Source organism: Prionailurus viverrinus, chromosome D3, assembly GCF_022837055.1.
Source record: "Prionailurus viverrinus isolate Anna chromosome D3, UM_Priviv_1.0, whole genome shotgun sequence".
Classification (NCBI taxonomy): Eukaryota; Metazoa; Chordata; class Mammalia; order Carnivora; family Felidae; genus Prionailurus; species Prionailurus viverrinus.
In genome coordinates, this window is record NC_062572.1 from 84,353,081 (window position 1) to 84,497,259 (window position 144,179).

The 144,179-nt window shown below is 38.5% G+C and overlaps 1 protein-coding gene across 1 annotated transcript; it reads left to right on the forward strand.

The window, feature by feature from the left end:
- Positions 1-25,439: 25,439 nt before the first annotated feature.
- Positions 25,440-101,665, forward strand: CDH7 (cadherin 7). The gene is made up of 13 exons (XM_047826675.1): positions 25,440-25,548; positions 26,264-26,383; positions 28,777-28,964; positions 36,458-36,752; positions 40,519-40,638; positions 47,667-47,834; positions 50,398-50,585; positions 66,432-66,685; positions 79,073-79,209; positions 80,016-80,137; positions 80,792-80,909; positions 84,012-84,263; positions 100,437-101,665. The coding sequence occupies exons 1-13, from the start codon at positions 25,440-25,442 to the stop codon at positions 100,928-100,930; spliced, it is 2,565 nt and encodes an 854-aa protein (XP_047682631.1). The 3' UTR covers positions 100,931-101,665.
- The last annotated feature ends 42,514 nt before the right edge of the window (positions 101,666-144,179 follow it).

A 144,179-nucleotide genomic window follows, 5' to 3' on the forward strand; every position in this document is an offset into this window, starting at 1 on the left:
CCAAACCCAGCCTTTCCAAATGTTAGTATTGGACACGACTATACTTAATATTTAAACCATGAAATTAACATGGATATATTACTATTTACAATAAATTGTAGTCAAAAATTTCCAACTATTACAATAAAGTAAAAAGTTTGGAATTGCGAGTAGCTTGTTTTGAGAGTATTCTGCAAGTCGAGCAAACGTTTCTAACAAATTTTAACTTGATAGATGAGTGATGTCTTGCAATATGAATAGTGCATGATGCCGAACATCACGCGATCACAACTGTACCAATGGTTCTTGAAATTTGCTTTTGCATACAAATGCTTTGGATTACAAGCATGTTTCCAGAACCAATTAGGCTTGCAAACCAAGGTTTTACTCTACTTTGTCTGATAGGAGCCTACCTAGTATCACATTTCACACTTATTTTGTGATCTGGGTCTTTTCCAGTCTGGGATGGTTCATCAGTCTTTCATTGTCATTCTTGACCAGTGATTTGGTAGCATATTTAAAAAAATTTTTTTTAATGTTTATTTATTTTTGAGAGAGAGAGAATGGGGAAGGGACATAGAAGGAAACAAAGAATCTGAAGCAGCCTCCAGGCTCCAAGCTGTTAGCTAGCACAGAGCCCGATGTGAGGCTCGAGCCCACAAAGTGTGAGATCATGACCTGAGCTGAAGTCAGACGCATAACCAACTGAGCTACCCAGGAGCCCCTTGGTAGCATATTTTCCGATCTGGCGTAGTTTCATGTTTCTTCCTAATGGAGACATTTTAGGTGATGTATTGACAAGGATGCCACAGAGGGGATGTTGTTCACTCCTCAGTGCCTTTTGTCAGGAGGACGTTGATACGATTCATTAGTGGTGATGTTGACTTTGGTCACTTGGTTAATGTGCTGTCTCTAGGTTCTTCTGAAAATACATGTGAAAGTTTTGAAATCTTAAAGGAGGTATAAAATTATTTAAGCTGTCACTATGGATTAGAATAAATACTACCATTGGTTTGAAGGGGCTTCTTGGGTGACGGTCCATTCATTGTCCATTTTTAGGGATGAGGGCGTCGTTTCATGGGTCGAATTTAAATCTATAATACAATCAGGTAATGTCCACAGTTTTACATAGAAATTGATCTTATTCTCCCAAAGCACATCAATTTAGTATGTCTCAGGGAAATTGATATTTTTTTTTCTTTTGAACCAGGCAACAATAATCTCTAAAGTCCAGGATTCCAATAAGATGTTTACTGACATAGAGTTACAACAAGAGCTTTCTCTCCCATTGTTTACAAAAAATAAAGAGCTGTTTTACATTGGAAGGTATGCCACAAATACTTAACCCTCGTAAATTGTAAATATCGTTTGAGAAAATAATAGATACTCAGGTTTGGCTAAGGTGGAAAAAGCTCAAGAGAGTGCCATCAGATGTCTTACATTTTAATATATTCACAGGAGATTTGAAATCTAAACAGTGAAGAGAATTATATTTAGTGTTTGAAAAGATTTAGTAATGACAGTTTCTTCTAATGATTCTTTTAAGAGCCTATAAAATTTCTGTTTCATAGTGAATGCTGATTAAATCTTCAGCGTTAGAAAGGAACCATTCTTCTATCAGAAATGAGATTATTGATACATTTGGAAGTAAAACAAGAAAGGGAGAAACCATTAGAGCTATAATTTAGAAGAGTTAGAAAACAAATATGGATGCTTATATCAATTCTCAGAAGTAAATTTCTGGAAAAATGTTAACAAGATATTTTAGGTCTATAAAATATTTTGTTTTCTTGCAAAGTATCAGATTCAGTTGTGCTACCGCTGAGCCCCCCTTTTTTTTTTCCCAACGTTTATTATTTTTGGGACAGAGAGAGACAGAGCATGAACGGGGGAGGGGCAGAGAGAGAGGGAGACACAGAATCGGAAACAGGCTCCAGGCTCCGAGCCATCAGCCCAGAGCCTGACGCGGGGCTCGAACTCACGGACCGCGAGATCGTGACCTGGCTGAAGTCGGACGCTTAACCGACTGCGCCACCCAGGCGCCCCAACCGCTGAGCCCTTTTAACAAATGTTTTTGAAACTTCTGCCTTTACAAACGGCACGTGTTCAAGAAGGAACAAATACATTTACAGTGCTCTCAAGTCATACTCCTTACTAAAATTTAACAAATCTTGAAGGTGAATATGGTTGGGATGATAAGCAGTGGTAATAATGGAGAGATTACGTGGTATTTAGTCAGGGTACAGAAATATTAAAAATGAACCCTAGAACTGAAATCTTCAGAAAAGGGTTGCAAAGAGAACAAACTATTGAGAGTCTGGGAAGAAAACGTTTAGGACTTTTATTCCATTTTATTAAAAAAAAAGACTGCCATCCTTCAAAAATTCTCATTTTTGGATACAGTACACTTCAGGAGTTTTTAACTGATAAAAGTACCATTTCAAACAAGCGGGGTGACCATTAGCCCAACCCAGAAGGGGTTGTAAAAGAGAGATCAAGGAGTGTTTGTAACTAGTTGGCCCTACCTACATCGCAGCACAGTATTCCATTCCATGGTATGGGCTCGTGGAGCATTTGTTAGGTTGGCCTGGACCAAGATAGGTTCCAAAATCAACGTAGCTTACTTTTGCATCTCATGGCTTAACATTTCACTAGAAGGGAAGGTCTGAACATAGCTCAGTCGGTGCCATCTAGAGAAAAGGAAATGGCCGGGAAAATACTCATGCTGGACTCAGCCAGCCTTGGGTCTTCTTAGGCCGAGAGCCTGGAAGTTGTCTTTAGAACTGTCACCACACAAGCAAAAGAGAGAGAGCCCAAAAGATGTGTGTTTGGTTGAGGGGTGGGGTGGGGCAGTGCAATAGAGTAAGGTGAGGCCATCTCCATTCCTCGTTAAATTAGAATCCTCGTCTTCCGTAAGATAAATGCAGACTAATTTCTCAAGATGGGGCTGTGTTACCGGAATGTCAATTACAAGAACCAAAATGATTAACATCATTCTGGCAAGTTTTGTGTGTAAACAGTGTGCAATTATCTGATAAGAATGCTTCCCTTAGAATATTTACTTATCTTCTTAGTTAAAATGCTGACATGTTTTAAGGTATTTAACTGAAAACACACAATCAAGATTTGGACAACACATACATAATGCTCTCAACAGATGTGGGTTTGAAAGATTTGTGATGATCACTAGTGAAATTAGTCAAACCCTACTTAAATTAGATTTTGCTCATTTGTGAGTCATTTAAGGGTCCACACTGGAGCAGAATGTGTGTGGCGAGTAAAAGATTACACATCCTGCACTTGGTTTGAAATGAAGAAGAAGTAAAAGTCAGCATTTCCTTTTTCACAACATATTGGAAAAACTCAGTTCTGTATCTCACACCCACTCTATCCTTGACACAGTTTATATAATTTTCTCAACTGAATCATAACAGAGCTGAATTTAGGCCGCTAGCTAATTTTGCTTATTCAGGGGAAGCAGATACTGGTGAGCCATAGTCTTTGGGATTCAGTGTAATTATATATGAGAAGTGAAGCTATCAACAGTTAAGACTGATTGCTAGTCACACATGGAGTCTACAGAGACCCAGAGCCACGTCGAAAATAAGGTGACTGGAGTTGTGCAGCAGATACACGACCTCGGAGACGTTGTTTTTTTTACAGAGATTGGTATCGAATGATGGCATGGCATCGTGAAGCTTGACACTGAAATTAAAAACACAAGCTTTGTTGCAAAGGCTAAGTCATCTCTTTGGCTGATCCTTATAACATCTGCAAGTTGACTTTTACCTGTGGCATAACAGCTCTGTTCGGTACATTTGGAAGAGCAGTTGTGGGGTGTAATGATCCGAAACAAGGCTGTTTGTCCCATTGATTAGATCATGTGTTGGAATCGTGAGTACAATTGATGATGGAAAGTATATACCAATGAATGAGGACTCGTAGTAAGGGTCAGAGGGAGGCGATGCGTTCGGTTTCCGATCCAATTAAGATTTCACCGTGGCACTGATGCTGAAAAACATAGAGACTAATATTCAAACTATTAACATCTTGTAATATACGTAGTTGAGTGCCACTCTCTTCACACCCTCTGTGGCTTCTGACTTATGTTTAAGTTTGAGTCTTCCATAAATTCTGGGCACACTGACAGAGTCCAGTCTGATACAGTACTCCATTTTTTGTTTTCTAGCCAGAGCTAAAAGGATGTGTGGGAGAAATGGAAGCTTTAAGGAGGAAGGATTTTAAGTTACTCGAGAGGCTTCACCAGTTATGCAATAGCTTCTTTACTGTTTTTCCAAGCCATGACCTCTCTTGGAATTTAGCAAAAAAAAAAAAAAAAAAAAATCTTGTGTGTAATTTTGGCTATGAAATATGCATTATCGCATTTTTTTACACACATCACGTGTATCTTTAATGTGGAAATCCAAATATTATGTAAACATAAGATATTTTCAGCAAAAAGAAAATAAGACCCTTATTCTTACTTGTTTTTCATATTAGAGCTGCCTGGGGGCTTTCAGGCTCGTTTACTATAATCTCTGAATTTAGAATTTATTTTTAGTGTTTGTTTATTTTTGGGAGAGAGGGAGAGAACACTGGGGGAGTGGCAGAGGGAGACAGGATCCCAAGCAGACTCCGCGCTGACAACAGAGAGCCCGACGCGGGGCTTGAACTCAACGAAACACGAGGTCATGACCAGAGCCAAAGTTGGACGCTTAAGGGAGCCACCCAGGTGCCCCAATTCAGAAATTTCTTATACAGTTTCTCTGATGGCCGATCAGGGAGATCAGGTAGCTTCAGGCCTCTTTTAGTTGGGGCACGAATGGTGGTGGAAACACACATTTCAGTCGTGTGCACTGGGTTTGAGTCCTGACTCCCACCCCTGGAGACTGGTGACTTTGAGCAAATAGCTTATTTTTTTGATTCATTCACTTCTAAAATAGGAACAAAATATTCATCTCACAAGGCTTTTGAAACCATAAAAAGTGTTAATATGAAAGCATAAAATAAAGTATAAAAGTGAGCGAATATATGGGGCGCCTGGGTGGCGCAGTCGGTTAAGCGTCCGACTTCAGCCAGGTCACGATCTCGCGGTCTGTGAGTTCGAGCCCCGCGTTGGGCTCTGGGCTGATGGCTCAGAGCCTGGAGCCTGTTTCCGATTCTGTGTCTCCCTCTCTCTCTGCCCCTCCCCCGTTCATGCTCTGTCTCTCTCTGTCCCAAAAATAAATAAACGTTGAAAAAAAAAATTTAAAAAAAAGTGAGCGAATATATTTACAGAAGTGCCTGAGCTTCATGAAGAAAGGGGTCTTGTCCACTCCAAAAGCGACTGGCAGCTATTAAATGTGCTGGAAGCTTCTGGAATCGTGAGGCACCAGGGTTGTGTTGAGGAGAGTTTTAGGACCAATAATACGGACGACACTTACTTTTAGGAACCTGAATTACATCTGGCTATTGAAATGTTTGAAGGCAGGTATTTCCCAGCCCACCTCCCATTTGAAATAATGCTTGAAAAGATTAAGTAACGTTATCTCAAGCATTCCTTTTATGACATTATTTCCGGAATTTTCCTCAGACTTAGCTGTGCTTGTTTCTCAGTGTCTCAAAATTTGACAACCAGGCTTAAACGTCAATAATTCATAACCGATCCATTAGGTTCAAAACAAGAAAAATTGAGATTTTTATTCCCGTTGGTATGAATTCCGTCATCCACACAGGCCATGATTGTATTACTTTTCTTTTTTAATTTTTTAATGTTTATTTTTAAGAGAGAGCGCGTGAGCAGAGGAGGGGCAGAGAGAGAGAGAGAGAGAGAGGGAGACCCAGAATCCAAAGCCTGTGAGCAGAGCCTGACATGGGGCTCGACCTCACATAAGACAAGATCATGACCTGAGCCAAAGTCGGAAGATTAACCGGCTGAGCCACCCAGGCGCCCAGCATTACTTATTATTCTTATTGCTAGTATTATTATTATCGTCTCTTAGAGAAAACAATGCAGAAAAATCAGGGTTTAAAACTCAATGTATATGATCATAAAATAGTGAATATACAGAAGGAAGCTCTAATAAAATTGAATGTTAACTAGGAATGCCAAAGTTGATCTCTCCAAATTGTGTTTTCCTCAGAAAAGTGTTAAATGAGCCTAGTTTCTCTTCTTCCAGAGCATACTCTGAAAACTTCCTCCCAGGCTGCCGATGTGGGCTTTCTCATACGCTTCCTTTCGGGTGTCTCTGCATTTTCCTTTGGTCTTATGAGTTACACCTCTATAATTCCTATGATGGCTTGGCCCTGCTTTAAAATCTGCCGTGAAACCGGAACAAGAAATACATAAAGAGAATAGAGGTGAGGGGAAGGAGATAGATTATTTTGGAGCTGTCTGGAGGTTAAGTGCAAAAGATAGAAGGAATAGTTCAGTTGGTTTTCTTTTTTTTTTTAATCTTTTATTTTTATTTTTTTTTAACGTTTATTTATTTTTGAGACAGAGAGAGGCAGAGCATGAACAGGGGAGGGTCAGAGAGAGGGAGACACAGAATCTGAAACAGGCTCCAGGCTCTGAGCTGTCAGCACAGAGCGTGATGCGGGGCTCGAACTCACGGACCGCGAGATCATGACCTGAGCCGAAGTCGGCCGCTCAACCGACTGAGCCACCCAGGCGCCCCTTTTAAATCTTTTTTTAATATTTATTTCTGAGACTGAGAGACAGAGCATGAGTGGGGGAGGGGCAGAGAGAGAGAGAGGGAGACACAGATTCCAAAGCGGGCTCCAGGCTCTGAGCTGTGGGCACAGAGCCCGACGCGGGGCTCGAACTCCTGAGCCGTGAGATCATGACCTGAGCCAAAGTAGGTCATTCAACCGACTGAGCCACCCAGGCACCCCCAGTTGGTTTTCTGATAAATATGTAGAGGATAAAAGGAAACTGGGTTTAGACTCCACAAGCAAGGGCTTTATAAGAGTAGGAAAGAAATTGTTGTTTGTTTGTTTGCTTTTCGTTTTGTTTTCTCAAAGGGAACTGGACACTATGCAGCTCTTTACACATTATGTGGTCTTCTTTGGGTAGACTATCTAAAATGAGTGGTAATGAGTTGATAAATTAGGCTAGGGCGTAGAGAAGAAGTTTAGCCTCATTGTTAAATCCTACTTCAGGCTCATAACTCAGGAAGATCTGAGTGTGAATCTCAGCAGCATCATTTACTGGGAAATTAATCCGTTTGTGTCTGCTTCATCTCTGTAAATGGGTTAATAATAGGCCTCCTGTAATACAGTTGTTAGAACTAAATAAGGTAAATATAAGTGCTTCATGTTTGAAACACGGGAAACATTAAGAGTTATCTGTTATTGTTAATAATAGTGAAAATATTTTCACTCCACTTTCAATCTCTACTTTCTCAGTTTGGTGTTTTCTTCTTAAGGAATATGTATTTTAAACAAACTATAGTCTAAGGAGAAAACAAGGAGAAACCCAAGCAGGATTCATCACATTATTGTACTTTGTGACCACAGCTAAGTCCTTTATATATGTTTTTGTTTGTTTGAAAAAAAGAGACAGAGAATCCCAAGTAGACTCCACGCCCGGTGCAGAGCCTAATGGGGCTTGATTTAAAGACTGTGACATCACAACTGAGCTACCCACAGAAAGATCATTTAAATCACCTTCCTTATTCTTTTATCTATCACAGAGGGACAGACAATCCCCCTGGGCCACGAAATAGACCCCAAACCTCCAGCAGATGACCTGTATTAAAGTGCTTTGAAATATATGAAGCATGAAACTTGAAAGCTATTTATGATGGGAAGAAAAATTACCAGTTATAGTTATAAAATATTAGGATAGAAACGGAATTTGCAATTCCTATGCTTTTTTTTTTTTTTTTTTTTTTTTTTGGTAATTGATAAGTGATACTTTGATATGTACCGTAAAAATGCTTTCAGGATTTTGTTGCTGTTTTAAATATTATATATTCAGGATCAAATCAGATTTAAAATTACATAAGATAGCTTTTCAGACCATACATTAGCAGAAAGGTTAGAGTGTACACACACACACACACACACACACAGGATTGCTTTATTCTCAAACTCTTTCCAAATCTATGAAGTTAATGACATCTTTGAGAGTTTAGGAGGCAAGAGATTCCAGTGGCGTTAGAATTCTACTGAAGAAGAGGGATGTTTGATGGAATTAGGTAAATGAGGTTGCTTGTTAATCTGCTATTTTTTTCCCCAATCAGCTATTTTTTTGACCATGCCTTGGGTTCGAACTTCATTTTTATTTGGTCTGAAGTTTGGCTGGAACCAATTGCTAGGGTGTGCCCATCTATCACTCCATTGAGTTCTGAATGCAAAAACTAAGTTCAACTAATTCATTTTAGTTCCAAAACTGGTAGCATTTACACATCTCCAGCCTAAGTATTGAGAATACTGCTTGCATAACATTTTTGGAGTAGTAAAATTCTGACATTTTGAGAGAAGAAAAGGTATTGGACGTCTTGATGTAATTTGAATATTTGTATAAACACGTATTTTTTCCCTTCTCGTCATTGGATAAATAGAAACCAAATATTTTGCAATTCTGATAGTTTTGCCAGGGCACAAGAGGTGGGATAGAGAGTGTTCATATTCGGAAATACTACCAGCTTCTAGGAACTGCCATTGCAAAGAATCTGTTCAGGCTGGCAGGTGTTCTAGAATATGATTAAAGAAAAAAAAAACAGGGGAAAAACAAGGCCATAGGTTCTTTTTCTGTTTTTTTTTTTATAAATTAAAAAAAAAAGTGAAAGACGAGATTTTGAAATACGTGATCCAAAGGATATGTGTTACAGAGGGAGAAGGGCGTTTTTAAATTCAGTCCTACAATATAAAGGTGAAGAAATGCTTCTGTAGCTAGAATTTTTTCATGTACAGAAATCATGATTTCAGTTCACTGTATCCAAATGAAAGCCATGTGAGTTTTAGGGCAAGTTGTATGCAGTTTAACCATGAAAAACCACAAGGTTTCTAGATAAAATGAATGCTAAAGCCACCCTAAAGCTCCTAGGATGCTTATTGATGTTTGCAATGAGGCTAGCTTATGGGCAAAAAGAAAAACTTCTCAGGCTGGATGGAGCAAATTCATCCATTCAGAGGGATAAGTTTATGTTTTATCCATCCAAACATAAGCATCTAGTTGAGTGGAGAGAATACATATCCGGACTTCACAAACTCTTTACTACGGATTGACCCCGTGACTTAGGGTAATTTTTTTCCTTTATCCCCTGCCTGGAGGAAGTGAGAATTCTAATAAGGCATAAGCTGCTCTCACACACCACCAGACTCTAACTGTGACTCAAGTTAACAATAAGTGTACATAAAACGTGACACATTCCCGTAAAAATAAATGCGCACAAAACTAGTCAGGTGTCCATTTTGTTGGATCTGTAACAGTATCTGCTTAAAGGAAATAAACCCTTTACTTGTGTCTATTTTAGTTTTGATTATATCTCACTGAAAGGTGTCATCAGCCTTTTAGTGATTTTAATCTGTTTTATTTTTCAGGGAGTCAGTGACTTTTCCTTTGTGTTTACTTTATGCTGATCTGCAACTAAATGCTATACCTAAGTGTCTGTCATTGCTTTAATTGAGAACTGATGCTGTGCTGATTCAACAGTACCTTACACTGAACTCACATACACCTGCACAGAGAAAACTGTTTTAATTTTGTTGCCAGGAATATACGACCTCCCTCTTTTTTTTTTTTTATTCTACCACCAGAACTCGCATGAATGAGAGTAAGCACTTCTTTATTTTTTTATTGTTTTTATTTTTGAGGGAGAGAGAGGGGAAGGAAGAGAGAGAGAGAGAGAGAGAGAGAGAGAGAGAGAGAGAGAGAGAGAGACGCTGAGTGGGAGCGGGGGAGGGGCAGCGAAAGAGGGAGACACAGAATCCAAAGCAGGCTCTAGGCTCTGAGCTGTCAGCACAGAGCCCGATGCAGGGCTCAAACTCATGAACCACGAGATCATGCCCTGAGCCAAAGTCGGACACTCAACCAACGGAGCTACCCAGGCTTCCTGAGTGAGCACCACTTTAAATGTTGTGCCCTTGGTGCCTCATCCTTAGGATGGCTCTTGCTCTCAGGGAAAGAGAAGGGCAGGGTTAATACTTGCCTAAAACTGAGACTGAGTTGGTCCTTAAATCGTGTGCCCTTAACTGCCTAACTCGCTTCCCGCTGGTCACGACCTTTTGGCAGAGAGGCAAAAAAGAGGACTTTCCTCTCTCAAGCTCTGACTCAGTTGCACTAGTGTGGTCTACGTTTGAATCACATATGGTCTCACCAAAACTTGTTGGAAGTCAGTGGAACTATAAAGTATAAGCACAGAACTGCTTAAGATGCGATAGAATGGGAAGTGTTGACCGCCTCTTTCAGTGTTTTAGAAGGAACATCTGCCAAGCTCGAATTCCGTCTCATGGATACACCATTGCCGTTATATCAGAGAGTTGACAGTGAATCCTCAGATCTGATGGTCCTGTCTAGTCCCCTTTACTTAGATTGGCCCCGTTCAATCTTTTGTTTTCTTCTGTCTCAGACGTGCTGAATTTTATAGCAGTGACAATCAGTAGATGATAAAAAATAATTGAGAAGAGAACCTTTGACTTAAGTAAGAAATCAGGTTAATAACACTTAATTCTCTCAAGTCGCATGAATATAATCTGACCATACGTATACATTTTATGTAAATCTATGCAAATGTCCATAGGATAACTATTTTTACTATGAAGTACTATTTGAATGTGGTTTCTTGGTACAAGTTTAGAGCTATTTCGCTTGAGAAAAAAAATAAGTTTGTGTTTACAAGTTAACCTTTTACACATTTTAGGAGGCAGTGCTGTCAGAAAGAAGGAAATACACAATAGAATAGGTGGAATTCAAGCTCATTTTTAAGCTCTTTTTACTTTCGCCATTTCCACTCTTCTCTCTTCCCTCTGTCCATCCTCGTTTCCTTACACTCTGTCTACCACGTTTTAGTATCTGACACTCAGGAGAAAGAGTTACTATCTTAAATAGGGCAAAGGACCTTGCTTTCTACCCTGTTGATTAACTTTTATCTGTAGGTAGAAATGGAATTTAACATTAACAGAAGTCCTAAAGTGGAACACAGTTTTCCATTGGATGGGTGGTGATGCAGTTAATGCTTACTATTTATGGTAATTAAGTTTTTTATAAAATTGCCACAAACACTGAATTAGAAAATACTGAGCCATTGCTCCTGGGGAAACCACCTAACTGGTCACATTTTCATCTTGTGATCACCCTATAACCTTGTTTTATGAGTTTCTGTTCAAAGGCACCCAGACAGATAGATACGTAGTTGGTGGATCATTAGCACTGAGCACATGTCCAACGGCACTAACTCATGCCTTAACAAAGCTTAACTAACATACATTTTTTGCCCCTGAGGCACATCATACCCCTCTTGCATTTGGAAACACTAGACAGCACTTTAGCAGCATGTGGAGGTGGCGGGGGAGGGCAATTTTAAACCTCAAAGGCACCAACGAAAAGCACAAAATATGAAAATGTGGTACTATATAGATTTGAAAAAGTACACTTGTTTGCAACATGAGAGCTGAAACGGGAAGGCCGAGCAGTAACTTGTTCAGCCGTAGTCGGGCACCGATGAACAAGGAGACTCCCAATTTATTGCTGCTCGGCGCATGTCCACGAATGACCAAGAACATGTACATTTTAGTGAGGAGGCAAGTTCACAAATGCGGAATCTGGGATATTGAAGAATCACTGTATCCACTGTAACAAAGAGAATACGCACAAGTCCTATTTTGAGCACGATGCATGAACACTTTAATACTGTCATTAGGCAACACGTTTCTGCAAGTAAACAAACCAGAGGAAAAGTAAATTGATAACGATGAAGATAATTTAAATAGTTATGAAAGAAGTAGCAGTTGGAAATTCTGAAAAGCCCAAAACATCACTGACAATACATTATCCTTTCTGGAAACGGTAGGGTTTTCAGTTAATTACGTGCGAATATTTGACCTAGGAGGTTGGCAAAAATGTGCTGTTTCATAATAACCATATTTCTTATAGAATGGTGTGTTAGAATCCATAAACAATAACCGTATTCTAATTTCACTGTATAAATACCAAATTTATGTAGGGGCTAGTACTAACCCCTAGTGGTATAAAAGTTTGTATGGAAAATTTAATGGTACAGAAATTCCTACTGAAATTCTGACCCATCTCCTTATGGCCCCTCCAGAGAAAGTTGGTAGGCTGAAGAAAATACCTTGAGGATCTTTGACTTAGACGCTGCAAAGAGTGCTCACAAATGTCTGATGTTATATTTTATCACCTTGGTCTTTTTGGTGGAAATCCTGAGCAGAATAAGTTAGGCAAGAGTGATATCAGCTGAAAGTACCCACGGAGAAAGACCCCAAAAGTGTAATGGAGCGTACATCCTAGTAGGGGACAGAGGCAAAATCGAGTAAAAATAACGTGACCGATCCTAATATATCATGTAGAGAAAAATACATAAGGGGGTGGGAATCAAGAGTATCAATAAAGCGGTGACCATTTTTTAAAGGGTAGTGAGCTTGACTAACAAGGGCGTTTTTACAAAGTCCAAGAGGAGATGCAAAATGAACCCAGAGGACACCCAGGGAAAGTAAATTCCAAACAGAGAAATAGCAAGAATAGTGTCTCTTAGCCGAGAGTGGCCTGATCCATTTGGGGAAATAGAAGGGGCCGAGGTGGCTGGTTGAAGTGAGTAGCAGATGATGGCAGAGAAGAAAGGGGAATCGGATTATCGGGCAGGCTGTGTAATCCCTATGTAATTCCTGTTCTCTGGTGTAACTGGTGAGTTGCATTTCAAATATACTATGAGAAAATAAGTCCTAGGAAACCTGTCTGTGTGTCTGTTATGGAGACATTGCCCTTGACCTGCCAGAATGCTTAGAACTTAAGTGGTTACCAAGTTTTGGTAGCATCTTTTAACTCCTTATTACTGAGTCATTTCGTTGGCACATTTGGTTCTCTGATGCTGCCTTGCTCTTCTCATTATATCCTTATGAGCCATCATGTGTCCCTTCTGGAACAAGGTATTCAGTAGATAGGTAGAGAAATAAAAAGATGATAAGGAAATTGAGCTTGTGTTCTTTCATGGTGGTTTCAGCAACTGCAGTTTGGTTAATGGCTCTTGGATTGAATTTTGGCTAATTAGAATTTGGTTAATTTATTATAACAATCCTATTGCAAAGCAGTCCTTTTAAACTATTATTTGACCGATTCCAAAATATTATATCTGACCTAATGTTTATGAAATGAATTATTGGAGAACCATGGCCACGTTCAAAACAAGCATGTGTGTCGTACGTCATTTGAAAATATACGTGATTGTATTGGGTACTTCTCAGCCTAAAGGGACATGTATATAGTTCTCTATAGAAGCAGAATTAAAACTGGATCATCTTCTTAAAATATGTGGCCAGCATGGTAGAGAAGATTATATACTGTCTTTAGTTCAATTTAGTTAAAATATGTTTGGTTAAAGTGATAGTGTGAAATTCATTGCCTCAATTTTCAGGCAAAGTCGGGTCATTTGATCTAACTTGACATACCTATTTGTAGAAAATTCATTCATTCTTAGCCTTCCAAGACCACCGTGCCCAACGTAGTAGATATTATATAAAGGAGAAAATTTAAACCCTTGGAGGTGAGGAACAAATGACAAAATTTAATGAAAAAAAATATCTAATGGTGTTTAGGGAACTTAATATAATTTTCCTGGTGGCATTAGTTTTAGAGTTCATTATACACATCATTTATGGTGTACTTACTAATTTTATTCTGATATTGGGCCTAAGAAAAAGCATGAAAGAGAGGCTAGGATGGTAAAGTATTATGATTTAGAAGATTTATCTCCTACACAAGAACCAGGACAAAGATTACAACAAAACTGAACTTTTAAATATACAAAATGAAATTTTGATCATAAATAGAGCAACAGAAATTTTAAATCACATAGACACTGTGAACATCCACTTTAAAATGTGTTATAAATAATGGTAGTGTTCATTGCAAGTACAAGTCTCTCTTACGTTGATTGGCGCGTGGTGAAATCTTTGGTTCTCTAGGTCCAGAGATGTGACTTGGCATAAAGTAAATGAGAGCTGTTAATCTGAGTTAAAGCCGCCCATTAATATGATCTGAATTGGTACATATAACATGAATTGGTAATGACGACGTTTTCCATGTAGCATTTAACATATTCGGACTTGTGTTTCTACGGTGAATGTACCTGACTATGTCATGGAAATTAATGAGGAAGTCGTTTTCAAGCCAAACATTTTGATATGACCTATGACATTTCAGGAGCATACCTAACATTGAAAAAAAACAACAACATGAAAGATCAGAGTTTTGTGTGAAAGATCAGAGTTTTGTGGGTCCTAAAGCTTCTTAAGAAAAAAAATCTAAAAATTGCTTTTGGATGTTTTACAAAATTGTGATTCCATTTGTGTGCCAACTCTCCCCCCCACCCCGTCCCCACCATGTCTGGGTCTTGGGAATGCCTTGTGCAGGTACACAGCCCTGAATGTTAAGGTGCATTCGCTGCAGAATAAATCCACCTTTGCATCGCAAACCATAAATCTCTACTGAAAATGTTTAATTGGATATATTAATATCTGTCCGTGAAGGGCTTGGTTTCTTGTTCCGAATGATGTTGTAAAAGGATAGCTTTAAGGGTTGATAACTCTCTGGGTCAGATAATTTCCTTGGTTTCATGCCCATCAATGAAAACCTATTATTTCTGACACGAGACTGTCATATTTTATGCGTTTCTGCTAAAACGATTTAAGGCTCATTATCATAAGCAACATTTTTCTGACACGTGCAGGTCGAGAGCCATGCATAAAATACTTAGAAAAATTTTATCAAAAAATATTTTTAACTTTTAGAGAGATTTTATACGTATGTATATATATGCATGCATATGTAAATATGTAAAGCCATTTACATTTTTTTCAATATTTTTTATGTTTGTTTATTTATTTATTTTGAGAGAGAGGGAGAGACAGAGAGTGAGCAGGGGAGGGGCAGAGAGACAGGGAGACACAGAATCCGAAGCAGGCTCCAGGCTCTGAGCGGTCAGCTCAGAGCCCGACGCGGGGCTCGAACTCACAAAGCGTGAGATCATGACCTGAGCCGGATGCTCGGCCGCCCGAGCCACCCGGGCGCCCCTGTATATGCAAATATGTCAAACGAACTTGTCCAGCAAAAATACTTGTCTAACGTTTCGAATTTAATTGTGCCACATATGTTTAGGTGCCTGTAGGTCTAAGAAGGATTACTGAAACTTCGATTTGGAGTGGCAGTTGTCAACTATTCTGCATTGCCGTTTCCCTGCTATGGCTGTGGCCACAGGTGCTGGTGCTCCTGCCACTGGTAGAGTGGTCTCAGTTCAATGTAACTGAACAAGAATTGACAGAGTGTTTGTCGTTCCTTCTAGAAGATACCACAGGAGTCTCCTCATCGTCCTCCCCTCTCCCCCTCCTCCCTCTCCCCTTCTTTCCCTCTCCCCCCCCCCCAGTCCCCCTTCCTCTCCAGCCCCCTCTCCCTCCGGCAGTCTCCCCCTCCCCTCTTCACCCCTCCTGAGAGAGAAAGAGAGAGAACACAAGTCAGGGAGAGGGTCAAAGGGAGAGAGAAAGAGAGTCTCAAGCAGGCTCTGTGCCCAGCATGGAGTCCAACGTGGGGCCCGTTCCCATGATCCTGGGATCATGATCTGAGCAGAAATCAAGACTTGAAAGCTTAACCTACGGAGCCACCCAGGCACCCCCTACAGGAGTATTCTTTTTTTTTTTTTAAGTTTGTTTATTTGCGATACAAAGCACTAACCGGGGAGGGGCAGAGAGAGAGGAGGAGAGAATCCCAAGCGGGCTCAGCCCTGTCAGTACGGAGCCCGACACTGCGCTCAAACTCATGAACCGTGAGATCCCGTCCTGAGCTGAAGCCACCCAGCCGCCCCTGATAGGAGTCTTCTTAAAAGCATGAACAGGGAGAGTAGTTTTCAGAGGTCAGTAGCACATTTGAAGGAATTCGTAGTCGAAATTTCAGGAGATTTGGGCTAAGTGTTCAGGGTGTAGATGGAAGAAAAAAATTAGAGCTGCTTTAGTTTTGAATTCTGTGCCATGAAGGACTGGATATACTGTCCAGATATATAAAGGCAGGGGCAACAATATGATAAGGCAGAGCTATAACTACCTGGTTATTGAACTGGCTCTTCTCTTGGATGAACTCTTTGAGGGAAAATGTGTGCCTTTTATTTTTGCATTCTCAGCACTGAGCAGATGGTCTGATGTAAGTATTTTTGAAATCTATTACGCAGATGAATATAGCTAAGAAACTACAGTTTCTAAGTAGACTGAGACTAATAGAACTCTGCACTCAGGAGATATATGGGTAATATATTTCCTGAATAAGTTGGTGAAATTCAAGACAAAATAAGCAGTGTGAAGAATGGAGAAGAGTAAATCACATTTGCTTTTTAGCGGGCTACCTCTTGGTGAAACAGAAACCCTGAAACCGTGCCTTAAAATTAAGAAGAAAGGCAGATATCAGCTGCCAGGATTTTTGTGGTTTTTTTCCTGTATTTTTACTGAACTCTGTCCTCCTCTTGAACACACTGAAAGCAAGCTCTTATAATCAGGAATTGATTCAGATTCATTAAGTGGACAGTGCATTAAAGTTGAATCATCTGGGCAGTGGCTGGTTAGGTAGAGGGGCCCAGCTACAACAGGCATCCGGAATAATGGGTGGTTATTTCAATAAACATTTATTAAGTATCACTAATGCACACAGTTCTTTCCCCTCCGAAATCTTTGAACACGGTGGAAGTTACTAGAGCCACTTTAGTACGTGCCAGATTCTACACTGTTGGCTCAAACCATTACGTAGGTTTAAAGACCCAAGCAATTAAAAACAGGCAACCACTTGAGATCAGCATCACTTAAATAGCTGGCTTTGGAGTGCTTTATGGAATCCATGCATCCTATATAACACACAGGATATCTGAAATTAAAGAAGGGTGGTGAGGGGAGAGGAGAGGGAAGGGAAGAGGAAGGGAGGGAGCTGAGGGAGAATGGCGGGAGGAAGCCTATCTGTCACAGTATGTGTGCAGTTCAGTTGTGCAGGTGTTAGTGGGTGTATGCATAAGTGCTCCAGAGTAGAACTCCTCGAGACCATGTGCCGTCTGCTCAACTAACACAAATGCACGAGTTCCCAGTGGCTCGCAGACTCCTGAAGTTACCAGCTCACTGATCAGACAGACCTTTCACATCATGCCACTTGCCAGATACCTGTGTAATCCAGAGAAGAGCAGAAGGAACGCCGTTTTTGGGTGTCCTGCATGGGAAGAAAGAGAAGCGTAGTTGTGCCTGCTTTCACTAAGATGCAAGTCTTAGCGAGTCTAAGATGGTTAGCTGGGTGGTGAGGGTCAAAGCCTTCAATAGGAATCTACTCACCACAGTTTCGCCCTGTTCACCTTTAGATTTTACCTGTAGCCTAAGATAGTTTGCCTGTTGAAAACCAAACTTACGCGATAGGGAAATGCAAAAAGAAAAGAAAAAAAAAATTCATGGTCTGCAGTTATCCTGGAAGAAGTCATGTCATCATGATGATTTTAAGCTATGCGTTAATTCGCTCTTCCTTCAGACATTTGTACGTGGGCTGTATGCTCCTGTCGCCACATACTGGGGATACAAATATACAAAGAAAGACTCCTGTCCTTTCTGTGGGTCACAATGACATGGGGCAACTTACAGACAGCCTCAGCGTTGTCTGGTAGTGGATTTTATAAATGTGCAATGAAAGATTAAAGGCAAGAACAGGAAAATCAGCCTGGGGAGATCAGGCAAAATCTTTAAAGAGGGGATAATTTTTCAGCTGAGGCTTAAAGGATGAGAAAGTGGTCCCTAAACAAATGGGATATGAGAAAAAGAGATTCCTGTTCCAAAGGAATGGTTTGTGCAAGGCATGGCTCTGTGAGATAGTATAATTTCTTTAGGGGTCTGTAAGTGATTCAGGTGGCCACAGAGGACAAAAGAATAGTGGCATCCACGAATCAAGAGCCACACCGTGAAATGTCAGTATCCTTGTTAAGGAATTTTTTGTTGGTTTTCTCTTGGTTCTTGTGTGTGTTTTGGTACATCAGATGGTTGGTTTTGAGCCAGTTGGGATTTCAGAAGGGCCAACTTTACTAATGTTAAAGACTTTTAAAGGAGGCCAGCCGGGAGGCAGAAGACTGAAGACATCAAGTCAGTGATGATCAACTACTCCAGGCAAGAGATGGTAGGGACTGAAATATGGCAGTCGGAATGAGGCTGGAAAGGAGAAAATGAATAAAAGTTATTTGGAAGGTGGAGTAGGTTTGATGTCGAGACTTAAAAGCGGAGCTAGGAAGGTCTGGAGGGATACAGAAGGGGAGAAGAGAGGTTGCCCGTCTTAGTCACCGGTGTGTCTGCAGCATTAGCAAAGGTACCTCCCACACGGTGTTGTACGGTGAGTGGTGACTCCCTTGTTTCTGGCTCAAGACAGGAAATAATCTGATTAAGTTGCAGTCTGACACTGTTGAGTTTGAAATTGCCTGAGGGATATCCACATGGAGATGTTCATTAATGAAACATTCAAATCCCGAAACGTAGAAGACTGGTGAGAAAAACAACTTCTTGCACCACCTGGTTGGGGGTGAAGCATGTAGGATTGACGTCTTAGCGACGAAGAGCTGACTCTTACGCTTGATCATAAACAGGACCTTGGGGGAGCAAAGGGTAGAGGCGAGTGCTCTACAACACGCTGAGTTTTACATTCACTCACTGGCTCTCCATCCTCTCTGTTTACCCAAGTAGCCAGAAACACTTTAAGAAAAACAAACGCGACATTAAATCATCGTACTACGATTTGTTTTCTACAAATCCCACTGTTACGGACTATTTCTGAAAGGCAATTGGTTAGTTCAAAACGCTTCCGCTAAATGCTGAAGTAGGTACTATATGGAGTCACTGTGTGTAATACAGTACATCAGTTAGACACCTTGAACAGAAGAAATTCTAGTTATTTACAAAAGGGCTCTCAGAACGATGAACAAAAGTTTAAAGATTTCGTTAATGTTCTTGATTTTCAGGCAATGATCTTATAAATTTGCAAAATGCTTCATGAAGGATCTAATCTGAGAACTAGGAATGAAATGTCTTTTTCTCTGTTCAGACCTTTAGTCCTTATCATCTCCGTTTGAAACCTAAAACTCTGAGTTTATGTATGAGTGTATATGTGTGTGTGTGTGTATATTGTGTATGTGTGTGTGTGTGTATATATATAGTGTGTGTGTGTGTGTGTATATATATACACACACACACAATATACTATGTGCGTGCATATATTTATGTGTATAATTTGCATGTGGATATATTCCTGTGGTGCACATCTAATCTGCTTTTTGCATTCATATATGCATACAAATTGATAAGGTATTTTGGTCCTGAGACTGTCCTTCATATGTGGAGTTCTTAAATAGCACTAACCTAACAAAAATTTGCTATTTATTTCATATTTGGTAGTTTGTAAGCTATATTTTTGAACCCATTCTCTCACTCGAGCCTTACAAAAACTCTTTGAAGTTGGGGGAAACATGAGTGCCAGTTAACTTCTATGTATGAGAAAATTAAAGCTGAAAGAAAGTTACATACATAGCTAATAAGTGATGGAGTCCGGCCCTGGCCCCAGGCATTCTGCTCACAGACCATGCTCTCCTTTCCACTGTTAGCCACTGTCTGTCTAGGTGATGCCAGACATGGCACTAGAATTCTTAGGGGATGTGCTAAATGATGTAATATGTAATAATAATTTAAAGTTCACTCTGGGAGTCTGTCCAAGGAGTCCTGTCACTATTTTTATTTTTTTAAAAAAAATTTTTTTAACGTTTATTCATTTTTGAGACAGAGAGAGACAGAGCATGAACAGGGGAGGGGCAGAGAGAGAGGGAGACGCAGGATCTGAAACAGGCTCCAGGCTCTGAGCTGTCAGCACAGAGCCCGACGCGGGGCTCGAACTCACGGACCGGGAGATCATGACCTGAGCCGAAGTTGGACGCTTAACCGACCAAGCCACCCAGGTCCCCAATTTTTATAATTTCTTTAGAATATGACAGAATTATTGGGAAAACAAACGCAAGTCGACTCGTCTGGATTCCTTCTGCCCTGAGAGTTGTGTGTATTCTCCACTCTTTCTTTCCTCTCTCTCTTCCTGTTCGGCCTTTATTTTCAATTGATCTCTCTGGCTTTTAATTAATGACATTTGGCTTTCTCTGTTTAGCATGCTAATTTGTGTATATGGTTCTTGGATATTGAGTTTTGAAAACTACATTGACTAGTGCTTTTAGGGTAGTATGGTAGATATTTTTCTGAAGTGCCCCTGATGCTGACATTCTGTGCACTAAAAAACGGCTCTTAGAAATTCTAGCCACGTTCTGTGGAGCCCCAGCTTGGTTGCTGAGGCCAATCTTTTCTAAAGAGTGGTGAAACATATGGAAGACTTCTTGGAGAATTTGGAAGAGAGGAGAAAAGGAAAAGGAGGGTTTTCCGGGTTTTGTACTCCAGAGGACTGAATTGACATGGCCTCTAGGGCTCAAAAGGGGGTCAGTGTCTGTTGAGTACAAGTGCCAAGAATGAAATGCCAAAAGGGATACGTGTGGCTTTTCCTTCTCTCTTCCTTCATGGATCATCCAGCTGTAATTTCTCCTTCTCTTTTGTTTGTATTAAGGGAATTAGTAATTATTCTTTATCACATGGGTGTTTGTGAGAAAGAGGTAGATGCCTCAGTCTTTTTCCCACAAAGATTTTGAGACATTTCCTCGACATAAATACAGTTGTGATAAATGCCAGTGAATACACATTTCATTACAAAGCATTTTTCACTGGATTAAAAGCCTGTATAACTGTATTATCACGGTCCAGTTTATAGATAGGAACCCCAGGTATTAGAGTTTTCATTAATGGTGGTAACTATAAATTGCTTACAACATCGGATCACACTGTACTTGTCACAGAAGTTTACTGCCACTCGGTGTGATTGCAATGGAGACTTGATTGTGTAAAGATAATAAAAATAAGATTATCTTAAAAGATGTTCTAGAGAAAATGCATGCTGTGGCAACACTAAACAAAATGCTACCATTTATTGAAGCTTTTGTCATTATGTTTCTTTGAGCAACAGATCATATTCAATGCTTCGTGTGCTCTTTTTACTTTTACTTGGCTTTCCTTGATTTTCATGTTAGATAAATGTGAAATATGGATAATTTTGGCCTGGGATCTGATGGATTTGATCGTAGAAAGCCTTAGGCAGTGTGTTCTTGCTTTGCAAAGCCCCTTGCGTTTCAGAAGGGGGGAGAATGTGGGACAATATAGGAGAGTTCAAAGTAGGAAGTAAGAGACAAAAACCAAAAGGCAGCACATTCTGCCTATTTTAAGATGCATTTTTTTTTCACATTTTGCCCTCAGAAATTGGAGTGTTAGGTAGAATGAATGACATCTTAAATTATAATAGCCAGGTTTCTTTTTTGTGTTGAAATAAAGGATTATGATGCATATTATGGTCATTGGGGTCATACCATTGGAGAAAGCGAATGCTAAGCTGGACATCAGAGTGGAAAGTTGTAGGGAACCTTCCCGTAACCACGAGCCAGAGAACAGTGCCATGAGAGTGGTGTCGTCAGGTGCATGTGGCAGCCAGGTGACGCTGTGTGCTAGAGATGGCAGCAAAGGGGAGGACAGGTGAGAGTCTGCATGTTTTTCATAAAAGTGAATTTCTTTGTTGTTGTCACGTATAAGAACTAATGCAATCCAACTCGGGGCCGTAATAGGCGAAGCAGTGACGAACGGACAGAATTGGCGAACCATTGAGGTGGAATATGGGAAATCGACAAGTAGGGGTTGGGCGAGGACGCGGATGCCTCAGACACAGAACCTGGAAAATTGGGTAGCTGTAAATTCCTGTTTTGACTTACTCATCGCCGGGTTTTTCACCTAGGGGAGGGCAAGAATCCAAGATCTTCTAGGCCATTCGTCTCTTAGGGGGGGAGATGATGGGTGGGTGCCAGCGCAGGATAGATAAGAACGGGTAGAGTAGAGCCTTTGTTGTTGGGAAGATCTCCATCAAATCTGGGACATTGTCGTGTCAGCTTGAGTAAAGCATTTAATTCTGTTAAATCCCAGTTTCCTCCTGTGTAGAACCAGGCCGATCACGCCCACCGCAGACGGCTGGTAAGTGAATTAAAGGCCCCTTTACCACAGTGTCTGGCACGTAATTACACTCAATAAATATTAGTTCTCACTATCAGCTACTTGAATAAGAGAGCTATGAAACAATATGTGGAGCAGGGCGGCTAAGAGGACTGCAAATACAAAGCAAAGAAACGTAAGGTTACAGGAGGGAATCGAGAAGTTATGTTCTTTAACGGGAGTCATAGCATTTTGAGTTAGACTTAGATGAAGCCTGCAGGAAAAAACTTCTGTCGTAACTCCGTGGTCAAATAGGTCCCTTTCACATAGTATCACAGTCCAGAATTAGCTGGCCGTAGTGGTCGCTGTTTTATATTGGGTGTGACAACACACATCCGTTTCATGATGGGACTCTTTATTTACTTCAATCACACGGAGTATAAAAGGAGGGCGATTCAGTTGGCTGCCCCTTCCCCTCGGTCTCCTCCTCCTCCTCCCTCTTCCTCTCCTTTTGGGGTCCACCGCAAAGGAAGTTTTAGTTAATAGGAGCAGCAGAGAAAACAAGGGTGGGGGGATAGCCACCCACAAAGATGCCCTCCAGGAAGGTTTCTCTGTATTAATGTCTCTCAGTAGCAGGCTTCTACCAGGAAATCATTATCGTCACAGTACAGCTTTGTACTCTTTCAGACTGAGATATAATAATACATCTGGACCATGTGTCTATAATATGACAGGATGAAGTACGGGGAAAATGTATAACATTGTAAATCTCAGGGAAAGAAAGAGCAAATGGGTTTTTTTTAGTGTGTATATATTTTAAGTGATACTAATTGAATTTGTGCATATCAGACAAATGATAAATACCATGACTCTTCCCTTTTCAACAGATGTACTTGTCCAAATGGTTGTGTTTAGGTAGCATGTTACTTTCCCATACCCTTTAAAGATACCTTGTGCATGTTGTTGACACAGATCTTTAAATGAAAAACTAATTCTCTTGAATTATTTTAACCAAATTGCAAGCTGTTATACGTACATAGGATGAATTCTCCCAAGTGCCCGGAAATAAATGTCTTAATGTCTTTTTTTTCCCCACGAGCCATTACAAAAGAGACATTTTGAAATTATAGAAAAGAATCTTATAACATAAATCTATGGGATTTTCTGAGGATACAGTAGTCTGAGCGTGTCCTAAAACACTCCCAACTTTCCCAAGGTGGCATAACTACGCAATTCTTACATGTGATCTTGTAGATTCGTTTAAGCTAAGGTATTCTCATACACCTAAAACTTAGGTCTCAATGTCTTGTGCGGTCCCCAGAGTAGACAGCATATGTTAGGAATCTGGATGGATGCCTGTGGGTCACTCGTGTTTACCTAGAGGTGATATGTAGAGTTTTAGGAACGAAAGGGGAGCTTTGAAGACCTCCTAGTTCAATCCATTTTGTAGATGAATGAACTGAAGTTCCAAGAAGGTACCAGTTTAGCGTTGTCCAATGTTAGGGAAGTAACCCGTGGCTCTAGTCGCAGGTTCCCTGATTCTCGTCCTGTGCCGTGGTGCTCCACGCAGACGTGAATCGGTTTCAATAGGCTTCTGATTCACTTTCCCGATTGTGATTGTGCTGCCAAAGAGCTTCTTTCATTCCTTTTCAATCCCAGGCCTGTGAAATAATGGATAGCAGAGTAGAGCTCCAAAATTTAATACCCTTTTTAGGAGAAGGGATAAAGAGTCATAAATGTGGCTGTTAAGAAAGTACTCAGATAACTGACTGCATTTTGAAAATTAGAACGTCTTTGGTTTCAAAGCTCAACGGAACTGCAAAACTCATTTTAGGCAAGGTAATTACTCATCTTCCTTCGCTGCACTTTAGCGGGGAGGAGGGAGGACTCAGCCACCTGTGTGTGTGTGTGCGCACGCGCGTGTGTGCGCATGTGTGTGCGTGCGCACATGCATGCCTGTGTGGGACTGGTGGAGTCCTGCTGGTAATACCAGAACAACCTGTAAACAAAGACAGATAGCTGCGAGCGGTGTCTCCTGGGAAAACCCATGAGGCCTTTCCAGAGTCTGCGACGCAAAGAGCTACTTGAAGATGTCTTGCTCTTGTGTCAACTGGTTATTGACTTGGCTTTATTGCTGCCTGTCCTTCCACCGCGCTCTTCCCCCCTTTTTCTCTTTCCGCGTCTTCCAGCTTTACAAATGTTGTCACATTGGCTTGTGGGAACTTTTATCCTTCGGGCCTTAAACACTGCCCTGGAGATGATCAGCGGAAGGGAGCCGGGGTGTCGTGGCACTGTGGTTGTGGTGGGCCCAAGAGGGCTCCGAAGGAACGTTGTTTTCCTCCTTTATTTCCGAGGGATCTCTTGCTTTAGAGGCAAAAACATGGCTTGGCTCTTCTTAGGGCACCCGAGCTGGAGAAAGGCCCTCTTATTTCTTAAACCCGCTATATTTTAGATGAGGCAATTACATATCCGAGGGAGAGTCCTGTCATGTGAAACCAGTGTATTTTTTCATTTTAGGAAGCTTTTGAGTTCATTGAAATTTCGCCAGGGATTTTTTTTTTTTTGAGGTATGATTTCAAAATCTGCCACCCTTTCAGCAAATTATTGGCTAAGCTCCACAGACGTGCTTCTTTTCTTTTTTTTTCTTTTCTAAATCTACTTAATAAACCTCTTTTTTTCCCCTCTTTCAACGCGATATCATCAGTAAAATGGACGAGCATTTTCCTCAGCTTGTATATTTCTTTCTTCCTTTTAGGCCAACGATTCTTACATTGGGTGTATAATAGCATGACCTGGAGAGCTTCTAAAAATAATTAAAAAATAAATAAAAATAAAAGCCTGGGCCTGTGGACGCGTATTCTGCTTGAACTCTTCTGTAGTACGTCTGGGCATCATACCGCTCGCATGAACAGAAGTCACTCGCTCTGGGTGTGGAGAACAAGCGTGTTGTATGAGGAGAAACACACGCGGACTTAGCTCTGGGCTCACTGAATTAAGGACATTCTGCTTCCTCCTCTGCTCAGATAAAAACACAGTGAGTCCTCCTCTCTCTGGTGACCAGTTCATGCACAGTATGAAGTTTCTAGAAATCAAAGCCGCTGGGAGCCCGGGGGGGGGGGGGGGGGGGGCGGAAATAAGAGTATATCGGGTGTAGACTGAAAGAAGCAAGGAGCGCTCTGTCCAGGGTTGTGTCTTTCATGTATGTGGCTGCCCCGCGGCTTCTTCAGCTGCTGCTGCTGCTTCTGATCTGCAAGTGCACACCTCTCAACAGGTTACGGAAATGCGCTTCTCACTCTCCTGTGCATTGTAGGAGACTGTGTGGGACGCATGAGGACAGATGTCTGCAGGGAGCCGAGCCCCGCCACTCACTAGTTACTGAGTTAGTCTCCTTGGGGGCGTGCTGCAGGTCAGGTCACGGGAAATGGCCTCGGAGACCCAGATTTGCCTCGAGGGTAGTTATTGGAGGGCATTCTTGGAATTAACACTTGGAGGGGGTGGGGGAGGGTTGGACAATGCAGTTGCAACCTACAACTTGGCTGACCTTTAGGGAGCGGTGGAGCTGGAAAGTTTCTTCACAGGGTTCCTGAAGTAGGAGAGAAGGAGGCGCGTTAAAACCCCCCATCACTAGTGTGGATGTGGGATGCCCCCAAGACTGAAGGATTCCCTCTGACGAGGTGGCTCTTTTTGCCAATTTTGCAACTTGTCAACTTTGTAAACGTCTCAAGAGTGGCGATTTTGGGGGCAAGACCTAGTTGAGAAAGGTCAGTCGGCGACACTTCCCGTGTTCACTGATTCGGGAAAGGAGTGGACTCAAGAGGCTGCCGTGACATCCCTTAGAGGCCACCCCTGCCCCGCTAACATCCTTTGCATCGTGTGATCCATTCAGAGCACAGTTCCTAGGGAAACGTGTTACATCTCTTTTCTTGGAGGAATCTATAAGAAGGTTAGTAGGATGAGGTACAGCCTATGTTGTTGCAGCTGATTTTCAGGTTAACACTGACACCCTTTTCCCCTGCCCCAGTCTGGGGTCTTGCACTTCCCCTTACCATCAAAATGGGGCAAGGGAGTCTCAAGAGACACCCGATGCCCAGAGGCGATGCTTGCTCTTTCCCATTGTGTGAGAGAAGTCCACCTCTTCCTGGTGAGCGAGGCCAGTTGCACCTACAGGGATGTTGTTCCTGTGGTAGTGGGAGTTCAGAGACAAGGAGAGAGCATGTTCTAGGAAGTGGAAGGCACACAGTCCTCAGGTGGGGCGGGAGAAGTGAGGGATCACATGGCCGGGTCCACTCGACCCCTTTATTCTCTGGTCCTGTCTATTCTCCCTGCCCCAGGAAGCTCTATGGCATTAGATGGGGGCATTTTTCTCCCGGAGAGAGAGAGTTTTCATAAAGCAAGTGGCGATGGGCTGAGGACGCGAGGATTCCAGGACCTCCAGCAGTTGAGGAAGTGTTTCTGCCCATAGGGTGAAAGTGGGGTGCGGGAGGGGTGCCACACCACAGATGCCTAGACGGATAACCTCTGAGGTCTAATTGAGATCATAAGTATTTTCTTTCTACTATTACTTTCTTTGTTTGATTTATATTTCCAGCCTTTTAATAATAAACAATGGTAGTTGAAACTATTACCTTTTCTGAGCCGACATGGACTATTTCTTTAGGAAAAATATAGTAGACCACCAGAGGCTCCATGGATGCCATTACGTACAGTTCTTGCCCCACCTTGAGTGTTCCCCTTGCCTTTCTGACTCGAACCAATGTAAACGTGTGAAATATAAGCAGGACATTTTGTTATTCTTAGTTTATCTTTCTGGCCCCAGAGGGATGCATGCCGGAAACCTAAGACAATTTCTGCATCTTGAAAAGAAGTCTCACAGGGTATTGGATGAGGACATAAGTATATACTGTGTACTTTTCCCTTGTAACTTTGGTAGAGAAGGGATAGGTCCCTGTTGAGTAAAATGCATAATTAAATCAAGACAGAAAATTTTATTCAATCATCTTATATAGAATAAGTTATACATACAAACTAATTGAAAGTACTGAACTGTTTTAAGCCATGGCATTATTGGTCTAAAGAGGCTGCTATGTGAGTGGTGATATTTATTAGACCAAAAGTTTTCTATCTGGGATGCTGGTTGAAAATCCATATTTTCAACATGCTGGTTGAAAATCCATATTTTCAGTGGTTTCAAGTCAAAGACATTCTGATTCCATAGATTAATAAGGAGCCCAGAAATTGGCATTTTAAACCAACATCTCAGGTAATGCCGATGCAGGAAAGCTACATACTGAACTTCAATAAATAATAACTTCAGCATCCAAACGGTAGGTTAAGATCAGTGAACATTCTGTAGTCTTTTAAAAACAGTTATTTAACCAGATGTTTACAGGATATTGGTTGTAATATATTTACCCTATAAAGACTCTTTCCGCGTATCACATGCCAAAACTATCCTCTATTATAAATTAATGGATCCTGTGTATTACTGTGTGACTATTCCTAAAAAGAAATTTATTCCATCATTAGTCAAGTGCCTTTCTGGAAATCAAGCTCTGCCCTTCATCGTCAGACTATTTCTTAGTAGTCGTCATCTTGTCTCAACTTAAATATCATTTCTTTAAAGAACACTTCCCTGAACCTCTGAACTCCGTTTGATTTTCCTGCCACGTGATTTCTTGGCATTCTGTGGGTGCTTTTTCAATGCAGAAATGCGATTGTTTGTTCGACCTGGTCCCATGCCTGCTGCATTGACAGCCTTTCTCTCCGTGAGCTCATGAAAACAGGCCACTGTTGGCTCTACACTCTAGGCTCCCCTGTGCCTCTTGTCTTCATTCAGACACACGCACACACCTGGCCCATAGGAGATACCCGGGACTCATTTGTAATACATGTTTAATATAGGTGGAGTTTCTAGAGGAAGACAGAAACAGACTGGATTCGGTCTCTGTTTTTCCAGGACAATTCAGCTTAGGCACGAGGACCATGTCAATTGTATCCCTTTAGTTCGTGCGTAACTGCTGAAATGCTACTTCTCACGCGGTAGGCGGTGCTTTTAATAACAGCTAAAGGGATACTTGTGACTTTATAAAGATGCCAGAAAAGAGTCACTAGACGAACATTAAATACTCAGAATATTTGAAAACAAGTGTACCAAATAGATATCACAAATTACAAGTAATGTACATTCTTACTGTGGGTATAAAGTTTAACCATCGGGCCTCCTTACTAAGGTCTTACTAATAAGTGTATGTTGAATGACTACTGCTTACTGGCTGTTCTCTTCTTGGACTAGCTCCTTTCCTCTGTTCACCCTCCTATGCTCATGTTATCTCTGAAATTCTGTTTCTCTGGATCTTTCTCCACATACTGGCCTCCATCAGGTCACATTGGACCTATACTATGCTTGTGTCAGAGTTGATACGATAGTGTGGAGTATTCTCTTTTTAGATTACACGAGTGTCAAAGCTTTCTTCCCCAAATGGAGACTCCAGAATTATATTTCTATTAACTGTTATTGTTTTCATACTTTTGAAGGCACAAGGCAATACCCCTCAGAGGACTTCAGGAAATACTTGGCAAACACGTGCCGTTGCCCGCCGCAGCTTGTACACGAATGTCTTCTCCAAGATGCCATGTGCAAAACATCTGTGCAAGTCTTCAGGCTGGCCTCCGGCAATTGCCCTGTCCCTCCCTGGGGGCTAGCATCCTCGGGTTTTGCTCATGTGAGGACAGGAAGGGAGTTTTGGACTGATGGTTTATTGCCTAGAAGCATTCAAAAGAGCTTTCACATAGGTGTTATCCACTGACCCGGTGCTTCTCAACTGATCCGGAGGGAAGGGCCAAGTTTTTGTTATTTGCAAGCTTAGTGTTTTTTTTTTTTTTTTTTTTTGCAAGCTTAGTGTTTTTTGAAGAACACAGAACATGCTCTATTGTAACCCCCTAATAATTTTGTAACTGTATTAAAAATGAATTATTTAGATATAAAACTCAGCCCTCATTTTTCCATTACTGTTGGGCTCAGCAGACATTAGATTGCTCTGTAAAACAACCCTGGAAATTGCTAAGCTCTTCTACTCATTTTCTGTACTTGCCTCGACTTGGACAGATGGCACCCAGTCCTTGGACCCCGGGTGGAGTAGCACTGCTTTAGCTTCCTGTGACATTTTCTGCTCAAACAGCCCCATTTAGAAAGCAAGATTGAAAATTATCCTCTTGAGCAAAAAGCTTAACGTTTCCAGGGGTTTGCTTTTTATCTGCTTCTGGTTGACTACTTGGAGTTTAGAACTCAGTGAGTAAAGTACTACGGGGGAGCCCCGAAGCAAAGAACATGATGTGCTCACAATTACATTGGACGAGGAGCCGTTTTGATCAGGAGGAGTTTTGATCAGTAACAATTTGACTCAAGGCAGATTTCCTAAGTTGTTTGAAAGTTCTGGATGTGGCCTGGAGACAGCAATCGGAGAGAGGATGAGATGAACGCTGTGGAGGTCTCTTTAGGGAGGCGCATGTAGCTGTGTGGGATAGAAAACACTTTTCTGAGTTATCGTTGGGTCCCTGATGAAAAAGATGCAGCCCTTAATGTGAAGTTCTCAGTAACCACGCCCTAGGCGTAAATGTAGAACCTTTGCAAAGAAAAGGAAGATTCTGCCCCCCCTTCCCCCGCCGCCTTAGGGGATGCAGTTAGTTCTATTGTACCTGTGCTGTGTGGATTTGCAGATAGGGAGAGAAAGTTACATTTTACAGAATACTTCCAAGTGCATTACTTCATTTTATCCTCATTTCAACGTGCAAGGCCAACTGTACCTTTATGGATGCTGGTCTATAACAGATGAATAAACTGTGATTTGGGAGTGATCAAGGGATCACATAAGGGGCAGAGTGGAGATTCAGTGGCCATACTTCTGGCTCCTTTGCAATGGACACCTAACAGTTGTCCCTTTCAGCTACTAAGTAAGTGAACTAAGACCCTAGGAATGTTCATTGCCACTGAATTAGTGTGGACTTTTTCCAAGGGGGAAAAAAAAATCTGAATAGGTCTTCCTTTTTACTTATTGTTGGCTAAAAAAAAAAAAAGATTTTTTTTGTGTGTGTGTGACAATTTTAACCTTCGCTAAGCACTTCCTGGATTGTGTCCCTTTCCTCTATTACTCGATGTGCTGTAATTAATACCTTTACTTTATAAACCGTGCATCTTCATCAAAAGATGCTTCACAAGTAAATTGTGTTCCGTTACCCTGGACCACAACGATACGTATAAATTGGAAATACTTCAACCAGAAAGAAATGGCTCATACACTTGTTTTCATTTATAATATTTCTTCAACAACTTGGTAATTACACGGTATCCAGTGACATGTGGAAAATATCTATTAAAAAGCATAACGAGAAAAGAAAACTCGCATGGAATATGTATATTCAAGAGGCTTTATTTCCACCGGTCATTGTTTAAATCTGTCCTCTATACTTACGACTTCAACCTTGAAAAGTTTAGTGAATCATGTGAGTCCTATCAATATGTAATGTATTTTTAAACTTAAAAAAAAATCTAGGGGGCGCCTGGGTGGCGCAGTCGGTTAAGCGTCCGACTTCAGCCAGGTCACGATCTCGCGGTCCGGGAGTTCGAGCCCTGCGTCAGGCTCTGGGCTGATGGCTCGGAGCCTGGAGCCTGTTTCTGATTCTGTGTCTCCCTCTCTCTCTGCCCCTCCCCCGTTCATGCTCTGTCTCTCTCTGTCCCAAAAATAAATAAACGTTGAAAAAAAAATTAAAAAAAAAATCTAGGAATCTATCATCAGTAAACCAATGCTGGGAAGTTCACCTTAGAAATCCTTTACTAATATTCAATATAAATCATCCACAGATTGCGATCAACTTGCTTCTCCTCCATCATTGCTCTATTTTTGTATACAGGTGTAGTATGAACTTTTATATTGTTGTAATAATACATTTTGCGCTTATTCAAATGTTTGTTACAAGGAACATTGACTATCAACTATAATTATTTCCATCCTCATCACACATAGGTCAGTGAGGATCACAGAGACATTTGTTGACTTTAGTTTTATATTTTAGTGTCAAAGCTTTCATGATAAACACGATCTCTTTTCCAAATAGTTTCATCTTCTGTCTAGATGTACAATTTTTTTTTCATGTGAAAATTTTGTCTGTTACCTTACAAAGCACAGTCCTGATACTAGAACCTCTCCAATAGTTCTACTTCTATATGTGTTCTACTCTAGCCTCTCCAATAGTTGTCACAATTGTTCAGTGAAGTCCAAGTGCAGGTGTTTTTTGCTTCCATTTTGCAAAGGAGGTGACTAAAAGGCAAGATCATTAGTATGATCAAAAAACAAGCAGAATTTAAGCTGTTCATAGAGGGAGGAAAAGTTGATCAACATATTGATTTTTTTTCCCTTCGCCTTTGCTGAATTGAGATTTATGCACCATATTAAGACTCTTCTTTAAGCAGATAGGTTGACAGTTCTACAACCAGATAGCTCGTATCAGGCCCTCTTTGATTAAATAGTTACAAGAAATTTGTCAAAACTGCAGTGCATTGATCTATTTTTAGTTTTGGTCTTTATAATCTTAAATTAAAAATGAAATGGTGTATATGAAGGTGAAGGACATTAAGATTCTTCCATCCAAAGGGATCCAAAGGTCTGTAAAACCCTCTACCAGCACGTATGTGTTTGTGTGTGTGTGTGTGTATGTGTGTGTGTGCGTGTGTGTATGTACTACTGTGTAAGACTTGGGAAACAGGAATAAGAAAGTGTGTCTGGCCCTACAGGGTTCTGTCTCCTGGGGAACATAAATGTGTAAATTTGCAAGTACAAAATAATGTGCCAAATGTTACCATGGGCATACAAGATGAGGTATCTGAGCTCAATCTAGGCAGTTCAGAGGATTAGGGAGAACAGTCCAGAGACACAGGATGTTTTTGTTTAGTTTTTCTTTTTGCCTAATGCTATTAAAACTTAAAAGGATAGAAATTGAGGAAAAACAAGCACTACTCTTTTACAAAGTGGATTATGAATTGACTCCATTTAATACAATGAACTGTTTATTGAGAATGTGGATTTGGTATTTAAAAAGCACCTGGCTCTTAAGGAGTTTATAAATCAAAGGTTGGATATGAGAACAACTACACCAGATTTTCAATATAAAGCAGAATTAAATGCATTCTGCCACAGAAATGCAAACGGCAGGCCATGGGGAAAAGATAGGAAGACTTTTAAGACTTCAGTAAAGGGGATTTTGCATTAAGCTGAGTTGGAGGTCAGTTGATGGAGGTCAGTTGGAGGCAAGATGCTGAAGGATTTGTGTTGAAAAGGATCGTGCTGCCTGCTCTGCATAGCCGGTGTGGTCCTCGTCCGACATACCTGAAACATGGAGTGCCTTCTGAGATGTGATGCAAAAGAGAGACTAAAGAGATAGCATATGGCTACATGGAGCCCCATGCTTAGAGTTTGGGGTAAATCCCTAGACCATGGAGAGCCATTAAAAGTATTTGATGAGGGGTGTGATACAATTCAATATGAATTTTAGGGAGATAATTTCTGACACACAGAAAATGGAGAGTAACTGCAGAGTTTTGTAACTAGTGAAAGAGTTTAAGATTCCAACTTAAGATTATTGTTCTGAAGACTGAGAAGAAAGAGTTGCTCTATTGGAGGTAGTGGGTAGGTATTCTGTCAAGGGAATGATGGAACCATAATGGATTATTAAATCTATTACATTTTAGGGTGCATGTCGTGGGTGCTTTGATTTTCCGGCATGTATGGCTTATGAAGGATCCAGTACGGTGTGATATGTTCTCACATTGTTACCATACACAGTGCTGACATAATGACATAGAGAAAACCCATAATGATTGTACCTCTTTCTCTACTGATTCTTTTGCCTTACCATGATGTAGACCCAGCCAAGGGGTGTGTGCTCCTCACTGTGTTTATTTGAAAAAAAAAATTAATGTAAACATCTACTTTGGAGTCACAACAAATATTTTTAAAGGGATTTAGGAATCCATGCACTAAAGGTGAGCTTTGTGTGGTGATTAATGAATCAAGGTGTTGTTGTTATTGTTTAGATGAATCACAAGATCATGTTTACAAGGGTGTTTGCAAATGAAATAGACATAACATTGTGAAGTTCTACTCTGCCCAAAATATGAGGACAAATATTTGTTTTTGAGCGTGGTTTTCATTTATTGTTAATTCCATTGCCATATGGTGGGACCATGGAATGCTTATCTATTTTTCTGCACAGAGGTTTTTGCTATGGAGAATAGTGCTTTAGTCTGTAATAGTCATTCACAAAGATCACGTGTACCTGTGTGTGTGTGCACGCGCGCATGTGCGTTGACACAGATTTTTTTTTTACCTAAGCATGCCATTAAGTCATTCTGCACTTACAAGTTTTTCTTTGCTGAGGTTTTGTGTGGTTTCTTTGTTTTTGTTTGTTTTTTGTCTTCGTAGTAGAGGAGAATAGTAATTTTTCCCTAATAGCGTGGGTTTCAGTCCACCTCTTAAGATTAGTATTAGCGCACAGTGTTTCACAGAGTAAATGTCTGAATGCATCTGATAATCGGGTAGCCGTCTTAACATTTCAAAGTTGGTCATCCACTTGTAACTACAGATGCTTACACGAACCTTGCAAGGACACCCGGAGCAATTTTCTGCTTGTGAATTCTGGCAGTGATTACAAGCCTAGTGATGCTCCAGAGAGAGGGGTGTGTGTGTGTGTGTGTGTGATGGTGGTAATAATTGTGGGCGGGGCAGGGGTGTAGACATCTGATCCTCTAATGATTAGAGAAACCAGTGATATGAATCATTTTTTCCTTTAAGTTCTTAACGCTGTCGGTTGACCATGAGCTCAGGATTTAATGTGTGTTATGTATTGAAAAGGAATGTGCCTTCTCTCCCTTACCTGGATACCACAGGAGCATCGTACCCCCATGCCATGGAAACAGCAACTAGTTGACAGGAATCAGTTAAATGAATCGTAAGGGCTGGTTCTTCTATACATGGTAGTCCCTAATGAGAGTTAGAGACATGGCAAGCCTTTGATTAAAGACACGACCTGTCTATCCCCTTGAGGGTCTCTGTGGTCATTGGATCATTCTCTGTTGTTTCACACCAAGGTCAGTGGGAGCGTATAGACTCTTCTAATCCTTGGAGGCAGGGATGCGGTGAGGAGGGGATAAAAAAGTAGCCGGGAGAAGTGCGTGGAGCTGTGGGGGTCATTGAGGTGTCAGCAGCTTAAAACAACCTGTTTTCATCCATCATCAGCGCTTGTCTCGGGACTCCAGTTTTTTGGTCTGTGTTACTGAGGGTGGTGGAGCGTTTTGCTCCTCCAGAAGGCCAAGAAAGGAGCCTTCTGCCGAGTTATAGAGTGCGTTGATGGAAACCACTAGAAGCGCTCAACTTCTTTAAGACTTGGGGGTGATCAGGGTGGGGGTTGCATGCACCCCTCTTTCTCTGACTTGTCCTTTGGCTGCAGCTTTTGATGTGTCCACCGCACGGGACAGCAGCTCCTCTCTGGATGCAGGGTCTTATTGCCTAAAGTGGAGGTTGAGCTTTCCAGCAGCCCCCCTCTAACCCCCCCCCCCCCGATTTCATAATCCTGGTCGCAGTATCACCATGTGACCTCAGGCGAGCCACTAAGCCTTTCTTGATCTCAGTGTCCTTATCCGTTACCAGGGAGAGTGAATCCATTCAATGTGAGCGTGAAATGAGTTCCCATGTAGAGAACATTAAGAAGAGTGCTCGACCCCTAGGATGCACTCCGTAATTCAAACTACTGTGATTCCCAGCTTTCCTGAGAGAGAGAGAGAGAGAGAGAGAGAGAGAGAGAGAGAGAGATGGAATAGTAGCCCTGAGGATGACTTCAGAAAATTAAGCAATTCCCCGTATTTCAAGAATGCAGCCTTTCCATATGGTGGGTACACATGCGGTACAGTGACCCCCCAGATAATTCCGCACTGAGCAGGGCTAAATTGTAACTTGCGCCAGTAATTAATTTTTTTGTATGAGTGAGTCCCGAAATAAATTACAGAAACTAAAAGGTGAATCAGCTATTTACGTGTTCTGAAGCAGAGTATAAACACAGCTGTCACAATGTGGTAGATAGAAGAATCGCCTACAGAGACAGTGGTGCAAAAAAGCGATACCTTCGGCACCTACCGCGGCAGTAAGGAAACGTACCACGGGCACACTTCCCTAAGTAGTTTCCCGCATCTTACATTTTTGAGAGGGTGCAAACACAGTTCTGGGCGGCAGTGAGAAGCCTCATTATTTGGTAAATTGGCTGTTTGCATTCATATTAATCGAAGTCCAGATGATAGCGGTTCTAGGGGATGAAAGATTGTGGAGATGACAGATTGGGTCCTGTGTGTTGCGGGTTATGAAGTTCAGGAAAATGTGTAATTATGTCTGAGTTTCCTAAGGTTCTTCTGTTCAACATAATGTTCTGACATACAGTGGGGACGGTTCCGGATATGAAATGCAAATTAGTAGGTGCTGGCCGTGCTGCTGATGCCGGGGTTAATCATGCAAATCTAATGCAGTTCTTGGTATTTCAAGAAAGGTTTGAGCTGAAGTCTCAGGCACATACTGATTTAACATTCCTACTTCAGAGAGCAGTGTAATTTTTTTTTTTTGGCTTCACATTTTGAAATATAGAACAGGATTTGGAGGCGGATTTAGTGCCTGGACATCCATCCATACTTGTTAATCATGAAAGGGGGTGGGAGGGAAAGGGACCCTTAAAGAATGTGGGGATTTCTAAGCAGATTACATATTTTATTAGATCGAAATTTACAAGTGTTCTGTAGCAAGTCCCTTTGCTTGGAATAAGATCAAATCAACCAATTATACATGTTTACTGAATGCTCTGTTCAAAGAAGATGGCCCAAACTGGCAAGGACAGATCAAATAAAAATTAACACCACCACAAGTTCCTAACTTTGGGAATTCTAGGAAAAAAAAATACCTTTGGAAATGAGACTGTTTACAGGAAGAAATGAAATTGTCTTGCTCACAAGTGCAAGCTGACGCATTCTAATAGCCTTTCTGCTGTGCACAATAAGCATCAGCTTATCTTTCCAAGAACAATAAAATTTCATGTACTGCTGCCTGACATAAGAATTATTTTTACCTATCTCCATATCGCTGACGCTCTTGTAAGTTAATCTCATCTCACATGAATTTTTCACCAGCTTCACTCTGATGTTGATAAAGGAGATGGTTCCATCAAATACATCTTGTCAGGCGAAGGGGCAAGTTCCATTTTCATTATTGATGAGAACACGGGGGATATCCATGCTACCAAGAGGCTGGACCGAGAGGAGCAGGCCTACTATACGCTGCGAGCCCAGGCGCTGGACAGGCTCACCAACAAGCCCGTGGAGCCCGAGTCCGAGTTTGTCATCAAGATTCAGGACATCAATGACAACGAGCCCAAGTTCTTGGATGGCCCATACACTGCAGGAGTTCCTGAAATGTCGCCTGTGGGTAAGTCAAGGCATGCTGGTCTTCAGTGTCTGGTCTTAGGGAGTTTGTATTAAAATCATACCATTGGGCAGCTCAGTCGGGTAAGCGTCTGACTTCGACTCAGGTCACGATCTCACAGTTCATGAGTTCGAGCCCCATGTTGGGCTCTTTGCTGACAGCTCTGAGCCTGGAGCGTGCTTCAGATTCTGTGTCTCCCTCTCTCTCTGCCCCTCCCCGACTCAAGCTCTGTGTCTCTATCAAAAATAGATAAGCATGAGAAAAATGAAAGAAAAATCAAATCATTGTAGGTACAGAAAAAAAAATCACATTAGTATTGGTATAGCAGTTTCCAGGGAGGGTGAGGGGGAAGACTGAGATGTGTTAATAGCCAGTGCCTACATCTAATTATTAAAGTCATTATTTTATTTGGAAAATTAGGCAAGTTTTTCCTTTCACACAGAGATCTCAAAATCTTCAGTAAATTATTCAAGCCTTGCCTTTTCCTTTCAAATGTAATATTTAACTTTAAAAAAGATTAAAATTACACCTAAGAAGTTAAAAAAGAATATGCTTCCAGACTTTGCCCTGCGATAATCTCTTCTTTCTCCTGATTAATATTAACGATTCACTCTTCTGAGAATGCTTCTGTGGCCGAGGTATCAGGCAGGCCATCTAACGTTTAGGTCAGCTGGTCTACTTGCTTGTAGAGTGTGCTTGAACTCAAAAATGCCCCTCCATATGCCACCACTAATTTTTTTTTGTAATTTCTCCAGAAACTTAAATGTATGAAAATTTATGCTGAATAGATAATAATGGTAAAGCGATACTCTGTTTGAGATATATAAGAGAGTCATGAAGTCTATTCTATTCGAAGGCCTTTTCACATTGCCCCATTACTGGAAAAATAGAAAGTAAAGTACTATTGGTATGTACTTTACTTACATCAGATAATATAATTTCAGCTTTAAACTATTTATTCAGATACCTTTGGAATATTTTTTAGCCGGTATGTAATTTTAGATGATCTCATAAAACAATACAAAAAAAAAGATGGGAGCTTAAATAGACCAGTTGAGTTAGATATTTATTTCCTGTCATTTTCAGTTTTGAAATAAGACATGCATTTAAAGTAGTAATTGGCCTTGTATTTTAACATGTAAAATTTTTACCCATTGTGATTTGTTTTATTAAATAAAGGCCACTTTATTCATTCTAGCGTTCAGTCAACATGTCTACCATGGTAGTGGAAAAGATGTGTATTATGTGTGCCCTTGAGGAGAATCACAATTTAGTGCCCCTAAATTTCTGTGTCTAGCAGATGGAAAGGGAAAATTATTTGGGGCACCATTGCTCTAGCTGCTAGAGAAATAGAAACTGAAAATGAGCCAGAGGAATACCATGTTCATGGTCAGGAAATATTCTGAACTACGACGGCAGGATCTCACCATAGTCAGCTTGCATGGAGGAACTTCTTTAACCAAACAGGCATATTCATACTTTCTCAGTACTGCCCACGTCTTTGGAGTGCTTCTTGCTGTTGCTTAACCGCACAGACAACTAGGACAACAGCAGCCACAATAAGATTTTGGAGGTTTTAGAGAAAAGAGAAGGCACATTGTCCTCTCCAAAGCACTAATGTTTGGAAAAACAGGAAGCTTTGAGGTGTGTGTAAGCAGTTCGGTTCAACTCTGTAATTTTCACGTTGACATGTTGGGCTTTCTTTGTTGGCTTGCTAAGGTTTTCCTTTGCTACATAGAATGTAGCCACGCAAACTGGATTAATGTGAACTTTTTTTCTTTTAGAGGCTAAATAATGCACTGTAGTTTTGATTTCAGTGGTACCACTCTGATATCAAACAGCATGATTATTATGCGCACATGCAAGTTATTTTAGCTATTTGACTCCAACAGGTTCAGGACCTTTTAGGAAATGATTTTTAGTGTCTTTTGGATTTAATTGACATTAATGGGACCACTAAAATAATATTGGAATTTAAGCTAAGAACAGTAGATATCTACATTAAATATGTTATGTGGATCCAGAGTGAGTTGTAGTTTATCAAAGTGTTTAATTCTAACCAAATACTTATAAAAACCATTAAGTAATATGGCATATACAACACAAGCATTCATTGTTTAATATTCATGGGTGTGGTTTTCAATGGATGCTAATTTTAGATTGAAAACCTGCTAGTAAGTCCTTAGGATAGTTCATCTTCTCCAGAAGAGCATAGATAAGCATGGACAATTAAAATTATTTAAAAGTATGTGTGCATGTGTGTTGGGTGTACGTATAAATACATACGTATAAATACATACGTATACGTACGTATAAATGTATATACAAAGTTAGTTTCTTAGTGAACATTTTAGAAAAAAAAAGTCATATACAACCAAATTTACCAAAACGGTTTTGTTTTGTTTAGGCTCTTTCCCTTTCAAAAGAATTAGAAAATCAATACTTAAGCATATTACCAGAGTAAATATTGCTGTAAAGATGGTACAGCGTAGAGAAAATAGAGAATATCAAGGTCATTGGTTCTAACATTTTAAAATGATCTCAATTTAATTCTTAATATTTTTAAATATACATCATTCACTATTTGGTCCTGCCAGGCATCCACATGGCACAATCAACTAAGTCTGTCAAATTAAAAAAAAATCAGAATTTAAACAACAGTGCCATATACATAGCTTCTTAATATGCACCTGTTTTTTTTTTTTTTTTGAAAGGAAATGGGATTGTTCATGAAAATCATAGTGTGGAAAAGACAATAGATTTGTAACAAAATGGACACCAATGACTTTTTTAAAGGGCTTAGAGAGGGAAATCTATTTAGAAATATATCAAGATGAAATTTCAGATTAAAAAATATTTTCAAAACATTTGAAACGAACTTAGAAGAATACATAAAGAGATTTGCCCCATTGTCATCAATAGGACAGAAATGATAAAACAGCATGTGCTTAAATATATAAACTAAGTAAATGTGAGTGACGGTTTTAAGATTATACTCCAAATGGAAATAAAAAGAACAGATCGCAGTAAGTGCTTTCCATGTGGAGTAAGTGAATACATAGTAAAATGAGGAAGCTGCAAAGCATTCTATCACACACACACACACACACACACACACCCCTGCTGATGCAATTTTTAAAGTTGCTGTGCTACGAATTTTCTTCTTGGGGCGTGTGGTTTGCATTTGATTTAATGCTTTTGTTTTTAAATCAATTCATGGAAACAATGAAAACTAAAGCTGAAGAGATGCCACCTAATATCCAGTTAAGTGTATCCAACAGAAATTGTTTATTCAGTGAGTGAAGTTTCCTTTTCTGCCTGGCTCTCCTCGGCTCTAACAGTGAGACCGCCTCAGCGACTTGGGTGTCAAGATGCTGTTACTTGTCACACTGCCTTCTGGACAGTAACTGAGACTTGGAGAGATTGCTTTTGATAAAAACTTGTTACCTGCCCCTGATGGATGAGAGGCCGAAAATTTGAGTCCCATCCAGTTCTGAGTATACTCGTAATGCGCATCATCAATCTTACTTTTTTGCTAACATATTTTTGTACCCCTTAAATATTTCTGAGGGCTTCATTAGCATTTATCATCGTTTTGGGTGTGTCATCTACAAACCACATGTCCATTTTTCATTTGCCTTGAAGTAAGGAAAAAAAAAGAAAAGAATTCAAAACAAATCTAATGGAGAATCTTCAGCAGTGTGTGGGTTCTTCTGTGTTGTGGCATTTGGAAATTTTTAATTCATTGGTTTTTTGGATTGGCATGTAGGGACCTCAGTGGTACAAGTGACAGCAACGGATGCTGATGATCCTACATATGGCAACAGTGCCCGAGTGGTCTACAGCATTCTGCAAGGACAGCCATACTTCTCAGTGGAACCAAAGACAGGTAAAAAGTGAAATGTGCCTCTTCGTGTAACGTCATCATTTATCTGTTGGCATAGAATTAATATTAGTGATTTTTTTAAAAAAAAACCTTTTATTTATTTTTTATCTTGATTTATTTTTGAGAGGTGGGGGGGAGGGACAGAGAGAGAGGGAGACACAGAATCCGAAGCAGGCTCCAGGGTCCGAACTGTCAGCACAGGGTCGGATGTGGGGCTCAAACTCACAAACTGTGAGATCATGACCCCAGCCGAAGTCGGATGCTTAACCAACAGAGCCACCTGGGTGCCCCATTAGTCGTTTTTATGCAATATACTTGGTACTGATAACGGATGCTACGTTATTACTGGGCTTTTCTCAGTGGGTGTCCTGTGGTAAGAAACAGCCGATGATTTATAGTGACATTAACATCTTTTAAGAATATTTTATTACATTTATCAGAATTTCTAGCAGAATTAAACAGAGTATTATATATTTAAAAAGTATTGCAGCTGCTGTCTCCTGACAAGAGAAGAAAATCTTGATTATTTATGTCACGTGTTATTTTTGTCTTGCCTCCTCTAACTCATTCACAAAGGAATCGCAGGCAGTTAAATTTAAATCTCAAGCAAAAATCTCCCTGCCAGGTAGTGGAGTAGGTAGTCGGTTCTGTTTATCTGTCTGGAGTCTGGTTTACTCAGGGAAATTAGTTTATGTTTTTATTTTTGTCAGTATATGAAGTTTATTGTCAAATTGGTTTCCATACCACACCCAGTGCTCGTCCCAACAGGCACCTTCCTCAATACCCATCACCCGCCCTCCCCCCCCCACCCCCCCATCAGCCTTCAGTTTGTTCTCAGTTTTTAAGAGTCTCTTATGCTTTGACTCTTTTCCACTCTAACCTCTTTTTTTTTCCTTCCCCTCCCCCATGGGTTCCTGTTAAGTTTTTCAGGATCCACATAAGAGTGAAAACATATGGTATCTGTCTTTCTCTGTATGGCTTATCAGGGAAATTAGTTTAAATGTAGCAATTCGGATGATGAGGTGCCCAATCAAAAATTAAGTTGATTCTTTTTTTTTTTTAATTTTAGAAGAGAAACATATTTTTATGAGTTGAGAGCCTGACTGTGTGGAATATGTGGTTGGTTGGCTAGGTGTTCTGTTTTGCTCTGGAGCTGGAATAGTTTACATTAAGTAAGACCAGAATTTGGAGTGCTGTTATCTTGGATAGAAAATAATGGTTTATCTGTTCTGCTTTTCTGGCTCTGTGTGTTGGTGGGGGGGGGGGGGGCGGTGTGGAGATGGGTGGTTTGAGCCGATGATTTTCCTCACCACCATGAAATCCAGAATTTGTCCATGTTGTAACTGTTTTGTCTTCATCATGAAGAAAATTGTTTTCAAACAGCCAAGCTTATGATTAGGAATATTGGAGAGTACCTGTGACCTTCGGTGCTGATTTGAATGCTACTCCTACTGTGTTCCATATTTGTCAATGGTAATATTGATTCATTTTCAAATCACTATGGAGGATCCATAGTGTAAGTGTCTTCTGAGAACGACAGGGGTAAGGTCTTCAGGAACAGAAAAATAAAATCCGATCCTAGCTCACCATTAGGATTTTTACAGAGACCGCGTTGCATCCTTCATACCAATATGGTGGTAGAGTGTTGAAGCCACCTGGACAGTCTCATAGAGAAGAAACAGTTCCGATTAAGCAAGTATTGATGGAGAAGTAAACGAAAGTATTTGATTGGTGATATGAATCCTGTGACTATGGAATATGTGCTTAGATTTAACGATAGATCTGAGAAGCCTAAATTCACACACCCACCCATTCCCTTATATATCTACTCTTTACAGCCTACAAAGACATTGACAAGTTTCTGACAATTTGCTCACAAATTATACACTTCTGCATTATATAACCTGTCCAAAAATAGCAGACACTTATCCCTAGGGTTCAATATTTTGCGGGAACTCTTGATTGGCCGGTGATTTTAGGTTTGTGGTAAGAGAATAGTTTTTTTTCTGAAGTCCAGTGGAGGTAAGGCCTCTGATTAAGTGGACAATAGTCTGTGTCGTGGGATCACATGATTAGTACTTCAAATTAATTTTAATTTCAGAATCTCAAGGATCGTGTAGAGTAGGAGATGAATTTAGTTTAATTTTGTTTAGACTTTTTCATACTGTAATTATGGTAATCATTGGGACTTCTCTTTCTAGAGTCATTAGTGCAGACAGATTCTGGGAATTTTTATCCTCTGCTAATTTCTCGTATGGATAGTGTATTATTTGCACGAATGTATTTTTTTTTTGACAGAAATGGAAAGTTTTCAATCCTTAAGGGCATGGAGATCCGTAAATGAAGTTTAACTTAGTCTTCATATTCGGTGTCAGTCTGATTTGTATCTATGTGAGAAATAATGTGATTTTTCTAAACCTTTAAATGGAAGAGTTTTTGAGAAGAAAGTAAAATGTTTGATAGGAAAAACACTGAAAATATGCTACCTCCAGTATTTGTGAAAATAAGGCACAGAGCATCACTATTAGGTACATTTCTGTAAGTTGAACTTTGGTTTTCTCTTTTCTAATATTGACAATACCCACTACTGTTTATTAACCACACATCATGAACCTAGCATGGCTAAAACCTCCAGTCACATATTTCACCTGTCGCACTACTCACAACCCATGTGACCAGAGGGTAACTGTATTTTCTACCTTCATTTCTCCGTCCATAAAACAAGAACGCAAGTAGCTGCAAAAGCCAACGTTAACAATTTGCTCTAACAAGCTAAAGGAATGGCGCTAAGAGGAGGATAAGGCAGCATTAAAAGGACTGTAGAGATGCCCATCCCCTGTCTCCATGATGGCGACAAACTTCTAAGAAGCTTGTGGTCATTCTCAGGTGTTCATCTAGTCTGTAACCTGCAAGCAAATAGATCCCGTGTTTCTGCCTATTTGATATGGGGCAGGACTGGCTACATTATTTGCAGTTCAAAATGGAAAAGCAGGTGCCGTCTTCTAAAATTAATAGGATTTCAAGATGTTATCAGCAGAGCAAGAAACCAAGCATGGGACCTGTGTGCCTGCAAAGGGCACGTGGCCAACGAGGCTGGCCCTGGAAAGTGGATTGAATGGGCAACGCCACTTGTCATTTAGGAGTTTCTTCTTAAACGTGAGAGGTGTAACTGCGTGATACGCACGTCATATGTGACATGCCTACCGGTTAAGTCGTAATTTTACGCAAGTAATTTAGTCATAATGAAGCCTGCCTCCCAAGTATGGCCTTCGACTGCGTTCCATTCTGTGGTGTGGCTCAAGGTGTGGAGGGCCCTCACTCCCATCAGGGCTTGCTGAGGACATCCTCTCACAGGTTGGAAGAGTCCATTCCTCAGTGACTCTTCATTTGAAGTTTACTGCTTCAGAAGCTTCCATGTTTACTATCATTGGCTCTTCTCTGGCTTTTTTGGTTCTGTTTCACATGCTTTGCTTATCGATAGACCAACCTAATATAAACAAGGCCTAGAGGCACAATTTAGGAAAGAGTGTAAACCAATAGGAAGAGATTCAGCAGGTACATCTAATGCGTCCCAGATCCGCACCACATGAAGCCCCGCAGCCCCGTGTCACCTGGGTCACGTGGTTGCCGAATCAACTGAGACCAGCCCAAGGCCTGAGTGTGCAGACGCCTGGCTTCAATGATTGTTTGGTTCTCTAAACTGGGGTCGATTTCAGAACCGGCTCTTATCTGTTACATTTAATACATATATAAATTCTTTAGAAGATTTCATGGTAAAAGAATATGCTTTAAAAAAAACAAAAATCATCAGTGGCTGGTAGGCAGAGAATCATCTGAAAATTTATTCCCAGACTCAAAAGCCAGAGAGATGTTCAGCAGTAATGAGGATAAATTTATGTTTCCTGTGCCCAGTACTTTTTGTGACCATGGATTATAAACAAATGAAAAGTTCTGGGTGATTGGGTCAGACGATACATCTATAGAAAACTGATTATTTCAGGAAGCTTAACATCTGAGCTCATCTCTCTTTTGAAGAGCTACAGGATATATTCTCATCATAAGGGGCTTAAAATGACTGATTATTGAAATTAAATAATATTGTTGTCTTCCATGAAAATCTCACGGAGCTACAGGGATCTGGTTAGAAAAGACTAGCCTTTACGACTTCAGAGTTACAGAGTGAACAATTTGCCGTATGTGTGTGTCCCTAATATATAGCAAAGTGCAAATCAACTCCAATGTATGAGAATTCTTTTCCAAATGTAGACAATTTTACTTAAAAGTAAAAAGCCAGCAAAAGTCATCGAACTGGAAATATATTTTGAATGTCCTGATGTAAATTCATTTCTCTCCCAATTATTCCAGTCTTGTCAAAAATATGCTTAATATTTGAGGTATTTGGAAATTACCTTTACTACCTGGATTACTCTGCAAACGTTGTGATGATTTTTGCTTTAGAAAAGTGCTATTTATAGGATTACATGTAAAGAAACAATTAGAGGTGTGAAAAATCAGTGAGTAACTTTGAATACCAGACTTTCTTAATAGTGCTATATTTCCTTACAAACATAATGCCACCAAGCAAAACCATGAAAGGATACAGTGTTCTCCTTGTTGAGTAGTTGAGATATTAAGGGCTCTCTCCACAACATAATAAAGGTGCGAGGACGAAAGTTCACTTGTACCTATTGATATTAGAAGGAAAAATAAGAGATGCGTAGAAATTAAAAAAAAGAATGGGAAATGATTCTAAACATAACTCATTAATATTTTGTCATCTAATGATACACACTTAATGCTCCAGTATTCAAGATGGCCAATCCTCAATTTATTTAGAAGAAAAAAAAAGGTTAGAAATAAATAAAGGATGATTAACATGAGAAACATAAGAAAGGAAAACAAAATGAAGAGGTTTAAGTCCCAGAACTCTTAGACAAAGATTATTTATGCTCATTATTACTGAGATCAGTGCTCACTGTTTTATGAATTGGGGTTAACAGAAGTATTGAAGAACAAATATATAATATTCATAGAACCGTGATGACACCAAGAAAAATATGTGTTAGACACTTACCAACTGAACCAAATGACTGGTTCCTTCGATTTTCATGTCTCTTGGATATGTCATATATTAAACACAAGCAGTATGTAGAGAGCCAAAGACTTCAGTGAAGGAGTTACCTAAAGAGACCTTGTATTGCTGTGTTTGTAGCAGAGGTGCCCAATAAGAGAAAGTGGTTAACGTTTAAAAACAAAACAAAACTGCCCAACTCAAAGAAGTGTAATCTAAGCACTTAAAATACGGATGTGCTGTTGATGTGTGTATGTGTGGGGGGGGATGTGTATTTGCTATCTAGTGCTCAGACTAAACAAAAGTATGGTTACTTAAGATAGTTTTAGTGCTGTTTAACTTGGAATCTTGGAACTGATAACAAATTGCTTAACTTTTAACTATACTATCGAAAAGTTTTTCTCATCTGTTTCCCGTGCCTAGAACAGTTACCATACTGTAGAATATCGTAAAGTATAGGGCAGGCCTAGTTTAGTGTCCCCTAGGCTTATACTTCGTGCTAAAATATAACACAAACTGTATATGAAATATAACACATATTATATATAAAATGTAACACGGCATTATTACATGTGTACGTTGAATTAGCAGCCTTTAAACTATTTAAATTGGCAGCCCTGAAAAAGTTATAAATTTGGAGAATAATAACCTTTTGTGCTAACCATGAGGAAAGAAAGAACCTCCATCCCAATTTAAAGAGCTGTTTTCAGTTATTTTATTTCCAAAGAACCATCCTCCATCAAGCAACTTGGTATGAGAAGTGCAGAGTACCAGAGTTTCTCTTTGTCAGGTCTGAATCAGTGAGGATTTAAATTCTGATTTCCCCCTAAAAGGTAGATTCTGTTTAATAAAATACATTAGACATCTTTCAAGCTATGGTCCTACGTGGATTAGTAAGACAGTCTGTTGGAAACGATGAAATTGCAAGAAATCTTAAAGATGACCTCATATTGCGAGTTTCAAGGTCTATATAGATCATTTTTAAATAGGTTTTTTGTTGATATCACCTTTGTGTACATGTACTAAGTATGTTAGGTATATAACACACATATAATTTATATATTTACATATACATGATTAAACTAAATTCTACCCCATAATTAAATATTATTGCCTAACATACCTATGCAATAATTAAATAGTTATTAATATAAAACAACCAGTTCAGTGCAACAATGATTATTCTGTCAAGTTTCTCCATTGGGCATCATGAAACTCTGGGATCAATTTCTCATACATCTGAAGCCTTAAGGGTGATCAATATTCAATGCAACTGATTAGAAGCAAATAACAACAAAACACATGAATGTTTTCACTGTTGCTGATTTATATTAACATAGTTGTTCTCATCTTTGGTGCTTTGTCACATCTTTCAGTATAGCATAAGATCATCCTGCATCATAACCACATCCGCAAACATAGCCATAGGTTGAAATGGTGTTTTTGTTAATAAACGTAAATCATTCTCATTTTTTTCTTTGTAGACTATTTCAGTTGTTTTTCTCAAAGAGAGGTGGTAGGAACCATAGCTGAAAGGTTTTTGGTGATTTCATGTCACCTGTGAATGAAGTTGTTGGAGAGCGTGAAAGAGAAGAAAAGGAGAGTTTCGTGACCATGTACCTATATGGGTAACTGCCCATCATTGTAGATAAGGACTTCATGTTACTTATTTATAAGTTGGTATTTCCTGAACCATATTTTCATAAAATCTAAACATCATCTCTCTCTCTCTCCAGTATCTAGAAGCCCTGCTTGTCCATGTTATAGCATTCTCTATGTTTTGTAATATTGTGTATAATTATTATACCCCCTGGTCTTTAATATGCATTAAGATTATTTAAAATAAGCAAAACAACAAAAGGCAACAACTCAAGAGCAACTTGCTACCTCTGTCAGTGTTCTTCGCCAGTATAAATGCAATGATTCATGATGCGTTTTACTGGGATTTGAAATTTTACAGGAGTCATCAAGACCGCCCTTCCAAACATGGATAGAGAGGCTAAAGACCAGTATTTGCTTGTTATTCAGGCAAAGGATATGGTTGGTCAAAATGGAGGACTCTCAGGAACTACGTCAGTCACCGTGACCCTAACTGATGTCAATGATAACCCACCTCGCTTTCCTCGAAGTAAGCTGGTTTGTTAAATGTTCCAAGTCCCCTAATTTTCCTTGCCAGTCTATACAAATGTCTCTCAAAGGGAATTTTTCCAAATGCTTTTCAAACAAGTAATTATCTTATTACAGGGGCGTGGTTTTAATTCAGAAGTGTGGAAATCCTATCTTTGTATTACTTCTGTCTTCAATATATTATGGTTTTTCTTTGGTTCCACGTTTTTAATACCGGACAGTTACTAAGTTTGTTTATAGATTCATCTGTTCATTCTAAGATCTTCTTTGCACACATTCTGTAATTATGAGATTGTTGCTAATTAATAACATTCAAATACATACATTCTGTACACTGACAGTATTGATTTATTTTTTTTACTCTACACTTTTTTTTTTTTACCACTTCATGCACATTAAACATTCCTACAGCAATTCGACCGCCTCTTTCTTGTGCAAACGTTCAGTGTTTCAAAAGTCAGTTCAAAGAACCAGAAAACCATATGGCCTCAATTTAGTTTCTATGACCAAAGTGGCTTTTGACTCAGCCAAGGAAAAGGAAAAAAAAATCTAGGTAGATATGTCTTGATTATATAAAAGCATTTCATCTCAGTCTCTTTTAGTTTTTTTTTTCTTTTTTTTTTTTTGTGTGTGCAGTATTTCTTTACAACGCTCAGGAAAATTCAGGAAATTGTATAGACTACAATATCTCTAAAATGTTTGTTCTACAGAAATGGGAAATTAAGCTCCCTTACAGATCTCAGAAACCAATAAACTCAAACAAGGAAGCTTTTTCTGTAAACATGAAGTTGCTATATTTTCCAGCAAATATTCCATCTGTGGATGTTTCATTTTTATTTTACACATTTTTTATATTTATATTATTTACAACAGACATTTTAAATTTTTTAAATGTTTGTTTGTTTGTTTATTTATTTATTTATTTATTTATTTTTGAGAGAGAGAGACAGAGCATGAGGGGGAGAGGGACAGAGAGAGAGAGACAGAATCAGAAGCAGGCTCCAGGCCCCAAGCTGTCAGCACAGAGCCCAATGCGGGGCTCAAACCCACGGACCATGAGATCATGACCTGAGCTGAAGTCGAATGCTCAACCGACTGAGCCACCCAGGCGCCCCTATACAATACACGTTTTAATGCCTCCACACAAAATAAAGTGAAATTACTCGAAATTCAGCATTCATAAAAAAATAAACTTACCCTTAATTGTGCCTTTGATACCTTATAATGGGAGAAGAGAGGAAGGTTTTGTAGAATAAACAAAACAATCATATAATTATATTGGGCTCACAATCAAATTAACTGTTCTTCTTTAATCCTACAGTGATAAGAATTGATACTTAGAATTTGTGTTATTCCAGTTGTCATGATTGGATAAGACACAGTACAGGTTTTCTAGCTTACTCTAGATAGTCTCCTGCTCATTAAAGTGAGGGAAGGCAAGGAGGGAAGGCTCAGATTTTCCAGACTGCCTGTAGCTAATATTCTAACCTTGAAATTTCTGGATTTTACTAAGGTCTCTTACGGATGTGTGAAAGAGATCACTTGAAAGTCATCAGCATCTCTTGTCATTATTATTATTTTTTTTAATCAGTAACTTGTCACAAAATTTAGAAAATTGCCAACAATAGTAATTCTGAACTGAACACGTGGTGCCTTCATATGGATACATTTTCAGTTCTTCTCGAAGAGAGTCTTTTCATAAGAAAGTGAAAATGCACCACGTTTAACAACCAGAAGGGAATGGAATAGGTGGAAAAAGCAGGAAAAAATAGAAGATCAGGGAAAACTGTTTCTGAGGAGTTTTCTAGTTTCAAAGGGATGGTTCATGGTCATGGTCATCTGCTTCCCAAACTTTTTTTTTTTTTTTGACTTTGAGAATGGTGAAGAGGAATTTTTACAAATGAAAGTTTGAAAAGCTTCTCTGTTTTTGCTTCTCTTTCCTTTTGTTTGAATAATACAGCCTCTGCTCTTGTGCCGTTGTGTTCCAAATCACTTCTACATAAACCCACACAGATAATCCTTCCTGATAAATCTATGAGCTAAAACAAGACCAATATTGTCTTTCATCAACTCCCTGGCCCACTTTTCTGATACTTTCATAGTAACAGACACTGTGATGTAAATTCTAACAATAATTCATCGGTACTATTTAGACCTGTATTTGCCCATTGGAAGCCTAAGCTATACAATTTTTGTTTTTAATATTTACAGTAATTATATTTTAATTATGTCAATTCACTGGTTATCTAGTAATCTTCTTCATAATTGTTTTAAATATATTTCATTATTAAAAGAAGCGTATTTCCCACCACTAGAAAAACAGGAATCGAGATTCTTCTCACACCTTTCCTCAGACTGTTTCTGCTGTTATATAGTGATTATCTAACCATCACCATGAGATTTCTCAAGTCTCTATGAAACTCGTCATTTATCTGATATTGCCTTAGCATCTTTTTTATGAACTATGAACACAAATTAAGCAAAGATGATGCAAAAGAACCAAATAGTTTTTATTGGTTAGCTTTTGTATAAAGCGTGTTCAATTCTTGATTTGAATTTCACAGGGTCTTACCAGTATAATGTCCCAGAATCATTGCCAGTGGCCTCTGTTGTGGCCAGAATCAAAGCAGCTGACGCAGATATAGGAGCTAATGCTGAAATGGAATACAAAATCGTGGATGGTGACGGATTAGGGATTTTCAAGATTTCTGTTGACAAAGATACACAGGAAGGAATCATTACTATACAGAAGGTAATATTTTCTTTATTCTTATTTTCTGGGAGGGTGACGCCACGGAGCATACTAAGAACCATGTTTACTTTGATGGAAGAATGTATTAGACAAAATGAATGGCCATATGGAAATATTGTTATGTTCTCTTTAGGAAGAAAGCTATGCGTTTACTTTTAGGTGTCAGAATCATAGAGAATCGCGAATGGCATTCGTAATCATGCCCTGCAAGTCTGTTCTCTAAGTAAGAGGATAGACTTATCGTAGTTCTGTGACCGTAAGGCCCACTGGCACATTAACAGCAAAATGTCAGCACAAAGTCCGCCACCAGGTTTGAACTCACAAACCATGAGATCATGACCTGAGCTGAAGTCAGAGGCTTAACCAACTGAGCCACCCAGGCACCCCACAAATGTACTGTTTCAAAGGTCCTAATGGAGAGGGGAAGATGTTTCTTTGTTGACTATTCCAGGAATGAAACCCTAAAATCAACCACAAGTCTTCGTGAGCAAACTAGACAAACACTCCATCTCTGTGAAAAAAAGTACAAACTTGGAAATAGCGACCAAAGTGTTGAAGACTTGCTACATTATCAGTTCTTCCTTTTTAGAGTTTATGCTAATTGAAGTACTTAAAGAATTCATACAAACAGAGCATGAAAAGTTGTGAAGCCTATCATAATCCCTTAAGTATAAGTGCAGAGGAGATAGAAAATTATTATAATCCTAACTAAAGACTGTTTGTCCTAGTATATTTAAATTAGCTCCCAACACTGATTAGATATGGGAGAAAATGAGCTGTTTACTCCCTTTGCTCTGTATAGACACGATCTTTGACAACTGTTAAATTAAAAAAAAAAAGGGGGGGGAAAGGAATTATTACAGAATATAGTCTTATTGTCTCAACTAAGTACTGAAAATTAAAACGTGAGAATCCCACCCCCCAAATAATGGAATTTTATGCCAGTCTGACAATCCAGGTGTATAACTCTGTAATTAACACTCCTGGATAATTAACACATGTCAATAAAGAAAGTTATATTTTAGTTGTTACCGGAAAACATATGTTTGATTTCAGGCCAATGGGCAAAACATTTCTGCAATTATTTCCAGTGGACAGCTGCTGTTTTAGCTCAGCTGGTGACAATCTGTGTAAAAAAGTTTTAATAACTAGGACAGGCCAACTGTTGGCAAAATGTTTTGTTGTCTAAAATAAAAGAAATGCAGTAAAGTACAGTGCTGCTCAGAGATTTCAAAGATTCAGCTGAAATATTCATCTGAAATCAGTCTGTTCATACTGAAAAATTTTTAATATATATTGAAGTTATTTTTGTTGAACACGTGCATTTCATATATTATAAAGAGAGCATAAATCATTGAAAAACATATACACAAATATATATTTGATATTTGTGGCAGTAATAAAATTATGTCCAATTTCTTAATATTTTTTGAAGTTTTAGAGAATTGTTAATTCTGGTCACAGTCAAATAGGATACTCTTTTTTGTTTTCTTTTTTAAATTTAAAGCTCTGAAGTCATTTCTAACTTCTCTTCTTTCTCGTTTTTGAGCCATATTAGCTCTTGGCTGTAGGTTTATTTGTATTTTTCTATTGTCTTTAGCACTATCCTAAGGTTGGTTATCATTACTCACTCTGAAACTATTTTAAAAGCTCCCGAGCTCACAACCTGTTTCTAGCTTCTCAAATCCATCTTTTGTTTAAATTGCTGTTCAAAATTCAAAACCACTTTATTAGTCCAACTAGATTGAAAACAATCTCCCTTATACTAAGGAGATAGGAGAGAGTGATGTGACAAAGTGATAGGAGGCAGTAAAATAATCATTAAGGAGGTTATATATTTAGAAATTCCAAAGAATTCATTGAAGGATTTTTAGAATTAACAAGAGCTTTCAATATAAGAGCTACAGTAGTCAATTTCAGTGAAATTGGCATCTGTATTTCATTCCAGGTAAAATGCTTCCAGAAGTTCCTCACAGGGAGTACAGTGAGCAAAAACCTGTATGAGTCCCATAAATTCAGTATTCTTTCTGTACTAGAGAGTAGTGAAATCATCTGTGAAATCCAGAATGGATTTTTGAAACTGAGTCACGAGAGCATTCTTACTAAAACCGGGAAATTCTGAAAGAAGACAAAGGAAGCATTCTTCCGTTGTTCTTAGACTATTTTAAAATTTTCATTTAGAAAAACAGTAGAATGCTATGGGGAATCCATAAAAATGACCCTTTTTGTGATAGGTTTTTTAGTCTCTCCTAACTAGAGGAAAACATCTACAACCTGGTGCTGCTAGGATTTGATGTATGTATTTATTCCGATGATTGTGAACACCTCTAAAGATTATTTCACATTTGGACAACCGAGTCCCATTGTCTCCATTCAGATAGTCATTTCTCTTGGAATTAGGTTATTTTGTACCTGTGAACCGTGCTTCATAATCACCTGAACTTGTTTTCTCTCGACTCTGTAGTATAGTAAAACTTCAGTTATTTGTTTTTTCATAAACAATGCACTGTCATGATTATAATGCGATTTATTCCAGTTTGAGAAAATTGTTGTCCTATTTTGAGACATTTACATATGTTACACTTTGCACAGAGTGAACTTAAGAGCAGAGAGCGAAGAATAGGAAAACTGTAACTTCTTTTTTTTTTTAATTTTTTTTTTTCAACGTTTATTTATTTCTGGGACAGAGAGAGACAGAGCATGAACGGGGGAGGGGCAGAGAGAGAGGGAGACACAGAATCGGAAACAGGCTCCAGGCTCTGAGCCATCAGCCCAGAGCCCGATGCGGGGCTCGAACTCATGGACCGTGAGATCGTGACCTGGCTGAAGTCGGACGCTTAACTGACTGCACCACCCAGGCGCCCCTGTAACTTCTTTTAAAAGAAGATACATTAGTAAAAGAGAAATATGTACAGAACTGTGGAAGATTACTTTAAGTTACGCTATTATTGCCCCCTGTCTTGTATAAAAAATGTTTATAAATAGGACCAAATAGGCAGAATCCACAAGGCTGAAGGTTTTTGTAGGTATTGCCACAGAATTAGTTTTCCGCAACTTAAATATTCACTCTATACATTTGGAATAAACATGATTACATAGTTTAAGTGTTGTTTAAAAATTATGACAAAAATACAGTGATTCACAGTTAAAGTGCCGTACAAGCTGGTTCTTTGGCCATTTATGAATGATTTAATGATAACCTTGGCGAGCAGTTCTACAGGGCTTCAAAATTCACAAAGTGTCAACATAAATATTCCTCCATGTGAGCGAACACTGTTGGTTTTTTTTTCCCCACTTAGAAGTTCTTCTGCTTGCAGTCTCATATCCTAATTTACAGGGGGTGTCCTTTAGCTTTCTACTTTTCCTTTGAGATATGTCAGTCCTGTCTCTAACGTACTTCAGTTTGCAATGCAAGACCTCAGCAGGGGTTAACGACGCAGTTTTGCTTTTCTAAAATTCATTCCCATAGAGTCACAGTGCAGTAGAAAAGGATGTGTGTTCGAGACGCATTTCCTGTGAAGGACAAGTACACATTCCTCTCCGGCCAACAGATGGTGTTTGGTGGGTCACGTGGTCACTGTCAAACAGCATATTGAAGCTTCTTCTGGCCGATTCTGTGCTATCTTCATAATCTCCTTATATTCATACCTTAAGAAATTCAGAATGACGCCAAAGCCACAAAATAATAAAGCATTACTGTAGAAGGATCCATAAGGTGGCCCGCACCCATCCACTGCTGGGGAGAAAGAGTTCAAATACGCAGTTTCCTTCGAACCTTCAACTTGGCCGCAAGGATTTCTGAGCTCCCGGGTTTACCATCTTGTTATTGAAATGTGTCCTTTGTCGACTACTTGAAGTGATGAGGGGCTAATCCCCAGAGTCAAGTTTGTATTTCAGTATTTCATACAAGGCTGTTTGTTGATGTATAGTGGAGGAAACTGACAACATTCACAATTCTTCTTTTTTCTTATTATTACATTTTTCTTTCAAGGATCCAATTCAATTAATCCCGCTGTGGAGGCACGTTCCTCAAAATGGAACAAAGATGTTTCCCTTATTTGACTGTGAAAGGCACAAATTTGGAATTAAAGGCCGACTGTCATAAGGTTAATACAGTAACTCTAGTTGACTTCTGAATTTCAGATTATATTTTCCAATTAATTCAACCCATTGTTACTGTATATATTTAAGTAGATCCTTCTGTCATTTTAATCATTATGCTCATGTGTGCATATGTATAGGCTCTCTGCTTATCAACGTATAAACTTACCTGTGTGTGAATAGCCAAGAGTAGAGATGAATTTAAGGTCTTAAAAAGGAAGTAAGAAATTGACAGTCTCTGAAGGAAGTTGATAGTAATGTACATGTCAACGCATGGTAGTCTTGATCAAAGAGGCAAAGGCCATGTTCGCTTGGGAGTATTTTCTGTTTGCTTTGATGTTTGATAGTTATCAGAGCAATGTTCTTGGAATATATGTATGTCAAAGACATTTTTCAGTGAGTCCATCACTATTTTTTTTTTTGCTTAGTATAAACAAGTCACAGATAATGTACAAATTTTTCCTTTACTTCTGTCTTTTTTTCCATGGTGTGTTGTTTCCTAAATTAGCTTCAGTGGGTAGGCTTCCAAGAAAGAGATATTTAAGAAAGAGATAAGAAAGGATTTAGTGATTGTGTAAGAAAATTGGAGAGAGAATTTAAGGAGAAAACTAATGTTTCTAGTATGAGTAACTGGGTAAGTGTGTCCTTGAATAGGGGTGTGCAAATGATTACTATGGTTTGAAATACACGTGAAGCGCCTATGATATCTGGATAATAATGTCTAGGAGGTCATGAATAAGGATTTGCAGCTTAAGGCAGAGGCCTGGAGTACAAACTTAGGTCTGGGAGGCATTACCATATGCATGACAATTACAATTAAAGGGACACTGGAGAATTCCTTAAAGCATGTATGGAAATTATGGGAAAGAGGTGCCTGGATGATCTCAGGGTTGTGAGTTCAAGTCCCACAGTGGGCATAGAGCTTAGTTAAAAAAATAAATGAATCAAGTGAGGGAAAGAATGCTTTAGACACTGGTGAAACTGAAAACTTTAAGTTAGAAGGGCAGAGAAGAATTCAAAAAAGAGAAATTGTTTTATTCTTCCAGCATTAAGGTATTTGCAGAGAGTTTAAAAATAAGTAGTCAAAAGCAAATTAAATACATATATACATATATATATACATATCTGTATATGTATATACGTATACATATGTATACGTATATACGTATGTATTAGGTTCACTGCTGTTAGCACAGAGCCTACTTCAGATAGATCCTCTGTCCTCCTCTCTCTGTCCCTCCCTTGCTCGAGCTCTGTCTCAAAAATAAACCTTAAAAAAAGTATATACACATACACACACACACACACACACACACACACACACAGAAAAGTAATTGCATATATTATCAATAGAGGAGGGAACTGATGGAGCCTGGAATCTATTTTAGGTGATAAAGACAGAATATAACCAATCAGGAAATGATTAGAAGAGTCACGGGCCTGGAATTCAAAGAGATTACATGTCTAGACATGACCCCCTCCCACCATTTCATTTGGTCATTTCAAGGCTTGTTTGGTTCACTTTTACTGGCTATGCTGCTATCACCTGTCACAAACTGAAGCCACCAACTTTTATTCTGTGTCTCTCCACAACTGTGTCAGCCATCTATTGTGACTTAACCAATTACCCCCCAAATGGACTACTTTAAACAACAGTTTTTCTTTAGGTCATGACTTTGTGGGTGAGCAATTTGGTGGGGGTTTAGCAGAGTGATTTTTCTGCTGGTCTTAAGTAGGCTCATCTAAGTGGTGAGCTCCTGGTCAGCTTGGTGGCTTCTCCATGGAGGTGGCTGTCTGTCTGCTGGGACAACAAGAGGGGCAATGTGGCTCACATCATCCAACAGCTAACCTGGATTTATTCCAAGAACGGCAAGAACAGAAGCTGCAGGGACTCACGACGCCGATGTCTAGAATTGGCTCATCACTGCTGCCACATTATATTCATCAGAGCAACACAGGCCAGTCCAGATTTGAGCAGTGAGTGGGAAACACACACATGTACACACGCACACGAAAAGAAAGGAGCTATAAACATTGTGGACGCTGGGAAAGTAGAAAAAAGATTTTGAGTCCCAGCTGTGCTCCAGAGAGACTCAGCTCAAAAAATCTTCACGGTGCACACAGAAGGAATGGTGGAAGTAAGAATCTCAGGTCAGCTGACGTCTACTCTCGCCTTCTTTCCTGTGTCAGCTTTACTCACAAAATAATTGTGTGGATCAAAATAAATCAGTATTTGCCACCGTTTGGTAAAGGCTCCCAGGAAAACACGAGCTAAACTGCCTTGGGGTCATAATCTGGGTTCAGCTTGCCTGAAAATGCGTGACACCCTTCTGTAGGGCATCCCTTGGTATCCTCAGTCGTGCATGCTGGGAAATAGAGACCTCTGCCTGGGCTGTTGCGTGAACCAGGTGTTAGATGCTGGGCAGGAATGTAGTCTTTTGCAAAGGCTTGTTTCCTGTTTACTGCTTATGAAAATCAAAACAGTCTAGTAAATTCACAGTAGGAGGTTCTGGTACACAGAACCCTGTGCCTTCCCAGAGAGATCTCTACATCCTAATCTCCGGAACCTGTGAATAGTTTATATTACAAAAGGAATTTTGCAGATGGGATTAAATTAAGGAACTCAGGATGGGGAGATTATCCTGGATTATCTCCTTGGGCTCAATGTAATCACAAGGTCTTTATATGAGGGATGCAGGGAGAGTCAGAGTCAGAAAAGAGATGTGATAACAGAACCAGAGAAAGAAGTGATATGTTTTAAAGATGGAAGAAGGCGGGCGTGGGGGGGGAGGCAGGTGCACCTGGGTGGCTCAGTCTGTGAAGCGTCCGACTTTGGCTCAGGTCATGATCTCACCGTTGTGGGTTCGAGCCCAACGTTGGGCTCTGTGCTGACAGCACAGCCTGGAGCCTGCCTCGGATTCTGGGTCTCCCTCTCTCTCTGGCCCTCCCCGAGGCCTTGAGAAGGAACACATCCCCTGCCAATACCTTGATTTAGACTTCTGCACTCCAAAGTGGCAAAACAATACTTTGATGTTTTTTAAGCCGCTAAATTTATGGTGGTTTGTTACTGCAGTAGTGGGAAATTAACACATATGTCAAATGGAGCATTTCTGTGAGTGGAAAAGCTAATCCAGACAATAACATAAAAGAGAAAGCAAGACATTAACTAGGCCTGGATAAGAATCTGGATAATTCCTGATTTAGGCATTCTGTGCTCAAGTTGAAATAATGTACAATGGCAGTGCACATTTTGGTGATAACAGCCCTCAGTGTCTCTCACTCGAATCTCACCCACCCCCCAGTATGGACTGCTTGTTTCCAAGTCAGTTTTATAGGATTTCTCCCACTTTCTTCCTTTTGTCATCATCCTGAGATTAACTCCTACTACTTTTGTTTGTTTGTTTTAGATGATCTGATTTATACTTCCAATTCATTCTGATTTTCTTTCTTAGTCTGTGGGAACAAAGACACTGGAGCCACCCTGTGTGATTAGGAGTAAGAAAGTCAATCTCTCTTGACTCAGTTCTAGATTTGTTAAAAAGATCTGTTAGGAGCTGTATTATCTTGTGAGAATCAATGATGTTAATAATACTGTTAAACACTTAGCATGATAACTTGCATATGGTAAGGCTATATAAATGTGTTGTATTTTTATTTCTTTTATTATTTTATAAATTATTTTTTAGAGAGAGCATGAGTGCAGGAAAGAGGCAGACAGAGGGAGGGAGAGAGAGAGAGAGAGAAAAAAAATCTTAATTAGCTCCACACTCAGAGCAGAGCCTGACATGGGACTCAATCCCACGACCCTGGGATCATGATCTGAGCCAAAATCAACCAACTGAGCCATCAAGGCGCCCCATCAATGTGTATGGTTAATGGGGAATACATCGAGCAGCTTATAGTTCTACCTCTTTGTGGATTAGTTCAACTAAAAATCTGAAATGTATGTGCATTTAACTGTCTCAGATTTTTTTAAGTTACAAAATGGAGATGTGTTATGATGCCTGCTTGAATTATCTCTTTTTTTTTCATATCAAGATTAAGAGATGTTAATTTAATTACTCATAGAAGTCAAAAGACACCTGTGTGGCTAGATAATGGAGATAGTTACTCCCGATATGTATATCTTTACTTTATTCCTAATGGGTTGACATAACTTAATGTTTCGGGCTTAAACATTTCTGCAATTATTCGTAAGATCTTTGGTGGGGTACCAATTTACCTATAGAGTACCAAAAATTTTCTGTGTAGTAATAATAGTATATTAGCAAAATGTGAATATTTGTATCAAGTACCTGATACAGAGCTGCATTAAAGTACAATTTTTTGAAAAGTTAAGATAATAATTCTCCTAGAAACATAAACTGGACATGGTGGTGTCTCATAATCTTTTTTTGCTTAGTCTAAATTTGCTTGTACTTATTTTGCAACGTTTCAGATTATTTGTTTGTCCTTAAATGTTTTTAATGCATCAACATAATGCATCCAAATATAGAATAATATAATAATTTGAAACCTGTGTTTCCCTTCTCTTATCCTCTATATAAAAAAAAAGGTACTCTATTGTCCAAATCTGAACATAGGTTTTATGATTCACAAAAGTTTTCAAGGCAAATAAAACCTTCAGAAGATGCTAAAATCACTTGTACCTGTCAGCAAAAATTGCACTGGACAAATTTAAACAGCTTAAGACAGACTTCAAGGATATTGCAGTAGGAGAAGGAGACCATAATTCAGTCTAAACTCAAGTCAGAGGAGGGCGCCTGTGTGGCTCAGTAGGTTGAGTGTCCGACTCTTGATTTCGGCTCAGGCCATGATCTCAGTGTTGAGATTGAGTCCCACGCGGAGCATGGTGCCTGCTTGAGATTCTCTCTCTCCCTCTGCCTTCCTCCCACTCCCATGCACACTTACTTTATCTCGCTCTCTAAAAAAAATTTTTTTTAATAATAATAAACTCAAGTCAGGTGAGAAAGAGGGCTACTGAGTTAGGATTTAGTATCTACGAAGAGAGATAACGACATTTGTCCTGATTGGCTTTACCCAAAAGAAAAGTAGATTTTCTTGTACTTTTATGACGGGGGGTATTTTTATAACTTGGAGTAAGGCTTAGACTGAAGGTTGGCTCCTACCCTCCACAGCAGCCAGCAGCTAGAGGGTCTGTCTTCCTTGATAATGACATTTCAAAGAGATGGCTCCCCATTTCTTGAGGAAGACATTTCTGGGCTGTAAAAATGGCAAGATTTTTTTTTTTAATTTACCTCTCAAAGGGGCAGAGAATGGGCTTATGATACAAGCTGTCTAAGAAAAGGGCTGTCAGGGGCCAAAGTCAGGAAGAAGCCTACCTAAATTTAGGCAAGTGGGAAACATGAAGGCCTCCTTGGGCACAACCCAAGAAAGGGTGAAAATAAAGGCAATAATGCAGTTGCACATGATAAAGGTGTGTTTTGCTTTTGAAAAGTACTTGGGGGGAGTAACTTTAGAACTCTCATCATTGTATTTAAATGCTATTTAAATTTATCCTTGCTGAGAGACCTTTTTCAAGGTTGTGGGTCATTTTTAAGGTTTTGGACAGTAGGTTTATTTGAAATCATTGTAAAGGGAAAATTGTGAGTGGGGTTATTTTTCCATAGGTAAAATATGGCCTCATCTAGGCCCACTTACTAAAGGGAGACAAACGATTTCTATTGGTTTGATCAACAAGTAGGGAAGATATTGAATACAAAACAATGTGCTTTGATCCAAAAGACAGCTGGAATCTCCAGAGAAAGAAGTGTTTTACAAATGACAATCTTTGGGGCGCCTGGGTGGCGCAGTCGGTTAAGCGTCCGACTTCAGCCAGGTCACGATCTCGCGGTCCGGGAGTTCGAGCCCCGCATCAGGCTCTGGGCTGATGGCTCAGAGCCTGGAGCCTATTTCCGATTCTGTGTCTCCCTCTCTCTCTGCCCCTCCCCTGCTCATGCTCTGTCTCTCTCTGTCCCAAAAATAAATAAAAGTTGAAAAAAAAATTAAAAAAAATAAAATAAAATAAAAAAAACAAATGACAATCTTCGTGCTTTTGCACAAAATCAACATTAAATATAAGACACTAAATATATAGACAGGGACACACACACACACACACACACACACACACACACACACACACACGCTCTAATCAGCTCTTATGGTACCACTCCATGTTTAGAAGAGCAGAAAGAGAACAATCTGCAAAGGAAAAGGTTAACTTCGGGGGGTGCCTTGGTGGCTCAGTTGGTAAAGTGTCCGACTCTCGATTTCAGCTCCGGTTGTGATCTCATGAAACATGAGATGTCATGAGATCGTGAAGCCCTGCTTCAGCACAGCCTGGTTGGGATCCTCTCTCCCTCTCGCTCTGCCCCTCTCCTCTGCACGCATTGGTGTGTACATGCACACGTTCTCTCTCTCAAAATAAATGAATATTTTTAGAATATTTTTTAACGTTTATTTATTTTTGGAGAGAGAGAGTGTGAGTGGGGGAGGGGCAGAGAGAGAGGGAGACACAGAATCCAAAGCAGGCTCCGGGCTCTGAGCTGACAGCACAGAGCCCGACACGGGACTCGAACCCACGAACCACGAGATTGTGACCTGAGCCGAAATCAGACACTCAACCGACCGAGCCACCCAGGCACCCCAATAAATATTTTTTAAAAAGAAGAGTTTAATATGGATCAATTCCTAAACATCAACTTCTGCATTGCTCAAAAGAACAAGAGCTAAAAGGAGGCTGTTGAGCTTAATGAGAGCACCTTTGGCTGTAGACCAGTAGCCAAGCTATATGGAGAAAGAAGAATGTAGTGCAGTGATTTTGTTAAATGAATTCATGATTATGTTTTAACTTAGGTTCTACTATTAAAAATGCTAAAAATGGCAGGGGAACTATGGAGACCCCACTCTATATGATATATATTTTTTAAATCCAAGCCACCATATTATAAAGTGATTTTACTGAAGGTGTAGGTGTCATGGGGGGTGTCCTCTTCCAGAAGAGGAAGGCATGGTCTTAACTTTCATTGGATTTGCTCATAATCTAGCAGGAAATAATGGCACTAAGAATGATAACGACCAAGTGAATATTTTTACAGCGATTACTCAGTGTTGGGCAGTGTTCTACGTATTTTAAAGCAAGGAATACTTTATAGCAAACCTGTGAGGTCGGCGACGTAGGCAGGTGCCTAAATTTGATAATGCCATACAATACGAAGCCCTAACTGCTCTTCGAGCCTGCTTTTTGTAGCAGGAAGGGAATAGGTGGTGGGTGGACGTGGCCTTGAGTTCACATAATGTGCCTACCCTTCTACACATGTAACTTTACACTTCCGTTGTGACTCTCTGCTGTTTGGTTTTCACATCAATTAATAATACCAGCCTTGCATCGTTTTATTTATTTTTTTTATTTAAAAAAAATTTTTTTTTTCAACGTTTATTTATTTTTGGGACAGAGAGAGACAGAGCATGAACGGGGGAGGGGCAGAGAGAGAGGGAGACACAGAATCGGAAACAGACTCCAGGCTCCGAGCCATCAGCCCAGAGCCCGACGCGGGGCTCGAACTCCCGGACCGCGAGATCGTGACCGGGCTGAAGTCGGACGCTTAACCGACTGCGCCACCCAGGCGCCCCTCGCATCATTTTAAATGCACGTTAAAAATGTGTATAAAACTTCTTGTTCATGGTTAGCCTTCAACATAAGGTTTATTATGTGTTAGGTACGGGGATTCTGGGAACACTCATAAAAGAAAAGATGATCACGAGTATCCTTGAGATTTCAATAAGAGACACGGAAGACAAAATTATGTGGGAAAGAAGGGCCAGCAGGCGATACGAACTGGAAGACGAAGTGTGATGCTCGTAGTGAATAGTGCATTTTAATTGTAGTAAAAAGGATGGGAGAAAGAAGGGTGAGCATCTAGTCTGGAAAAATAAGCTTATTTTCTTGGGCTCCCTAGATCAGGGGTTGACAAACAACTGCCTGTCTGCTGTTGTACAGCTCCAGAGCCCAGGGTGGTTTTGTGTTTTTAAAATGATGGAGAAATCGGGAAAGACGGATGTTGTGTGATACGTGAAGGTTATATAAAATGTAAATTTCATTGCCTGCAAATGAAGTGTTATTGGCTCACAGCCACACTAATTCATTTGCAGGGGGCAGAGAATGCATACCCTCCAAAGCCTAATTATTTAGTATTATTTCCTTACAGGAAAAAGGTTGTTCACCTCTGCCGCAGGTATACTGCTTAGTTTTTAATTACGTTTTTTATTTTCATTCCAGTATAGTTAACATGTAATATAGTGTCATATTAGTTTCAGGTGTACAGCCGGCTGATTGGACAGTTCCGCACATTCGTCCGTGCTTGTCAAGATGAGTGCACTTTTCAAGCCTTCATCCCCTTCACCAGTGTCACCACCCCCATCCCACCTCCACTCTGCTAACCATCAGTTTGTTCTCTGCAATTTTTTTCTTTTTAATCCTGAAGTTTCTCATCTCTGATGGCAAAAACAAACAAACAAGAAACAGCCCTATTTTATAGTCTAGGAAATAAGATACCCAATAAGCTGCTGCTTTCTTTTGGTGTCTCTGACATACGGATCACTTGACAGATGAAAGAACAGCTTCTACAGGTCCCAGATATGTCTCTATGACATCACTGGTTTGGGTCTATGTGATTTCCATTTGAACTCAAGTTCTCATTAATCCTACATCTTGCTTGCTATTGTTGGCGACAGCATGAACAGTGTTTTGGTCTGATTTCCAGTGACATATGGTCTCCAGTGATATGTAGCTTCTAATATCGAACATGATCTCTTCAGACATTACCTTCATCTCCTTCCTTTTACTTTGCCTTTCCTCACCTGTTACTTTAACATTTCTTTCCCCAAGTAAAACCCTGTTCGTTAAATCTAATAGTTACGGAATATGTTGCTTATATAGAAATCAATAAGAAAAAGAAATAGGAATCAAAATTCTGTTGCAAAAGCTTTTTCTTCTATGTGTTTAACAACTCTGTCTGTTACCCCACACCTCTCTTTGAAAAGTATTGTCTGTCTGGCTTATTCTGATTTGCTCTGAAAATCATTTTGTGTTGCAATTCTTTTGTCTGTAATCTTGATTCATAGCCTTTCATATGAATTCTTTTATTGCTCTATTTTCATAATAGCTCTCAGGCAACCAATCATCATGTGTGATACTGTGTTTCATTATGATTCAGTGGCATCCAGATGTCTGTATCTCATGTTGTTGCCTTTTAGACAGATTAAAAAAAAGTTGCTATAAAATAATTGCATTCATTTGTGTGGTAGATTTTAAATTATTGTTTCATATATCAGTCACACTTTTACTTGAATACAGAAATACTTGTTACCCCTTTGGATAAACCTGAATGAATATCTTAAAAGTTGTGGTTTTGAATTGATTTAAAAGGAGATGATAAACAGGATTTTTAAAACACATTCTACATACACAGACACATATTATATAAAAACAAGATTCCTCTCATCATTTGTCAGTTGTATAAGTAATAGAAGCACAAAGTAAACAGGTTAATATCTGAGCTGTTTGTGCGTATGTTTACAGTCTCTAAGTAAATGCATTTAGGTACATATTTTCTTTTTTATTCTCAGCAGTACCCAAATTAAATAGTGGATTATATGTATGGTGACAAGACCGTGTTAATGCAAAGATTAGGCTCTTATAAGAGGGTTTGCATCACAATTACCCAGTGAGCCTTTTGAAAGCGTGTATGGTTGGGCTTCATCCTGGATCTGCTGAATCAAAATTTTCATTGAAGGAGCCACACATGTGTCAGAAAATTCCTCTGGGTAGTCCTAATTCTCACATTTGATTGAGAACTATCGAGCCAGAAATATTTTTAGGTAATAGACAAAAAAGGTAGCCTCGCAAAAATATCACTGAATTTGCTAATAAGGACTTGTTTAGAGCACTGTCATGTGCCCCTGAATTTTCATATGAAACTTCAGAAAAAATTAAAACTGCATTTTCCTGTAGCAATTCTAAGAATTTTTTTTTTCCTGTGGTAGAATACCAATATACCTAATTGTTCCTTCCCCTCACCCCCTACTTTGGCCATCGGGATTCTCTGTGGCCAAGTGTCCTGGCTATCTGTGGTCTAGTTGTTTTCTAATCCAACAAGAATTTATTGTGCCCCTTCTATGTACTGAATTCATAATAGGCACTGGGAATGCTAGTAATTAACAAAACAGTCTGGAGCTTACAGTCGATTGGATGAGACCAATGTGAGGCCAGTAAATAGTTCAGTAAGTTCTCCTTTATCTAGATATTGTAAACCTATTTTGAGAATTGATCTATTTTTTTTTCTCAGTATTACCCAGAGATGAGCCATGGAATCTTTTCATGTAATATATGTCTGCAAATAGACATGAATATTTGTATATTTTGTACGTACATGGGTTTATGTGTGTATGTGTATTATGTTTTGTCTAAGCGTGTGTAGATGTATATATATGTATATATATTCTGTACATCATATATACATATATGTGTATGTATATACTTTCAGTGTGTGTTTATGTGTGCATCTCCTAATTTATATTTATATGACCACATTGGTTTTTTTTTTTAGTATCACACCTTTTGGGATGGGTTGGAATGTATGCATACCTTCCTGTATGTAACACTCATGTGCCCACCTACATAATAGATGAAGTTGGATTATAATTCGCAACATTACGTTTTTGCCCCTTTTCATAATACTTTTCCTGTGACATAACCATTAAGTAAAAACGAGAGTTATATGTATCATGTGTTATATTTCATACCATGTCTTTACTTTTTTACACCATTATTTTTGTCTTATTGAACGTAAGTGATATTTGGGGACAGCTTTTCAGTGGTGAGATTGAGATCGAAAGTCATTAAACTCTGAGGCTCTGTATCCCTTGAAGAAAGAGCGTTTTATTGTCACAAACAACTTCAGCATGTTATGTGCAGCATTCTTTTTTTTTCCCCCCACAGATGGTGCGTTTCTAGGACAGCATTTAATTGCCCTTACAACTTTTTAAAGCTACCAAATGGTTTAACTTGGGTCACTGTTTTTGAGGAACGTGTTAGCATGTTAATCCTCTAGGAACGTTACAGAATAGAGATTCTGGAATATAACTCTCCACCATCAAATACAGAGACACAGTGTGCACTGGTAGAGGGATTGTGGAGAAAGAAACAATGCGCGCTTCGTCAAGAACTGGCTGTGTTTTCAGACGGCACAAATTCAACGTACCACCTATCCTGTGTGGCTGGCTCCCTTTGGAGCATCTATAAAAGCTCAGGACTGGAATGGAGTCCCTGAAATCAATAAAGATGACCTTTTAAATAATAAATTCAGTGGAAAGTTGTATTTTTCTTTCTTTTTAGTGTGCACCCCTGGATAGTGCAGCTAAATTACATGGTTGAAGAAAATTATATTGATATCCCTGTTGGAAAGATTTTTCAGTCTTATCAGTTGTCTTTCAAATAATATTCAAAAGACTTGCATTTGCCAGCGGAGTGGATTAAGTTAGCTGAAAAGCACTTACCATTGTCTGTGAGCCAGAAAAGCAGCAAGGATTCTGATTGGCATTATTATTTATTATTTGTGAATGCTGATGGTGCATTTTCGTGGCGGAGTCCTTTCTATGCGTACTGACATTCATAAATGAAAAGGCTCTGCTTAGCTGACTATTTAATTGGTAATTTAATTTTCCTAATAACTTTATTTACAGGACCTGGATTTTGAAGCCAAAACAAGTTACACACTCCGGATAGAAGCCGCAAACAAAGATGCCGACCCTCGCTTTCTGAGCTTGGGTCCATTCAGCGACACGACCACAGTGAAAATAATCGTGGAAGATGTGGATGAGCCCCCTGTGTTTTCCTCACCCTTGTACCCCATGGAGGTATCGGAGGCTACCCAAGTTGGGAATATCATTGGCACCGTCGCGGCTCATGACCCAGATTCTTCCAACAGCCCTGTGAGGTAAAAGCTCATCGCTCTCCTTTTATGCAATTTTACAAGAGTGTGCTTTGCTCACAGTTCATGTCTCTACGTTACGATGCTTTTGGTTCATGGCAAATGAAGACCAGTTTTGTATATATATTGAGCCATAGAGGCAGAAGGAACCAGGATCAGAGCGGTGCAACATTTTACTAATTTAAAAATGTTTCACCTGATTATCCGGGGCCATTATTATGTAGCAATAATTTTTAGGCATCCATTATCATCCACAAGCCATAGCTGATGTTCCTATTCAACCAATTATCCTGAGCTCTTTCAAAGCAAACCGTGTTCAAAGATGAAGTGATGCGTGTCCTAGTTATGGGATATATGCATATATTAGAAAACTAATTTTATAAAAAATTTAAATTAGGGATTGACTTTCAATAGATCATTTTCTCATATCGGCCCGTTTGGTTAGCATGTATTTGTTTATTATTTCCACTTATAAAAAGTATAACTGTATCTGTATCTAAGGACTGTTTTAAAGTGTTTTATCAATAGTCCTGTATCGAGACTAGACACACGGTTCTAAGCAACTGATCTCTTCGCAACTAACAAAATGATGATAGGTAAGCAAGTCAAAATACCATGATATCCAATTTCACACTTTTTTACATAAAACTTACAACCTATGATCTACATGTATGGTTTTGTGTATGCATGTGTTAGCATGTGTGTGCATACGATACATTATGTCTTTTTAGATAAATGTTATAAAGACGATATATTTGAAATTTCTTTGTATTGCATGTCTTAATTTGGGTTCACTAGTAAAGTTTTTCAGTGTGACCTTTTGGATTTGACTACAAAAACAAAGGTATAAAGTACAAAAATCACTCAGTATTTTATATATATTCAACTAATAAGCTAACCACATTTAGATTTAACTGCTATCTGGCAATGGTGAGAGCTTTGAGCTAACTTCTGATCTAAGTCTGGACATTGTAAACTGTCATGAAAAATATCCATAATTTAGATGATTATTGTTAAGAAAATCTTATAATCTTTTACCTCCCTAAAATAATAAGCTAAAATAATAAGCTTAGTTAGGGATACAGATATGGTAACACACACACACACCCCCCACTCTCCTTTCCTTCTCTCTTGTCTGACATTAACATCATAGTCTAGTGAAGAATTTATTTAAAATAATTGTTCAAAAATGAAGTCAGACTTGGCATCCCCCTATCTATACAATAAAGTCAGGCTATAGGGACAGCTATATTATTTTGAACACAGCGATCACAAACCATCCCTAGGAATATAATCTTCCGTGCAATAGAACATTCGGAAGTCGCAAATGTAGCAGGTAGAACACGCCTTCCCCTTCTGCCTAAAACAGTCCATCCTTCGTTGTCAGAACAGTTTCCTAACTTAAGCTCAGCTGCATCCACCAAATCCCGTTGACTTGCACACACTTGAACTTGGGTTTGCTATAGCATCACATCTCCTACTGACACATGTAAGTCTCCTTCCCTTAGGAACAGTCAGACACAGCATGATTATAGGCACAGATCAGCTACTCAGAACAGTCAGACTTCTGCTTAAACCATTCAATGGGAAGAAAGAGAATGCTTTCATGACGTTAGGGGTGTAAAAGAAGAGATGCATATATATCACGATTCGGGACTTGAGTGAGAGGAGTCAAGGCAAATTGATAGATTGCATTGCGTTTTTATCTTGTTTCTTTCTTATTTTTCCTTTACTCGTTTGCTTGTATGTCATCCTGTTAAAGCCTCGCCACATAAGTATTTTACTTTTTATAGTACTTTATTTGAAAAAAAAATGCAGTATTATAATTTGGGGAGGAATGAAGGGTAGGACTAGGAGGGTAGTGACCTGAGGTAGAGATGAAGTGACCTCCAGGTCTACTCCCTGAAGCACAGAGAGAGAAAGGGTCAGAAGGTGAACTCTGTTGGTTTTGAAGGTATAGATCTTTGTGGCTTTCGTCAATGAAAGAGGCTGGCCAGGAATTTATTTTTACCTCATTTTCTTTTTCTTAAGACTAATGAAGGTGGCCTGAAAGTTCAGCTTAGTGCTATCTTATATCAGTTTTTGAACACCTAAGTCTCACAACTAAAGAGGACCGCCTTTGTTCAAAGTGGACTAAAATGTTGTTGCGTGTATTTTTTTTTTTGCTTTTGTAGAATTAATGTCGTTACTTAATATTTTTCAGAAAATTTTAACGTTTATTTTTGAGAGACAGAGTGTGAGCAGGGGAGGGGCAGAGAAAGAGGGAGACACAGAATCTGAAGCAGGATCCAGGCTCTGAGCTGTCAGCACAGAGCCTGACGCGGGTCCTGGATTCATGAACCGGAAGATCGTGACCTGAGCCAAAGTCAGATGCTAAACTGACTGGACCACGCAGGTGCCCCTGACTTAATATTTACCACTAGTATTTTTGAAGCATTTTTTACACTATTTTTTATAAGGTCAGTTCACATCCATAGCTGATTTAGGTGATTTTTTTTTTTCTGGATCTGTCTTTCATATTCATTTGTGATATCCACCTTTGAAAGGCCAGGCTCCTCCTATCAGATTCTACTTTGATGAATAGGTGTGCACTGATGTGCATTCTCTAGAAGACTAGTTCTCTTCTCAGCACTGATATTTGCTGAGTTACCTAGGGGATGCACTTAGTCTCCTAAGTTCCCATATACCCAGTAAAAAGGAAAAGTAAACCCTATCCCTGCCTTCTCCCAAGTTCTTTGAAGATTAATAAAGGGAAAGTAGCCAATGATTTCAAACTGAGAATCATGACTTAAGCATTAGAAAGCATTATCATGATACATTGCTGTTATTACAGTTTGTTGTGTTTCCCTGCCATCTTTATTTCAAGGTCAATAAGCCAATGAAAGGAGACATACTTTACAGGCAACTGTATTGGCAGTCTGTAGTGAAGTTTATTTGGTATTCACGTAGGTTCCAGTACACAGACAACGTTACATAGTTTAATGTACATGGACACGTGTTTGCTTTGGGCGCTCAGGTACCTATCCAAATGTAAGCCCTCCTTCAACAAATGCCACTTGTTGGGTAGATGTCACAGTCTTCTGAGATCTTAGGAAAAGTGAATTTCCAGATTGAGTTAGAACCCGAAGCGTCTTGGAGTTGTGAACCTTGTGCTCACACCTTTAGAAATGGTGTGGTTCTTAGAGGAGTGGAAAAGTAGTTATTTGTTTTATTGTAACTGCTTGAAATGAGGCCGATAGTGTTTGAATCGTAAAACAGGATGGGAAACTGGATACTTCGCATTTAAATTTATTGACAGTTTTGTAGCCTAATACTAAAATCTAGCATAGGCTACTTATATTTGGGATATTTACCCATATGTGGGGTATGAGACTAGAATTCTAGAAGGAAACACATTCACTTTCCCCCAGAAAGGCAGAATTGAGAGCCTCGTCTCATATGATCTCTTCCTTGCTCAGCACTTTTTATTTTTACCTACCTCTGGCACCAGCCAAAGCGATGAGTAACTCTTCTCTGTGCATATGCCCTTTCTTTAAAAGAGGGCTCGGCATCTACATCACGATAAAGCATTTTGACCATCTAGAAGTATAGTAGCAATAGGTGGAAAGATTAAATGAACTCTAAGCACGGTACTTAGCCAGAATATAACACCATCGTGAAATGTCCTATCTTCCTTGTAGCTTGCCTAGCATTCAGATAGGGCACCTCCCCCTCATGTCATGTATACATTGTTTTCCTCTTCCCATATAGAAACTAGAAGCCCAAAATGCAAATTAGGTGATAGTTAAGATTACTTAGCCAGAAAAAAAAAAGGAAGAAGAAGAAGAGGCTTTTTTGAAAGCGAAAGTAGATCATTGAGGTCCAGCATATACCTGGCTCTTTATGTTTTATGTAGTTGCTTACGTTTTCATGTAAATTTTGTCCCAGAATGCCAAATATCAGGGTTTCTCTGTTGAATTTGGAAGGACAGGTCACGTTCTGATTTTGATCATCTTTCTGAATGTTAGAAACTTCGCTTCTGCGTGTCTCATCAACGAGACGGGAGACACTATGAGAGCAGCCTAGAGCCTAGAACACTCTTCACCCTTCATGTCGGCACTTGGAGACCAAAGCACTGCATCAGCATACATTTATTGAGAACCTGCTTTGTGCACAGTGCTGGGGAGAATACTGACAGGAAAAACAAAGATGAATAAAACATTTCCTCTGACCTCCAGGAACTTCCAATCCGGTTGAAGAAATAAGATCCCATAAACGTTAAACAAAATGAGGGGGGAAAGTGTCAGAGCAAATCATGAGATAAATTGTAGTCGCTCCGAGCTCACTGGGCAGGAGACTTCGTTTGAAGGAGTGATCGTGTAAGCAAGGCCTTGAGGGAGGGCAGAATTTGGACAGACCACGAAAACGTTATGCAAAGTCTGTTTATGTTTTATTTAGTTACATCTTAAGAGTCCAGTGCTGTTTTATGAAATCAGCAGAAATACTTCTCTAGGCAGCACAAACAGCCCGAAGTCCCTATGCTAAAAATAGCCAATGGATTGAAACATGATATCATCGCAAATAAGATTAGATGTGAAGGGGGGGGGGGGTCATAAAAATTAATGGGGATTGTTTTCAGCATTTCTAACAAGTTAAATACAGAACTACATTTGGACTTATGTTCAAGGATTCTAAGGTAATATTAGTTACCTGCAGGCACTTTTGGCATTCCTGGTATTTTATGTTCTCAGATAAAAGGTGATAAAATAGTATCAGATATTACATTATGTAGTGTGACTAGTATGAACACATTTGGGATGTTTGAATAATTCAGTGTGTAGGGTTTCTTTTAAGTAGCCTGTATACATGCATATATTTGTACATATTGTTTTAATCTAAATTATTTGGTAGTATCTTATTTTGTAAGAAACTTAGCCAGTAACATAGAGGAAAAATAGTGGTTCATGTGCAAAGTAGCAGAAATCTATTCCATCGGGAAAATATGAGCTTTAATCAATTTCAAAATGCTGCCCAATTGAATATAACGATCACTAAAAATGAAAAAAAAAGTTAACATATGGTGAAGATAAAAAAAAAGTGTTATACTAGTGTATTTAATATCCAGAGATAATTTTCAAAATGTAAGTAGAAATTCCTAATATATGTGATCAATTTTTCCATCTTTTATCATATTGCCCTAGAATTAGAACTCTGCTTGGAGTTCTGAGTTAGCTTTTGAAGACTGCAGGTAATGAATTTATTGAAGATTACATTTCTCTTGATTTGTCCCTTATATTATTTTCCACATTTAAAATGCTTATTGAAAAGTGTGATGAATAGAAGAATACTAAATCCATAATGTGTTTCAGTGTGAGTCTTAGGGAACTATCCATGAGGAAGAAAGATTAAGGAGCTATACTTACACTGAACTGTACTCTTAGCATTGTTTAGTTGCAATAATAGAAATTGGCCATAGATAACTGGAAAAAAAAAGGGATTTATTGAAATAATTGGGGATAGCTCACAGAATTAAAGAAAACATTGAATAGCCAGTACTCTGAAAACAGAAGACTAAGGTTTTTCTAGAAATATGACCAGCAAGAATGAGCAGATAGTCTTTTGAGGATGGGGCAGTGGGGTGAACCCGTGCCAACCCTGTTCTTTTCTCGTGGCCCTCTGTTTAAGGTTCACGTTTCTTGGAAAGTTTTTTGGCCTGTCTTAGGACGTGTGTCCCGTCTCTTACCCAGGAAGTTCTGGGCATCTTGATTGTGAGTACCATCAAGATTGCATGAGATTGGGAAGGTTTAAATCTCCGAGGAGAATCGAGTTGCCGTTATCAGCAGGGGGTGAGAGTACAAAGAATAGCATCTCTAAGTGCTGAACTCAGTAGTTTATTTTGAAGAAATTTCTCATTGAAGTCCTGTAAGGCAAGCATTATCATTCCTGTGTTATAATACATCTGCCTCCTGGTCACACAGTTAGAAAATGTGGTTCCAGGATTTTAGCAAGGTCTGTATCAGAAGCTGCCCACTCCTTACAGCAGTACACACACGTACACGCACACACACACACACACACACAGGCACACACACACACACAGGCACGCAGAGGCACCCACCCACACATGCATTTCTTAAGATCTCAACTCGAATGACTCAGCTGTTTCTGTGTTCAGAATTGTTCGTGTATATTTATCACATTATCTTTTGCCATTTGGGGAGTAGCGGTGATACATTTGTGTTAATCTAGCTCACTCACTCACACGTCCTTTTTGTGAGTGTTCATATGCATCTCAGTAGCTGGGCGGTAAGAATGCTACGGGAGAAGAACATTTCGATTGATCTCCGTAGCTTCTCAAACAGCAGCCGTGGTCATAACAGGCGCTTATTAAGGAATTCTTTTCATTGCAGATGTACAGAGCGCCGAGCGTATACAGATGATGAGATGAGTTCCCAACCCTCTTGTTATCTAGCTGGAAAGAGGTGGTACACAAAATCTTACTTAAAAAAGCAAATGTTAAATCTGGAAATGATAAACCATCTTGTAAAACTGTCTCATTTTGCAGCGAAAGAAAGAGAACAGTATAAACAGTGATTCGAGAGCCCAAATGAGTACAGGAGGACAGTGGCAGGGCCGGGGCCATAAATTGTGTCCTTTATTTCCTTGTGTGTGATTTGTGGTGGGGAGCACCAAGTTCACAGATCCTAACTACTGCAGGGTTTCTTAAAAAAGCATAACTTGTAAATTGTTTTTGCTTTGGTTTTTGCTTTTAGTTTAAAATATTTGTTTTGAAAAAAGTTGTGAGATCTAGAGAACAGAGAGATCCAAATATGTGTCCTCCAACTGTTCCCTACATTAAACATTAAGGGATTTTAGTGACAGCCTGTATTCTTTATACAAACCAAGAAAGGCCCATTATGGATTATATGTGTGTGTTATATTTTTAAAACAGAATGGCTTTAATGAACTAAACTTCAGAGATGTCGCTTTGACTATGAATTGTTCTTTTTTTTTTTTCTTGGCAATATACTATAGGAACAGCCTTGATTTCCCAGTACCGAGTGCCCTAATTTTTTGTTTGATCCTAGGGAAATTAGAGTTACAAAAATATGCAGTGACTCTCTGTGATAATGTAGGATAATTGCTAAGATCAGATCAGACACTTACAAAATTTTGGAGATCTCTGTTTCAACTCACTTATTAATAAATTTGGGCTGAGGGATTAAATTACTGGTAGTCCCTCCAGGCAGTCAGATCAAGCTTGGCGCTAATATCCCAGGGTGTCCTAACTTCGAATCCTGGGGTCCCACAGTCACATCACATCATACTACGTTATTTTTTTAAAGACTTTTCCAAAATTATTACTGGCATGATTTAATAGAAACTTGATGCTGGGGGCGGGGCATGGGTCGAAATGAAGAACACTCTTGGGTTGGCAAAAATTCATAACACGTTAGCTTTTAGGTTTAAATCTTGCTGCTTTCTGATGTTGTTCTTGGGCTTTCTTTCTGAAACCGGTACCCATTTTCTTCAAAATGATGTATGGCAGGACCCTGTCCCATGAGCCTTCCTTTTCCTCCCAAATAAATCAACCACATTTTCTGATTTGCTCTTCTCCACAAGCAAAGCCCCAAACCTCTGAGGCCTGGGGGTCTCTGATTTGAGGCAGGAATGCAATTCTCCAGGATGGCAATTAAGTCCCATGCATCCAAAGCCAGGAAAATGGAGATGAGTTAGAGCAGAAGTCAAGACAGCTCCTCTGTTCTTGCTCCACACCTGGCGCCTTAGAGAGGCCCTGACTGGGGGGGAAAAATTCTTTCTCTTTTATGTAATTGGAAAGGCTTGCTGCTTTAATGCTAGAGGACTGTCTTCAAGGAATCATAGGACTAAAATAATTGGAAAGGCGGAAACATGGAGTACAGGAGGACCAACATGAGTAAAGACATCAGAAATGGAGAGACACATGGCCTTTTAATTAATCCGTTAACATCAGTTTGACTGGCTTAGGGTTTTAGATAAGAGAGCATTGGGAAAAGGCGAAAAGAAGCTGAATTGTAGAGTTGTAAGTGACAGGGACTAAAAGCGCGTTTATGGGTAATGCGGTACATAATGGACAGGTGGCTCAGAGGACACGGTTCTGAATCTTGTCTCCATCAACAACCAACTGTGAGATGTTAGTATCTAATACTGAAATACCACCATAATAGTACCTGCTTGCCCTTGTTCGAAATTGTGCTTGGCTAGTCGCAACAAAGCTTAACACTAATGACTTACTAATGAGAAGTCTGGAGCTGTGCACCCAAGGACTGACAATTTGGCAGTATAATGTCATCAAGGGCCTTGGCTTCTCATGCCAAGCACTCATCACCTCCTATTTACAAGATGGTTTTTGGACCTCTTCCATTGTGTGCGTGTCCCAGGTGAGATGGAGGGGAAGGGGCGGACAGTAAATGCAAGCTGAATTATCAGCTCTTTCCTATCGTCTATAGGGGTTTTTCAGTCATGCTCGACTCAACTTTCTTCATCTCATTTGCTAAAATGTTAATATAAGGAGATTGACACCGCATCAGCATGGAAGACTAGTAATCCCAGTTGTTCAGCTGAACACATGGCTGCCTCTAACAAAAGCAAGGTTCTATTAATAAGAATGAAGGGTAAATGAATATTAGACATGTAAGTAGAAGTCTTTGTTACACATGACCCTTCACAGTTGAGGATTCAGAGAAAAACGTCAACTCTGCTTTAAATACTCAGCTCGTTCTGAAAACGGGAAAGTTACGAAGAACTGATAGTTTTGGGGAAAGGCCGCTGGATCTGCTTTAAATCTACTGAATTTGAGTTCAAGACATTGCAGGTGTCTGGAGCAGTTCACAGCTCTCAAGAAAAGGACTGAGGCTGGACATTGAGATTTCAAGCTGCCTGCCTAATAAATGGATAGAGCACAAGCTTTAACTGCGGCAAATCATAGAAGTGATCTCTTTCATTGGTTCCTCCAACATGCATTGAAAGAGGCCAAGTTTTCTTAGGCTGTCACTTGCAGAGAGTAGAGGGATCATCGTGAGTCCAAACACCACTAACAGCATGAGGAGATGCACTGACATTCACTTCAGTTTGTGATTAGAGAAACAACCTATCCCCTTCCTTTCTGTTCAGCCTCTAATTGACTCGGGCCATCGAACATCTCAGGGCCTTGGCCCATGGGTCCAGACCTGTACAAGGTGCTCCTCTGAACTTCTTTAGGCTCTTCCTTTTCTTTTGGCTCAGTCAGTCCTCCTGAGAGACATCTGGCACCTCTCACTTAAAAAATGCCCATGTAATCATTACTTCTCTTGATTGAGGGGCTGCTTTTCTTAGGTAACTTCATATCGTAGTGAATGTCTCCTATATAACATCTAGGTTTTTGTATGCCTGGAAGGGCTGGTTGAAAATAAGGAACCCCTTTAAAAAAATTAACGTTTATTTATTTTTGAGAGACAGAGACAGAGCATGAGCAGGGGAGGGGCAGAGAGAGAAGGAGGCACAGAATCCGAAGCAGCTCCAGGCTCCACGCTGTCAGCACAGAGCCTGATGCGGGGCTCGAACCCACAAACTGCGAGATCATCACCTGAGCCGAAGTCGGATGCTCAACCTACTGAGCCACCCAGGCGCCCCTGAAAATAAGGAACCCCTTTAATCCTCAGTGATCCCAAGTCCTTGTGATGAAGAAGTATGACCACCACCCGGAGTGTTCTGGACAACCCGTGTCCTCTGTGTCCTTGCCAAGACCTTCAATCTCAAGCCAACAGCTCGTTCTTTCCCCACATCTGCTCTGACTCCCTCTGCCTTAGCCTCGGAGAGCAATTTGCTAGTTTTCTCCTAATACGTTGATAAAGAGTAAAATAATGCAGAATCTAGGCTACAGTGTATGGCCACTGGAACTGCTTGTACTTGGAAGTTGCTGAGAAACTGGATGCAAGAGTAAGTGAGAAAAACAAGTCACTGACCAGTTCTAGATTTTTTGATTGAACATTCAAGTGACTGGTGGTGTCATTTACTCGGAGGAGAAAGAGTAGGGGAAGTAGGTGCTTGGGAGACTGTAGCAGTTACAACATCAGTTGGGACATGTTACATCTCCGTTCATGTTGTCTATCCATGTGGTGACATTAAGCAGGCAATTCAATATATAAGTCTAGTGGGACAAGAGGATTTTATGTGAATTTTGGAGTAATCAAAAATACACAAGTTATTTAAGTCATGGGACTGTATAAATTTGCAAAGGAAAAGAGTTTTATATAAAGAACATAAGAGGACCTGCAGGAGAGTTTTCAGATTTTAAGTAAAGGGCAGTCATGAAGAGGAAGGTGAAGCACAAACACACACAGGCACACAATATCTTCTTTACTATTCATCAGTCAATGGATCTTTGGACTCTTCCCATAATTTGGCTATTGTTGACAATGTTGCTGGAAACGTCGGGGTTCATGTGCCCCTTTGAATCAGTGATTTTGTATCCCTTGGGTAAATACCTAGTAGTGCAATTGCTGGACTGTAGCGTAGTTGTGCTTTTTAACTTTTTGAGGAACCTCCTTACTGTTTTCCAGTGTGGCCGCATCAGTTTGCATTTCCGTCAATAGTGTAAGTGGGTTCCCCTTTCTCCACATCTTGCCTATTGTTTCCCGAGCTGTTAATTTTAGCTATTCTGACAGGTGTGAGGTGGTATCTCATGGTGGTTTTGATTTGTGTTTCCCTGATGACGAGTGATGTTGAGCATCTTTTCACGGGTCTGTTAGCAATCTGGATATCTGCTTTGGAAAAATGCCTACTCATGCCTCATGCCTATTTCAGTTTCTTGGTCTTCTTACCTCCAGTGATCTGTTTTTCTGCCTTGATTTAGTCCTAGATTCTCACGAACATACTTGTGACTTGTCAGCTCTCGTATATATGCTACTGTGGAAAATCTACCTCAAGGATCTTAATCTTTGTCCACTGCTTTCCACTTTAGAAATTCCACATCCTGAAAGAGATTTACAATCTATTGGTGCAATCAGAATCTTGTCAAATCAGTCTGTCTTCTCTTATTTCCTTAGTTCTTCCTTACCAACTTATAGATCATGGGCCTTCCTTATTATCACTCTTACGTACATGCCCCTGTTGTCCATACTCCCCCCACCCCGTCCATTGTTCGTGACCAGTTAAAATAACCCTATGCTCTTTATGTGCCTTTATGACAGCAGAGCAAGACAGACACATAGAATGACTGGTTTCATATTAAATTGATGAACATAAATCTCAAAGTATCAATCCACAATGCTTAGCTCTTCTGTTATACATTCCCTGGTCTCTGTGTGTGTATTTATATTTATTTGTATTTCTGTCTCTTCTAAAAAAAAATGACTACTCTTCTCAAAGTACCTTCACCCCTTTGCTCTCTCAGCTGATAATCTTGTTTCATATGGCATCAATAAAATAGAAATCATCAGAAAATAAGTTTCTAACATTCTCAGTACCCAAACACCTACTATTGCTGGACAAAGACAATATTTGTTGGTTTGCAGTTAATTTTATAATATTTTCTGATGCCTCCTCTTTCCTTGCTATTGTGTCTAGCATTTTGTGATACATCAGACTGGAAGTAGATGATTCTATTTAATAATAGTGTTGGAGAACTATGGAAACATAGAATACTTTCTTAAATTGGGTATGCCTTTATCTGTTGGTTTTGTCTGTCTGTTTTTAAATGAGATCCCTTTACTCAACTAGAATGACTGGGGGGTGGCATTTAAAGACAGTCATTAATGGGAGGTGGGTGAATTTTGTATACAGAACAAATAACAGCATAATGGATTAAGAACGCAGGTAGAACATTTTTCACTCATATTTGGATAGCAGATATTTTGAGAAAATGCTCCTAGACACCAAAATATTCATGTAATTTTAGGGGTTCTACCATGAAACTTCTCTATGGAATCCTGGTCAAGATCCTGAGGGATTTTTTTTAAGTTTGGGGGATTGAGATCTGGCTGGAGTTGTCAAGACAAAAGGTGTATGTGAATGGTCAGGATGTCTGTGTATATTTCATTTTAGAGGGACCTATAACCATGGCAGGGGCTACTAAGTCTATTGTAAGTGATTTGGGGGAACTAACATAATAATAAAATAAATTTGAAGCTTATAATATCAAATCTGCTGTGAAGAGAACTACACTAGGGTGTTTATTTTTTACTGACAGAAAATCAAAAAGGTTACTGACAAGAACTGATGAACCAAGTATAACTTTGGTGAAGTTTTAAGCTAAGCATGTATTTGTACTAATATGACAGATTGTGGTGTAAGCAGGATTTGATGAGTGGCCATGTAATTAATGAAATAAACTTAGCAAATTGTAATCAAACACAAATATTGAAGTGTTTTTCTTCTTTTTTAATGTTGCATTAGGTATTCAATTGACAGAAACACAGACTTGGAGAGGTATTTCAATATCGATGCCAACAGTGGAGTTATTACAACCGCCAAATCTTTGGATCGAGAGACAAATGCTGTTCATAATATCACAGTTCTTGCAATGGAGAGCCGTAAGTTGCAAGGTTTAGTATTCAGTTAGGATGGGGGACACTGAGAGTGGAGAGTGGGTTGTCACTGGGTTATCATTTCTACTTGAGTCATATTACGTGCTTATTCAAGTTAAGCAAAACTTTGAAAATCCTTAATTTCCAGCTGAGAAATAAATTTATATTCATTAACTTTATTTTTTAATGCTCAGAAAGTTAATGAAAAGAGAGGACTATAAAATAATGGGCCTGAGTTACCTTCAGAGGATTTCTTGTTGCTTTGTAGTCGTATTTCATAAGCTACATTTATGCTGATACAGAGTTGGGCCAGTTTCTTCCAGAAAGTAGTAGGTTGATCTCTAGCCAAGACACTCAGATTTGCATATTGATGTTGAACTCATTTGAGTCCCTGATAAGAAAGACATCGACATAATAATGCACACTTCTATGTTATGCATATTATATACATACATAGGTGTACATTATATGCGTGTAGTCCTACATACCTGAGCTCTAGCTTCAAAGAACATTGAAATTCATGGTTTATTGCTCATTCTTTCAATGATTTTCTTATCAAGGACTAAAAAAAATGCGTATACTGTACATATAGATGATGTTTGGATCGAATTTCCTGTTGCTCTCTTTGAAGTCTACAGTGTTAAGTATCTAGATTTCTTTCAAAGTTTGGTCATTTTCTTACTAGGGTCATGCTTCAGAGAGGCAAACCCTTTTTATTGATCCTAATTATTTTTAATAGGAGTTTCTTGAGTTAAATGGCAATGGCATAACAGCTTTACTCTGAGTAAATAAGACATTTTCCTCTTTATTAGAGAATCCGTCTCAAGTTGGAAGAGGCTATGTGGCCATTACTATACTCGACATCAATGACAATGCCCCTGAATTTGCTATGGACTATGAAACCACCGTTTGTGAAAATGCCCAGCCAGGGCAGGTGAGAGCTTTCAGAACACCAGCCTCCTAGCTTGGGATTTCTTTTAAAATATGCAGCAGCAGTTGCCCTTGAAATTCTGTCAGCTTTAAGATAAAATATGGTCAGCATGTCTCAGCAAAACTAACACTTTGATGTGTAGCATAAACTAACATTGAAGGAACTCTAAAATTCTGGTTTAATTGGGATGACGAAATTTCTCAGGAAGAAAGATAAACATTGTAAAAGCCATGGTAAATGGTGGAGGGCTTTGACTCCTTTACGAAGTCTAGCATATTAAGCTTGATTGAGCTGTTCCCCACTTTACACAGCAGGGCGTAAGTACCTTGAACTTCAAAGAATTAAGTGTAGTTTAATCTCGGTCTGGTTTGCTCTACTCATCCATTTTGTTCAGTGTTTTGTAATGTTTACGGGGATGGTGTCATCAGTTGGTACAGCTTATGTCTCAGGTTCACAAAAGTAAATTCAAACACAGCGTTTGAAAAGGACACGGCTTGTTTTTCAGAGCCCTTCTTAGATTGAGTTCGTATTAGTTTATCTGCTCCTTCCTTCCAGAAGGATGGTGTTTATTATAAGGTATAAAATTGCTCTTCTCTGTCACAGAAAACAAAGCCGAGCACAACAACATATTTTCATGTTTTACTTCTCCATCCCTAGGTTATCCAGAAGATCAGTGCCGTTGATAAAGATGAGCCATCCAATGGACACCAGTTTTATTTCAGCTTAACGACTGATGCAACAAATAACCACAACTTTTCATTGAAAGATAACAAAGGTAAGGGATTATTATGGTCACCAGTGGAGGCAGCAGGTACAAACTCTCTAAACAACTACTTTTTCTTGCTCAGGGATCCTGATTGTGGAATACATATACATACACATATACCGACACATACAAGGACATTAATTAAAGGGCAGTGAGTGGAGTGCCTGGGTGGCTCAGCCAGTGAAGCATCCAACTCTTGAATTCGACTCAGATCACGATCTCACAGTTTTGTGAGTTTGAGCCCCAATAGCACAGGGCCTGCTTGGGATTCTGTCTCTCTCTGCCCTTTCCCCGCTCATGCTGTGTCTCTCTCTCTCTCAAATAAACTCTTAAGGGGCTCGTTGCCCTTAAATTTTTTTTAAGTAATTTTTATCTGTGGATTTGCTGTCATTAAGAAGCAGCTGCAACTTAAATCACTTCCAGCCAAAATCCAAATAAGGGAAAAGGCAGGTCCACCTTTCTCTTTACTCCTAGACATTTGAGGGGCCAGCTAAATGTATCAATAAGGCTATCCTATATAGGCATAACTGAGACGTTAGGAAAATAATTGGTATTTCCAATCTGATTTCAACATAAATCAATTTTGACCTAATACCTTCAATAGCAACATCAGTTATTCCTTTATTTTTACATAAAAGTAATCCATGCAGACAATTAAAAGATATACTCCTCGTGCAAGGAAATATAAAAAAGAATTTCCTGTCATCCTCAATCTCATCTCCTTGCGTCAGAGGTGAACACTTTTACCAGTTCCCTAAGTGTCATTATAGAAACGTATTTACAGAGGCCTGTAAGTATATTCTGATTTTGCTTAAATAAATAAATATATACAGACTTACAGGCATATATAATTATATATAAATATTGTATATATATTTATAAAATATAAACAACTTATATAGACAATTATATATATATAAAATTATAGACATATACACAACATATAGACAATTATAAGAACTTTTAAGGGAAGCAGAAGACCATTCTGTTGTCTAATTTTGAATTTATTCACAGGTGATTTCATTCAAGGTATTTATTTTAACAGAAGGGTATTTGCAACTGATATATCGAGAAGAGTATTCCCCCACCAATACAGAAGATGTATTTCTTTCAGCTTGAATATGTGAATCAGGCTTCAGGAACAAAAAAACAAAACGTAGAAACAATTTGCTAGTCAAACAGTGGCTCATCTAAAATGACTTAGAAGGTGGGCATTATAAGTGCTTTTTGCCTAAAGCCTACATCCTGTTTAGCGCAGAAAATCCAAGTTTGACCTCAAAACTTCAATCTTAAAATATTTTTCCTGATTCCATCCTCTGCTTAAATGAGAACACTATCTTGTCCCTTCTGTAACATAAAAGGAAGAACATTCTCTATGTGGGTAATCCCAAACTCTCTGACTTAATCATATTTGCAAGGGACAGTTCTCAGCACTTGGATTCACCCAGCACAAATGCAGAGAGGGGAATTTATGACCTTTCCAAGAAGAGAGTATTTCCCCCATGTGTCATCATCATGCAGTGCCATGATTTTTGGACAGTAAACGCACACTTGAAAGACTTCCCTAAGTCAAGTCCAGAGCGTCCTAGCATGAACCATGTAAGAATTAGGAGATTAGTTCTTAGGTTGGCTTCCATCATAGGAACTGCATAGAGAACATCACCATTCTTACGATATCTTTCCTGAGCACAGGACTCCCTTCTCATGTATTAGGCATTTTTGCATGTGTTCCTTGATTCGTCGTGCGTGTGCACGTGCACAAGTGTGCTCTCTGATGCCAGGCATGTTAGATTACTGTTCAGCAACTCTGAAACAACTTTGCGTATCACATCATGAATACATATATTTGAGTGGTTGAGAGGCCAAGAAATAGACGTTGCGTTACTATTAAGTGTATAGAGAAACATACTGAAAAGAATATCCTTCAGCCGCATGTGTGGATTTTTAATGAACACCTCAAATTCACATTTTAAAACAAGATTCATTTACATAAAAACTTACCGGATGGAATCCAAAAACCAAACAGTTGCTCTTGCCATATTTGTAACTGCAGGTTATATGATTTCTTTGGTCTCCTGTGAGCTTGCTGTTTGGTGCTATTTGGATAGAATAGATTTCAGCTTGCTCTTTCATTAGAGCATTGTTAATTCTTTTATGGTAACATTAGATAAATGTCTTTTTGATAGCTTGGAAAGGAGATACAATATTAAAGTACACTCGATGAAACTAGCGTCCTATTTTCCTTTATGTGTTAATTGCTGTAAGTTTAAAGGACCACATACATTCTCTAATTAGTTAATGAAGACAAGTTAGTTGGGTAAACCGCTAGCAGATAAGAAAAAATATTTCTGATCTAGAAATCACAGTTATGTGATACAGACTTATTGATCACTGTTAAAAGTTTCATAATTACTTTAAACGTTTAGATGAAATAGAATATTGAATATAAATTAAACACAAATGACCCATTTTATCACTGACACAATGTTTATACACATGGGGCCTGGGTCACGATATATACCAATATGGATTTTTAAAAACTACAGTGTCATTTCTGATAGCTATACTTAGATAAAGCCGGATCGACTTATTTTAATTGTTTCTATATTGCGTTTGAGACAGGTGGAGATTTTTGGGCTAGCTCATGATTCTGCAAAGATACCCTGTTCATTTGCATCATCCTCTTTGTAAGCGTGTGGTTCGAAATGTAAAAGAAGTAAGGGGGTAGACTACATGGGATTTTCACAAAGCTGCAGTTAGTAAGTGATGAATAAAAATTTCCATATTCAGTTTTACTTTGTCACTGTTTCCTTGGGTCATAACTCCAAAGCATGAGGTAAATGTATTAAACAGTACTAGAATGAACCAGTATTGGGTAATATATAGTGCTCGGTCTAAAGACACCAAACAGAAGGACTTAACTCACATACATCGTGTGTGTGTGTGTGTGTGTGTGTGTGCGCGTGTGTGTGTTTCTTCCAGAAGTTTGTACCGCTTAAACCCCCTCACCTGTTTCGCCCCTCCTCTCACCCTCCCCCTTAAATGGATACAGTTTGGCAGGACTGAGTCTGCCAGAAATCTGGGGTTACACGTTTGCTTTCTTTATCCTAGACAACACGGCTTCCATTCTCACCAGGAGAAACGGCTTCCGGAGACAGGAGCAGTCTGTGTACTACCTGCCCATCTTCATCGTGGACAGTGGTTCGCCTTCCCTCAGCAGCACGAACACCCTCACCATCCGCGTCTGTGACTGTGATGCCGACGGGGTAGCCCAGACCTGCAACGCGGAGGCCTACGTCCTACCTGCCGGCCTCAGCACCGGAGCCCTGATCGCCATCCTCGCCTGTGTCTTGACGTTACTGGGTGGGTACAGTTTCCGGTGCTTTCTCTGCGAGAGCAGTCACACCAACCCTGCATGGACCGTGACCCTTCTCTTTCCTTTGGCCTTGGGTACCTTTTTGAGAACATACACAAATGTTCCCCTCTATTGTGTTTTGTTCAGTAAGCAACCCATGTTCCTTTGGCCACGCTTTCCAATGGTATATTTAAAACACAGCTCAGAAAAAAAAATACCAATCTCTTTTTTAAAATCGCAGTGAAGATACAGGACTGTTTAAAATTGATTTTTTTTTTCAAATTTACCATGTTGTTTTACAGTACCCTACAGAGTCGTCTATTAGACCAGAATCTTCTCTATGTTGTTTTGATAAGATGATTACTTCAGAAATTATGGCTTTATACGCCCCCTCTTTTCAGAAAAGATGTAAGGAATATTTTATAATTATTCACGAAGTTAAAGAGATTGTAATTCCAGCAGTGCAAAAGTTACAGTTTTCCCAAGAATTAACATATTTAATTGTACTCTCCTGGATTATTTCATTACATGGTTAAATAAGATTTACAACTTGTATTAGAATTATAGTTTTGTAAGAGATTATGCAGTACGCTTTTAAAAATTGGGAGCTAGCCAACATGGGCATTGGGTAATGGTTTTTTTCCTTAGCTACACTCTCTTTCACAGTGTAACTTTCCACAGCAAGGACAATGAGCATTTATGATTGTGTTTGAGACCGTGCTGTGTGTTTTCTAAGGTAAATGGGTCTGATATAATTTGTGAACCCATTTATAATATATTTTTATAAAAGCAGAACTTGGCGATGTGAGTTGTCATTGTGTAATCTTTAAAAACAAGATTTATGGAGTTAGGTAAACCTAGTGTTTATTACTGCTCCCAACATACACTGGTTTTTCACCAGAGGAACATTAATTTTTCTAAAGCTGGCTTCTTAATCTCTGAGGGGAAAATAGTAGAACTAGACTCATAAGGTTATTGTCAACCTTAAACGAGACAGTTATGTGCCTACCACATAGTGGACATTCAGTAACTTTTAAGTGTTATTGGTGAAGCAAGTTCCCAACCCATGAACCAAGCTAAGACCTAGTTACTAACACTGTCAATGATCTCACACAGATGTAAACTACGTTTTCGATAACTTCAGCTAACCAAATAACTTCACACAGGTGGCAGAAAGTCTCAGAAAATCATTAGGCATGGCGATTCCCAGTTAAAGCCTGATGAGAATTGAAACGATTAGCCTCAGTTTTGAAAAAAGATGGAACCATTGCAAAGGTAGATGGTATGTGGATGACTCTTCTTGAACTTAACTTGGCTAGTTTATCACACACCATTTAGATTACATCGGACTTCAAAAGAACAAGATAAAATTGGATTTCCCAGAATTTAATCATACCCAGCAGTCAATTATCTTTTTTTAAGGCTGTCTAATGAAGCCTGCTTCATTGTTAGAACATACTTTTACCTTGGACTTAGGAGTTCCCTGCAATTTAGGTTGCTTGGTTCTAATTAGTTAAGAATCATTACCTAGCTGTCACTGGTAAGTGAAATTGAGTATTATTAGATTTCATTTTTGCATATAATATATATGAGTATTTGTATGTGTATACATATATCTTAGGGTAAGTTTATAGGTTTTTGTTGATTTCTTCAAAATTTAGTTAACTTTTTTGTTAAATTTAAACATTTTCCTTTAATAGATACCAGCTTAGGAATACCTCTTCTCAGGATAAGGTGTTCATGTCTTATATTTTACTGGGTTTTTTTTTTCTAAAGTTTCTCCAAGTCTATAAAAACAAAAGTCAAAACAGAGCCTATTGTACTGAAATTCATTTTGAAACCATTGGCTTTCTTGTCTTGGTAAGGACTTGGCTCAGTAATCAGCATGTCCAAAAACTGGTATTTCTGTTCAGCACTGAGTCTCTTTGTGCCTTATTTCCTGAGTCTTTAGAAGCAGATAATCGGGACTTTGCATGTTCTTTTGGTTCTGTCACCTCAGTCGTAGACTCTAGGTTTTCACACAGTATGTACCGAAGTCAATGTGACTATTTGGGGTGAGGGTGGTGTGGATGGGACAGCCAGCCTCGCACGGATCATGGCTTCTAGTGCACAAGTAACACATTCTTTCCACCTCAAGAAGTAAGATGAGTCGTATTCCTAGACACTCGATACCAGGATTTATAGTTCAACCTTTTTAGGCTTCTGAATAAATATTGCAAGAAAAAAAGAAAGGTAAAAGGGTGGAAATAGGGAAGAACTCCTTGAGAATCTAGGTCAGTTTAGGGATGTTGTGGTCCAGTGAGGTTTTAAATTAAAGCTACTTATAAGATGAGAGAAAGGGATGCCCTGAAGGTTCCAGAATGCTCCTGCAGGAAGGCATCACAGAAATCCATTCCAACCCAAACCCCTGCATTTTGCAGAGGGGGAGAGTGAGGTACAATGAGGTTCAAGGATTTCAGGAGTTCATATAACAATGGCGATTATGGCATTTCTCAGTCACTGATTTTTGGATTAATCTACAAAGGAATTGCACCTTGAAAATATATTTTTTTAATGTTCATATGTAGTCCTTTCTTAAAATTGGAAAGTCATGTTGTCTGAAGTTGGCTGTGTTGACTTCACCTCTGTGTCCTCTTAATTTCATGGGTGAAATCTTTCCCGACTCTTCTCCCATCCCCACTTTGTTCTCACCCTTTCTGACTTATTTGCATGGGAATTCTCTGAATGAAAGACATGATTCCACAGTTAGAGCCTGCAGCTTCCTTTCCTTCCACTGAATACAACTTGAATGAGAGAGATTATGGTCATATTCAAGGTTCATGAGAAAGCTATCAACGAGATGCAGTTATTTTGCCAGTAGAAACATTTCATCAATATATGGCAAGATCCTTTAGTATTCTAATGTCTGACTAAATATTTTGCCCCAAAATTTTGTTACACATTTTGATCATAAACTCATAATTGTTGACATATGTGCTTATTTTTCAACCAGGCTGAAAGCACTTCAAAAAACTTTTTATGAATGACACTAACTTACTACTTCAGTGGATTTTGAGAAGTGAGCAGACAGAATTTCAGTTGTTTTAAATATGGATTTGGGGCACGTGGGTGGCTCAGTCGGCTAAGCATCCAACTTGATTTCAGCTCAGGTTATGACTTCATGGTGGTCGTGAGACTGAGCCCCATGTCAGGCTCTGTGCTGACAGAGCAGAGCCCGCTTAGAATTCTGTCTCTCCCTTTCTCTGCTCCTTTCCTGCTTGTGTGTGCTCGCTCACTCTTCCAAAATGAACAAAAAAATAAAATAGGGTTTCAGTATTATTGGACATCTATCCAAAGACTGTTATAGCCAGTTTCTTCATTAGTCTGCACAGTTACTTTGTTAGCTTGTGCATTTTCCTGCACGTTGAAACCGTCACTGAATTTACTATATTCAGTTTTGTTTTTCCCTATTTGGACCATTAAGTCCAAGTAATTGAAGTCCTATAACACCCCCTCTGGCTCTTTGCTCTTCAGCCACAATTGGGATTTGTTAGACTGGCCCAGCTTCAAGTGCAATAAGACGTTTGTAGAAAACACTGCTTACCACATGGAATTCAAGTTCAAGTTCTTCCAGTGTGCCCAGGATGGCCAGCTTCACATTCAGCTGTCTTGCGTCTTTTCACTTTTCCTTCCTGATGTACGAAGTGTTGAAGTGTACTTGCTCCCCTGTGATTCTGGCCACTCATGATTTTGTTCAACAGGAAAATATATTCCCAGTTTTGTAAGTGACAATATTACCTAACTAAAAAAAAAAATGCGGAGAACAATATGATAGCACTATGTAAAAGACTGAGCCCCATCATAATCTATAATGATCAAAAGTACTTGATACAGCAGTCCTATTGATAATAAAGGACTGAAGTAGCCAATTTACGATGGCACATGTTCCCCTTTCAAACAAACGCAAGCATAGTAAAAAATGAATTGCATTTAATAAGCTCATACTAAGAGCTAGCCGTTAGTTATGTGCTTTACAAACATGGTCCGATTTAATTCTCATAACATGCATTTCCTAGGCAGGTGTTAGTAAGCAGTCGTATGCCCACTTTTTTATATGAGAAAACTGTAAATTGGAGGAGACATGCACAAAGTTATAAGGTGTCAGAGCCAGGACTCAGACACAGGCGGGCCTGGCTTCTGAATGTCCTTCATAAGGTATGTTTCCCTGTGTGTTTTCCCGTGTGAAAGACTTGTGTGTCTCTGGGAAATGCCTACAGATCTGTGGGTATCACAACCCACGTACTGCCAAATTAGAGCAGAATCTTTGATCTGCTTTACACAGCAGCTTTATCGCTTCTTTGGTTACCTCTGAGTGTCTAATTTACAGGATCTTCCAATTACTTCCAACCTTGAGAGAACGCATCGAGAATTGTGTATGATAAATTTGAGATGATACTGCATTATCACCAAAATGTATAGTATACCAGTTGTCTTTGTACACACAATATTCACTTTACTTAGGTCAGTTTTATCGCTATCTTGAGACTCAACTTGCACACTTAATGGAGAGGCCTCTGTGATACTTTTGGGAAAGTAATGGGAAGTTTGGTTTGAGTTATAATGAAATGTTTCCCTTTCTTGAGACATGGAAAACAATGTCTCTTTTGTGCAGGTGATTGGCAAACTCTAGGTGGGCACATTCATTATTCTAATGGACTGCTGGCATTAGAAATCGAACAGAATTATTAAATCCTGAACAGTTTTCCTATATCCCTACCTCTCCTCCCAATTTAGTCCCTACTTCCATGTTTTTTTTTTTTTGAGGGGAATCAGTCATCCTTTACTTTTCTTTCTTTTCCATGCCCCACAGCCAATCAGTATCCCCAAATCTGAATTTTACTTTATCGATCCTTGAATCTATGCTATTCTCTGCCTTGATGTTGCACCTGATTTTGCCCAGGGCCCATCGTCGCCCTTCTGGATTATGGCAGTCATTCCAGTCTCTACCAGATGCCAATCTGTCAACATCCCAGGCAGAGTAATGTTTTGCAAAGCAAATGTGACTGTGACACAGCCCAGCATAAAATAAAATTTCCATGGCTCCCAATTGTCTACAGACAAAAATCACAGACTCTGTGACCTTACTGCTCCCTCCCAGTTCAACCTTCAGCCAAATGGCGGAGCTGCTCTTAGACTCCTCGTGATTTGCCTTACCTACTCTTAAATGACTTGCTCCTTCTGCCTGGAACACCATTCTCCTTTTTTGCATCGGAGTCGACTTTGGGTACTGTTCCTGCATACCCTGTAGCACCTTGTTTATACGAGAGCGTCCTGCAAGGCTGACTCACCTGTTTCATTAGTTTGTCTATCTCCTCGAGTAGATTCCTGCTTTTAGAGGCAGCGGCTGAGCATTATTTGATCATTATATATGTAGCATCTCATAAAATGCTGCTATGACATGTAGAGGGTGTTCCATACCCTCCTGTTGAATTAGACCATGGACGATTTTAATGTACTCATTAGTGGAAAAGAATGTTTGATTTAGTTTTGTCTTTATCTGTAAGTAGTATCTCCATTGGACCCAGATTTTCCCATTTCCTTAGATGATATGATTTTAAGGCATTTTTTCCCAAATCCAGCCTATTTTTTTCTATAAAGTGGATATGGCACACATTTAAAATATTTAAATTCTATTTTCAGTGTAGTAATCCCAAGATCTATAAGGGCTCAAGAAAAAATAAATCCGAATATATGATTTTCCAAATCTGTCTAAAGACAGAGAAAATATTGCAGCAGACATTTCAAGGATACTGCATTTGTTGTTAAAATTCAGTTCAAATCTTAGTTAAAAATGCTATAGTTGATAGCTAATTTACCTCAATCACATGCTGGGATTTTATCACATATAAATCTTCATTTATTCTTTGTGACTATAAATAATAGAGTGGGTTCATAAGTACAAGTTCAAATTCTAGCCTCCTATTACTGAGCATCTGCATATATCTCTTATTCTACAGCACATAGATCCAGACAAAATGACAAGTTGAATTTTCTCATCCCTTAGATCTTAGCTTAGATGTCACTTGCAATGACATCCGCCTTTGATCACCAGACTGCACTAGTACCCCTGTATTTTTCCTATCATTTCACTTTTTTAAACCTAAATTATTTCTTTGCCTGAAACATTTCAGAAGCATCAAATGTACCTACATAAAACCCAAATGGTTCTCATGGCCCACAGAGCAAGACGTGTTCTGACACCTGCTTGCCTCTTGAAGGTATCAGGCTAAGCCTTCACTCAGCCTGCAGGAAGAGATGCACAGCTGCCTTTCCATCCATTTCAAACATGGCACCCTGTTACTGAGAAATTCTTCCTGAATCCCTTCACCTGCTGGGCTCACACTCCCCTTTATGTCCAGACTCAGTGTTACCTTCTCAGGGGGACTGTCCTCACCTGCTGATTCAATTAAGAGCCATTCACAACCAGATTCTTTTTTTGTTTTTAATTGAAGTATACTTGACCTACAGTGGCCTATTAAAGTGTACATTACAGTGATTTGATACGTTTCTATGAAGTGAACCCCATGATAAATGTAGTTACTGTATATCGCCGTAGAGTTGTTACAAAATTATTGACTGCATCCCCTGTACATTTCCATGCCTTAATTTCTTTTTTTTTTTTCAACGTTTATTTTTTTTGGGACAGAGAGAGACAGAGCATGAACAGGGGAGGGGCAGAGAGAGGGGGACACAGAATCGGAAGCAGGCTCCAGGCTCTGAGCCATCAGCCCAGAGCCCAACGCGGGGCTCGAACTCCCGGACCGCGAGATCGTGACCTGGCTGAAGTCGGACGCTTAACCGACTGCGCCACCCAGGCGCCCCTCCATGCCTTAATTTCTAACTGAAGGGTTATACCACTTAGTCTCATTCACCTATTTTGTCCACCTCCCAGTCACTTCCCACTCATAACCAACATTTTGTTCCCACCGAGTCTGTTTCCATTTAGGATGTAATTCTTTTTATGGCTGAACATTCCATTGTGTGTGTGTGTGTGTATTTTTTTTTCCTGTGCGAGAGAACACTTACAATATGGAGGTTCCTCAAAACATGTGTCTCTTTGAATTGGTGTTTTCATTTCCTTTGCATAAAGACCCAGAAGTGGATTTGCTCAATCTTCCTTTTTGAGGAACCTCCAGATTGTTTTCCGTAATGGCTGCACCAGTTTGCATTCCCACTCGCAGTGTATAAAGTTTGTTTTTCTCTACATCCTTACCAACAATTTTTTCTTTTTTGACAGTTGCCAGTCTGACAGGTGAGAGGTCATCTTATTATGGTTTTGAATGTCATTTTCCTGGTGATTAGTGATGTTAAGCATCTTTTAGTGTGCCTGCTGGCTATCTGTAGGTCGTCATTTGAAAAAATTATTCAAGTTTTCTACCCATTTTTATTTTATTTTTTATCTATTTATTTATTTGAGAGAGTGGGGAGAGGGGCAGAGAGGGATAAAGAGAATCTTTTTTTTTTTTTAGTGTTTAGTTATTTTGAGAGAGAGAACATGAACAAGTGAGGGGCAGAGAGAGATGGGGACAGAGGCACTAAGTGGGCTTTCACTGACAGCAGGAAGCCCGACATGGGGCTCGAACTCACGAACCATGAGATCGCGACCTGAGCCAAAGTTGGATGCTCAACTGCCTGAGCCATCCAGGCACCCCTGTTGTAGTTTTTTGTTTTATTAGGTTCTTTTGTAGGTTTGGTTTTGGTTATCATGTGTTTCACATACACCAGTGTTATAGCAGTCTATTTTAAGCTGATAGTTGCTTAATTTCCAATGCATTCCAGAAGTATGACATTTGAGGGCCCTGGGTGGCTCAGGGAAGCATCCAACTCCTGATTTCAGCTCAGGTCATGATCTCATGATTGGTGGGATGGAGTCCCTCACTGGGCTTTGTGCTGACAGTGTGGAACCTTGGGATTCTCTCTCTCTCCCTCTTTGTCTTCCCCTCCCCTGCTCATATACTCTCTCGCTCTTTCTTTCAAATAAACTTTAAAAAATATTAATAAAAATAAAAGTACATTTGTACTCCCCCCAGCACACACACATTTTATGTGGCTGATAACATATTTTACATCCTTTTGTTTTTTTTTAATTTTCATACTAGATTTTTAAGTGGCTGATTCACTACCTGTATTATTTGCCTTCATTGGTGAGATTTTTTTCTTTCATATATTGTCTAATTTTTAGTTATGGCCTTTTCCACTTAAATCTGTTTTTAATTCCTTTCTTTTAATGCGTATTTTGAGAAAGAGAGTGTGAGTGAGGGAGCAGCAGAGAGAGTAGGAGAGAATCCCAAGCAGGCTCCGCACTGTCAGCAGCCCAATATGGGGCTCAGTCCCACAAACCGTGAAATCGTGACCTGAGCCAAAATCAAGAATTGGATGCTTAACTGACTGAGCCACTCAGGCAAGCCTTAAGGAAGACATTTTAACTTTCTTTGGAAGTCTGTTTTAGTGGTGGTGAACTTTAGTTTTTGATTTTCTGGGAAACTGGGGATCCTTGGTCACGTCATGTCGGGGCTGCCTTAGTGGGATGGCTGAAGCTAGAGCAGATGTGAGCTGGGGGGGGGGGGGTGGTCCCTGGGCGTGCCATGCTTGGGGCACCATGACCCGAGAGTTGAAGCCAGATCAGGGGGTGCCCTGGGCAAGCTATACAAACGCCTGCGATTCCTTGTCATGAAACCTGTGTATTTCTTTTAGATCAGTTATTACAATTGGTACATCTGTTTATTTGCTTTGCTCAAATTTAAGAACACCTTGAGAGTACTGATCTTAACCTTTCTTTTAATCCAGTGTATTCCCAGGGCCCAATAGAGCAAAGGTAGAAGGAAATGCCTTTAGGGATGAATTTGTGAATAGTATTTAACACGTCCTGTTCACTTTCCTATCTTTGCCACTTATGTTAAGCTTCTCGAGAATCATTCTGGTGTCTCTATTTTACCATCCAATAAATAGAATAGTATAGATAGCAAATAACTAAATAAAGAGGGAATGAGCAAAATCACATGAGTACAAGTAAAATTTGCTTTTAGTGTGCAAGTTATAGGACTGAAATTTTAGCAAGACCCAGAGATATAGGCGTTATGTTGCATAAGACTTTGTTATAGTAGTTTAACACATATCACCCATTATTGTGCTTACTGTATATATTTTTAAGACTTTATAAACTTAATCTTTGTAAAGTTACTATAAGATAATTTTTATGAGTTGATTTCTATTATCTCCATTTTGGAGAGGAGGAAACTGAGGCAGGGCTAAGTAAAATATTTTATATAAGCCCACATATTCGGTCAATAGGGGCAGGGATTCAGTGTAAATGTGGATTTAGGGACAGGATTTGAGGTACATTCCAGGAGTTACACTATCTAATAATTGGTTCATTACAGTGGTGGAATGAGCAAGAGGTAAATACAAGGAGGAAGTGAAATTCAAGGCAAAGGCGACCTGGAAGTTTCTAGTTTGGGGTTCAGGGATCTTTCGGAGAAAAGAGCACAAAATATGAAACCGATTAAAGTAAATGGGTTTAAACCTGAAGAGAGACATTTGTACAGAAAGGTGTAAGCTAAATGATGGTAACATTAAAAAATTATAATTGCCATATAAGAAGTATTTACCATAGTCCGAGCAACCCATACATTTTCATTAATAAAAATCACAAGCGGTCATTTATGAATATGATCTGCTTCATTTAGAGAGACAGATGGGACGTTTATATGTCAGAGAACTCACCAATTGCCATATATAGAAAGTAGTCGAATTCTTGCGTTTCACTGAGCTCATGTAGAAAGAGTATTGGATGAACAGGGAAGAAGCCAAGTACAGAATTTGAGGAAGATTTACCATAAGTATTACCCTAGAGAAGATCAGCTACCAACAAACCATGATTTGAGAGGAGAGAGTAAAAAAGATTTTTTTTTAACTATAAGAATTTCTGTGACATTGTATTAAAACAAAAAACTCACCCATATCATGTTTCTGCATTGAAGTTCTACTTCAAATATGATAGATATGCCATGTAAACATAGAGCTGACTAGTGCCCACTGGATTGGGCAACTATCAAGGTCATTGGTAACCTTAGTCTTGGAAATAACAGAAAAATTCAGATTTCTCTGGTTTCAGAGCAATTAGGATATAAGAATGTGGAAATATGAAATAGGCTGCTTTTATAAAAAAAAAAAGTCAATAAAATTGAGTGCCGTTGAAGATAAATCATTGATTAGCAAACTGTCACTTAATGACCTATTTTTTTGTGGTGGGAGTATGGAGCTCTGGGGGAGTTCCAGGCATGGAAAAAGTGGTGGGAACTTGGAAGTGATGCTGAAAAGAACTAAGATTGTTTCTCTGTCATGGTGGTTTCTGATCTGAAGCCACCAAATTAAAAGAAAATTCATGAAACGTAATTAGTGCCAAATAGAGAACATGTAACAGATTTTCAGTAATAGTGGTGCAAATCAAGAGGATCAAAAGACAGTGAAGAGTTAAAAAGTAGTTATCGAAGGGCTAAGTTCTCGCACATGGATAGAATAAGCATTTACAAATTAGTGAATGTGGATATAGATTATACTAGCAGATTTTTCATTTAAAGTAGGTCATTTTTCAGTTACACCTAATAGACACAGTAATAATTGTAGTACAATAGCTGTTTTGCTGTTCAATGCATCATTTGGCCATAAAATTTTAGAGTAGGGTACGTCAAGATCGTACGCAATTAAGATTTTTCTAGTATTTTTGAATCTTTATTTTGTCCGAAGACGTAGGTTATGGTTCACAAGTGTGAACTACATCAATGTAAACTTTCAGGGAGTAGCCTCATTAGTAAAAATAACAAGAAACACCTGAAATAAATGCTAACAACAAATTGAATGAGCTATTAACAAACTAATATAATTTTAACGTGTTACCAAAATATGTTGTTTTTTCACTTTAACAATGTCTTGAGTGTCACATGTGCATTTTACACGAAAGCACATCTCAATTCGTGTTTCAGATAGGAACAGCCAAACTTCAAATGCTCAAAGCCACGGGCAGCTAGTGGCTGCTGTGTTAGCAAGCGAGGATTTAGACAATTTTATTGACTAATAAGAAATTCTGATGATTCAGAGAGATCCGTAGAGAAAGTAGTGTTTCTAAGTGATGGTGGCTTATCCTTCAAGTCTTAAATCATGTTTTCTCTTTTGTGAGACTTCTCTGAGCATCGTGGGCAAAGTACCCCTTTCCATACGTATTTACCTAGCATATGTTACTTTGCTGTATAATCTATTGCATAATAGTTATTTGTATACAAAATACTGAACTTCATAATGCCGAGATCCATTTGCATCTCTCTCCAACCCCTACTTTATTAACTTAACAAGACTAATTGAGTGCATATTTACTATCAAATATTGCTTTTTGTGTTTAAAATAACAAGTGTGGGGAATAAATTCACTGACGGTATAGGGATTACAGTTGTAGAAAATCAATTGCCCGGTAAAAAAAAAAGTGAATTAAAAGTAATTTAGGTTTTAACCTTCGGTGATAGTCTCTAAACAACAGGTTGAACTTTACAAAGTGATGCCGAACAGGTACGAAGACTTCCACTTTGATTTACAAAAAGAACCTTTCATCGAGGTCTCAGATGGAAAAGAACTGATTTGATGGTAGTTTGCATGACTGGGTGCTTTAAAATGAACTTGGCTCAAAATTTGAAATACGCTAAAAAAATAACTAAATACATTCAGGGAAATGGTTTTCCTTTAATATAAGTAGGCTTATCAAGCTGTGGTAGAACTTGTACCACATCAGCAGCGTTCTGCCAGGTTCTGGGGACCAAAACCGGATATTGAGAATTCTGGTGTTTGCAAGCTTAGAACATCCCGTGCAGGGGATTCGGGGATGACCACTAGGTGTTGAACTCAGTAGCTGAGAATACACTGTAAGCGTTTCAAGAGCTAATCTGGATGACTTTTCAAGCGTCTGTGTCTCTCAGAAAACAAGACACTTGATGATGCAAGTGTATTAGAGAGGGGGCCTCTTAATCACAGGGGCCAGTAATGCTGTGGTTGACCTCTAGGAAGCGTGGCTGGTTCCACTGAAATGCTGCCAAGATGATTAAGTGAAAATGTATGTATCTGGCACAGACCACGGTGATGTTGAGACTATAGGAGCCCGCTAATTTATAGGATGCTGTGTATTTTACACTTCCGTATGTTTCTCCATCTTCCCTTTTCTTTCTTTCAATGTGGGAGAATGGTGCTGTTCTCGTATGTATGCTTCTTTGCACTGGTGGGTGTCTGCACTTTCTCACAGTGAACTGCATTATGATTTATACTGTATTTCTCTTTGTAAAGATACAGCTACCAGGTTGGAGCTGCTTGGATGCAGGGATCCTCTCTTATCAGGATTTTGCCAATAACCAGCACCACAGCCGACGTACCGGGATACTCAGAAAATGTCGAATGTTATAAAACTGAATTCTAAAACCAGAAATTTTAGTTAACAGTATGCTTTGGCTGCTGCAGTAGCATTGTAATTGCTTTCCTAACATCTATGCTGCCCTTCTTCCTATCCTCAGTCCAATTGAATTATATTGTTTTTGAAAAACTAATATGATCGTACCATACCAGCCTCAGACCGCATTGGTTATCTCCACCTTTCTTTGCTCCACAGCTTTGTTGACTTCCGACCTTTGCTGACTGCTCGCTTGTACCAAGAGTAACCTTCCATATCACCTCTCCACCGTCACCCCAACCCCAGCCTTCAGTGACCCTCACTTAAATCTGCCTTGCATGGGTCTGTTTCTTCTACTGTGGATCTTGAAAAGATCATGTTTCCCTCTTTTGCAATAATTATCCCAGTTCTACATTGACATTTAGTTGTCTCATTATTTGATGGATATCTGCCTTCCCATTTAATTATAAGTTCCTTGAGAAAACTTATTGTGTCTACTTCTGTGCTCAACATTATATCATCCTACCTAATGCCTACAAGAAATGGTTAATGCACATTGGTTAAACATATATAAATTCATGAGCCACAGACCCATTATAACTTCCACGTGTCTAGACTAAATCTTCCTTTATGCCTCCACTCAGAAGTATCCTTCATATGACAGAAAAGACATGAGGAAAACCTCCTAAACTATATAATCTTGTGCTTACTTAAGCAGAAAATATTCTTTTTAATGCAGGGATTATCTCCATAGACCCTGAAGAGCAGTTAATACTTGTTCTACGTAAAGGTTAAATTTTATTTTTTATATGTGCTCATGTAGTTAGAAATTAATATTCTCCTAAGTCATTGAAATGTTAAATTCTCCAACCTTCTAAAACACTTCATTTTTTTCCCAGCTTGAGGCAAGACTGAGAAATGAAATAAACTCTATAAGATACTAATATCCTTAACAGGTACTGAACCTACAAGCTGACACATTCCGTGGGTTCTGTCATGTTTCACTTTTACTGAACACTACACTTGAGCATCCAAAAGTAAGTTTATCAGCAGAAAAAACAAAATAACATTTACAGGGGTGCCTGTGTGGCTCAGTCGATTGGGCATCTGACTTCAGCTCAGGTCATGATCTCATAGTCTGTGAGTTCGAGCCCCACATTAGATTCTGTGCTGACAGTACAGAGCCTGCTTGGGTTTCTCTTTCTCTATCCCTCCCCCACTCCCGCTTGCCTGTTTTCTCTCTTTCTCTCTCAAAATAAATAAACCTAAAAAAAATACATTTACAGCAGAATATAAGAAATGGTGGTTTTATGTTATTTATATATAACGTATAAATCTATATAACATGTATATAACATAAAACATTATATATCATATACCATATATATAAATGACAAGGTTCATTATACGAAGAGAATTGAGAATTTTGAAATATTTTGCCTAAATACTGATTTAAATTAAAAGCGCATCTAATTATCACCTAATTCTTACCCTCTTCATAGCCTCATTCACTCTTATGCCCCTCCATTTCTTCCATCCTCTGCATTTGGTTGGATATTTGCTCTGCCTCAGTTTCCTTCCGACATGTCTTAGAGATTTCTCCTGTCCCTCCCTCCACCTGTCCCCCCATCATGGCTCTCTCGGATACTCACTTTCCATTCTCTCTCTTAATCTGACTTCTCCAGTAATATGATATGGCCCCTCTTTCTGTTTCAACTACCTATATTTGGGTGTAGGGGAACTATGTAAAAAGGTTTCAGAAGCTAAATTTATACATAAATCTAAAGTGTTATTTACTCGTATGTGTTAAAAGATACTGGTGTGTCTTTCTCGGAACTAGCAAATGGTCACTTGAGCTCTTGGCTTGTGTGTGAATTACCGTCAATGGAAGTACTAAGCTCCTAGTGTTCTAGAAAGTGCACCGGCTTTGAGGCCGATGGAACTAGAGAACACATCATTCCTACCTACTGCATTTATTTCATGACCACAGGCAGGTTGTTTCAGATGCCTAAGACAGCTGTCAAACAAGAACATAACATGCCCCAGAGAGCTATTCTGAGGGTCAAACGATAGACCTTGTTTGTAGACCTTCCTTTTCAACTCTACTGCCTTTTCTGTCATTTAATCTTTAGTGCATGTGCCTTGCCATAGATTTCTGCACCTTTTACTTTGTACCTAATTTCATTATTTCTCCTCGGTCAGAGGAGAAATTTTGAGTTGATGTTCTTAGTTGACCAGAAGGTAACAATGAAAACTTCACTTTGGCACACAAACAAGTACCTGGCATTCTGCTAACTCTATTTACATTCCCTCCCTTGCCTCCTCCCCCCGCCCCCTCCCAGTCTCTACCCTGGGACCGTTTGCCTATAATTATCACATGTGGCTAGACTCAGTAAATTTGAGTACTTGCCCAAGATCACCCAGCTAACTAATATGTGAAAAGGCTGGGCTTTTATTCAAGGCCCACGCCAGCACGTTACAAGAGAAAAGGACTTATTTAAAAGTAAGTGCTTAGAACTTTGTTTAAGCAGATTGAGACAGGATGGACTAGGTCTCACCTAGTCATTGCTTTTAACCACTCTGAATTACAGTGATGTCCTTCTTGGTTTTATTTATTCTGTTTTATTTTCAAATGTATTCTTAATGCCAAACTAAGACTCTTAAGATATTGTAAATATAAATATTTCAAATGTCTTTTTTTAAATAGGCTGAGAGTAATGGTTACTTTGGGCCTTTTAGATCTTCAAGAAAAAAAAATTGGCTGATGTAATAAAAGGTAATTTAAGATAATTCTTTAATTTATATATTTTGAACTCCAAAATTCAAGAAGACTTTTTTTTTCACTCTAACTAAATCAAGTACCGAGGAAATCTGATATGTTCCCAATTCATCTGGCATTCTGTCACTCATAGCCTGAGCAGAGCAGAATCTTTCTTAGTAGCGTGTACTTATTGAAAATACAAGGAGTATATTCAGGTGGTTTAAAACCAGTAACAGCCAGTGTATCTGTTGTCCTTTGCTTTCCAGTATAACCATGTGCTTTATTAATTACTCTGATAAATCTCTTTTTGGCTAAGCTGAAAACCTCACAAGCTATAATCTCTTTCCAGGTCTAACGCATAAAGACCAAGTTCAGTATTTCTTCCTGAAAGTGAGACTCAGTTTACTATAGAAAAGCTTTTTTAATCTTCATATATGGTCTGACATACTGGATTTTATTTAACAGCGGAGTTTCTTAGACAAGTACTAGGCATTTCTTCAAAGAACCTGACCAAATGCTAAAATCCATTTCCTTCTGAAATTGCTGTTGTTAAATTAGACCTAAAACATTTATGAAAGTCATTTTGCCTTTCCAGCAATTAAGGAGTTCAAAAAAAAATCCCTTTGTGTTGCATAGCTTTGAAATCATTATAGTTCTCCTGAACTGGCCCTTCAATTTGCTCTATCAAATATTTTGCAGGTTGCCTTAAAGCGGGAGACATCAATTCTGCACAGGTGTGGAGAAGGGTTTCTTGATGTATAAAAGTGCCCTTATTTTAAACGCATTTTAGCAATTTTAGCACGTCTGCCGCTGTGAATTCCCATGCACGTAGGTGGCCAACTCATTTCGCTTTAAAGAGCAGAAAATCTGTAAGTCGGGATCATAGGCCTGATTTCACCATGATGAAGGGGCAGGTGGCCATTTACTGAAACCTGCTCCTTTCCTGTCTCGTTTTAGTGTTGATCCTCCTCATCGTCACCATGAGAAGACGGAAAAAAGAGCCTCTCATTTTCGATGAGGAGAGAGATATCCGAGAAAATATTGTGAGATACGACGATGAAGGTGGGGGAGAGGAAGACACAGAAGCTTTTGACATGGCCGCACTGAGGAACCTCAATGTCATCAGAGATACCAAGACCCGAAGGGATGTGACTCCAGAAATTCAGTTCTTGAGTCGACCGACTTTTAAAAGCATCCCAGACAACGTCATCTTTCGAGAATTTATTTGGGAGAGGCTGAAAGAAGCTGACGTGGACCCCTGTGCTCCCCCCTATGACTCCTTGCAGACGTACGCGTTCGAAGGAAATGGCTCAGTGGCTGAATCGCTCAGCTCCCTAGATTCCATCAGCTCGAACTCTGATCAGAATTACGACTACCTAAGTGACTGGGGGCCTCGCTTTAAACGACTTGCAGATATGTATGGCACCGGCCCCGAGAGTTTGTACTCATAGCCCCGGAACCTTAATCTGAAATGTACTGGAGAAAAAAATAAATAAATAAAAGCAAAAACAAAACAAGGCAAAACAACGAGACAAAACAAAACAACCCACTACATACAGAAAACAAGAACTTGACCTACTAGAGAGAACGGTTGTACATATTTCTCCATTTTTAACTGTTTGGGCTTTGGCCTTGGTGAAGTGTATCTCCATTAGACTTACCCAAGGGACTGCACTGACCACAGACTCTGAGCATTCGAAGGCTTTTTGATAAAACGAAATGCTCAGTGGTTTGTGAATAGATAGCAACTCTCAGATACCTGCAAAGCACCTAACCTCTATGAGCAAGTAGTGCCCTGTGTTGTCCGTGACCCAAGCGTGCCCTGTACAAACCTTCACGGTACTGCCAGTGAGAAGAACAACACACGATGTGCCATTGAAATGTCCTAGAACTTCTCGCGACTCAAAACCCGGGACCAGTATAATTTGCGGTGATGCTTTTCGCTTGCTAGATTACAGAATCCAGCGCAAGTTTACTGCTGCTGGTTAGCAAATATATTTTATTTAGCAGTATATAAATTCTTAGAAAATCCTCCCCGGTCCTCCAATACAAACCGATAAAATTTGGTTTCAGGCAACATAACCCGTTGTTTAGCAAATAAATTACGAAGGGTTCCAAATAAGAAAAAAAAAAAAAAAGGTAAATCATTCCTTTTGAGCTGCTTGTGGAGGTATGAAAAAAAGTTGCTGTCTATTCATTGATTTTTATTATCTCTTCTGATTTATACAGGAGACTATCTTTTCTTTTTTTTTTTTTTATTTCATACATGGTGTTCTATTTATTTTGGAGCTCCAATCTCCACGAAATTCAGGTCCATCTGACTGCCTCATAGAACTAAGCTCGTCAGAACATGCTGATTTTTCTCCAGGCTGAGCTAAATGAAGGGAATGAAGCATGGATATGGAGAAGAAAATAGAGCAGTTGAGCCCTTTTCACATCTCAGAGAGGATCCCAGCTACAAGGACATACAAGATGTTCATCTGAGCCATTAGAATGTACCAAACAGTGGAATAAAAATATTTGTATTTTGGAAAGATTTCAGAATTGAGATTTGTTTTGGATGCAAGATTTATTTTTCAAGGTCACAAGTTCTCTATGCTCCAAAGACTTTTGAGAATTTGTTTTCCCCAACCTTTTTGGCTATAACCGTATTGACTAAAAGACTGTTTATTTTTGTTTGTTTGTTTGTTTTTTAACACTACCTTAATGTAATGTTACAATTTTCAAAATCCGTCTTTAAATTCTGACGCACACACCTTCCTCAAGAACTAACCAAGCAATGTAGAAGGTCCATACTGGTTTAGAGGGTGCCAAGATGAGGAGACCATTTCAAGTGATCATGTGTGTTTAGGATGGGATTCTTAGAATAAGGATTTTATGACTAAAATAATATTTCCACCTATCACTTTTTCCTAGAATAGTACTAGCTTAATGTGGATATACTGAAATAAGAATGGACTTTTTTCTTTCATTTCTCTCTTTCAGAATAATTTATTGGGTTCCTAATCAATCTACAGATAGTGGACCCTGTAGAGGAAATTACATTTTAAAAGTGCTTCTTTCTGAAAGACAAACACTGGAATCAGAATATTCATATTTGGATGACGTGAGGAGAAACCAGGATTCCGTACACTTACGCTTCATCCTTAGAAATAAAGTAGGTGAAAGTGACCTTCAGCCTCATCACAAAAGAAATAAGTCAGTCAATCTGACCATCTGCACTCAGTCCTTTCATTTGAATACAGGTTTGTAAACATTGTTGTGGGACTAGATAGATATGCTTCTTGCTGTATTAATATACATGTATGTGAAAAACTCATAACAGTAAAAGATTCTGTTCATGACTTTTAGTCCCCTATGTAAGTTTTTCGAATAAAAAAAAAAAATACATAGTACACGTACCCAAGTCAATAAAAGCAGAGTGTGGTGCAGGAACTATGTAGGCGTTAAATCAGCAAGGTGCTGAAAAGACAGTTTTGTAATAATCCCCTGTTGTCTGCAGGAAGACAAAATCGTTTAGTGCATTTGGATGATGATGTCAAAACTGATTGTTGCACAGATCACTAAATGGAGGTTTGAGTGTATTTTAGAAAAGAATAATCACATCATTCACCTTTGTCTTGTTTTCAAGTATATATATATATATATATATAAACATATCTTTTTATTTTTTTTTCATATTTGCTGATCACAGATTGGGAAAAGAAAAGCTCAAATTTAAATAAAGATTTGAAATTCTTGCCTATACCCACTTGCTCTTTTATGCGTGGACAATGACATCAATACAGATACTAAACTTGATTCAGTGGGATTGTTAAAAAAATACTTGAGATGGCTGAGAGTGTGTCCCTAATTTAGATGAAATTTATATGCTTTCTATCTAAGCTTACCAGTAACAAGGGTGAGTTTGTTATTTTAGTTTTTTGGGGTTTTTTTCCCCCTTCCGAAATCCAGTGCCATATATGAGTATCTCCATAACACTTGAGAGGCTGTGTTTTAAAACCAGACCCTGTAATAATTGATAAAAAAAAATCCACGTTAAACCGAGTCAGGAGATTCTCCAGAAGCATTTAAGTAGATCCCTATTATCTAGTCACTAAAATTCAGTGGTGTATTAGAACCAGCCAGAACCGGCTCCCAAGAACCAATGACCTACCTCTCTTCACCATCCCCCTTCTAGTGATATCATTTGGTGGGTTGAAGTTAACCATGTAGTAAGATTTAGACCACCATGGAAATAAGCAAATTTTTTTTTTCCTGAAGAGCCACTTATTAAATGTTCACCAACATTTCACTGATTAAATTGCTTTATAAAGGAAACTTTATGATCCTAAGTATAGTATGAATGGAGTATTAAATAATAATCCTTGGAGCTACAAATAGGACCCACTTCATTATAGGAAACAATGGCTTGATAATTTCAAGTGCAGACAGTGGTCTGGAAAGCCCATAAATTTAAATATTTTCCATTTGTCCATATAGGGGCACCATTAGAAACTCAAAGCACACAAAGTAATGCATATTTTTGAACAATTTAATTTCTTAAAAATTTTTGTATTTTATGGGGTGCCTGGGTGGCTCAGTGGGTTAAACATCTGACTTCTGAAATGGCCTCAGGTTGTGATCTCGTGGTTATGGGATGGAACCCCACGTCGGGCTCCATGCAGAGCATGGGATTCTCTGCTTGGGATTCTCTCTCCTCCTCTGTCTCTGACCTTCTCCCACTCATGCTCTTTCTCTCTCTCTCTCAAAATAAATAAAAAATATATTTTCATTTTACTTGTTACTGTTTATGTCAAGGAGATATGCCCAAGCCCCAATTCTGAATTAGCACGGCATAATTTTAAGTCAGCGTAAAGAATACGAAAACTAAATCTTATCAAGAGAGTGGGCTTTTGCAGATCAAGTCTGAATTATTCTGGATTCACAGGTCAGTTTCTCTGTTAAAGCGATACTCTAAGGTCAACTGCAGACCCAAATTAAGGAGAAACAAGAAAAGATCAGCTCTGTGGAGGCAATGAGTAGATCCTTCTATAAGCAATTACTTAGATGAAGCTGTTAAACTTTCCTTTGACAAGAAGCTCACCGGAGGCTCGGTTGAGGTCAGGTAGCTGCCAAACACAGGCAGGAAGTAATCATGTTCAGGTAACAATAGCTGCCTTTTCACTCCACCCTCTGAGAATGTTTTAAATTATTTTAACTTCATGCACCATTACATTTACTACACTGGATGGTGAGCAGGATCCAGCAATTATTCTCATGTAAAAAGTGTAGTTATGCAAGATACGAGTATTATTTGTGTCACGGGCCACATGTCCAAAGAACTTACGTGCAAATAGTTACATCCAAATCTAAAATCCGAGGGAGCTTAAAATAAGTAGAAATATGTTGCAAGAGGCAAAAACCACCTAAATATTTTTAAAGTTTTTAAGCACTCGCTGTAAATATCAATCTCCAATTTTCAATTTTGATTTGACGTCGACTGACGTACAAACTGTTTTAATTAACCTCACCGCTTTTAAATCACTATTGAAAGGTTTATTTAAAGATGAGCTCATTAAAGTTGATTAAAAGAGAGCTTCAACTTTTAACTCTTTCCAGTCCAGGATGGCTGGCGGCACAGTGTATATGACAATTAGTAGGGAATGAGTTTCATTTTCTGTTAGTCTGTGTTGGTTATCTGGTCTTCATTATGCAGTTTTTAAAAAGTATTCGTAATGTATATTTTATGTATACACGATGGTGTGTGAAAGCTTGGCAGGCAAAACAAATGCAGTTGCGTGAGCTGACTCCTCATCGGTACAACCCAAAGAGCAAAAGAAGGAGTAATTGCATTTACGTGTTGAGCGTAATTGAACTTGTTTCAGAGATGGGGATAAGCCCTTGAGAAAAGCGGGACTTGAGGCTGACTTGGCAGCCATTGGAAAGTCCATTTCCAGGGGTAATTTTTCAAGCACGTGGCATTCTGACACTTTTTCTTTGTTACGCTCTCTTGTACAGGCTCAGAGGTGAACTGTAAAAGGTCACGTGAGTGTGTGTGTAGGTGCGCGTGCGTGGGTGTATGAGCTTGGAGGGGGTGGGGCATCGGAAAGACTGAAGCAATCTTAGAGAACTGGTCTAACATTACCTTGTTAATGCCAACATATTATTGTCATTTGGCAAGTTCTTAATAAGCCATAAGATTAGAATATCTGATATTGACTGAAGGGAGCAATATTTTATTCGCTTTAAAATTTTAACTTAAGGAGAAGGATTTTGGTATTAAGGGGAAAGCATTTAGCTGAACTATCTAAATAATTGGCTCATTTTCTTTTTATTGTGTCGATGTGATCTCATTGTTAACACAGACTATGGAGTTTGAATTATTTATTGTGGAATGTCAGTGAGCTTTGGCCTTGAGTATCAGTGTGTTGTACTACGAAGTAACCCTGGTCTGTGGTTATAAAATCTGGGTCAGAAGGCAGTTCTAGCACATTTCTGCTATGCCCTGGATGCCATTCTAATTCTCTGAACCTTTATATCTTCATGATTAAAATTGAGTTAATTACTATCCTGTCTGTTTCAAAGGCTTGTGAGCTGATTAATTGAAAGTGCTGTGTAAACTGTAAAATGCTGTAAAAAAAATGTACGGCTTTATTATGGAAAATTATGGAAGTTATATGATAAGGTTGATTATATGTATTGTTACGTGGTAAACACAGATAATGACTGTTTTTGGAAACATGCATTAATGGAAAAAAAAATACGCAATTAGTATCCTAAATTGGGAAAGCGTTTTCAGAGAAAATTGGCACAATTGATTAAAGCCACTCCTCAAAAACAATCATTTTTGTAAGATCTTTAAAGGTTGAGGTATAATTCAAACCAATTCAGTCATTAATAAGAATTAGGGATAGCCGTATGGGCAGGGGATTACAAATAAATAACAATATTCCCTACTCGTGATCATGACGGAGTGAAAGACGAAGGCCTTCCGCTGATCCCAGCCTCATTACAGATCACAAATATACGGGAACAGAGAAGTACACCATCTTCTAGAACATCCAGAGGAAATACAGTGTGGTTCTAGGGATCCCAAAGGTTTTGTCAGTCATGAGCAACATATGTATAATTAATAATGTAAACACTTCAAAGAACTAAGGTACCATAATATTGACTTTACATGAAAACTATCCTGTGCTCTTGTTTTGATGACCTAAAACCACTTCCAATATCTTACAGAAGCTTGCTTATTTTAACCTTTTATAAACAAAGAAGCCATCAGAGATTAAAAAGCAATATGCATAGGATACTATTGCTTTGTCAGTGATAATCTACTCATAAAATGAGTGCTAATAAACTTTCTACTCAATTTTAGATATTACTTATCTGGTTATTTGAAGCTCATATGAACAAGCATTCTAAACATACGCATTAATAGCTATGGAATTACTGAGAGTGTTGAGAAGTATGGCATACTCATAGTCAAGGACATTAACTCTTGCATTTTTATTGCATTAATTCATGAAATTTTGCTAATCGTTTTTATTTTTATAAGCCATAAAAATGATATGCTCCACTACTGTTTCAAGCTGTATTTTTCTTGTGCGTAGACACTATTTTTTTAACATCAAGATCAGGCGTATACATCAAATATGATCAATACTTCAAAAGTAATCAGTTTTATAAAACACGTATGTAGAAATTGCAATTTATCTGTAATGATTTTATAAGGCAAAAAATAAAAAGGAAAAAAAAACTCACTAGACAAATTTAATGTATATTATGTTTCAAATTGCACATACATAGTTAACATTATATATGAGCATACACACATGCACCCCAACACAATCTAAATGCTACCTGCTAAATGGAGTAAACGGCTTTTAACATTCTTTCAAGGTAATTATGACTGCTAGATGCAATCTCCATAATTAAATTATGTGGGAATGCTGAAAAATGATACTGTACATTTGTAAAGCTGTTCTTAGATTCCAGTTTTTTTTTATAAAAAGAGAAATGAGCAATTCATGTAAGTAAAATATACAAGATAACTTTCAATGAAACTATTAATGACTATTCATGAGGCTTTATTATAATTATATGAAAAAAATTGAACGCTTTTTCTGCAATGTTTTTACTTACATAAGAGTCAGTTGAATAAATGGATATAACCTAGTTTTAAAAATGCTAATTCAATTAACCACAAAAATCCATCCTGAAAATGTAGTTCCATTTAGCCTGGGCAATGAGACATCATGCAAAAACTTGAAGTCTGATGTATGTCCGAACCTGAAGAGATGATTTTTGTTCAAATCAAGCACTGCCTTTCAGGCAGATAGTCTGCTTGAGTACTAAGTACTTGAGATTTTTTTAGTAGATAAAGGAAAGTACAGTTTCGTAACAATACAAGTGAATAGCTGTATACAAAATGCCCAATGAATATGAATCAATTTGGGAAACCAGGCAGTGGCATTATGAGAGTTCAGTTTATTGCCACGATTTCTTGATGTGTGCTTTGCTGGGCTTAAAAATATTAAGAAGCTGTGTTGCAAATTAATTGATTGCCGAATAAAACAATTTCCCAAATTCCTGACAAACATCTGTGTCTGCAGTGGCTCTCTGTTTAGTCCTGCTCCTCAACGGTGATGGTAATCCCAAGTTAACTTCTAATTTTTACGTCTTGACTTCTTGGTACATAAAATGAATTCTGTTGTAGTTAAAGTTTGATGTTTTCTTCTAAGTGACTGATTTTTATGTGAAATCTTGTTAATAAAAATATTCCAGAGATATGTCATTTTAAGTTTCAGAAAGATCTAATGTAACATGTGGTTTCAACTTGCTTCCAAGCCTGTGAATTGCCCAAGGAAGGCATTGTTATCCCTTTTATAATGGAGAAAAATTGAAACCCAGAATAATTATAACTTATCCAAGAAAATGTGAAAAGTAAGTGGTAGAGAAAATAAGAGAAAAAAATATTTTGCCCATTATATTTGCTACTGTCGTAGACCTTCAAAAAAAAAAAACAAAAACACAACAACAAAAAAAAACATGTTCTGGTTTGTGAGGGTAAGAAGACAGTTGAAACTCATTTCAAAATGAGACTCACCAATCTTAATTAACCTTTAGATTCCTTGCAAAGAGTGTAAGACTTCTTTATTAAAAAAAAATTTTTTTTAAATCTCTAATTGGGGAAATGACATTAAATTGTATGTTTAAAAGTAGCAAGAAAACAAATACTGATATTGTCAGGAATCTGACATTTCAACTCTATTCATCCCCTATTATCTCTCTGAGGGGGTCCATTGACCTAAAAATGTACCAGATTGTAGCAGTATGGCAAACTAGATATTCTGAGGGGCACCCTCTCTGCAGATTTCCATACTTTTTACGGCATTGTTGGCTCTCAGGAGTGTAAGGAAAATCCTGAAAAGCCTTATACTTTCACAAAAAGAAAAAAAAAAAAGAAAAAGCTGAATACATTGAAGATGAACTGTAAGCAAACACGAATGCTGAAGTTGCCCTGCAGACAGCTGTCACCCCGTGCTGAGCTTGGAGAAGGCAGCAAGACACCTACAATGAAGCCAGCACCCATGAAGGTGTTAATATCACTCAAGGCCAACTGTGCCCTTCGTTCCAGATTGTTGTTAGCCAAATATGAATGAACAATGAAAATCACCAGACGCATGAATGAGAGGTTTCACAGAAACCCCCAAGAACTTCAGATACTGTAATTATCAAAAACAAAAAGCGAGCCATATATAAAATGTTTTGGGAAGTAAAAGGGAGAATAACACATGAATAAAGACGTTGCCAATCTTGAAGCTAGAAACCAGATGGGGTACGTGTACCATTTAACACTGCACAAGAGAGACTCAGTAAACTAAAAAATAGATTGGAAGAAATTACCTAGGCTGTGGCATAGCGAGAGGACAAAAAGATGTGATCTATAAACGCACGAGGGATGAGGATAAAATGTGGAGGTCCAGCATCCCTTGACCCATGGTGATCTCTGTTACTCAGAATTTCAACACGATGTTCAATTGCCTTTTTGGACTCCCATCTTCAAATGATGGTTTCACTTTGCCAGAGGCTTGCTGTGCCCCTGACTCTACAACAAGCTATACACCCTTTGTGGTTCACAGTTTCATTTATTTAGCCTGGTGGTCCACTTAACAAATATCGTTATAAATGAAGCCTCAATTCCAGTGAAAATAAATTGTGCACCCTCATCAAAACTTGGGGCATACCTATGAAAAGTGAGCAGGATGCCTAAGCAATGTGAGTTAAAGCTAGATGAATTAAAATTAAGCTCTGTGTTTTAATTTGTCTCCTCTCTCTAGGGAGTCCAGATGATTTCATCTGTGGTTACTGAAGATCAAAGTGAAACGTTAAGTCTTTCTTCTGATACAGGGAGTTTGTTTAGATTTGGACAGAAAAGATGCAACGTAATAAGGATATAAGTGGCATAAATGAAAATGGTCATTATGTTCCTTCCAGGTACTCTTTCCTGCCCCCCTTAGCCTCCAAAAATCCTCTTATTAATGTGTCCTACAGCCAGAAACACAGCCGGGTGTGGATTAAGTCATTCTTCAACTCTCTGGTGATATGTCAGTTACTAGTTTGGCCCTGTACCACATCTAGGGGGTCACAGATGTATTCATTTATAAATTTTGTAAATATAATTGAACCGTGCTTTGCCATTTCACAATTTGGGAACCAAGTGGATTCTGTCAGTGCTAGATTCACGTAAAAATTGCTGCTACTATTTTTGTCTTTTCTATTGAGCATCAAAAGAGGGTCAGAGGTGGGTGTGGTGTTAGTAGGACTTGGTCTCATAAGAAGGTAACAAGTCCAGGGTTTTATGACAGAGATCCCTTAACCTTTGTACTCGAAGCCACTTATTTCCCTCAGCAGACAGAAGAAATTAATGAAACTTAGTCTTTTAGGTCCTGATGGGGCAGTGGAATGCACGTATGCCTATGATCATATGAAAGGGACCAAAGAAAAGTCTCTTTTGTATAAGCCTAAAAATGGGTCATATTCATTTTCTTTAGTCTGAAACTTAGGCTAATATCTAGCCTCTAAATTGAAGATAATTAGTGCAATAGTGTATAAATATTTTTAAAAATGAGAGTATTTCTTATTTAAAATTTTTTTAAATGTTTATTTATTTTTGAGAGAGAGAGAGAGGCAGAATGTGAGTAGGTTAGGGGCAGAGAGAGAGGGAGACCCAGAATCCGAAGCAGGCTCCAGGCTCTGAGCTGTCAGCACAGAGTGCGACGTGGGGCTCAAACTCACAAGCTGTGAGATCGTGACCTGAGCCGAAGTCGGACACTTAACTGACTGAACCACCCAGGCTCCCCAAGAGTATTTCTTATTTTTAATATGTATTGTGGAGTATGACTTTCATTATACATAATTATATCAGGAGAGGCTTAAATCACATAAATGCTCCTTAAGAAACTTATTTATACGAAGTAAATTTTACCATCACTGCACATCTATTTTCTGAGGACGTGTATTATTATCACCATTTCACCTACAAGGAAAATGTAACTCAAAGAGTTTCGATGAGTTCGCCAATGTTCCAAAAACTTCATGGGATGGACCAGAAACCTGAATGAGGCTAAGACCATTCTTCCTTAACACTATTACAATTGCTCATAATTTGAAGCTTAATATCACAATACTATCATTTCACCAATGTATATGTATATTTATTGTGCATCCAACAGTAGGTAATCATAGGTAACTAAAACTCATTGCTTCCCTCTAGGTTAACATGTGGCCAGAGGGAGTAAATCTATAAAAACATGATTCTTTAGCTCTGAAGTGTTTAGGTGAGAAAATATGTGAAATGGGTGTATAGTCACATTTATGTAGGCAGATCTTTGTTAAGTTTTCAATATTATTTCATGACAGGGGTGTATATGCAAACACAACAGGACTGCAAAGGAATTCCTGATAGACATTTGGGCAGTTGTAAAGCTTAAGAGTGGAGATTTAAGTGTTATAGATAGGGGTTAGAATAAGAAACTCTGCCTTAAACATGAACATCCAGTACTGAACACACTGACTTAAAAACAAATGCTACTAACATTAATAGGCAAGAGATAGCTTTGCTACAAAATAGTCTTATCACATGTTTGTAATTGAAATCCTCTTGAAAACTATTACTCCACAAGCAAATAGGGGCACCTGGGTGGCTCAGTTGGTTACGCGTCTGACTTCAGCTCAAGTCAGGATTTCATGGCTGATAAGTTCAAGCCCTCCATCAGGCTCTGTGCTGACAGCTCAGAGCCTGGAGCCTGCTTCGGAATCTCCTTCTCTCTCTGCCCCTCTCCCACTCACACTCTCTCTCAAAAAAAAATAAATAAATGAATAAACATTAAAATAAATACACACACACACACACACACACACACACACACACAAATAGGAAAAGATGCCTATAGTTCTTGAACCTATTCTAACACTGTTAAGGAGAGATGCAAAAAATGCTGGTCAAAAGTAGAGTATTAATTGAAAACTGTAACTCAAATTAGTCTTAAGTTATGTCAAAATCCCTCCTCCCTTTTCAATTCAGCTTTCCCAAATCTAAACATTTATTCTTAATTTTAGAAGTGCTCATTGAGCTTCTACTGTAAAACAGCTTCTGGTGAGACAACAGCTGAGTTAGACATTATTACTGCACACCTGCTAGAAAATTTTCTCTGGATATGATTCCTGAATTACTAAATCATTAAGAAAATTTACCCTTGCGGGCTTAATGATGTACACCTCATCAGAATTTCGGGAAGTGAAACCTTTACATTTTGGGATATCATCTTCTGAAAGGCCAAGAGCTACCATATGAGTGTGCAACCTCGTAGCTCTGTCCGATTCTCTTCCATGGACAACAGCCGATAAAGTTCTTTACGTGTTCGTGTTAAAAATATCAGTGGATCCAACTGGTCTCTACATTGGGTAAGAAAGGTTTTATAATTATCAGTGATTTTGAAGCACTTCAAATCGTCTTCCAGAATTTGAATATCAAAATGAGCTAAGTTCTAATAATATGGATTATTAGCTACTAAATAAAATCCACGAATTCGTGTTAGTATAAATTAATACAGAATTAAATTAGGGATATAATTTTGTTTAAATGTTCATGCTACCAAAAGCAATCTACAGATTCATTGCAATCCCTATCAAAATGCCAACAGCTTTTTTCACAGAACTAGAATAATCTTAAAATTTGTGTGGAAACATAAAGAGCCTTTAATATACATAGCAATCTTGAAAAAGAAGGACAAAGTTAGAAGTATCACAATCCCAGATTTCAATATATACTACAAACCTATAGTAGGCAAACAGTATGATACTGGCACAAAGATAGACACACAGATCAATGGAACAGGTTAGAGAGGCCAGAAATTAACCCATGCCTATATGGTCAATTAATGTATGACAAATGAGCAAAGGCTATACAATGGGGGAAAGATAGTCTTTTCCATAAATGGTGTTGGGAAAACTGGACAGTTACCTGCAAAAAGAGGAAACTGGACCACTTTCTGACGTCATACACAACAATAAACTCAAATAGATTAAACAGCTAATTGTGGGACCTGAAACCATAAAACTCCTAAAAGAAAACGTAAGCAGTAATCTTCTGGAAATGGGTCTTAACAACATATTTATGGATCTAGCTCCTTAGGCAAGAGAAACAAAAGCAAAAATAAACTATGTGAATCACACCAAAATAAAAAAAAAATCATTTGCACAGCAAAGGAAACCATCAACACCACAAAAAGGCAACCTAGTGAATGGGAAGATATATTTTCAAATGATGTATGATATCCAAAATATATAGAGAACTTCTACAATTCAACACCAAAAAAAGTAAAACAGAGGACTTGAATAGACATTTTCTCAAGACTTACAGATGGTGACAGATGAAAAGTTGCTCAATATCACTAATCATAGGGAATGTAATCAATAATATAACAATGTCGGGGCGCCTGGGTACCTCAGTCAGTTAAGGGGCCGACTTCGGCTCAGGTCATGATCTCACGCTCCGTGAGTTCAAGCCCCGCGTCGGGCTCTGTGCTGACAGCTCAGAGCCTGGAGCCTGTTTCAGATTCTGTGTCTCCCTCTCTCTGACCCTCCTTTGTTCATGCTCTGTCTCTCCCTGTCTCAAAAATAAATAAAACGTTAAAAAAATTTAAAAAAATAATATAACAATGTTTACATTTCTTGTGGTAAGCACTGAGTAATGTATAGAATCATTGAATGAATACTATACACCTGAAACTAATATAACATTGTATGCCAATTATACTTCCATAATAAAACAAGTTAAATTAGGAATAAATAAAAGTACTTCCTTGCAACTGAATGACAACCAATACATGGTGAAGAGATAAAGTTAGGAAGTTATCTATGGATACTAAAATTAGGGTGTAATGTTTGATAATAAGCATATTATTTACATACTCTCCAGGTTTCTTCCACAAAACATTTTGTGGAAGTTTTGCATAGTTTATTAACTACAAAGGAAAAATAATAACTTTACAGTGGAGAAATCTGGCAGACACTGTCTTAATCAGCTAATGATCTGATCACAAACATTAGGACAAACCATTATCAAATGCCTCTTGACATTATGCACTGAGAAGGACACAACATCACTTCTGTGGTATTCCTAACAGATAATGTGTTTCTAATCAGGAAATGCATGATGTAGACCCAAACTGAGAAATAACCTCTGAAGCAGTGAGTGTGTAGGTTTCAAAACTATCAAGATCAATAAATTTTTAAAAGCTAGAGGATATTCCAGATTCAAGAAAAATAAAGTGATATATATGCAATACATCTATTTTCACAGTTAGAAGACATTATATATATATATATATTTTTTTTTTGAGAGAGAGAGAGAGAGAGAGAGAGAGAGAGAGAGAGAGAGAGAGAAAGCGACCACACAAGCATGTAAGAGGGGTACAGGGAGAAAGAACGAGAATCTTAAGCAGTCTCTACACTGAGCAGAGAGCCCATAGCGGGACTCAATCCCATGACCCTGGGATCATGACCTGAGCTGAAACCAAGAGTTGAACACACAACGAACTGAGCCATCCAGGAACCCGTCAAACTATATTTTTATGAGACTATAACATGAAAGCCAATTTAGCCTCTGCCAGACCACAAAGTGATATGTTTACGTATTTTGTGTATGGCAAATGGAACTTCTGAGTACAGTAGAAACAGAATATTAAACAAAGGTGGCATTACCTTACTGCCCAAATAAAATTAAAATAAAAGGCAAAACACAGTATGAGATTTTCACATGCAAATGCTAATACATATAATTTAGACTTAGAAGTCGTTTCTATGGTGATTGCCAAACTTCTACTAATCACTGTTTTTTTTCTCATATACCAGTATATTCTTTGTTATAAAATGCTAAAAAATGCTTTATAAGGTATTTATATTCAACCAATAGAATATAAGTAGGCATTAGTTAATTTTCCCAGAAACCCGTTAGTTTTTTCAAATAAGTGTCTATAAAGATTGTAACAACAGTTATCGTTTTTCTATAATATGAATGACAGAGTACCTAATTGGATTGGGATAGATTCACTTAGTGGAAATCTATATATTAAGATTAGAAATTTTCTTTAGAAAACGTTAACTGTGGAATTATAACTTGTAACAAACATTATGATGTGATTTTTAAATGGTCTATTTATCATTCATTGTACTTAAGCAAATAATAAATGGCCTAATAGTTTGAGCCACTGTTAAGTAGGTGTTCAATTATTTGTTGTTAAAAACTCTGATAGAGGCATAGGATGTGAGTGAAGCATTTTCTACATTGAAATATTTTTAAGAAATTTAAATTATTGAATTTAAGCAGATGATAAAGTTGAAAAAGTATTCTCTAACAAGTAATGTTAGTAAAATGGGAAGATCCTATACTTTATATGTTTTAATGGATGGCAAAGATACCATATAATTATAATGTTATATGTAATCAACACTATTAATATTGTTAAGTATTTTTTTTCTCTGAAGAAGCGTAAATTACCTCTTAGCCTTTGAATGTATTCTCCATGTGTATAATTTACTCAGCGGTTTTATCTTCCCTTTATTCTTTCTGCCTTAGCTAAAATTTATTAAGATTTCCAATCAGAGAATCATCCTCACTTCCTGACAGCATCTAATTCATAGCAAAGCCCTACTTTTTTCAACTCTTCCCCGAATCATCTAATGCAAGCTCCAATAATATGTATTTTCTAACATCTTACTGAGATACTCAACAACTCTACAGTGTGTGTTCTTGTTTTCTGCAATGAGGATCTAGACCCATTACCACGTTTCTTTGGCTTTAGCGCATTGGCAGCAGGTATATTGCCAAAAATAATGGAGAAATGAGAAAAGTAGCTGGAAGAGAATGTGGCGTCAAGGGAGGTTTTTCACAGATTTGTATTTCCCAAATACAATATTTTTAGAAGCGGATTCAAGAGAGATAATTTAAGTGATATCTCTGAGGTGAGAGACGAAGGGATCTAGTGCCTAAAGGTTGGCCTTGGCTGGGTAGAGAAAAAGAGAGTCCATAACTGATATTATGAAAGTAGATAGGGCATATTGCTACCAACATAGGTATCTTAATGTGGTAGTGGGATCATGTCAAAGTTCTCTCCTAATTGTTTTTGTTTTTCTTGGTGAACTAGAGAGCAGTCATCAGCAGAAAGTGATCAGGTGGAAAGACATCTTGATGATGAAGGAGAAAAAAGGTAAGAAGCAGACTTCTAGGGAGAAAGAAGAGTGAAAGAATTAGAGAAACAGAGCAGGACCTCTGGCAGCAGGAAGAGCTCAGCACCCTTGAACTTACTGATTATGAGCAGAAATCAAATAAATTGTCCCTACCTTCCCAAATCCCAACATACTCAATACAGTTTTTAAACAAAGGTAGATAATAACTTTCTAATTGCTGATTTACTAGGGTTATCAAGCTGTTAACACACACACACACGCACACACACATACACACACACACACACACATGCACACACACGTCTTGAGGTGGAGTTTTCAGAAGTAGTCATTAGGAGGGACAGTGTAGTATCACTAGGCAAAGCTTCTATATGTAAATTCCTGGATTGGGCCAATTATCTGAGTGAGTCTGGACAAGAGACTTGCCTCTGTGGCTCAAAATTTTCATCTATGTAGTAGGCTTAGTAATAGAATCTACTTTATACAGATGTTAATAGAATTAAAATTGTTAATACTTATAAAATACTTAGAACAACAGCAGGCACTGTGTTTGCTAAATAATCTTATCAAACTGAAATCGTACATCATTTATTACTGAGTTGCTTTAAAAAAATAAAGTCAAATGGGTGAACCAATAGAAAGAACCTATCTTCATGGCCTATTTGCTGAAATGATTATTTCCGGTGGTTCTTTAGACACTCTGCGGTCTAGGCGCTGGCTGACAACTCGAATGACTTACATCATTTTACATCAACTCTGAGGCCATTCATGAATGAAAGCGCTCTTTCCATTGGCTCAAGCATTCTTGCATCATTTTCTAAATTATGTCTAGAAGAGTATTAATAGAAACATGTTTTAAAAGTTGGAGAAAATTGCAGTTCCAGATAATAAAGCAATCAATTATAAATACAGTAACAATTAATAACTTAGCTGACAATAAGGTGAAAAATGCATTCTTACCTACTTTATTTCTATTAGAGAGAAAGAGAGAGAGATCCTATGATGGGACATAATTGTGGGACAATTATATTGTCCAACAACTCTCTACACCCACCACCAAAATAAAGCCCTTTAATAACAGATGATCTTATTTTGAATGTGTCCACTTAACGGACATGTTCTTAAGGATTATCCTGAGATATCAAAGGACAGCCCCAATGTGAAAGCCTAAATTATTACTCATTACTATCAGACTGCTCTACTTTCAATATTAACATTTGAATTGTTAAGATATTTATTTAATGGTTTTCATGCTTAAATATTTGTTTTTATATGGTTAAAGATTTGTTTAAAAAGAATACGTGTTCACAGATTCTAGGAAATCAGGAAACTGAATGAAAATTATTGCTCACAACTATAAAATTCAAATGATCAGAATTCCAAAAGAAAATATTTCTCGGAGGGATATTATTGATCCTGGCACTCCAAATATCTACAAAGTCTTGAAGTAAAACATTATGTGGTAATTTTATTAAGTATTTGGGGCTAGCAATAAAGTGACCAAGTCTGCCTATATCAGAAGTGAAGCATTAAGTCAAAGAAAGAATAGAGCCTCAGAACTGCCTAGAAGCTTCACAGGAAGATGTGGGGTCCACCTAGGACAAATAAGTTTCTATTAAAATACAACAGGTATTTGGCCGCACTGATCTACTCTCTTTGGAGATACATTCGACGGGAAGTATTAGTGATGGAGGTCTTTTTACTTTAAAAAATGCTGTTCAAAGCTTTTTTCACCTCAAAGAATTTTGTCTTGCTTTACAGGCCATACCCACAGAGAAATAAAAGTTACTTTGTGTGATATTACATTGCATTTTACATTCAAGGACACTGTAAGGATTTATGGATTGTATGAAAATTAGAACATTCCTTTGCTTCTAAGAACAAATAAAAGGTTGAACAGTGTCTTGTTTTTGTTCTTCCGTACCTATTCCTCTGCCGAGGCTAGAGATGATGGCAAACGTATTCAGGAGACATTATTTCAAAGTTGTTGGTAATTATTCACTCATCTATTTTTGTATGTATAGAATAAATATAACTTAATTAGATAACAAGTTTCAAATAAGGGAATAAAGAAAATATTTAGGGGCGCTTGGGTGGTTCAGTCGGTTGAGCGTCTGACTTTGGCTCAGGTCATGATCTCGTGGGTTGTGGGGTCAAGTCCTGCATTAGGCTCTGTGCTGACAGCATAGAGCCTGGAGCCTGCTTCGAATTCTGTGTCTCCCTCTCTCTCTGCTCCTCCCCTGCTCATGCTCTCTCTCTCTCCTTCAAAAATAAAAAAATAAAAACATTTAAAAATTTAAAAAGAAAAAGAAAATATTTAATAATTTTAAACCCTCTGGGGGTTTGCAACCTTGGGATTTTGTTTTCAAGGGGAAAAATACTTTTCTAAACTACACAAAATTACCTTGCTGAAAAAAACAAATTAAAAATAAGAAATATCACCTGAACAAAGAAATAAAAGGCAATTTAAGTTCTTTCAAATATTTAATATTGAGAATTAGTTTTATTTTTTAAGCTACAGATAATGAGTCAACGTATTTTTTACTTATCAAACTATGCCAACCACTGGGATTTAGAAAGTTTTTTAATGTTTTAAGCACCGCCAGAATTACTCATGAAAGAAAAGTAGCTTAGATGTCAAGTATCCACCTCCTTAGGTGTATATGTGTATGTGTGTATGTATAATGTATTATGCCATTATACTTAAACTGGATTCCTAGAGTCAATTCTAAATAACAAACACGGGAAATTTTGCAAGCCAAGAGATTATTATCCCTTTGAAAATTGGTAAAATAATTAAATTATATTTCATGGAAAATAAAGCAAGGGGCGCCTGGGTGGCGCAGTCGGTTAAGCATCCGACTTCAGCCAGGTCATGATCTCGTGGTCCGTGAGTTCGAGCCCCGCGTCAGGCTCTGGGCTGATGGCTCAGAGCCTGGAGCCTGTTTCCGATTCTGTGTCTCCCTCTCTCTCTGCCCCTCCCCTGTTCATGCTCTGTCTCTCTCTGTCCCAAAAATAAATAAACGTTGAAAAAAAAAATTTAAAAAAAAAAAAGAAAAGAAAGCAAACTCGCAGTAAATGTTATACTGAACCTGGTCACATGAGTGTAAAGGGCATTATGTAAAGAATATTTTTTTTAAATGTCCTTTAAGATATCTTACCATTTTTTATTTGTAGCAAAGTGATTTGTAGAATAACTTTCCATGAAATTCATTTTATTTAAGAATTTTTGAGATCTTTAGAGATAAACTTTTGCATCACACTAAAAAGATCTTAAATTTTTTTTTTCAACCTTTATTTATTTTGGGGACAGAGAGAGACAGAGCATGAACGGGGGAGGGGCAGAGAGAGAGGGAGACACAGAATCGGAAGCAGGCTCCAGGCTCTGAGCCATCAGCCCACAGCCTGACGTGGGGCTCGAACTCCCGGACCGCGAGATCGTGACCTGGCTGAAGTCGGACGCTCAACCGACTGCGCCACCCAGGCGCCCCTAAAAGATCTTAGAGGAATACTTGCCCTTCTAGTTACTTCTGTACATTAATATGAAAGAAACTCCTTTATTTTTATTTCTCAAATCTGTTTTGAGGCTGTGTTTATGGCTCACTTTTAGAGTTCCTTTCTACATAAAATGCATACTATTTCAAGTAGCATGCTTATTATTTTTTGCAGAGCAACAGGATGTAATTCAAGAATTCATATAATAAAACCATCTGAAAATGTATTAAGATATTTCCTTCAATATTTTCGCAGGTATCCTTAGTCTTTAGTATTCAATTTCTAAATGTTCTGTTTTTCAAGATTTATAGTCAAAGCTAAAATAAAACGATTTAATTTTAATTATTTATCATTTGCAAGCAACAGAGACATTTTGAATAAGGTGTTCGTATAGTCCCGGTGTCATGATTCTAGAGTCTGTGCTGTAACCTCTGAACAGCTCAGAAATAGGATGTTGTGTTGACAATTGCCTGTATTTGTTGGAAAACTGCTAACTTAGATTTATTGCACGTAGTGCACTCTGGAAAATGTAAAATTGAACACAGGAGACTAAAATATAAATTGTATTCTACAAGCAAATAAATACAGCTCTTTTGAGCTTCCAAAATAAACTTAAAATACACAGAGGGGTGAAGAGAGACAAGTTCAACACAATAGCTGGTTTCACAAGGCTGCCTAACTCCTTAGCAACTAGGAAATATATGGTGGTTTTTAACCCATGATTCTTTGGCTCTGTCTTGTGCTCTTTCACCTTTTACATGAGACTTTCACACTCTAGTCAGTGAAGAGCTAAGTTAATTTGAAATAAGTTTGATATTCATGGTATAAAATGTGTTAAAAGGGAACTGAGTTAGATGCATGATACATATCGTGCTCTGAATCTGTCCTTGCATTTTGATGGTGCAATATTACGAATAAACCAGATAATCATGTGGAAGAAAGACAGAGCATCCTAGAGAATGACAATAAACATCAGAAAAAAGTATAGTTCACAAGTACCCAGTCCATTATGTAGAGTGGAAAACTGGGTTTTCAGATTAGGGCTATATCTACCAGGTATATTTCAATCCTGGATGAAATATTTTAAATTCATTTGTCCATGCAAATCCCTTAGCTCTCTGATAATCATAACATTTAACTAACCAGACATAGTATGAAAAATAAATGCACAGTAAATGTACTGAATACTATTCTTATGTTTTTTGTTTGTTTTTATGAAGATAATTGTTACAATTATCTGAAAAATCCAGAAAAGTTATAGACTACACCACACTCTTTCCAAACACACATACACACACACACATACCCACCGAGCAAAGAAAAGCAGAATATATCAAAGTGTGAAAGTCTGATTCTGTGCTCTTGGGGACTTTCTATGAATTCGTGTAAAAGCGTTGAAGTCGTTATTTCAATTCAAAATGTTTTTTTTTTTCAGTAGACCTTTTGCATGGATCCAAATTATTGTACCAAAATTCTAACTAGTGAGTGGTTTTCAAGAGTCCTAGCTTAAATGCTACTTTAATTTAGAGCAAGAGAAGACAGAATGGTGTGTTTAAAATAGAAATTATCCCCTTTGCTCAACCTTGTGACCAATAAATGTGTACTCTCCTTGTACATTTTCTTGCTAGGTTAAAAAAATCTGAAGGTTAGTTTAACCTTTTTGACTTACTCAACTATGTAGCAAACTTCCTTGAAGGAAAAGAAGATGCCTTTTCTTCTCTTCTACTCAGTAAACATGAAAAATTGCAAGTAGCATACCCCTGAAATTTATTATTTTGAACAAACAAACTAGCAGAAGAAAAGGTAAGGCTACTATTATAATTTGAGTAAACACTCTGAATGATTGATTAAAAATTCATTCAATCTTGAGTATCAAAGCAGTGAATCTCAGATCTAGAATAAACATCATAATGTGAAATTAAAAAACAAAAAACAAACAAACAACAACAACAACAACAAAAACAAAGAAAACCTCTGTGGAGTAGTCCTAACAACATAGATATTGATATATTTGCTGTGTTATTTATTCTGGAAATTCTAAGCCCAGTAATTCTACTAGGTATAAAATTAAATGAGGACTTCCATTTCTGGTAGTAGTGGAACAGCTTATAATCAGAAAAATCATCCTGCAGATAACAGTTATACACTATAGAAAATATGTGGAAAGTCGCTGTTTGAAGGTGCAAATAGGTAAATGAAACTAAAGAGAATTCTTTGTTGAAAAACAAAAGGAGCACAATGAATAAAGTGTGAAGTAATTAAATTTTAAAATTAAGTAATCTGGCAAATTAAAGTTGAATATTATTAAGCTAGCATAACTGAAAACTATTATAATAGATATGACTAAAAACCCAAATATGAAAGAAATGGAATGCTAAAAATAATGAATAAGTCAAGGGAAGGTGAGAAAGATATAATAGAAAAACAAAGAAGAGAAGTAACATGTGGAAACAAACATTAACGTTGTCGACTTCAACCAAATAACATCAAAATTAAATTAAATGTAAATAGAAAAAAACAATCCAATAAAAGGCAGAGATTTTCACCCTGGGCTTTGAAACATGAAGAAACAATTCTATGCTGTGTATAAACAATGCACAGTATAAAAATATAGAATGAAATTAATAATATAGAAAAAGGTACATCATGTACACTTTGCTTACAAACTTGTAGGTTTACATCAATATCAGCAAATGCAGACTTCAAAGTAATGAGTCTTAGGAGAGATAGACACTTGTAATGATAAGAAATATCAATTCATGAAGATATAACAAAAACATTCTTGTCAGCATTCGGTCTTATCAGTGTTCTCCAGTTTGGCCATTCAACTAGGTGTGTATAGTTTCTAATTTGCATTTCCCAGGTGATGTAGGCTTTGGAACATTTCTCATATTCCTATTTGCCATCTCAACCACTTTTTTTAATTCACTGTTCTTTCTAGGACTCTCCTTCTGTCTCACCTTCATTTCCTTGCCTTTTGTTTTTAGAGAGACAGGGAGACAGAATCTTAAGCAGACTCCACACTCAACATGGAACCCAACATGGGACTTGACCCCATGACCCTGGGATCATAACCTGAGCCAAAATAAAGAGTCTGACACTCAACTGACTGAGCCACACATGTGCCCCTCCTTGCCTCTTTAAATAAAATGTTCCTCAGTGATCTTCCAGAAATCTCTTCCCTTTTCTTTGAAGGATCTTATTTTTTACATCTATATGAAGATATTTCAAATCTATGTCTCCATCTCATTCTCTATCCTGAGATCTTGACACACACTTTGAACTCACCCTTTAATTTTTAAAACCAGATGCTGCAATAAACTTCAAATTCAAAATGTCAAAGGAAGTATACTCTTTCATAAGAGTTCGTGCTACAAGCTTATTATTTTGATTTGTCACAATTCCATTAATAATATCATATCCATCCAGTCAGCAAAGCAGAAATCCTTTCTTCACTTTCAGCTTTTAATTTTACTTTGCCTCATATGTACTCTGACGCCAAATTCCGTTTTACCCAGGGATGTTTTACAATTTCAAAGTCTACACTGGGTCCTCATTGTTTTATCAGGAATACCACGAAATCTTCCTAAGTGGTAGTCCCTTCCATTTATTAATCTCTATGTCCATAATGATTTGTTATGTATAGAATGATGCCCACAGCCTTATTAAGGGGTCAAATTATTGTATACACTAGTGCCTAAATTACTATTGTTACAATGATGTTATACATGAAACAATCACATAATTTTTCTAGCATCTGAATAGAAGTGTTCATTGGGAATAAGCCTGGGGTAAGTGGGATTTGGTTAGGCATCTCCCCTTGATCTTATGTGAGATTGCTGCCATGTGTAAGGTTAGGCAGCAGGTCGATAATCTAGTCTGCCCTCACCGGGGACCACCTGGTGGATTCAGCTTGACACCTCCTCTCCCTCACCCTCCAGCATGTTTTCACGGTGATATACGAAGCGCAAGAGATGAGTCAGAAACACAGGCTATGCTCTCCAATACAAGTCCATGATTTTCCACCATATTCTATTGGTCAAAGAGAGTCAGATGAAGGGAGCAATATTCTCTGTCCTTATGAAAGAAGCCTCAAAATCACATGATAAAGGTCACTGAAGAACAAAGAATGGGAGACGTTAATAAAATCAGTCTATCACATGTGGTCTCTTACCCTTCCGAAAACTTTCTTCTAAACTAGGTCAGCCAGAAAAAATACAGGACACTTAGTTAAAATTTGGATTTCAGATAAAGAAATATAATATAATATAATATAATATAATATAATATAATATAATATAATATAATATAATATAATATAATATCCTAATGCCCTATATTAGTCACGATTCTCAAGAGAAATAGGATACTATGGAGAATTCTTTCCCTCTCTCCCTCTCTCTCTCCCTGAGGAGTTGGCTCACATGACTGTGAAGACTGTCATGTCTAAATTACTTAGGGTAGACCAGCGAGACAGGATGTTGTAGTTCAAATCTGAAGGCCCTCCCTTGGAAGAGTCCCTCTTCCTCAGGAGAGATCAGGCTGGTTTCTATTAAGGCCTTCAAGTGACTTGATGAGTTGTTATCACATGATGTCATATTGCCTCACATTATACACGGCCATCTGCTTTTCTCAAAGTCTACTTGTTCAAGTATTAATCTCCTCTTTCTTTAAAATTATTACTCATACATGAAAGGCGAAATTCTAGAAATCATTTCCCCCAAATACTTCACAGAATACCCTCTACTGCTTCTCCAAAGCTAAGTTCTGGCCCCCTTAAAGGTACTGATTTTCCTGCCGAAGCAGCTCTCCCAAATGATAGAGCAATAGAAGCCACTGAAATTTACCACTGACTTTAGGCTCACCAGTTCTAGTTAACACATGTGAAGAGATCCACAAATAGCCGCCAGTGTTTCATCTTGTCTCTGGGCAAGTAATGTAACACTTAAAGGTCAGTCCTTTCAAAGAACTTTTCCCATTCAAATACAAATCTGGGCGAAAGTCGCATTTTAGAGTGTGCATTGACAATGCTTTCAAAATTAAAAGTACCAAGCGTGCGCAACCTCCTTATTAGAAGACACTGTTTCAAACAAAAATTGCACTGGTAGTTAAACAGGAAAGGGAGACTGTATTCAAGCCTATTGAGATAGGGAGACAGGTCAGAACTTCCTCTGAGCTCAACCTCCCTGAAACAAAGGTCAAAAAAAGATTTTAAGGGCTAGGATCAGGATAAGAAAGGACATTTGTGTTTGCTCATTGGCCTTAGCAACTACTTAAGAAAAAGTAAACTCTTCCCTCTTTTCATAACAGCAGGTGATTTTTATAACTTGGAGCAAAGTGCCTCCAAATTTAGATTACTAGGCTCAGACAGATACTGGAAGATAGGGATGCTTATTTTTCAAAGGATGGTCCAGGTTCTTGAGGGGGAAAAAAAAAAATGTCCTGGGTTGTAAAATGATCAAGAGGTTTTTAAAAACTTACATCTCAAGTAAGAAGAACAATTAAAAGTTTTCTAATGTAAATACTCTGAGAGAGGTGATGCCTAGAGTCCAGAAGAAGCCTGTGGAAAGTTTAGCGAAGCTGAGAACTCTTAAAAGGCCATCTTGGTCACTGGCTGTAACTAAATAGGACTTTAAAGACAGAATTTTACAAGTGGAGGGGAATGCATATCTAAAAGATAAGAAACCAGCTTCCCTAAGGGAGTCTGAAGGTTCACATCTCAGAAAACAGGATTAAAAATTGGCAACAGTTAAACAACAAACAAAACTAGTTAATGGAGATTAGAAGTTCAACTGTTAAAATCTGTTATTCCTGGGAGGTTTCTTATTGCCTGGTGCTTTTAATGACTAAATGTTCCTATTTAATGACCTTGTACCATTATTAGCATCAGTGTGTTAATACATTTAAAATGCTTATAGCCCATGGTGGGCATATTAGCAGCCCTCAATAGCAATTATTTATTTATTCAGAAAAACTCTTTCCTTCCTCTCCAGAAGTTTGTGTGAGTAGTGCTTTAGGGTATATGCTCTTGACTTCCAAAAATAATGGATTTGCAACTGTAAAGGATTTTCCAAACTAGCAGGTGAACAGGCATCCACAATTCTTGCACTTGCAAGAATATACTTATCGTCATGGAAGGGAGATGAAAACTGAAGCATTAAAAGAGAAGAGTCAGTATTTCTAAATCCTGTGATTCAGGCTTTGGAATTTTTTATATGTGTATATAGACACACACACACACACACATATTGGAATATTGGTTGAATATATCTTGAGAATGCAGGTGCATTATTATCATCTTTTCTCTAAAATGAATTTTAAAAAATTATTGTAAGGTTTACTTTTAGAAGATGAGTTTCTCATATTGAGTCAGCAGGTGCCTAGTGCAACATTTCTCAAAACCTGGTGGTCCCTGGGCAGTTTTGTGACTTTATAGGGGACAAAAGGTTTGAAACAAAAATTTACATTTATTTCACATATTGAAATCAAAGGTTTATTATACGTTTTGTGGAAACCCTATCACATTTATAATAATAATTACGTATGCTATATAACCTACCTTCTTGATCTGGTTTTGGGTAATATCCAAGTAATAGAAGAGGTTTTGTCAATTTTGTATCTTTTTTGTGTCATTTTTTATTTTGTTCAACATGCATTTTTCATTGTTACTATTGTATTATATTAAATCCTAAATTTGTTAGTTGGATTATTAGTGAAAAAGTGGGTTATTGAGGTATAAATTCAGTGATTTTAGTAACATAAAGACTACAACTTAAATTTATTAACAGATATAATCAGGACCTGGTGTCCTGGTACGAATACAGAATGTAAATCTGTATGTTCTTGGACAGCCGACTCTGTGGAGATGAACACTCACACAAGCAGCTAAAGAAAAGGATAAGTAGGATATAAAAATTACGTTGTTTTGGCCTATGAATTCATAGAGCTCTAGTTCCCACAGAAGTATCAGATATGAAACTTTATTCAAATAGCATGAGATGAACTATTAATACTTCAACATTATTTACAGATTTTTGGATAAATCAGTAACTTTTCCTCAGAAGAAGAATATACCCCTCCTTCATGGAATTCGTTAACATCAAAAGTTAGGAAAGTAGACCAAATTACCAAGGTGCAGTCAAAGTGGCATGACTCATAACCACAATGGAACATAGAAATACAATTCGTAAACCAGTAGAAATGAGTTATTGACAGGATTGTCAAAGGGCACTAAAGGACCCACATCAAAGTTACGTCATGCAAACGGGAGAACAAAATCAGTCACGGTTGTGAGCTAGGGCGCATCTTTTAACACTTGGGTGAAAGTAGTCATATACAGAGGATGAATTCACACTTGATTCACGCAGTATATGTAGAGGAGAAAGGATTGGTCATATTGATTCAAGGTACACTATACCAAATGTGAAAATAAATAACAATAGTGCAAACTTTGGTAAGACGGAGCATTGGGATCAATACACTAAGAAAACAGAGCACCACCATGTTGAAAGAGGATATAGCCAAATGTTGATCTGTGTTTATCGAGAAAGAAATCTTAGAAACTAACAATGAGTCAACTGCTCTGGAATAAAAGTTAAAAGGATTACTGACCATTTTTCATACCAAATGGCCAATCCAACATTAGCTACTGGGCGTTCTTCTGTTTAGAGTGCCACGGAATTCAATCTACTCTTAGGGAAATCCACATTTTTACTCTGAAGTACACTAACTAGAAAAGAGATGTCAAGGGTATTAACTGGGCAAAGGAGAGTGGGCCTCTTTCTTTGTTTTTGATTACTTCATTCATTATTCATAAGATATGCACAAAAGGATTGCAATGCCCAGTTATCTCCAAAGTTTGTTCTACTTTTTTTTTTTAATTTTATATGCAGAACAATATTAAGTAATCATTAATTAACTAAACTGGACACGGTTTTGTTGCGAGGCCGGTGTCTTAGGAAGCACAAACAGAGAAAGCCTGATCTGCAGTCATTCCCATGGATTTAAAACGATCACTGTTCATGTCAAGGGGTTGTATTGCCTCTTCTTAATGAAAACGATTATAACTTTTTGCTATTATTGTTTGGGGAACTGAGAAACTGGATTTATTTCCTCTGCAATATAAATATTTTTAGGTCAAGGGGTGTCTGGGTGGCTCAGTCCATTAAGCATCTGACTCTTGATTTCAGCTCAGGTCATGATCTCACGGTTTGTGGGTTCAAGCCCCATATTTGGGCTCTGCACTGACAGTGCAGAACCTGCTTGGGATTCCTTTTCTTCCCCTCTCTCTCTGCCCCTCCACTGCTCTCACTCCCTCTCAAAATAAATAAATAAACTTAAAAAAAATAAAGTTTCAAACACCGTAATTCCTTAGTAATATTGATGTCTTTTGTAAAACAATCTATGTTTTGTTTCCCGTCCTTTTTCTAATATTTTATGTATTTCTCACTTAATTCTAACTATAATTTATAAAGGTTGTATGCCAGACCCTTTAATGCACAATTGCATCCTTGTTTGCAATTTTACCTAGGGCAGAATTTAAAAGACAGTAGGTCAATATAATGAGACTATTAAAATAATGACATCTTATTAGACACAAGCCAAGGATGGCCAAGCATAATGGGTACTTTAATCTCTACAGCTCCTTTAAGATTGCTATTAATTTTATACATTTTGCTGTGTGTGGAGTTTTAAATTTTAAACTCTGTGGGCTTTGTCTTTTTTCATTTGATCCAAATTCGATTGATCTACAAACCCTCTATGTATATCCCAATTGACTTCAGCTTTTTGGGTTCAAGATGATATATTTACCCCTAGATGTTTTAACCAAGATATTATGAACTCCTGAAGAGCATCATTCTCTTTCAATTAATAAAAAGCACTCTATTAATTGGTCTTATTAGTTATTATCCTTGCAGACACTTTAAAGTAATTTTCAGTGGTAATCAAATCATCTGAGGAAAGAATTATTTTCTCCCACTGTCCAATATAGCACAAGATATTTCTAAGAGCAATAATAGATTTTTTATCAACATTTCAAAGAGTGGGATGCTGTTCTGAACAGAGAAATAAAACTACCAGTGAATAACGCTGTACAACAAGGGGCACAGAGATGGCCAACAATTACGCCTTTAATACAATCGCTTGAAACCACCAGTTTCAAGATGAACTTTGTACTTTCACCAGTGCAGAGATGAACTTGGCAAGCACGGGACACTGTAACTTCCCAGTCATATCTTCCCTTATCTCACACAGGTGGGGTCTCACAGTTTGTCATTTCAGAACAACTGAAGGACAACTTTGATCTGACTTTCTTATTAACTTCCCAGTTATTTATAACTCTTTTTCCTGCCAAAGTCATCAAATTGTATCCTTTGTGTTTGAAAAATTATGTCCACATTCTCAGTCATAAAGTTAAGATTCAGTTTTGTGAATCCAAAGATGTAGGTCACCGGGCAGACAACTCTTTGGAGTTCTGCAGAAACAAAGGTTCTTGCATTCTGAACTATGGTTATCACTCTGTGTATTCCTACAACCTGCCCCTCCTACCAGAAAAGTTTACTCTTCCCGATAGAAATAGGTCCATATCATAAAAAGAAAAGTCATATCTGCAATGTCTCATGTATGAAAATTACTTATTATTTTACAGGTCTACATTTTTTACACCTTTAAGATATAATTGAGCTGCAATATCCAGTAGATAAAGTATACGATATATCTTCACACACACACTTCTTGTGTGTGTGTGAATTTATCACCATAATCAAGAAAATGAAAATATCCATCAGCACCCCAAATTTCTCTGTTCCCTTTTGTAATTTTGTTCTTCTGACTTTTTGTGTCCACCACCTACAGGCAACCGCACGTCTTTTAATTTCTGTAGATTAGTTTGCATTTCTAGAATTGCATATGAATGGAAACCTATATTTTCTTATCAAGCTTCTTTCATTAGGTATAAACATTTATTTTTTATTTATTTATTTTTTTTAACGTTTATTTATTTTTGGGACAGAGAGAGACAGAGCATGAATGGGGGAGGGGCAGAGAGAGAGGGAGACACAGAATTGGAAACAGGCTCCAGGCTCTGAGCCATCAGCCCAGAGCCTGACGCGGGGCTCGAACTCCCGGACCGCGAGATCGTGACCTGGCTGAAGTCGGACGCTTAACCGACTGCGCCACCCAGGCGCCCCAGGTATAAACATTTAAATACCACCCAGGCGCCCCAGGTATAAACATTTAAATACCACATCATTGTATGCATGTATGATACTTTCTTTTTATTCCTGAGCATTATCTCATTGCACTGATAAACCGCAATCCTGTGGGTGGACATATAAATTGCTTCCAGATTTTGGCTACTGCAAACAAAGCTGCTATGAATATTTGAGTACATGTCTTTGCATGGACATATGCTTTCATCTTCTCCAACAGTCGACTGTCTCTGTCATGTGCTGGATGGATGTGTTCATTTATAAGAATTCGCCGACTGTTTCACGTATAGTTTTACCATTTTACATTGCCACCAGTCATGTAAGAACATCACGGGTGTTCCCTACCCTTAACAATACCTGGTATGGTCAGTCTTTTTGGTTTCACACATTTCAAGAGACACATAGTAGGAATTCATGGTAGTTTTCATCTGCACTTAGCTCATCACCAATGACCTTGAGCATTTTTCACGTGCTCTTTTGCTATCTCTGTATCTTTTTGGGTGAAATGTCTGGGGAAACTGTACGACTCACCTAATTTGTTTTCTGTCTCTCAGAGATCACTGTACATTCTCTGATGGCTAACGTTACGAAAGCTGTTGCTTTATAGGTTTTGTCTGGTTCCGAAATTGTTTCAGGCGGGAGAGTAAATCCAGTTGTATCTTGACCAAAGAAGAAGTTCTTATCTGCACAATTAAATGTTTTAGCCTTCTTGCAACGAATCCGTGTATATTTTACCCACATAGCAGTCATTTATGCCTAAGTAAATATTTCAGTAATTTCTTTCTCCCTTCCATGCTTGTCAGTTCTGCCATCAAGGGGCTCCGAGAGCCATACTCTTTTGTACATGGAATTCTATTTTTATCATGTTTATTCATCTTCCTACACTTGAGATAACTATATAAATTCATCTGGGGTTTCTACACTTATCTGAATTTCTCTGCTACTAACGATGTAGAATTTACTCTCTAATACTGCTGGGGTTGTTATAGTATATATTTTTTCTGTATCTGCACACATTTCCCCAGCTGCTAGCTTTGGATCTATTTTCAGAACCATCATTAGCCTTTGTTTCAAGTCACTGGTTACTCCTCTAACTACTACAGTTGAACAGTTTGGTGTTTTGTACCATCAAATGTATTCCCACTTGGCCCAGGCAAATGACTGGGAATTAATAATTAGTATCTGTTGCTAATCTGCTTATGGACCACCACTACTTAAGGGAACAACACACATCTAGGAAGTGCCAAATACCTACGTTGGGGTTGCTTCCCTCATCACTGTAATATTCATTGTGTTGAAACGTTTTCACACTGTAGGGCTATAGAAAAAGGGAGCTGGGTGATTCTGGTGACATGAATTCATAGCTACAACCTCAAATTATAGAAGCTATCTGCACAAGTAACAGGAATAGAGGGACAGAGTTGTAAAAGAAAGCTAGAAGCTTCCTGATTACACGTTAAGACTAAATTATATTTCCCATGATACTGATCAGCTACATATTAGGTATGTTCTGGGCCTTAAGCACTATCTCTCTGTTTTGGGTCTAGTTCCCCAATAATTAACTCATAATTTGCCATTTATTTGGTCGACGGAAATTTTTAGTTTTTTTTTCATTCATCCTTTTGTTGAATAATGATTTTAGCAGGTTTTTTTTTCCTTTAATTTGCTAACCCCCAATTTGTAAACAGAAATTAATTATAGAAGTTCGCCTTAAAGTAATAAACTTACCACATTAATATTTTCCCTTAACGATTCAAGTATATTTTGTTCAAATCTACCTTCACCTCCTTCCGTTGTAACAAAGATAAACTGAGACAGTATTATTTCATCAAGTTCTACCATATTGATTATAGTCAAACACATGTGAGGGAATGGCCAGCTGAACCCCTGTGTCTTATCTATTCTCTGTGTTCTGCCATTTTTATCTCCCAATCAAGAAGTTAGCTGATGTGAGAGACTCATACAACAGGTCACAGAAGACCAAAATCTGTCAGGTTATAAGATTAAAAAAAAAAAAATCTCAGAGAGAGTAGAAGTAAATGAATAATTGTAATTTTTGTTTTGTCTTTCTTATTCTTTCTTTCTTTCTTTCTTTCTTTCTTTCTTTCTTTCTTTCTTTCTTTCGTCATACTGACTAAACGTTGAGTAGAATACCACTTGCACTTTTGGGTTTCACGCATCCCAATGTTTTAGCCTCACTGCTTAAAACAAATTAGGTCCAGCTTAGAACAAATTAGATCTGAAAGTCAACACATGGCCAGAAAAGACTCATCTGTGTGGTCCCCTCAAATGTGACTGGTCAGCTGAAAGAAATAGCCGATATGTTCATACCACAACATGTCTTCACCTGATGGTGAAGGTTTGGGGAATAATTCCATTGTAAATTTTAATTTAATTAAAATCATATTTTCTAATATGGGTTCACAATGGCTTTACTATGATAGGTTTGGTAAATTTTGTTGTGAAATATTTTACAGAAACTCGCGAGGCTAAATACCTTCAGTGGCTTGTCTACTGTAGTAGTTTCTCAAAGTAAGGTCATTCAGCAGAAGCAAGGTCTTCTTCTGGGACTTATTAGGGATGCAAATACTTGCTTCAAACCCTCTCACCCTGCACCTTGTTCCAGACCTAATGTTTCAGAAACTTGGAGCAAGGCCCAACTATCTTTCCACAAGCCTTCCAGGTGATTCTCAGCAAGCCAAAGTTTGAGAACTGCTGCTATACACAATCTTACTTTGTAACTCAACAATTTTGAGACTGCCATAAAATGAAGTACCACGGGAAGTGTCTATTTATTAACTGACACGATTCAGATATTAGCCTTATGAGTCTATGTAACTGATGGTGCACACAAAACTCCTTGTATCAAACCAACGTAAAGAGATGGTGGAAATGTGTCTTTAAAAACATGAAACTCTATGATATGAAATGTAGGATGTAGGATAGGCACTGAGGATGTAGTAAATATCACATCTTGCAAAATAAGTTTGAATAGTTGTTTCTGAACATTTTAAGCCAAAGAGTGGACCAATAACTATAATTCTTCCTAAAACCGATTGTTTAACCTTCTTATCAACCTGTATTAAGCGTATTTAAATACTAACGTAGAAATAACTGTAATAACGAAACTGTTCAGTTTAAAATACATGGATTTGTTATTATTAAATGTACCCTAAATAAGATTTAAAAAAAAGTTTCCCAGTGAAAGTGACAAAGCTAAATCATTCTATAATTTTTTTATTTTAAGATAACATCTTACGTCAGAGTTATTTTAACAAGTTAATGATCTTTTCTTTACCTATCAGATATAGTTTATATTTATTCCTTCATTTAGAAAACAAGAATCTCAAAAAATCCAATTCAATCTACTGTAATAAAATGGTAATGTTACTACAGTTGATTCCAAGACTTAGTAGCTTTCAATATACTGAGAAACGATAGCTATAGAAATTGGAGCTCTGATCAATCCATCAGCGGATCCCCTCGGATACATGGCACAAGCATGAATCGACAGGGACGATAATAAGAATTAAGCCATGTTTGAGAGACTCCAAGAATTAATAGATGTGAATTACGCATGGGAGTTGCCTAATCATTTCTGAAGCACTATATACTCTCCCGTTTTCCGTGTGAATGTGCCTCTGCGTTCCTGTCTGTATAAACAACACAGGCAGCATAGGAAAATCACGCATCCTTTGCCACAAAGGAAAATTTTCAACAGCAGTATAATTTTGTTTTTCTTTTTTATTCCATCACTCCACTCATCTTGGAGGACATTTGTTTGGAAGCTTACGTTAGAGAAGCTTGGAGACATGACATGGTTTTCAGGGGACAGAATCCTTAGAGCATGACCCAGCGTTAGCACTCCTCATGCGTGTAACAAAGTGGCAGAGGTGATATAGTGCCAACAGAAGACCGAGGGGGCGAGGAGTCCATTTCGAATCAGAGAAACTTGGAATCATTGTTCTGACATTCTCTATTCTGTTGGACTACTAAATGAATCTCTCGGTATCAGTTTCATTGTCTGTAAATCAACGTAATACTTGAAATGGATGCCGTGAGATTTCGTGTTCATGTTGGTGTCTCTCCTTTTCTACCCCCACTACCTCCTGTGGTGAGTTTATGTGGTTGTCAGTAAAAGCAGTTTACTTGCAAGGCAATGATCAGTGCATTTTCATTAGTCATTGTTTTCCCTGCTACAATGATTTTAATTTCTGATTCTCTTACTTGTGGTGGTGCTTAGGTTCTGCAGTCTTAATGAGTTTTCGCTGTGTTCTCTAGTGCTATGTGCACAGAACAGATGTGAACTTTTAACATCCCTTTAGTATTAAATATTTAATAATGTTTGAACACTCACTTCTTAAGGATGTTTTAAATCTTTCTGTAAATACACCAGTACAAATCATAAAGGTTTAGACTTTCACTAGATACTGAGAAAAACAAGGGATTAAATCAACTACAAGCTAAGTTACATAGGAGATTTCATATGGTAAGGAGGCCAAACAACATATTTTCATCGATTTCCCTCGAGTAAGAAACTTTAGCTGCTAATTGCTAGTTAATGACCATGAAGTGCACTGAAAATATGTAAGAGCCGTGTATAATGATCGAAACTTTATGACTCCTTCAAATACTATGATCATTTAACAAGAGTTGAAAATTCTTTATGCTAATTGCTTCTCTTACTCATTTATATTGCAGGGTGACCGCTTCTGTTTGAAAAGAAAAAACAAATAGCATTATTTCAGCCCTCATCCTACCCCTAGTGCAAGCCCTCTGGTTTTCATGTTTGACTTTAGCTCAAATATTCTTTTTACTACTAACTTTTCTCTATTCCTTGAAGTGTGACGTATAAATAATGGCAGTGGATGGTTTCTTCCCTTTAGTCTCTTGTTCCAAAATTAGGTCGTCTAAATGTTGTCAAATGCTGAAGTCTCTAAAACCCCAATTCTGTATTTCTATTTCTAACCTTAAGTGCCCTCGATTCTGGCCAATTGCCACATTTCCTATCTTCTCTCCCTCTGAAGGCACGAGTTCAATTCTCCTGTGTATGGGTTGGCAGCACATTTTGTGTGCATTCTCCAAAGACTGCCATAGCAACATAAAATGAGAACTTATGCTTATATCAACTTTCATGGGTTGGAAAAATAAATGCTTGGCATGACATCAATAGTTTGTCTATATCTGTTAGTTCTCCACTCTGGAATAATATGAAAATTATGAATAGGTTGTCTCTTATATCTTTTTTCATGTATGGAAGTCCAAATTAGTTGCTGTGATTCATGCTGACCTTCTGACATCGCTTTGTACTCATGGTCCCTCGGTGCTCTATTCTGTGGCTGAACTGAGCAGCAATCAATTTATTACTGAGAACAGAAGATAGAAATGGAGAAAAGTGAAGGCTGTGCTAAGGGGATGCATGTGGTTGACTGTTATCTAGATATTTCTCTTTAGAATGTGAAGTATAAACATAGTGTATTAAAGCATACAATGATTTATAACAAGTTCTAGTTTATCTCTGGGCCTGGAATAAATTATTTGTTAACATTATATATGTTCTGCAATCTCTGAATTATCATTGTTTCATTTAATCTATTTATTATTACCACAGGAATTTATTAAGGGCTAAATATTACTCATGTTTAAGCTTCTTTTCAAGGTAATTCAACATTAGAATTTGTTTTTTATAAGTTTGTTTTTATAATTCTATAGTTCTATAATTTAGTATTTAAAACTAATGTTTTAAACGCTCTGTGGAAAATTAAATGGCAAAATAAATATGGATTTACCTATGCAAGGGACCTCTAAATAGACACCCAGGTATTGAGAAAATATAAGATTATTGCTCGGCATAATCCAAGTATTTGACTCTAGTCGTGATGCATTTTTGTTTGAAATGAGAAAGGTTGACACCTCATGAGCCATGGGAGCCAGAGATGTAAAGTCCCCCTGAACTTCTACGATCAGAGCCCAGAAGGAAAGAAGATATCCTTCACTTCTACACAGTAAGAGACTTTCCGCCATTTTCGTTGTTTTACCTGTGCTAGAGAAGCAGCCCACAACTTTCGTGCCCTCTGAGGCCTTCACAACAGTGTTTCATCAGCTTGAAATCTGCTTCCTGAACTTCTGTCCCTCATTTGCCCACATTCTACTTCTATTTAGCCTTCTCAGGTAAAATGCCATTCCCACAGTGTGGCCTTTCCTGACCCCAGACCCCCAGAAGCACCCCATCACACTCTGATGGCAATCTGGTTCTCCTCTTTCATGACATTTGTCATGACCCGGTCAATGAAGCCCCACCTGCCAAGTAGAAGAATGAAGGCAGAGAGAGTATTCAATTCTGATGCATAGTACAAACTACGTAGACGTTTTCAGAATACGTAAAGACTAAGTTACAGGTTAAAGACTTGGCCATTTAAAGTATATGAAAGGAGCCCCTGGGTGGCTCAGTTGGTTAAGCAGCCAACTTCAGCCCAGGTCATGATCTCACGGTCCGTGAGTTCGAACCCCACATGGAGCTCTGTGCTGACAGCACAGAGCCTGCAGCCTGCTTCAGATTCCGTGTCTCCCTCTCTGTCTGCCCCTCCCCCACTCACACTATATCTCTTTCTGTCTCTCAAAAATGAGTAAAAATGTTAAAAAAAAATGTTAAAAAGGACATAAAAGCTTTGTAGGTTTTAATCAGAAAAGTCATGATATGACTTGAAAATACAACTTTACCATAACTTAGTTTATGACAAAGTAGCCCCAAATCAAATGCTAAGAATGAACTAGTAAGTGCTGGGGGAAAACTGGTTTGTCACAAAGAGAAAATGAAAACTTAACTCTTGCTTTGGACTCCACACGGATTGGAAATCTAAATGTGACAAGTATTGTCATACAGGTAATATTACTCGAAGAATGTCCTTGTGCCCTACATTACATGGGACTGCTAAACAAGATAAAAACAAAGAAAACCACCCTATAACATAAAGCTAAAAATTAGTGAATTTGATTATATCAAAATCAAAGAGTGCTGTTTAAAAGGATAGTATAGACAAGGTTAAAATGTCAAAAGCTGCTTAGAAGATGCCGCGTGCACGTGGAAGGTAAAGGAACAGCTAATATTTAGAATTCAAAAAAAAAAAAAAGTCCTGGAAATTAGCAAGAAAAGAGTCAAAACCTAAATTTATAAATGGCAAACCCTAAATGGTTCAAACAAAACATAAAAGTCATCGCAACTAATTTTCAATCAACACATGCTTGCTAAAACATACAGATTTCAACCCCATACCCTTCCGATTGTAAAAAAAAACATGACAGGTGGGCCAAGTATTGCTGGAAAAGCAGGGAAGCGGGGGCCACAGCACTGCTGGTAGCCATGGGAATGGTGTAGCCATTTACATTTATTTTTCTAATGTTTACTTATTTTTTTGAGAGAGACAGAGCACCAATTGGGGGTGGGCAGAGAGAGAGGGAGACGCAGAACCCGAAGCAGGCTCCAGGCTCTGAGCTGTCAGCACAGAGCCCGACACGGGGCTCGAACTCAGGGACCGTGATACCACAACCTAAGCCGAAGTCGGCCGCCCAGCCAACTGGGCCACCCAGGCGCCCCTGGTGTAGCCATTTGATAGAGCAAACTGGTAGTGCTTTGTCAAATCATTTTTCTGAACACTCAGTTTCGGTCGAATTAGAGACCGTAACTTTGGTCTGATTTTGCAGTGCTTTTCATGAGAAAGGAGAAGCCTATGTGACTCAACTATTAATTAAAGCCGTGGTCACGTGATGCCATTTAGCCAATGTAATGTGAGCGACTGGCTCCAGACAGAGGTTGAGGAAGCCTTGCATGGCTCACGTGGTCAGTCAAGAGAAGAACATGCCCCGGGTAGCCACAGGACCTTCAGCCTGATTACCTCCGCGAGAGACGTAGCAAACACACCTCAATCCAACACACAGCCTGAACGCTAGGCTCCTCTCTTCATCCACCAATCCCTAGGCCAGGCGCATTCTTTCCTTGATAAGACCTGGGATATGTTACCTTTTCTCTATTACCATTAATGATAATTTAGTTTTTGTACCTATTCAATTGCTAGAATAGCATCTTTACCAATATTCCTATCTGCTTCCCTTGCCCCACACCCCAGCCCAGCCAATTCATCCTGAAATCTTCCATAATTATTTCTTTTTATTTTTTTTTTATTTCAGAAAGAGTGAGAGAGAGAGAGAGAGAGAGAGAGAGAGAGAGAGAGAGAACAGGTGAGCAGGGGAGAGGGAGGGAGAGAGGGAGAGAAACTCGAGCAACCTCCAGCCTCAGGGTGGAGCCGGATGTAGGGCTAGAACCCATGACCCTGGAATCATGACCTGAGCTGAAATCAAGAGTGGGCGCTGACTAACTGAGCCACCTAGATGCCCTATAATTATGTTTTTAATGTAGATCTGATCATATAGTGCCAATTTCCTGCTAAAAATCCTTCAGAGGGTTTTTATAGTTTCTGCAGTGAAATAAAATTCACCTCCTAAATATATCGTGCCCATCAGGTGGACAGCTCTGGCGATTTCTCCACCTCTTCTCCCAGCGCTGCCCCACGGGTACCCTTGACTCCCGTGCTGGAGGCTGTCTGCTGTTCCTCAGAATTATCCTGACACTGGTAATTAGCCCTTCTTCTGTAACTCAGGAGCTAGAAACTACATTTCTCAGACACCACTGCCGGCAGTGTTCCAGTAGAGAAACTGTCGATGTAAGGCACTGGCGAAAGATTGGGATAGTGGAACAGAAACCGGAACCACCAATGTTCCCCTGACATCGGCTGGCACGTGGGTGAAATTCAGCAGACACCAGGTCGAGATTTCACAGTGACTAAAGCAGACGGATCTAATAGTGACTACGCTGTCTCTCGTAGGTATCTACTTCTGTGCTGCCTCACCTGAAATCCCTGGGGTTGGGCTCTTGCAAAGATTACGACAGTCTACTTTTCTAAAATCCCTGGAAGTCTCCCTTGTCCTTTTGGAAGCTCACTCAGTCCGAACGTTTTGTAATTAGCGAATCTTTATATGAAATACTTTACCCGAAATGTCTAGTGTGTTTTCTGTTTTTATAATTCGTGGCAGAAACAGTCTAGGAACGAGTCAGGTGATCTCATCTCATACATTTCTGCTCTTTAGCTCCAATTTTGTTTACCGAAGATCCCTTACCATTACTGCGTTGCTTCATTTCTACTTATCTTTCAAAACTGAACTGGAAAGTCACTTTCTTTGGGAGGCGGCTGAACAAACTTACAAATCTGATAAAGATGGTCCCACTTCAACCTGACTTTCTCTCTCATCACTCGGAATTTTGGTTGTTTCTTAACTTGTGTCTACTTTCTACTTAGTTCTAAGCCTCAAAAGAGCAGAGACTGCCAAAGTCACTAAATAAGTATGTGATCGGTGCTTAAAGGATAGTTTAGAACAGGTGAGTATTAACACATGACGTGAATCTTCCAGATTGTATAACAGAAATGAGAGACAACCCAGCTCAGTGTTTTCATTATTTATGTTGAAGTTACACACACCTGAGGATTGAAACAGCCCTGTCACTTGTTGTCTGTGTCACCACTGAAAAATTACTTCACCCTGCTTTGTGGTTGTTTTCACAACAATAACCACTAAATTATAGGATTTCAAGATAATAAGTATTTGACAGAGTGTTTACATATAGCAAGTAATAAAGATTATTTTGCTATTGTTGCTGTTGTTGTTGTTGTTATTATTATTATTATTATTATCACCTGTAGTTCCAGGAATCACTATTCAAATTTGGGACCAAATACATTTTTAAGTGAATTGCTGGATATCTTTAGCTCTGACTACATACTATTTAAAATTCAGGAATCTGGGCATGTGGGTGGTTCAGTCGGGTAAGCATCCAACCCTTGATTTTAGCTCAGGTCATGATCTCACAATTCATGAGATCAAGACCCATGTTGAGCTCTGCACTGACAGCCCAGAGCCTGCTTGGTATTTTTTCTCTCCCTCTCTCTCTCTCCCCGTCCCTAGCTCATACGCACACTCTCTCTCTCTTTCTCTCTCTCTCTTCCTCCCTCAAAATAAATAAACTTAAAACAATTAACATAAAATAAAATTCAGGAATCAAGGACAATTAAATATATTCATTGCAATCAAAACAGAGCATCTGAACTCATTATTTGTTAGATTTGAAATGGAATAGATTTGGATTGTGATAGGTACATGTACATACAAATACACATTTTCTGCAATTAAGAGTATTGGACAAATTATCAATGGCTTGATATTAGGCTTTATTCAACTAATCAGTACCAGGTCTAACCCTTCTAGAATGAAAGAAACCCTACAAGTCATGTATTAAAATTTTGGGGAAAAGAAATGAATCTAGACCCACATAGTGAGATTTCAGTAAAACAGAACACAGCCTTCCATGCCTCACCAATACACAAATAAGTATCTGTTTCTCTTACACTTATTATATTTCAATACGGCATATTATATTATAGCAACCAGATTATAACTACATATATCTGTACATATATCTATATATTCATATAACTACATATATCTAGATTAATATACACTTATATTCCATACAGGTTAATAATAAATGTTATATATCTGTATATATTATAATTATATGGATGGCATCCAGATTTCAAGTTGGGATAATTTGAAATTTAAACATTTTTATAGATGTCACCCTTACTTTTATAAGAAAATGCCATTTACTCCCAGGCAAAGAAGTTAGTCAACTTTGTGAAATACAGACTATAAGGTTTTATTTTTTTCAAGCACAATAGTATGTTTCTTTGAGGTTCTTTGTATTAAAAGATGGTTTTGAAAATACTTCATGACTTTTTTTCTTTTTGTGGCTGGAAGGAAATCATTTCTGAAGCATTTAATCTAAATGTCTTTGCTAAGTAAAACTTCCCTGTATTTTAGAGTAACAATTCAAACTGTGTAGAGACAAGGTGTTTATAAATAGCCATGTTCTTACATTTGTCATCCTTTTCTGTGTGTGTGTGTGTGTGTGTTAAAATTAGCTATGGAATGCACATGTAGAGTGGTTTTTGTGAAGGGGCCGGACTGTATCTGTAGGTGTGCATGTTGCGTTAGTCTTGAAGCCGCATGAATTTTTTGTACGTCGCACTCTTTGGTTGGGAGCATCATATTCTACAGGACTTGTCTTTGATATGCTAGCGATGAGGTCTCACAGTCTAGGATTCTCTCGAACAGATTTGCAACAATGATGATGACGTTGTTAATGTATTCAGTGGATAGTATGCTTCACATATGTTATGTAATTGAATCTGCACAACAAATATATTAAGAAGGTATTATTATCCTCATTGAATAGATGAGTTAACTCGTTTCCAGAGGGTGTTTAGTTGATATCGTAGGCGAGAGCTGCACCATTAATCCAGTCTGTCTGACACTGGGATTTGATTGTGGTGGATACACACTGACTACAGAACAATGTTTTCAATGCGTGATACCTGGCTACAGGCTGGCTCCGACCAGCTCAGGAGAGCAGATTCCGTGCGTGTCTTTTTAGTCCTCTGTTCAGTGATGTCATGTGGCTAGCAGGAATTCGGACCTGGCAAAAGTGCATTTTACCACGGGAATAACTAAATGGTACAAGTCAGTGCTTTTATACTTGAGAGAGCGAGTTTTCATGCATACTACTGACAATGGACATACTGTTACTATGCCATTAAGTGGCCCAAACTATGAATTGATCCTTTTTGTTTTGAATATATTCACAAAAATTCACTTTAAAAAATTGTTTTTAAATTAAAAAAATTTAATACATTTTAAATAAAAACGTTAAATAACAATACATCTTAAATAACAATTTTAAATAACAATACATTGTAAATAAAAATTTTAAATAACAAAATGTTTAAAATTTTTCACATGTTTAGTTTTGAAGGAGAGAGAGCAACAGAACGTGAGTGGGGGAGGGGCAGAGAAAGAGGGAAGCACAGACTTCGAAGCAGGCTCCAGGCTCCAGGCTGTCGGCACAGAGCCCAACGCAGGGCTCAAACACACAAACCATGAGGTCAGGACCTGAGCTGAAGTCAGACACCCAACCGACTAGGCCACCCAGGCGCCTCACAAAAATTCACTTTCACCTGTAACTATTGGCTCTTTACTAAATCTAAAGCAAATGAGTTTTTAAAGGTCAATTAAATTAGGTGTTCATAATTGTGGAGTGTTTAAATATATGTTTACTGAGTATTCTAAATCAGCCTTCTTCTATCAGTTTTGGTTCCCATACAAGTATTAGCAGGTGTGTGACTCTCACTGCAGATGGATGGATGGATGGATGGATGGATGGATGGATGGATAGGTAGAGAGCAGACCCTGGAAATTTTAGGAACTCCTATCAGTGCACTGTAACTACAGTCTTGAGGCGTTTTTTTTTTTTTAACTAATTAAAATAATTTTTTTATTTTATTTTAATTTTTTTATATATATATGAAATTTATTGACAAATTGGTTTCCATACAACACCCAGTGCTCATCCCAAAAGGTGCCCTCCTCCATACCCATCACCCACCCTCCCCTCCCTCCCACCCCCCATCAACCCTCAGTTTGTTCTCAGTTTTTAACTGTCTCTTATGCTTTGGCTCTCTCCCACTCTAACCTCTTTTTTTTTTTTCCTTCCCCTCCCCCATGGGTTCCTGTTAAGTTTCTCAGGATCCACATAAGAGTGAAACCATATGGTATCTGTCTTTCTCTGTATGGCTTATTTCACTTAGCATCACACTCTCCAGTTCCATCCACATTGCTACAAAAGGCCATATTTCATTTTTTCTCATTGTCACGTAGTATTCCATTGTGTATATAAACCACAATTTCTTTATCCATTCATCAGTTGATGGACATTTAGGCTCTTTCCATAATTTGGCTATTGTTGAGAGTGCTGCTATGAACATCGGGGTACAAGTGCCCCTATGCATCAGTACTCCTGTATCCCTTGGATAAATTCCTAGCAGTGCTATTGCTGGGTCATAGGGTAGGTCTATTTTTAATTTTCTGAGGAAGCTCCACACTGCTTTCCAGAGCGGCTGCACCAATTTGCATTCCCACCAACAGTGCAAGAGGGTTCCCATTTCTCCACATCCTCTCCAGCATCTATAGTCTCCTGATTTGTTCATTTTGGCCACTCTGACTGGCGTGAGGTGATACCTGAGTGTGGTTTTGATTTGTATTTCCCTGATAAGGAGCGACGCTGAACATCTTTTCATGTGCCTGTTGGCCATCCGGATGTCTTCTTTAGAGAAGTGTCTATTCATGTTTTCTGCCCATTTCTTCACTGGGTTATTTGTTTTTCAGGTGTGGAGTTTGGTGAGCTCTTTATAGATTTTAGATACTAGCCCTTTGTCCAATATGTCATTTGCAAATATCTTTTCGCATTCCGTTGGTTGCCTTTTAGTTTTGTTGGTTGTTTCCTTGGCTGTGCAGAAGCTTTTATCTTCATAAGGTCCCAGTTATTCACTTTTGCTTTTAATTCCCTTGCCTTTGGGGATGTGTCCAGTAAGAGATTGCTATGGCTGAGGTCAGAGAGGTCTTTTCCTGCTTTCTCCTCTAAGGTTTTGATGGTTTCCTGTCTCACATTTAGGTCCTTTATCCATTTTGAGTTTATTTTTGTGAATGGTGTGAGCAAGTGGTCTAGTTTCAACCTTCTGCATGTTGCTGTCCAGTTCTCCCAGCACCATTTGTTAAAGAGGCTGTCTTTTTTCCATTGGATGTTCTTTCCTGCTTTGTCAAAGATGAGTTGGCCATATGTTTGTGGGTCTAGTTTTGGGGTTTCTATTCTATTCCATTGGTCTGTGTGTCTGTTTTTGTGCCAATACCATGCTGTCTTGATGATGACAGCTTTGTAGTAGAGGCTAAAGTCTGGGATTGTGATGCCTCCTGCTTTGGTCTTCTTCAAAATTCCTTTGGCTATTCGGGGCCTTTTGTGGTTCCATATGAATTTTAGGATTGCTTGTTCTAGTTTCAAGAAGAATGCTGGTGCAATTTTGATTGGGATTGCATTGAATGTGTAGATAGCTTTGGGTAGTATTGACATTTTGACAATATTTATTTTTCCAATCCATGAGAAGGGAATGTCTTTCCATTTCTTTAAATCTTTTTCAATTACCTTCATAAGCTTTCTATAGTTTTCAGCATACAGATCCTTTACATCTTTGGTTAGATTTATTCCTAGGTATTTTATGCTTCTTGGTGCAATTGTGAATGGGATCAGTTTCTTTATTTGTCT

What these genes read in the sequence shown, in the direction of transcription:
- CDH7 (XM_047826675.1), top strand. Translation starts at nt 25,440, where the DNA reads ATGTATGTGGCTGCCCCGCGGCTTCTTCAGCTGCTGCTGCTGCTTCTG. An exon ending in CTCAGTGGAACCAAAGACAG is followed by an intron (nt 40,639 to 47,666) that starts GTAAAAAGTGAA and finishes GAAATTTTACAG; the next exon opens with GAGTCATCAAGACCGCCCTT. An exon ending in CCCACCTCGCTTTCCTCGAA is followed by an intron (nt 47,835 to 50,397) that starts GTAAGCTGGTTT and finishes TGAATTTCACAG; the next exon opens with GGTCTTACCAGTATAATGTC.